Source organism: Athene cunicularia, assembly GCF_003259725.1.
Source record: "Athene cunicularia isolate RWA chromosome 2 unlocalized genomic scaffold, athCun1 chr2_part1, whole genome shotgun sequence".
Classification (NCBI taxonomy): Eukaryota; Metazoa; Chordata; class Aves; order Strigiformes; family Strigidae; genus Athene; species Athene cunicularia.
Window position 1 is genome coordinate 130,843,254 of NW_020799095.1, and position 121,913 is coordinate 130,965,166.

At 38.5% G+C, this 121,913-nt stretch overlaps 3 protein-coding genes across 3 annotated transcripts in view; 1 reads left to right on the forward strand and 2 right to left on the reverse strand.

Annotated features, from left to right (window-relative positions):
- Positions 1–36,548, forward strand: part of VPS13B (vacuolar protein sorting 13 homolog B) — a 477,299-nt gene extending 440,751 nt beyond the window's left edge. The window contains 18 exon segments of the mRNA XM_026841594.1: positions 1–192; positions 349–432; positions 588–763; positions 1,265–1,435; positions 2,115–2,316; positions 3,324–3,512; positions 3,847–3,993; positions 5,059–5,342; positions 6,880–7,007; positions 7,616–7,815; positions 10,317–10,435; positions 11,640–12,463; positions 16,932–17,108; positions 18,035–18,205; positions 24,777–24,953; positions 27,422–27,524; positions 28,174–28,423; positions 34,459–36,548. The exon segment at positions 1–192 is cut by the window's left edge and continues 72 nt beyond it. Coding sequence (XP_026697395.1) covers positions 1–192; positions 349–432; positions 588–763; positions 1,265–1,435; positions 2,115–2,316; positions 3,324–3,512; positions 3,847–3,993; positions 5,059–5,342; positions 6,880–7,007; positions 7,616–7,815; positions 10,317–10,435; positions 11,640–12,463; positions 16,932–17,108; positions 18,035–18,205; positions 24,777–24,953; positions 27,422–27,524; positions 28,174–28,423; positions 34,459–34,704 — 3,840 coding nt within the window. The 3' untranslated portion in view covers positions 34,705–36,548.
- Positions 36,549–39,368: 2,820 nt separating this feature from the next.
- On the reverse strand, positions 39,369–44,268 carry LOC113476237 (cytochrome c oxidase subunit 6C). The gene is made up of 3 exons (XM_026841595.1): positions 44,105–44,268; positions 42,310–42,448; positions 39,369–39,496 (listed from the first exon to the last, which is right to left on the reverse strand). Exons 1-2 carry the CDS (start codon positions 44,216–44,218, stop codon positions 42,329–42,331), a joined length of 234 nt encoding a protein of 77 aa, XP_026697396.1. The 5' UTR covers positions 44,219–44,268; the 3' UTR covers positions 39,369–39,496; positions 42,310–42,328.
- Positions 44,269–59,226: 14,958 nt separating this feature from the next.
- On the reverse strand, positions 59,227–119,634 carry RGS22 (regulator of G protein signaling 22). Its single transcript, XM_026841502.1, has 25 exons — positions 119,610–119,634; positions 115,616–115,698; positions 107,871–108,092; positions 103,762–103,847; positions 101,760–101,925; positions 101,235–101,406; positions 97,644–98,325; positions 96,926–97,087; positions 95,814–95,994; positions 94,060–94,199; positions 93,421–93,526; positions 90,857–90,982; positions 89,202–89,303; positions 83,161–83,355; positions 79,916–80,008; positions 79,236–79,402; positions 75,923–76,085; positions 75,149–75,307; positions 72,263–72,325; positions 70,073–70,234; positions 67,005–67,184; positions 65,326–65,487; positions 61,879–61,986; positions 60,109–60,211; positions 59,227–59,558 (listed from the first exon to the last, which is right to left on the reverse strand). The coding sequence occupies exons 1-25, from the start codon at positions 119,632–119,634 to the stop codon at positions 59,416–59,418; spliced, it is 3,951 nt and encodes a 1,316-aa protein (XP_026697303.1). The 3' UTR covers positions 59,227–59,415.
- Between the last annotated feature and the right edge of the window lie 2,279 nt (positions 119,635–121,913).

Genomic DNA, 121,913 nt, shown 5'->3' on the forward strand with positions numbered 1-121,913 from the left:
TACATTAGTCAAGATGGACAGGCCATTGTTAAAGAACACGTCAACTGCCTTGCGGCCAAGCAGAAGTTGCCTTCATATGTCCTAGAAAACAACGAGCTCACTGAGCTGAGTGTGAAAGCTACAGGAGATGAAGACTGGTCCCAGGACGTGTGTCTAAGTTCTAAACATACAGAACACAGCACTGTCATTCAGGTATGACTCAAAATAGGTGTATGGAATATAGCATTAAAAAAATGTCTGAGAGAACTGGGGACTTAGCATTTAGACTTCTATGTGATATGATGAAATGTTGAACATTATCATACTGAAATAATTTTAGTGTAATGCTGCTGATCTCTCTGCATACAGGTACCATCTTCAAAAAGTTCAATTACATATGTGTGGTGCACAATTTTGACTTTAGAGCCCAACTCTCATGTGCAGCAACGATTAGTAAGTACATTTAATGTTTCTGAAATCTAAATGTTTATGCCTCATGTCATAAGGGGAGAATGACCCACTTTAAATATTTATTAATAGCTTGTTTCAACAGTTGTAATGCTGGAATACTATTAGCCTTAACTTGGTATATTCTTTTCATTTCGTAGATTGTTTTCAGCCCTCTGTTCATTGTAAGGAGCCATCTTCCAGACCCAATTATCATACATTTAGAAAAAAGAAGTCTGGGACTAAATGAAACGCAAGTGATTCCAGGGAAAGGACAAGAGAAAGCTCTACAAAATATAGAACCTGATCTTACACACCACCTGATGTTTCAAGCCAGGTAAAATTGCTTTCCTTGAAAATGGTTCATTTGTACAGAAGAGAAGGAATAATTTAATTCACTTTAACTTCTGGTGCATTTTTTCCAAGATATGCATATGCAGATGAGATACAAGAAAACAAGCATATGTGGCGTGAAATGATATGATAGGAAATCTTACATTTAGTAAAACTATCCTAAGCACATTGGCATTTGTTTGCTTAAGCAGTCCATGTTTCTGTGTTTTGAAAAATAAATTCCTAAATTATTTCAAAATGTTTTTTAATAATACTGAAGAGTTTCTAGAGTCTCAGACGCAAAGGTCATTACAGTGTCATAACAAATACATGCATGCCAGTTAATGCTCAGGAACTTGTTAGATGTCGTAACTTGATTAATCCATGATTGCCTTGAGAGTGTTCCTACTGCAGAGTATGCTTGAAAAGCTTTATTAAAGAAAATGTTAGTGCTGCTAATGCTTGTTCTCATTCTGTGAGTGACTGAATCTGTTTTCAATGACAGGGAGGAAGATGATCCATCAGAGTGCGCAGTCCCTATCTCAACCACACTAATTAAACAGATAGCGACTAAATCCCATCCAGGTGGCAACGTCAGCCAAATACTCTCTGAGTTCTATGGCACTGCTAATCCTCCCCAGCCTGCATGGCCCTATAATAGGAAGGATTCAGACAGGTAATTCTTTGCTAAACATTCTTCATGGTTGTTGCATTGCCTTTTCAGATAAATTCACATTCAAGAAGACCATGTGAGCAACATTCAATAAGTTTTCAATAATTACATGATTCCTGTATGTAAGATACAGGTGGGAAAAAACAGTTCAGCCTAGGAGTTGCCATTGATAACACTGAGAAGTTGCATCAGCAAGAATTGAAAAAATTGAACTATTTTTCTGTGAATGTACCTTTTTTACTGCAGCTCTAGCGACTATTGTTTATTCAGTAGCTGTTTGTTTCAGTATAGAAACAGGGTTGCTGTAGGAGGAGCTGCTGGGAAAAAAAAAAAAGAAATGCAATTTTATGACTACAAAATTCACAGCTTTATTTCTGAAGGATAGTGGTAATTCTGTTAAGGCATTTTTTAATTGCCCAAATTTAGGTTGAGCCTATACAGTTAAAAATATCTCTTTATAAAAATATATCTAATATATATATAAAATACATGTAAAATATGCCTACATGTAGCTAGATCTGTCTGACAGCATCTCATTATGTTCCAGAATGATAAGGTAAGAGAAGATTGTTTTTCAAAACAAGAAAAGCCTTGCAAATATCTGAAAATGACATCTTATAATTTGTAATCTTGAATTCGTTATTCCCTTGACTTTATTTTTTGTTTATTTGTTTTTGAACAGCAATGAACAGCTGTCCCAATGGGATAGCCCAATGCGAGTAAAGCTGTCTGTGTGGAAACCGTGTGTTAAAACTCTGCTGATAGAACTCCTACCCTGGGCTTTGCTTATCAATCAGTCCAAGTGGGACCTCTGGCTGTTTGAAGGAGAGAAAATCATTCTTCAAGTACCTACTGGGAAAGTAATTATACCTCCCAACTTCGAGGTAACTTTGCCATTCACATTAACAGGCACAGTTCTGCTAAACACTCCTTTTCTGAAGAGCAGTTATTAATCCAGATGATTCCCGCTTTCCAGTCACCGTGTCTGTTAGTCATATGATGAGGAATAGAAATAACAATAGAAATTTGCCACACTGACTGAGTCACCAGTTGGGTAGTATGACATACTTGATAGCAATGTTTGAAAAACAATATGTCTTAAAGATGCATAGTTAAAAATTGTAATACACTGTAGGAAGAAGACCCGCATGCCATGTGATTCAGCAGCCTTCTCTCTGTCATCCCAATTCAGCCAATGAATCTGCAACATGGGCATAATGTAGCAGCCCAAGTAAATTGCTATAAAGTCCAAATATAGACTTTGGCCCCTGCTGTGCTGATCTGCCACTTGGGAAGTGTGTTGACCACAGTAACAAAGCTGACAGCCTGGAAGGAGTGTTTGGTTTGAGAGTGTTTTAGGTCAAGTTGTTTCATAGCTCATATGCTACCAAAAAGAGTTTGATACTGAGATAGGATGAATTACAAACAAGAGTGATTCTTTAGGATGCCTGCCTTCCTGAATTCATAGTTTTGTGTAATGGAACTTCTCACATTCCTTAGCTTGGCCATGCACATGCTTTTCTACTACAACCCCAATATTCTTTTTTTTTTAATAATTAAAATAATTTGATATAACAGCTTGTCAGTTCCAATTGGACGATCCGATACTTCTGGTTTATTTTGCCATCTTTTCTTTCCCCCCCCCCCCATGTATGTCTGTTAATAAACAAAAGGTGTGCCTGTTAACACATATCAGTGTGAACTATGGTCTTGATTCCACTGTGAGGATCAGTCCCATATCCACATTGTGGTTTCATCTGTCCTTGTACCACATAGAATCACAGGAAGAAAGGGAGGACATGAGATTGACTTCACACTGAAAACCGCATTAACTCCAGTAGAAGTGTATCAAATTGTCAACACGTGGTGACTGGTCATTTTTCACTTACAGGAAGCTTTTCAGGTTGGAATATACTGGGCAAACACTAATACTGTGCACAAATCAGTGGCAATTAAACTGGTTCATAATGTGACCTCCCCAAAATGGAAGGATGCCGATAATGGGGAAGTAGTAACGTTGGACGAAGAAGGTTTTGTCGAAGCTGAAATAAAACTTGGTGCTTTTCCAGGTCATCAAAAGGTTAGGAGAAAATTTTCATGATTTGTAACCTTATCATTTAAAAACAAAGTCATATAGCAGATGAAAACAATCTAATGTATGCAGTGTGAAAGCTCTCCCTAATTATGTTAATACATGTTAAACATAATGAGAGCATAAACAATGTATGAAGTATAATTTAAAGAATTAGATCACTACAAACATTCTGACCAACTCATGAAGATAATACAATGTCTCTTGGAAAAAGAATTACTGAATTCTCAATCTTGTTTGGAAAATGGCAGTTCTGTCACTATATTTCAATATCTTTTGCAGTTCTGTGTGTGACCTCATCATCATTTTTATTATCTTACAGTTGTGTCAGTTCTGCATTTCTTCAATGGTTCGACAAGGTATACAAATTCTACAGATAGAAGATAAGACAACAATTATCAACGATACATCATATCAAATCTATTATAGGCCACAACTTTCTATTTCCAAACCCTACTCGGGAGAAGAGGTAAATCACCGTGGATGCTGTTCTTGTTTGTCATCTGCGGTACCTGGGTGTTGATTTGTATGGTCTCAACTGCATATAGCAGAGCTTGAACAGAAATCTTTAGACATAATAAAGTATTTTACGTAATTTTAATTTAAAATACAGAATCCTAGGTAAATTCAGTAATTAACTGTGATCAGAAATCTGTGCAAAGCAGGAGATACTTGCACATTGCAGAAGTAGTTCTGCCTGTTCAGGCACTAATGGCCATTTCTGTAAAACAGGCTTAGTAGCTGTTGAAATTGTTCTCAGAATTTTTCCTGAGTTCACATGTAAAAGAGGTATATTGGCCTGGCAGGCTGAAAGTTTTTTGTATCCTTTTGGGAAGATTCCAGTTATCTGAACAAAGCTGCAGAACTAGAGACCTGCCCAAAGTTTATGTATTTCAGTGGACTGCATCAAATAATGAATACCAGTTTTCTAATAATCACAGTATATTTAAGGACTAGCTTACAGGAACTGAAAGATATGCATGGTCAATATATTTTAATCAACCACTTATACATATTTATTGAAGATTACATTTATAGTAAAATATGTGGAAAGAATTCTCATGGCCAAACTTGCTAGAGGAGTTGGCAGATAAACACATTTTTAAAGTTCCCTGTTTTTGTATTGTTTTCTTTCTGCATTAGTTTTCTTCACGTTGGTATCTACATTTGTGCATCACGCATTTTGTGGCAGTCTTATGGGATGGGGAATTGGAAGAACATTGAGTCTAAAATCCATTCTTAGTTTTATATCTATAAATGGATTTTTTTCTCAGTTATGTTACAGTGACATAACTGTTGCTTTTGGTAGAGTTATGTTGTACAACTGAGAGTGGACTGTAGATAACTGTGCTCACTTAACTGTATACCTGAAGGCAGAATTCGGCCAAATAGCTTTTAAAGCAATGGATTTCATGAAACCTTTAGCTGGTTGTGGGCATTGGCCATTTGAGACTGTGGTGTGCAAGATCAACATGAATAAACTTCCTGCTAGGACCCAGCACATCATGCTACCACTATCTTTTTTCATTTCCAGGAATTCCACTCACCAGACAGTACAGTGTTCAGTATAAGTCCAGCCAGGGCACCACCCAGAGAGGTGCTGAGTGCTGTGCCATGCTGGGACCTGATGTCAGACACCAGCCCCTTAACTTCAGAGGCGCCTCTTACTGAAAAACGCATGCTGCTGAGTTTCAGTCCCAGCGGCTGCGCCGGGAGCTGGGACCTGTGGAGCCTACCAGCTGCCATTAAACAGGAGTTTGCAAGACAGAGCGTGGCGGTGCCCACAGGGGTTTGTAGTGAAAGTGGATTTTGTACCAGGTACTGTGTGCTTGAACAGTCATGAATAATGAACTTTGCTTGTTGCTATAAAGCCTTAGCTAGTAGGAAACCATAAGAGATTAATGCAAAAGTCAAAGTAACATATGCCCCCCATATGTAAAGACAAGTCTTACTTTAAATTAAATATTGTTATCTTTTGATGGTTTTGATGCTTTTATTATAAATGGTTTAACGTTATGGCCATGTACAAGTTGTACAATTTTTATAACGTATGGGCTGCTGGTTTTTTACATGCATAAAAAGTTTATATTCAAGATTACAGTCTTTTTTAATTTGTGGGTAATAATTTAAGAGTTCAAGGACAGTGTGAAATAATACAACACAAAAATTTAGGTTTTGTTTATAAAAGGCAAAAATATATTTTACTAAGAATAATAAGAGGATAAATAGGAAAAGCAAAAAAAGGGATTAACCTATTTTGAGACTACAAGGAAAGATTTCCAAGTTTTAAAGCTTGAAAGATCCAAATGTGCATCCTACATACAAACAAATGCATCCAGCTAGTTAAAAATAACAGTCCAGTGACTTGTCAGATGCCCAGATTCAGTTCTCAAACCTGATACTTGAATCTGTTCATGCTTATACTGGTATGAACAAGAAACAGTCTGCTGAAATTAGAGAACCTACATTTAGTAGTATTTATTACCAGCCATATGATCTTTCTTTTGTTTGAAGTGCTTGATATCATTCAAACCCTCATATAGTTCCTCTGCAGAATCTAAGAGGTGTCATTGTGGATAGTAAAGATGCTCACACAGACTTCAGATTAAAAGAAATTTTAATGGGAAGAACTAGGAAAGGATGCCTTATAATTCTGAGACAGGCAGAGAGGATCTCATGTTCCTAATCAAATTTTTGGACTATTTGTATTTTTAAAATCACCTTGAGATGAAGTTTTTTTAGAAATAGCAAATAAATTTGCACAAGAAAAAAAATAATTTGTGTTTATGCATGAAGACATTTTATGTAGCTAATGAGTAGAACTAAATTAATTCATTTTCATTTTGAAAATTTATGTAGTGATGATCCATAACATTAACATTTGAAAGGGTGATAGCATTGTGGATCATTCCAGGGGAGCAGTCAGTTTCAGATTTATGTATTAGTTAAAAATATCTTTCTTGTGTATCAGAGAAGTATGCGTGCAAATTCTTCTGGAAAATTTTAAAGATTTATGTTGAAAATTTGGGCCTACAATCTCATGTTTTTAATTTAATATAAATCTCTGCTGGCTAGGGCTCTCATCTTGCAAACACACATGCTCAGTTTAACTCATGAGTAGTCTCTATGAAGCGATTTCTTCTCTAATGTTGATTTTTTGTGCTATTTTCACCTGTTCTTCTGTTTAAGTATAATTCTCGGTGGAGATATGTACTTGCCTGAAACTGTGGAATTGGAACTTGATCATAAAGAATCTTACAGATGCTAGTTTTGAATGTTTTTAATTGTCCAGGGTAGTAACATGTAAAGATTTAATCCAAAACATGCATAATCAAATATGCCTGCTTCTTTTTAGAGCTATAGCACTGACTTATCAAGAACATCTTGGCGTGACGTACCTAACACTTACAGAAGATCCTAGTCCTCGTATAATTATCCACAATAGGTGCTCTGTTCCATTGCTTGTAAAAGAGAACTTCAAAGGTGGGTAGTATGCAGTAATTAGAAACAGTGCACTGTTGTAGTCTAAATTATTTTACTGTATCTCCAACACAAAGTTGAGTTCAGTATGTGTTTTGGTTACAAGAACTCGATACCTTCATAAAAGCCTATCTCAAAGTGAGAGACTCTGGAAGATATTGAAGCCTGGAAGCTATTGGAGCTAATCGTGAGGTCAGGAGTGTGAACTTATATATGGTTCCAGGCTTTTGGGTCTCCCTGGTTCCAGCTGTCAAGGTGAAATGACTGTAGGAAACTAGTAGGCAGTGGAGTTTTGTTGACAACAATTCAATCCCATGGAACATTTAAATCTCCTTAGATTTGTAAATGTAGCACAAAAAATATTCCCAAAATTCCAGTTACGGTATGTTAATGTAATCATCAGTGGAACATTATTCATGTAAATCTTAATGACATCAAAAAGAGAAGGAAAAAAACATGAACATGTGAAATTCTAAGCAATAGAAAACTAATGTTTTTATTTATTAGTAATATTTCAGGCTGAAACTTCCTAGTTTGTATAAGTATAGGTGAGTTTTGATTTAATACAGCTTTTAGAAAGCCCTGTTCTTATACATTTTATAAAATTTCAGATACACCAAAGTTTGAAGTTTATTGTAGAAAGATTCCAGCTGAATGTTCGGTTCATCATGAACTTTACCATCAAGTCACCAGCTATCCAGATTGCAAAACAAGAGATTTGTTACCCAGCATTCTTCTGAAAGTGATCTCGTCCGACACATTAGTAAATGAATGGAGTGATTTTGTGGACATCAACAATCAAGGAACACAAGTAAATCATTACAAACTATTTCCTAGTTCACAGCATAAATGGTTGTCTTCCTGACCTGCACAGTATATTGTTCCTATACAAAAAGCATATCCTTTCTGTTAGTTTTAAGTCTGGGAGTTTTCCTTCCTAAGTCCCTTCCCATGGAAGTTTTAAGGTACAGATTACATTCTTCATTGCATGGTTGTAAAAATAGCTAGATCAAAAATACAGGCTTTCTAGCTCTGAATTTTTTCACTTGCTTTCAACCAACCTGGCCAGGCCAAGGCATACCCTGAAAAAATCAGTCCTGAAAATTTCTGGCCCCTGTAAGCGAAGAATCCCACAGGATCCAGGAAAATCCTTCTATTTGGTAATTTAATTATCACAGGATTTTTATATATATATCTTGTAGAAATCATCGCTGTCTTTCTCTCTCTGTGTCTTCACAGAAGCTACGCAGGTCTTTCTAAAACAAAACAAAAAGCCCCTTTTCTTTCCTTCTGTTATTTTTCTCATGTTTTGAGGTAAATGAAAACTTCCTTGACTGGAGTAATTCTTTTTGATGGGAATTTTTTCCATCTTTGAAGTCATTAGTTTACATGGAATCAACATAAACTGCTTGGCTCTTTGAAAGAAATACTAGTTTCAGATGTTTTCCCTGGGGACCAATCACAAAATGCTCTTGATTATTGAGTGTTATGTTATATAGCAAGTAGTTCAGTTTGATTCAGCAAGCCAGTCAAGCAATGCAAGGTTTCAAATTTCAGTCATTAATGTTATGCCAGACCAGGGTTCTTTATAAGTATCTGGCTCCTAGAAGGAATTAGATGCTAAGACAACATTTGGGGATCATTGTCTACTTGAAGAACTCTACAAATAAAAAGGGTAGCCTTCTGTTATTGAAGTTTCAGGGTTTACATGTAGAGAATTTCACCAGGATTTCTCAGTCAGGCTTTGACTTAGAAAACTATAAGTACATAAGGAATATGCTAATAGCTTCACGTACCACTCAGTTCAGATTGTGAAATAACTGGGATTTAGACGATCTTAAGTAATTTATACTCTTTCTACCTAGTCAGATAGGTTCTTCTTATTCTATTAGCAAAAAAAAAAAATAATATTAATTTACTAAAATTAAGGTATTTATCTTTATCATCAGGATCATTTGATATTGGATTTAAAATGACCAATTTTTTCAGTAAGGGTTTTTTAAAATAATGACAGTGTACTGAAAATTATATAAATGTTATATTTTCTCTAATTCTATCATGCAGGATTGCAAATCTTTCAGATAAGCAAAGGATTAAAATTGACGTATCAAAATTAGACATTCTTTTGAAGAATAAGACATCACTTGGTGAATAAAATTTAATTATCTGTGTAAGGTTATTATAAATAGGGTAACAAGAATCAGTTTAAGTGCTGATCCGTTGAAACTTCCAAGTGCTTTTTCTTCTGGTGACTTGTTAACAGCAGGAAAGATTCTTCAAGATAAAAAAATGTTTATTTTACCTGTGCTAGCCGTTATCTTTGTGTTATTCTTGAGTTTGCATTCCTTTAAATTATAGCTTCTGTCATTACAGTCTAGTAAACAATTGTATTGATAGTAGTCCCTCAAGAAAACAGAAGCCAACTTGCTGTAACAAGGACTGCTGGGAGTTTTCCAAACCTAAAAAGACCTTAATCTTTCATATTCTGGAAAAACACAAAAATTGCACGGAAATAGTACACAGAATTAAGCTCCAAAAACAATACATTATTTCTTTAAGTAGAATATTTATTCCTAGGGACAACTTGTTTAGAATGAAAGTTTGCACATCTGTAAGCAAGACACAAACCTGTTACCAAGTTCCCATTTTCATTCGGTTTTAGATGTTTTATGCTTTCAAATAGGATTTTGTCATTTCTTTGTGGCAGCACCTTTCTTGTGAAGGCGTTCTTACAAAACCAGTTCAGATGACTTAAAAATGTGTTCAGTGTTGGGTTGTTAAGAAAGTCTGCATGCATCCAAAATGTTACTTATTTTTTAGTCTTCATGTGGTTTGCATCATGCTATCAGCTATTCATCTAACCAGCTCTGAGCTAGGGGATGGCAACATCATGTTAATTTAGGGTTTGTTTTCCAGAGGAGAAGGTGGGATTTTGCAGAGCTCCAGGAATATGCCTTTCTCCTTAATCCAAAATCATAAATTAAAATTTCCTATTTATTCTTTTTTCGTATAACCTCCCTCCTCCCCAGCACATCTTGCTTTTTTCTGGAAATGTTGTTTCTTATTCAGTTATATTCTGTATTCGGTTAAAGGATGAGGTGCAAATTTCATCTTGCTATACAATTGAAATACTTCAAGCATCAGAGCTGTTATTTTCTGAAGTATTGAAATCTGTTTCTGTTTTTCCTGAAACAGTATCATGAATCGAGTAAAAGATCTCAGCCAGAAGGCATTAATAGGATTAATTCAAATTATGACATTAAAAGTAGTAATTTCAGTAGCATTCCATATGTTTCTAACTCTTTCTGCTAGATTGTGTTCTTAACTGGCTTTGGCTATGTTTATGTGGACATCACCCATCAGTGTGGAACAATAGTTATAACCTTGGCCCCAGAAGGAAGAGTGGGACCCATCCAGATCAACTTCAACAGGTATATAAAGCACATAAAAGATGATAAAAAGCATTGCCAAACAGTGCTGAGAGGTCGGTCAGCTTTCTAAGTGTTAACTCACTTACGAACTTTGGTTTAACTGTTTGTTTTGTTTAATACTGCTGCATGCTCTGTGGCATATGTTTAGACCATATGTTATGCTTTGTATATCACAGTTAAAAAAGGACAATCTAACATCAAAAGTCATGTCACTTTAGGGTAAACACTAGACGTCTGATACAAAAGTAAGTCCTGAGTTGTTCATTAAAAAAGGACATTTTCCATCGTAATTATTTTTGTGTTCATCGGTTTTAAAAGTATTTAGCCAGGTCCTGCTGTATGTAATCATACAGACTTCCACTAAAATTGGTAAGAAGCTTGATGTGCAAAGGCTGTAGAAATAGTCTTACAGTTAGTAATTAACTGTACTTGATTATAGCACTCTTCTTTAGAAGACTTCCCCATTTCCATAACACACCACAACCTGGTCCTCAGCTCCATTCAAGTGCAATCATAACACTATTTCCAAGATGCAGAATTCCTGGCCTCCAGCAATGCTGTTACAATTAGAGTGGAATTTGTTGTACTGGTTTTATTTGCACTGTAATTATGTATTAATCCCTGAGAAACTGCTCGTCAGCAGTGCATAGTAGTGCATAATAGTTTAACTTGCTAGTTAAACTTGGCAATGGGCAGTTAACACGGGAGGGGGGATAGGCCCTCAATGCCAGCAGTATAAAAATGCTGTGGTGACTTCATTGGAGGACACTTGCTGCATGTGATATGAAATGAAATCCATAATAGTAACCTTCAGTAGCGCTTCCCAGAAAATATTGTAACAGCTGAGGCTGTACATGAGTTATCAGAAAATTGTATTTGTTGTCTGCTTTAATATGGCTCTGTTGCAAATCTAATAGGGAATTACTGTCTGTATAGACATTCCTGCCCAAACTATCCTGTTGATTGATACAAAAGAAAGAGAAACCTTGTATAGACATGTAATATCCCATCTCTTAGAAGACACCCTGAGTGGTACCCACTGTGGTGATTAAGTCTGCCAGATCCCATTAGCATTAACAGGACTTGCACAATGAGTTTCCCGTGTATTATAGAAATGTCTCTCGTGATGGCTCTTTGCAAAAGCAAGATGACAGGTGAACTCAAAATACATGATGTAACAGAACTTCTTTTCCCTCCTCTCTAGAAGTCAAGAGCAGACCTTGTCACTGAAAATGTTCATCAGTCAGTTAAGTCTTGCTGCGTTTGATGATATTACAAACCACAAAGTGTCCTCTGAACTTCTGCGTCTCACAGCAGACAACGTTTTCCTCCATGTGGCCCCAGCCACCAGTTGCCTGAGACCCCTGTCACAGGAGTTCCAGCAGGACGCCATGGAAGGCCTCCCACAATTTCATAGTCTCCAAGTGTATTGTGAAGATTTGCAACTGGACAATCAGTTGTACAGCAAATCCAATTTCCATTTTGCAGTCCTGCTGTGCCAAGGAGAGAAAAATGAGACCATGCAGTGGACCAGAGTGAACAACCTCGTTGTTTGTAACAAAGATTTGGAAAGCTATAAGGAAAACTGCTTTATAAAACTCTGCATTGCTTTTTCTGAGGAAGATAATTTCACGTTTCACGTGAATGACCTCAGTTTTGAGCTCAAACCAGCTAGGCTGTATGTGGAAGACACCTTTGTTTACTACATTAAAACTCTGTTTGATACATATCTTCCAGAAAACAAAACCACTTGTCAATCCATGAATACTTCAGATACTACCCTGCTACTGCCTGACCAAGTGAGAGAGCATGCAAGAGCTTTAGTCAAGCCAGTGAAGTTACGGAAATTAACAATACAGCCTGTTAATCTCCTTGTCAGTATTCATGCTTCACTGAAATTGTATATAGCCTCAGATCACACCCCTCTCTCCTTCTCCGTGTTTGAGCGAGGACCCATCTTCACCACTGCCAGGCAACTTATCCATGCCTTGGCCATGCATTATGCCGCTGGAGCACTTTTCAGAGCAGGTCAGTACTTTTCCTTAACATGTAACTTTTTTATTAGGTACCAGGATTCTGCGATTGTCTCTCAAGCTAAATAACCTAGATGTTAGCCATACAATTATTGTTTTCTTCAGACACTGTTTGATAATGATATTTTCAGACACCTTTCATGTCCTGCCATACAACAGAAGGGAAATAAAATGGCTGAGCAGACACCCGTGAAGATTTGTAAAGTTGTGCTAAACATTAGCCAGCCGCCTGAAGGCTTTATGAAACCCTGAACACAGCATAAAAATGTATTCTAGCTGGCTTAGGTTTTGTCATTTTATATTATAGCACTAGTCAGAATCAACCCACATTCCACACATAAACTCCCCAAAACTATGTTTAATCAAATTATTCAGCATGTTACTCTGCATTCAGAAGTAAATTATAGCCCTGAATGTTGTTTTGTTGTTAAAACTCCTTTTGGCTGCAGTTTATGATTAGGAATCTGTCTTTCTTCATACAGCCTTCATGCTAAACTAGCACACAGATGTTTGCTGTCCTTTGATCCAAGAACTATGAAGTTTGCTGTTACTAACTTTTTGCCATATAGGATTAATAGTGAGCAATTAGTCTACTAGGTTAGCAGGTACATTCTGTTTCCCATAAATATATAGAAACCCTGAAATTTGGTCTCTGATGTGTCTTAGTGTGGAATGGAATTTGTACCTGAGACAGGGGGAGGCTCCTCCAAGATCACCCACAAGTAATGTACTCCACACTGAACCATGGGATTTATTTTCCTGCAATACTAATGGTCAGATTTTCTGAAATCCTGATGCTTCCATTTGTACTGCAAGCACAGCTGCAACCTGATTTCTGTGCACGGTTTCCAGACTTGTACACGTGCATTTCAGGTATTTATAAATGGAAATAGTGAGATGCTGATCTGGTCTTTCACTGTGTGCATACCTGAGTTGCATAGCTGATTATGGCAATTGTGTACACAATTGTGCACCAGAACATTGTGCACCAGTTCATTATTTTCTTGCATTATTTTGCTTGCAAAATTTGAAGGTTTTTCTTTTTACTGCTTGTTTGGATTTGTTTTACAGTCAAATCCCATAGTACCAAAGGGGAGATCTAATTTCTTGCTAATTGAGAGTGAAACTGTGGCCAAATATGGTCCACAGTGTGAATGCTTCTCCCTACAACTGGCTAGGAGTGGTGATACAAGTGGTGATAGACCGCAGCAGGAAATTGGGGTTATACTGGCTTTTCATCCACAGCATCCCACGTGAGGCACATATGCTAGGGATTCCTGAGCCTGGTCTTGGTCTTTCCTCCTGTGCTACCCTGGCAGTGTGCAGCAGTGCACAGGCCATCCCTTGCTCTGGGCTCATGATATAGCTGAAATCAAGCGGTTTAAATATTAAGAAATAAGGTTTGCTTCAGTGGAACTTCTCTTCAGGAAAATACGTAAGCATATACTTAGTTACTATTTAAATCCCACTCAAAGCACTAAAACTAAAATGTATTTTTTGAAAGGGGTTGCCATGATTAAAATGGTGAATTGTATTGGTTAATGTGTGCTTGGGCAAAGGAGATGCTTTATTTTGAAGAGTTTGTGACACTTGTCAAAAGGCTGATATGTTTCAACAAATTTTAAAAGGATTTAAAAAAAAAAAAAAAGCAAAAAGCTTTATATAGTCTGCAAACCGTGAGTCCTTTCCTCACCATCAGGTGAGTTATACTTCTGGATTGGTCTCTTGTGGAAGAGGACCTCGGTATCCTGGATTTTAACTACATTAATCTACAAAACAATGGTTTGTTTGACCCCTTTCTGCTCACCACTGTCCTATGCATAAATCGTAGCATCTGCACAAACGGCATTTCCATACAGCTATGCCTTATGATGGCGGGATATAACCTCCTTTTGACCTTAACTGTGTGCAAGACCATTGCTGCCCTGTGGGAGGGGGCAGGATTTTCCCCAGAGCCTGCTAAAGGGGATGTGTCAGGCTGCCCCACATACTGAGCAGCCAGAATTTGTGTCTCGTAAGTATTACTGGAGAGCTCTGCTCAGATATGCTGATTAGCATTGCTTGTCTCACATTAGCAAAGCTTGCAATGGAAATCTCCCATCCTTTTCTAATTAAGATGGCTTCTAGTTAAAAGTTAATAAAATTCTATTTTAAAATATTACTGGTATCAGCCAGATCTAACACTATAGTTGCCTATAAAGAAAATGCAGTGGCTCTCTGCTGATATAGTCATAATTATTTCATATTAGTGGATATAATTACTAAGCATACTTTGGAAAATGGTAACCTGACATGATACTATATTGCTGCAAAATAAAATGCAGCGCAGATCTTGTGAATTGAGGGATTATTCCTGATTCATCATTCTCCTATTCCTGATTTACTCCCACGCCTTCCTCCTTGGGTTGGGTGGTCCATGCCGGCAGTGAGGAGCCGTTAGTGTTGCTCTGAGCATTGGCCAAGGAGGGTCACCCTTGCTGCAGTTTGCTCATTCCTTCCATGCACTCTCCAAGGGTGAGCACGTTCCTTTCAGAGCTTCCCAAAACTGACAGCCCACAGGCCAGGGCCAGACAGAAACACCCCATCCCCAGGATACCAGGTAACCCCTCATCTTTGTGTTTAACTGTTTTCATTCCTGGTTTTAATCTGGTTTTCATTCATGAACACACTCGCTGGCCAAACAGGTGAGTGGAGTTGGGGTCTCCCATGTCCTGGCCTGGCAGTGCCTGCTGGGGTGCTGCAGGGCAGCAAGGCACAAAGACACAGTGCCCTGCAGCCCCTTTCCACCTCAGGGCAAGGAATGCCAATAATATTTAAAAAAAAAAAAAAAAAAAAAAAAGCTGTGTGGGATTATTGCAATGTTATTGATCAGAAAAAGCAGAAAGAGCATTTCTTCCATCTGTACATGCCTCCCCGCCCCTCCAGCTTTTCATCACTTCATACAGTGGCAAAGATAATTTATTAAAAATACTGCAGCAAGGGAGTCGCAGGCCCAGCCTGGAGTGCTGGCTTCCCCTGGTTCCCAGCAGGGAAGGACTGCCAGGGGGGATGCTCCTTTCCAGGGCAGGCACCATGGGGCCACAGCGCTCATTGCTGCTCTGCTCGTCACATTGCCAGTAGTGCTTGTTTTTTGTTTTCATAGTCCATCCCACTCTCTCCCTTATGTCCACTGTGGTTCCCATTTTCTTATACTACATATACTGGAGTTCTCAACCTGCCAGGGCTGAAATGTGGGACAGATTCAACAAGAATAGTAGATTTTCCGGGAGCTTAGAATGATAGTATGAGATTAATTCATTTCATATGAGTAACATTTTCTCTTCTGTTCAGTTTCATGATTCAGCCTTCCACAGGAGTGACTGGGAGGGGTTAAGAGAAAACAAGAAAAGCATCTGGATAGCAGGAGTTTGCAGTGATGAGATGGGAATGAGGAGGGCAGCGCAGATCAAGGGCCCTCGGTGGGAGAGCAGGAGGCCAGCCTGTCCATCTTTCAGTCTTCTGGCCCTGTCATACCTTGTCACGTTCTGACAGTACCAGTTGAAACGCATGGTACCAGGGCTCAGAGACCAGGCAGTTCCCATTTAACGTTTATTGCTGTTTCTGAATCGCTCTCTCTGGGCTGCCAAAAAAAAAGTTATGCAGCACTATTTCCCTAATAAATCTGCTGCCAGCCAGCCTGAGAAAGACAAGACCTGCAAACAGCTTTCCAGCAACAGATTGTTGCGCGTTCGGCAATCCAGCAAGCTGCTGGCAACCCTGCGTTTATATAGGAAACCAGATCTGCAGATACCTCTCCTGGGATATGCATAGGGAATACTCCCCTATGAGTAACCTAATCAGCATGTAGATGTCATTGCTGTTTACACAACTGTACTGAGCAGAAGACATTTGTCTGGCTTTCACTGCACTCTGAAAGAAAATGATCAGCTTAGAAGGGTTGGGGTGGATTTAAAATAACTTCTTAAGCACTTGTCAAAAATCTGCATCCCCTTTCCTAACACTCCATCAAGCAATTGACCTGCACACTCCTGTAAAGCAGTACATTGTATCAGTGTAAACTCTCTGTCACAGTTCTATCACATAAGGATGTAAAATCACAATGCTGCCTTACAGTGTCTAAAACCAACCCAACAATCTGAAATTGCAGTCCTGTTTCTCCGTATCTGTGAGGCTTTAGCATCCACCTCCCTAGCACACTTTTAGCAGAAATACGGGAAGCTCCTGAAAGGAAGTCATTCTAAAGCTATTTGTGAGTTTGCCAAAAGGATTTCTTTGATTTACGAAGTATGAAAGATTGCCATTTCTGAATTCATAGTGGATGAGTTATTTCCTGTGTTTTGCTCAAAGGAAGTTCATAATGCAATGAATTCTAGTGTGAAAAAGATAATTAAGGAATAACCTTTTCACAACTGCTGCTTCTGCAGTTTTTGCAGTCGTAACATGTGTCTTGTTCCTCCACACAGGCTGGGTTGTCGGGTCATTGGAAATTCTTGGAAGCCCCGCTAGTCTGGTGAGAAGCATAGGGAATGGCATAGCCGATTTCTTTAGGCTCCCCTATGAAGGGCTGACCAGAGGCCCAGGAGCATTTGTCAGTGGAGTTTCCAGAGGAACAACATCATTTGTAAAACACATTTCCAAAGGTAGAGCTTTCACTTTGTTGCTCCAACTACTGCTTTGTTGTCATGTGTTGTTAAAGGATGTGTTAAAGTTTTAAACAATATTGCTTGCAGCTTTGTTTGGCTTGCTGGGCTGCAGCGAAATGCTGGGAGGGTAACAAAGCTCGCATATAACATCTTTATGTATTAAACAGATCACCGCTTAACTACAGTGCATAAGAATGTTTCAGAAACTTCAGAATTTTAAACCTCCCAGTGGGAAATGGAGATTGGCTCAGCCAGTATTTCGTGTGATAACTGCAGAAATATTAAAGGTGTTCTGTACTTCTGCTAACCATCAGAAATTCTACACTCTGTCGCCTCATCATATTTATTATTTCTTTTTTCTTAAAAAAAAAAAAAAAAAATGTAGATACAGTTGTCATAGCTGTGTAAGTAGGTGGATAGGGTTTGACAGCAGGGCTGGTTTGGCCTGAGAACAGAAGCAGCTTTTGTTTTGCGAAGTCTGTATAAACAGTGCCATCGCGTGGCTTCGGCCGCCCGGGAGAGACCGCGGCACAGCATTCCCAGCCCCTCGCTCCTGCTCCGGGCTCCCTCAGGAGACATCCTCCCGGGCTCCTTCTGTAAATATTTGTTTACCTTTCCATCACCCCCTGCTCCATTTAGGTTAACCTTACAGAAGTTTGGGAACTGGGGAAGGATGTTCGGATGAGTTACAGTTCCACGGGCCAGGCAGACCTGGTGCAAGCTAATGTAAAAGGCATGACGTGGACCATAGAAGCAGTGTGGTGATGCTTAACAAATAGTAAAGCATGTTACACATGGGCGACTTTTCAATTGACTTGCTGTTCTGCTCGTAAGCTCAGTATTGCAGTGAGGCATAGAATGTCTCCATGTTTTAAATTAAAGCATTTTGATCCAGACTCAAATATATATCTCCATGTATTTAGGTACACTGACGTCAATTACCAATCTGGCAACAAGTCTTGCTCGGAATATGGATAGGCTGTCACTGGATGAGGAGCATTACAACAGACAAGAAGAATGGAGAAGGCAACTTCCAGAGAGCCTGGGAGAAGGACTGAGACAGGGGCTCTCCCGTTTAGGCATTAGCCTTCTAGGTAATGTACTACTAAATATCAAGTTCAGTGATAATACTGATTTCTGATTTGCTCACCAGCCTTTTCTATGTGAGTTATAATTGTAAATTCTGTTTGTTTTGGTGTTTTCCTGTGAAATAGCCTCACAGCATGTATAAGATATTGTTTCTTTTTATCAGGGTTTAGTGACTTCGTGTATGTTTTTTGCTGATAAAATAATTGCAGATATAGAACAAGTTTGCACTCTCTTTGCGAAATAGCATTTTCATTGGTACATGATGTATATCTGAGAAGAATAATTCTGCATTGGACAGGGTGACTTGTAACTAAGTCAGCACAAAGACGTCATCACACTCATGTTTACTTTCCAGTGAGTTTTAGGAATGCCTTCTGAACCTGCTTGTTTTTGCTGTACTGTAGGTATCGGGGATTCTTGGTTTTGTTTGAAAACCACTTGAACTTAGTGCAGATGTTAAGTAAGCTTTGATGAGGAGTTCTGCTTTTACAAAGAGACCCAGATCATCCTGATTCAGTGTAATTGTGTTCGTCAAGCAGCCAAGTGGTTTGGTTAGAAGTGAAGATTACTCTCGCCATTTCAAAATAATACCTAAAAATTTGAAAACTAATCCGCACTGGAAAAAAACGTCTGTGAGAAGTTTTGCAGTAAGGAGCTGGATTTTCTAGGTTCTTTCTCCTTGTCACACAGCAGAGGAATGCAGAACTGTATTGTTTGGCAGAGTTCCTCTGTATGTATTAAAGAGTATGAATCCCTTAGAGATCAAAGTGACCAAAAGCAGTCCAGTGCAAAAGGTTAGAAGAGCTGAAGCTTGAAAGGATTTGTCCTCTTTCCTAATCTTCAGTAGTGTACACAACTCCTAAATTTGCAACCACAACCCTGAAAGCCCCAAAGAGGAAGTGGTAAAAATGTTACAAGTTTGGGTTAAGTTACTGGAAATTATTTTAAGCAATAACATTAGATGATGTGAGCACTGTCATCTGATAATGCCTGTAAACCAGCAAGCGAGTGTCCTGGGAGAAATGTGCATAAAGGAGAAATTTCATGTATTAGTAGCTACTATCCCAATAGTAAGCTGTTACTGGTGTTGCGAATCAAAGGCAGTCTGGAGAAGCTTTTATTTTTCCTTCTTGTTTTATTGGGCTAAGGGCTGTCATGTTGAGTAGCTGAATGAAAGATTATACTTTTAGAAGCACTGTGTCAGCCTGGTGTATATGTGCTGGTGAAATTGTTTGGTGATCTTGCTTCAGTTATTAATGAGACAGCAAGATAATGTGGTGGCTATCCCCTTCACTGACACACCAGAGCCCTTCAGAGCAAAAAGCAACAGCAGTACAGCCTGAAGTAAAGAACAAAACTTTGTAGGTTTGACTGTAACAAGGCAAAGTTTCTGCGGTTCAGGACAGCTGGGAACTCGTTACGTGCATGCACAAATACGCTGTGCCTGCGCCTCCCTGCGCGCAAGGCTTCTGTTGTTTGCAGGAGTACGCCCGAGTTAAAAACAAAACTGAAAAAGAGTTAAAATTTTAGTGTCTCTGATTTCCTAAGAAATCAGACTTCATGTTAGAAACTTAGAGCTTCATATAAGCATTAAAACATATTAGCTCCTCCTCAAGCCAGGACCTTGTTCTTACTCCCACTGTTACTGTTTAGTTTCCTCTCTGCTAAATACCTCTGTTTTAGCAGTGGAGACAACAAAGCACCCAGATAAATAGCTACAGTTACTGTGTAGCTGGACTTGACAAGTAAGGAACCTCTCACTAAGGGAAGAATTGGAAATAGTCACTGAATTTGTATCAGGCACAATTTTTTTTATTTAAACCTGATCTTAAAAAAGCATATTTTCTCTGTATACTGAGCAGCATTCATGTAAATTGTGTCAAGACCTAAATTATGAACAGAGTTACATTTCAGTCTTTACAAAAGTATCAGAAAGCTGGTTCTGCCCTAACCACTTAGTTTAAAGAATATTGTGGCTTCCCGAAAAAAGCAGTCATAGTTGAGGGAGAGGTATCACTGTGCTGCTTTCTTTCACCGGCATGTTCAGAGTAAACATGATCAAGCTTACTCTTTTAAAAACACTTCCAGGTTCTTCATACATAACAAAATGAAGTGGAGCTGCTATGTTATTTTCCTTCACAAGGATGCAGTTCAGATAAGCACAGGAATGCAGAGAGCAAGACCCTTCGAAGCCATATGGCTGTCTAATTGTAAAATTGAAAAGTGTGAAAAAGATTTCTAGGATAGTCACAGTACTATCATGTTTGTAAAAGTCACCTGACTCATGCCAGTTTACAAGAATTGCAAATACAGATTTTGTGCCTAGGCACAGGCATGTAGGAGCCCTCAGTACACTCTGCAGTATCTGTGCAGAAAAAAAGACTTGCATTTCTGATTTTTCTGAAAATCTGGCTCATGGTGGCCCTGATTCAGCTAAGCACTTAAGCATGTGCTTAAGAGCTTTGCTGAATCAGGGCCAAAATCATGTACTCTTGTCTCCTCCTCAGTGCAAGTTGTTCCCTGTGGTACATTCTTAAGTGCTTTGTCCTGTCTCGTTTTAAATGACTCAAGCACTGTCAGGGTGTTGTTTGATTTGATTGTTATCTTTGGCTGGCTGTGGTCTTCTTTTCTAGTTTGGGGGAGACTTCTGGGTCATTTGTGTGTGAAAAGAAGCAAAAACTTATGATAGGTGTCTTTTTTCTTTTATATGAGTAGACAAGAATGCAGTGAAATTGCATTTAAAATATTTAGATGATCAGCACTCCCCACCAAGGAACTATCTTTTGCATTTTGCATGACAGGGTCAAGCTTAAAATAATAGTTTACAGAGAATATTGAAACTATAGACTTTATTTTCAACTACTGGTCCTGGTGAAAAATATATTGCAGTATCTCCCTTTGGGAAGTTGAGCACTTATGAGTAACCGAAAAGCTGACAACTATTAGGAAAGCAATTTTTTGCAACGGCAAAAGTGCTCGACATTTCAGTTACTCCTTCCTACTTTTAGAGAAAGTGAATTGGTAGTAATACTGACTGACAGTGTAACTGCAGTGCTAGAGAAGTTAAATCCTGGATTTCAGAAGCTCAGATTTTTGTTATTAAGTGTGGTGGTGGTTGTTGTTCTTGCTGTGCAGCTAGCACTGAATTGAGGTCCCTCTGTGTTTGCCTGTCTACAAGCACAGTACCAAGAACCAGTGCTAATCCTGAAGGTGTGTGCTATTCCACACACTAATTCTATAAAACTATTAATGCATGCCAACAGGTGCTCTTTCCTTTTAGCTGTATTTTTATGTCATGTTTGCTGTGATGAGACTAGACTTCAGCTGTATTTTTGGTGTGAAACACTTTGCCACAGTCCTGAAGGACAACAAAGATAAGGAAGCCAAATGGTTTCAACTCGGCTAGCTTCCAGCTTCATGGCCAGTTTCTCCTGGTGGAGGATTTTTTCCAGTTATTTCTTGATCTGAAAAAGTTTGTTACAAGCAACCCGAGCTTTGCTAAGTTTAGTAAGCTGTGCTACGATCACCAAACACTGTCAGTCCGTACACAAACCAGTTGCTGCCTGTAATCACATTCTTCCTGGAGTAATACAGTGATGTACTCTGAACTATCTGAATTTTGTAGTTATCAAAGTATCTTTTTTATGGTTACTGAGCAACATATATTAACCAGAGTGCACCCCAGCTGATGTTTAGCAGATGTTACGGTGTTGCTGGAACCTCTTTGGTCCAGTAATGGAAGAATATGTTTTTGTTTTGTTGCTTTGGTGTTTAATTTTATTGAGGTTTTCTTTATACATACATAATCTGTGTGTACATATGTGGACATGCATATAAAATTGAATGCCTGGGGTAAGGAAGGAGAGAAAAATGGAGAATGGTTTCACTTTAAAGAAAAAATAATAATGAGCAGGCAACACTGCAGAGAAGGGACAGTGACAGCATTAGTACACTGTAGCTGTCTGTAGACTTATGAGAATGAGTGGGAAGGGAATGAGAGTGCTCTCCTTCCCTGGTACCTTACTGAAATCTGGGGGAAAGACCTGTTTTAAGTCCATCCAGCATGGTACTCCTGCCACTAACTTCATGTTAGAAAGAAAAAATCCACATGGACGCAGGGGACATCTGCTTCACGTAGTTTCTGGTGCTAGGAGATGCCATGAACCTCACGTGTGTGTCACAATTACCTCACTGCTGCTGGATTTTGAGGTTGCTCAGCCTTTGACAGTTTGTGGGGTTTTTTTACCTTTGCCCACGCATAATGCATACAGAAAAGGAGCTGAACAGCTCTGCCTTCCCTGTGCAAGGGTGGTAGGACCAGCCACTCCTTAATGAAAGGAGTAAGGTTATAGTTTATTAGGTGATTTGCGGGCATGACCACAGCACATGAAGGAGTTATGTCAGTGAGCTGCAGTTTGAAATAAGAGATTACAAAGGGTGAGCAGAGAGGGAAGAGGAGATCATTGGTTATATTTTTTTTGCAGTTAGAAAGATGGGACTTGCAAAAGGATGATGTATGGAATGGCTTCATGGACAAGTTTGGAGCACGCATAAAATGGCAGAATAACAGCAAGTGTGGAAGTACTAAACAACTGGCTAATTAAGCTATATATTATTTGGGGTACTATATAAATAATCTTATATAACACGGTCACAGCAGTTTCCATTCTGTTTCCTTGTCCTCTGGGCCTAATTCCAACTGAGAAGTGCCTGGAGCATACCATAGGTCCTTTGGAGTAGGCTCTTATTTATTATTACCTTGTAACATTGCTCAAGTGTATTGCAGTAAATAATTTACTAGTGCTAGGACTTAGATGGATTACATTTAATAAGGCAGTAACTTCTGTTCTGAAAGTGCAGATGCTGTGGATGACCTCAATAGATAGGGTGAAGGAGGTCACAGGGTAATGTAATACTGTAACTTAGCAGAACACCAAGTATTGTTTTATGCCTTCACATGCATCACAATTGTACAAAAGAAAAGACTGGATGAACAATCCCAATTGTATAATGCGATGTTGGGGTATTATTTTAGTCAAGCAGCAGGAGCAGCTGGTAAGTACTAATGAAACAGATTTCAATTGAAAATTGTATAATTTCCATGGCATGGCATTAAGGAAGCTTCATGGCCTTTGTGGTACAAAGGGTGAACGTTCAGCTGCACGCTCAACTTCAGTGAGTGAGCTCAATAAAAGCTGGGTTTCACATTAAAATTAGACCACCATTTTCTGGGGAAATACTATATACTTATCAATAAAGGATACACATATACTATCTCTCTAAGAGGAGAGGGAGGCATTTATGGGGGATGCAAGTTTCATGAATTGCTGATAGGTGATATCCCAGGGACAGAGATCTAGGAAAGTGTGTGCTGCTTCTTATCCTCATCTTTTCTTTGGACAGAATACCAGTGTACAGTATTAGTTCTTGGTGTTATAAGTCAGCAACTTCTCCATTTATCCAGTAACGGTAACTAAAACCATCTGAAAACTGGGTAGCAGCTAGCTGACTAGTGCATGTCATGCTGATAAACACATGGGGCCAAATACCTCAGCTGTGATTGTCCGAATCTGTGGAATTATGTCTGGATTTGCTTCCACATACAAAACAGGATCTTTGAAGATGTCTGGGTTGCAGTAAAAATGCCTGCTTACCAAGGTGACCATTGGTCCTACTCCTTAAATAATTGTTTAATCTTGATATTTGCAACGGAAGGTGCAAAGTGAGAGCTATCCAAGGAGCCTGCAAACTTGCTTTTCACTGAGCAAAGAACCTCGGATTAGGCAGACCGTTTTCAAACTGATGTCACTTTGTCCAATCCTTGTACTCTTAGTGATTTCCAAATAGCTTATCTATCAAAATTACAATAACTAGAGACATGTCTGTGGTTAAGTGGCTAGAGTAAACTTAAGATCAAAGAAATGTACCACCTCACATACCTGTTTACATTTAGGAAGATTTAAGTTGGAGTTCTCTGTTGATACTAAAAGCTGGGAAGGTCACTGTGTCACTTGTAAAAGTTTGACCCGTGCACATTAAAGTAAAATATGATCGTTTTCACAAAAAAGTAACAAAAAGTCTCAAAGTCTAATTCTGCTAATCTTAGTAATAAATCAAAAGTTGCATTAGCTTATGAACATTTCTGGCAGTGGAAGAGGATATAAAAATGATCTATTGAATACAGGCAGTTTTTATTCTCATGAAGTCAATCTCAGGCTTACGTGAAAATCTCATTTCCATTGCAGCTCAAGTCTTCTAAAACTGGTGGATTTTATTCCAAGCCAAACATTTTCAGAATTGCAACACAGAATGAGCTAAATTAAACTAATTCAGCAAAAGCATTTAGCAAAAGTAGTTGAAAGATGAAAACGTACTGTCAAGTTAAGTGATCAGAATGTTTAAAAAAGTGAAATACATTAAAAAAAAGAAGTCAAAATTTAAGGTATTATGCTAAATGGCTGTATGGGAAGGGTGGGGTACAGTTTGTAATCCAAGCAACGTTCAGGTCCAGTAGAGATTCCCGCTTATTTTGGGGTATTAATCGTCACTAATTACTGGGGACTCTTGTTTTTCCAGGTGCAATTGCTGGGATTGTGGATCAGCCAATGCAGAATTTTCAGCGAGTATCTGAGGCCCAAGCTTCAGCTGGGCATAAAGCCAGAGGGGTCATCTCGGGTGTGGGGAAAGGAATCATGGGCGTCTTCACAAAGCCCATCGGAGGTGCAGCTGAGCTCGTCTCCCAGACAGGTTACGGTGAGTTTCTGTATTTCCAACATCCCCATTTAAATTTTAAAATGCTCTTCAGATACAACCTGCTGTGTTTCTTACTTGGTTCAGTAGCTGTGACTTACAGAAAGGTTTAGAAATGCCATCGCTGAATAGTTACAAATGTTGTGCTGGTTTTCTTAAAAACCATCAAGTTGTGCTTCTCTCTCGCGTTACCGATCCACATTGTACTGCCACAGAAACACAGAATGCAGAAAGCATGAAGTAATTCTTGGAATACAGTAGAATTAGTTACAGAAACATATGTGCTTACAAAAGGGTTTTTGACATAAAAGTATTAGAGCAACACTATATCCAATTAGAGCGTTATTTTGAGATTGCTTTGTTATGGCAAGGAAAGAGTTGTGCTATTTCTACACAAACAGAGAGTTATGTTCCTCAGAGAAAGAAGTGAGTCATGTAGTGGGAGCATCCCCTTTAAACTGGAGAGTTGTGAGAAGACAGTCCCAGTTTTGGATACACAGGTAACCTTTTAACAACCAGAGGTGGGTTTTCCAGCTAGACTGAGCACTTAGTGGCAGTGGCAGTCCTTTCAGGCTGATGTGAATACTTCTGGGCAACCACATACTGTAAAAAAAAAAAAAAAAAAAAAAACAACACAGAAATACACTATTTTTTTTCTTGCAGTATCAATAAATCAAAACTGTTTGTCTGGCTATTTAAAAGAGGTGGGGGGAGAGTCGGGGAAGAAGAGCGGGGAGACCTGTTGGTACAAGGACAATGTGTCAATAATTTTGCTTCACTAATTAAACCGGACAAATCTTGAAGATGTAAGCCTTTAATCACTAGCAGTATTTATGTTTGTGATGTGTTCATTAGAATACAAGTAGTTCTTCTAGGGCTTAAGTATAGGGTATTGCTTCCATGCTTCCCATTACATTCAGAACTCATTCCTTGAAGCAATCTATTTAAAGAAATAATGAAACAGTTATTACAATTCTTTCAAATTATCTTGTTTGTGTGAGTGTAAATAATACCTCTTCTCCTCTGCATCCCATAGGTGTAAAACCCATATCGGTAAAATCAGACTTTTGTTTGTTGTCAGCTGCCTGTGTGTTGGTTTTGCTGCCCATGGCATTATCCTTTCTAGATTTAATTCCACTGCAGTCTTTATCAAGAAACTTGTAACAGTAGAGGGACAATTTTCATTGCAGATATGGTGTACAAGACATCATGTTTTCCATGAGCATGTGACAAAAAGAGTTAGCCAGGAAAAAACATGAAAACTGTATCAATAATAGCTGACAGTGCGTGAGAGGAAAACACAACAAGAGTTCAAGTAACTCTTACCCACAACTGGATTGGAAGTGGGACCGTGCCCCTTGGGGGGGACCGAGGGGTGGGGGACCACACAGAAATAAACACATGTTCTCTCTTTCTCCATCTGTAAATAACATTTTCACTCACATAATGCTGAGAACCTCGGTAAGCCAACTGTTACAACTGGGATGCTGCTTTTAAGTATTACCATCAACATGTGTGCTAAAAATTAAAGGGTTTTTTTCAGCACTGATGTTTTGTTTAAATTATTATCCATTGTGTAAAAAGGAATCTAAGTTATTGACACCCTTATGCAAAAATGTTTTTTGCTTCAGTGGAATGGTTAATTAGACAAAAGAAAATTTGTTTATTTAAAGAGCAAATTTGCATTAAATGCATAACACTAGTACTTGCTGTGTAACCTACTTCCTGTCTGTCTTGGAAAATTTTTTTAAACTACTTAATTTGTGAATCTTTTTGCAACCCACTTATTCTTTCTAGTGACCATACTCCATCTTTAAAAATTCACAAGCCATCTGAAAGCATACGTACTGTATCATCTTCAGCTAATCTATTTAGCTATAATCTATTTAGAAACCTGTTTAACTGTTTCTTGTAGTCTCCATTCTTTGCTGGCACTAAGAAGAATTCACAATAAACCAGATGCCCCGGAGATCTCATAAATGTATATGGATCTGTGTTTAACAGCTGGATTAAGTAACTGAACATTTAAATACAGTATCTAGGCAAACTTGCCTTCTAATTTGTACCAATCATGAGACGTATATGGAAGTATTTTAATATTAAGCACAAAAGTTAATAATGGTCTTGATTTTTTCTACAGAAATCCTAAGTGATCTGTCTGATCCTACTCTGAAATGATGCCTCTCAGGAGCATTATGTTTCTCTTGATTGCAAGTGTATGGCTGATTTTTAGAACACACAGTGGTTTGGGTTTTTTTTGTTGTTTCTTGCTAATGCAAGATCACCGGGGTTAAGTGCACAAGTCTTGCATTATAATATTTAATGAATTATCTTGACTACAACTTCCAAAGATGTGACATCATTTTGGATCTGCACTATTTTATTAACTGCTCTAAACAAATGACATCACTACCGCATGTAACTGTTTTGTAGAAAACAACTACTAAAAAACTTAAATTCTCTTACCACAGGTATTTTGCATGGAGCTGGACTTTCTCAGCTTCCCAAGCAGCGCTCTCATCCAAATGATCAACATGTTGAGCAGGCTCCAAATAGCCACGTCAAATATGTCTGGTAAAATTATTTAGACACTTGCTCATTTTTACATCCACATTGTTTATTAATAGGTTCTGGCCTATGGTGAAGTTAACAGGCTGCTTCCCTAGGAAAGGCTGAGTTATGGCAGTTTGTTTAGGAACACTAAACACAAAGGTAGTGCATAGAAACCCAATCTGCAAATGACGAGCTGCTGATCTGCTTCCAGCTTTGGAACTACAGACCTGATTTTTATTTAATGGCATTCAGTGAGTTCTTAGTTATTTATCATTGCGCTGAGCCCAAAAATTTCTGCACATCTCCAGAAACAGCTGTTAGTGAAGATAGCTTTATTTTCTGCACTGAATTTGTAAGCCACTTCTCAGGGTAATTTTTCTATTAGGATGGGAATTAAGCTGACCTAGCATGGTTATTAGGCCAATTTTGCAGTGAATGATTTAGGAGTTTTGATAAGTAACAGTTTCACATTTATTCTCTAATCTTAAGTCTTACATCTTTCAGTAATGGAGATTTGGAATATATTCCCTGTCTTATTTTATATTTGTAGGTGATAGCTAGAGGCTTAAGTAAAAACATTAGTGTTCAAAAGAAGTCCCAGAGGATCCAATGCATAACACAGACTACTACGTTTTTTTCTTCTTTTTGTTTTTCCTCCTTGATAATGTAGGAAAATGCTGCAATCTCTAGGAAGGCCGGAGGTCCATATGGCCTTGGACGTCATGATTGTGAGTGGATCAGGCCAGCAGCATGAAGGCTGCTTGCTGCTCACCTCAGAGGTGCTCTTTGTGGTCAGCATCAGTGAAGACACACAGCAGCAGGCATTCCCCGTGACTGAAATCGATTGCCTGGAAGATGATCAGCAAAAAGACCTGCTGAAGGTGCAGCTAAAACAGCAGAGAGTGCCCTGTGATTTGGAGGTAAGGGCTTGAGTATGATTTTCATTCAGCGATAAAGTTACACCGATGATGATGCTTTTGGCAAACTCATCTTTGAGTCGGGAGGCCAGAGGTCTAAGTGCAAAACCAGGAAACCTGCTGTTTTCACACACCTCATAGTTGACTGTGTTGCCTTTTGGGTGAAAGCAACAAACCTTCTCCCTTCTGTGCTCTTTATTGATCATGATATTTCATATCTGTGTCAGCAATGTTCTGAGGGAAAAAGCAGAAGTCGTCTGGGTTCTTGGTAAGCACCACCTCTTTTCTGAAGAGATTCTCATGACTACATGTGCATGAGGTGTTTATTGTTTGGCAAGCCAGCGTTGCTGCCTCTGCCTACAAAGTCACAGCAAGAACAGTTCCTTTTATTCTTCTTTGAATTCTGTTTTAACGGTTCAGTGGTGCTGATCCATGCTCCTTTCAGCATGTTTCTCATCTTGCCACTTCTAATGCAGTGGTCTTGCTTGGCTGCTAGCTGTATTTACTTCCTTAGATCTTCCTTCTTCTGCAAACACTAACTTTAAAATGGGTCAGGTTTTTTGCTGAGATTGGATGCACCAAGTGTTTGCCCATAAGAGCATAAATCCTTCATCCTCATATTGAAAGATCTCTAAGCCATTTGAATATTGAGGTTTTGGATGAATTATCTTCTTTTAATGGTAGAAGAATGTTATATTTTTACACTTTCGGGAAACAATGTTTATTGTGTTAAATTCTCAAGTGGAATCATATGAGAGACCATTTCAAAAACAAACATGCATGTCTCAGTTGTTTTTGTAAAAGTGTGTCAGGTAGTTCATAGGCTGCTATACCAGAAATGTATGTTTCAAATACAAGAAGAGAACATGCAAAACCCCATGATGTATGAGGTATGTCAAAAAGGGGAGGCTTCAGCACCTTCAGTAAAATCCTAACTTTGCTGAAGTCACTGAAGAGTTTTTCCATTGATTCCAGCACAGCAAGTACTCCATCTGTGTCATGATGGCGCTTGGATTTTTTGTGAAAGCTTTTTTTAGTGTTGAATTCTCTATTTACACTTATTGTCTTTCCACTAACCTCAGTCTTACAGAGTGCTGTTGACTGAAGTTGCCTTCTCTCACCACAAAGCTACATGAGGCATTATTTAAATTTTGATGCAAGTGGGCAAAGATCAGTTTTTTTATCCCTGAATGCTCTGTGGTTGCTGGAGGCACACATCAGACTGAATCCAGACTATCCTGCTCACTCCAGAGCTACTGTCCTGGAGGGAAGAGGAAGACAGTTTGTGTTCCTTCAGGCATCTGAGGCACTCACCCCATCCTAACCCTGACTTTAGGACCAGCCCAGTCTGTAGTGTGATGGATCTTGTCTTGGTTTCTGGTTGTCCAAGGTGTGAGGAGCAGGCTGCTGCTCTGGGGGAGGGGCTGCTTGCCCAAAGGTTGCTGCAAGAGGGTGATGAGGCAGAGAGGCTGAGTGGCTGGGAGAATGGAAGGCAAGGGACAGGGAGCCTAAGTCCAGTCCCCACAGCTGCTGCAGCTGGGAATACGTAGGACTTCTGGGCAAGCAGCTCCTGTACATGCAGAGTGCAACCCTACATGGCATGTGCAGAATCTCATGTTTCCACATACACGTGCTAGTACACGCAGTGAATGTGACCTGCTTTGGACGTACTGGACCAAATACATGTTTTTTTCTGAAGTTCTGGATAGAAATATGGGAGTCCTCTTCCAGTGGTGTAGCAATGCCAAGAGCTGTGAGCCTTGAGTCACCCAGACTCAGTACACAGTTTCTTTTGCTGGTGCAGCCTCTTGAGTATGCAGTGAAAATCTATGGCATGATAAAAGCAGTGAAGAGTGCCTGTGCGCCAGCTGGAGCAAAGTGAGTGATGGCAAGACAGCAAAAGCTGAGTGATGCTGTACAAAACAGACCTGGCAAAATATTCCTTCAGAATGCGGACACTGATGCTGAAATTTGTATGAAAATTTAAAGAAATGTCCTTTAAGGAGGAGCAGTTGAAAGTAAGACAGACGAGAAAGAATAAGAAAATTAAAATGCTAAGGCAGCTACACAATAAAAGATTCCAAAATCTTCATAAAGTTTAATTAACTACCTTGATTTAAGTAATATTCTTTCATAATTAATGTTAATTCTTTTTGCCTTAGTAGACTGAGAAATTTCATCCTTGGTAATTTCCTTTATGCCACTGAACATGTCAGTTCAGCAGCACTTGGGGTGTTGTGTGCAGCACTGGTGCTGGTGGGAGCTGGGGCCTCCCCTTTAGGGCCCCCAACAAGAGCTTTGAAAACTCTTTGAATGGGATGAGGAAAAGGAACCTCAGGAGCAGCAAGCTGTGACTTGTAGGTGAGCAGCCTCAGAGCTGTAGACCTACATCTGAATAGACATAACTCCTAAATATTAATGGTAGTCCATCTTGTTGCACTGAAGATGTCCTCAGCTGAAGCGCGGACACATCTGTATGTGAAGACATTAGTGAAGATGGCCAGAATTTTTAGCTGGAAAATGCCCAGTCAGGTCAATCAAAATATTATAGTGAGTTTAGCAAAATAGAGGTATGATTACCAAATGTAAATTATGTCTATTTTTTGATTAATTTGGTCAGCGTTCCTAGAAGTAATACAACAAATTGAAACATCTCATTTTGACATTATAAAAATCCACTTTTTTGTCTTATAGCTCACAAAAATAATTGCCAAAAGTTTTGCTTCAGCTCTGCCCAAAACAGTTTCTCCCCTTCCCTCTCCTCAGCGTCTTGGAACTATTAGGAAACAAAACATGAGTTACTCTGCAGCTGTAATCACCAGAGATGTTATAGAGCATATTTTTGACTCCTTCAGCAATAGGTTTGCCTGATGGCTTGTTCACCTCCACAATATATAACTTAATCCATCTGGCTAGGAGAAGCCTGAATGGATTCTTGAAAACTGACACTGACAACATTGTTACTGAAAGGGAAGCATTAATTTGGCTTATCTTCCAAAGTAATTGAGACACTGCTTGCTTCCAGACAGACATCAAACTCAAAAGTCCTGCTCTTCCAGCTGCTCTTGGTATATAGCTTATAATGTCAGGAAGACAGGAAAAAATTGAAGGGCCCTGGAATTTCAGATACTCCAGAATTTCTTTGTAATGATCAGCAACAAGATTTTCATTGATAGTTCCACGTCATCATCTCTGGAGCTGAAAACCAGTCTCCAGATTTTTCCAAGCAGTGAAAAAAAAAACCTAAAGGACCGGATCTCCTTAGTCCATGTGCACAGGGCAGCCCATCAGTGCTACATAAACATTTGGACTGCACAACAAAGGTGTTGTAGCCTCTGTAGAATTAGAATTGATGAAGGCTTATTCTTTATAAGCCGTAATGGGAGGAATTTTAGAAAAATTCTGGCGTTTTTAACCTTCTAGCATGAAAGGATGTGCTATCTTTAAGATTCCTCTACCAGGTGCATTAAGCAACCCTTGACTAAGTTTTGATTCATTGAATGTTCTGTCTATTAACATTACAGTTGTTCAAAGGAGTGGGCTAAGGCACTTGGTGACTACGGTGGGTCCCATTTAGGGAAAAATGTAGAGTAACAGCCAAGTTTCTGTTGTCTTGACAATATAAGCTAAACTGAAACTGGCTGAAGAAGCAGACGGTTATAGATGAAGTCATCTGGAAGAAAGTACCGTCCCAGTTACTCTGGAAGACCATCCAAGTGCAGTTAGTATTTCCTCCTGAATAATTATGCCATATCTGTGGGATATAGCCTGGGGCTTAATGAAGAATAGGTTCACAAGAGTAGGTGAGTGGGATGCCAGCACCCTTTCCATCTCCTTTAATAACTTGGGTCTTTCGGTCACTGTGGAGGCAGAACTATAACCCAGCTTCCCCTGGGTTTACCTCCCTAGAAGTAAAAATCAGGAAAAAGTGTGGAGCCATCTACATTCAAGATTTACGCCATAATTTAAAATCTAGTGTACATAGGTGGTACTTTAATGTATTTCTCTCCTTTCAACTGATAATTTTAAAAATTGTCCTGAGATAATTTTTCTGTGCCACCAGACTGGTTCAGACGCCATTCTCCACTGTTAGCCCAGAGTCTGCTGCAGCAGTCAGCCTTCTGATTTTTCCCTCCCTTTTAAGGTCATTCATGGAAAGCACACTCTCCCCTGCCCATTGCACCATTTCCACTGTTTGTAGGCATAGGCTCCAACCTTGAGCTTCAGAGCTTGTTCATGAGCCTGCTTCCTTTAGCCTTTTTGTGGTGGTGATTGAAAACAGGAGTGTTTCTACTTGCTGAGCAGCAAATTCATCTCCAAAGGCATAGTAAAAAAAACCCAGAGGGGACTGTTTTGATTTGGATGTGACATCTGTCACTATCTATCAATCATATTAATTCTTTCTTCAAATAAGCAATGGTTTGTTTAAAATGAGCCTTGCAGTACAGAGATGTGACAAGACATTGATTGTGGATGTTAAATCGAATCCAATGGCACTGTTTGAAAATATCATCACATCTAGTGAGGCATGAGTCAAGCTCCCTGAAAGACAGTCAGAAGATAGCTCCTTAGCTACCCTTAGCGTGACATCCATTTTAAACCCTCCAAAAATTAAACTGGTCAGCAGTTCTCCAAGTGTAAATAAAGGAGCATCAAAGTCTAGCCCTAGGATATTTTCTGCCTTTTTGTTCATTGTCATATTTTGTAAATAATTTCTATTCTGAATTACTTTGCTAGTAATACTGCTGTAGCATCCATGATGATATTACTGAGACATTTTTTGAAACCATACAACTAGCTTGATGCCTGCTTGCGTGCTTTCCCTTCTCAAGCTCATCAATAGTCATCTTCAATTTCTTCTTCAAGAAAAAGGGCACAGTAAATTGATCTTCCACAGCCAGGTTTTCCCATGGCTTTTCTTCTAATACTTTATCTGGTTGGAGCCATATGGTAGACGCCACCTTTCTGTTGACAGGATTTGTTTTGCTGCGTTTTTTTCCACTAAAAGTAGGTTACTTGCATCCATCTTGCTAGAGCCTTGAACCTCTGTATATTCCACCCTGCAAAAGGAGTTTCTTCCAACTCATGATGGTGGAAAGGGCAGTTTGCATAGACACCTTAATTTCTTTTCCAGAAACAACATGTCCAAACCATCTTAATTTAAGCCCTTTTGTTTTTAAAAATGTAATTGTGTGGGTCCTCTGATCCAGAATGGCTTTTTTTGGTTACCAGAAGCAGATGGATATATCCAGTCATAGAACATTCACCTGGAAGGTAGCTTTTAGGCTTTATTTTAAATCAAGTAAGTTAAAGACTTAACTGCCCAGATATAGCTATGGCCTGTCTTTAATTGTACTTTGTGAGACAATGCTTTTGCTAATTAGAATTGCTATCCGATAAGCACTTCCAAGAGCTACTGGCATTTTTCTAAAAGGGGTTCAGATGCTTTTCCTGTGTACAAAGAGTTGACCTGATGTAAAGATCTACTCTTGACCAAGGTGTCCATCCCTGAAATTCTCAAAAGATACTGCTTAAATTCTCTATGGCAGGGTTAGAGCTTCTCAGAAGCATCCAAAACAGCAAAGGAGAGAAGTAATCCACCAAACATTAAACTACAGGAGAACTGTTGACTAAACCATCCATTAAACTATTGTAAGAAAGATGCCAGGGAGGAAGATTTTTAACTACAGAAAGTAATGTGGAAGTTATTGGTGTTACTACTAAGTTCAGTTCACTATGCAGGGCAACAGCGATTCTCGTCCTCCGTGCTTGCTTTTTCTCAGAATGGGGCTTGGTGAGCGTTTTCGGCCGAAAACGCGTTTTCGGCCGAAAACGTGCACGTTTGCACTTCCCCGCCAGAGAGAAGCTGTTAGCCGGGAATTCTCTTGCTGGTTGTAACCGCTGCCCGGAACGCTATGCAGGGCAACAGCGATTCTCGTCCTCCGTGCTTGCTTTTTCTCAGAATGGGGCTTGGTGAGCGTTAATAGTCAATAAAATAGTCAATAACTCAGTAACTATTTTATCTTATCTAATTTCAGGCAGATGGAGCTAGAGAGAGACTATCAGAACAACAATACAACCGCCTTGTGGAGTACATCACAAAGACATCCTACCACCTCGCTCCCAGCACCTCGACAGTGCCAGCACTGCAAACTGTGGCTACTGAACACCTTCCAACTATAACGAAAACATATCAATATGTAGTTGATCCAAATTTTTCCCAAGTATTCATTAGCAAATTCACAATGGTGAAAAATAAAGCCTTGAGGAAAGGATTTAATTAGTATTTATTTGTGGTGAGTACAGTAATACCTTACTGTTTTGAAAGTAATGTTTTCTCCACAGTAACTTACATCAGGTAGAGATACATATAATTTTTGAGGAGGTAGGAGATGATAACAAAGTTAAGCCCAATAGCTTTTCTAATCTTGACAACATTCCTGCTCCCTAGCCAAAGTACTAGTGCTGGAAGGAAAGTGTTCTAGCAAATTAATAAAGTGAAAAGGAACAGCCTTGGACTATAGCTCAATCAAAATCCTTTTTTTTTTTTCTCTTCTCTAACCAAAAATCAGAGAATAAGGAAAAATCGCATGCATACAGACATTTTCGCCACACACACAAAATGTGTATCAATACCTACTATATCATATTTTAGGGTCTGCCAGTTCCTGTTATAAACCAGGTTTATAACTCAGCTGTAAAAACTTGCTCAAGGCTGAGCCTTTCCCCCCACACACGCACTCCCCCCAACATGTATGTCCTGAGGCAAAACATTTTCCCCCACTAAATCTGAAAAACCCAGTGTGGCTGTTTTAAGTTACTAGTGACAGCTGGGTTTTAGCACCACTTTAACCTTAAAATAGCTTCCTTTATTTGACTGAAGTTTTGCAGGACATTAGTCCTTAATGTAAACTAGTGCCTTTGTGTGGTTTGGAGAACAAAACATGAACTAAAACATGAATTTATTTTTAAAACTGTCTGTATACAGAAACTTTATTTTATCCACCATCAAATTTTCAGGACTTTCAATGTATATATGACATTGTGCATTGTCTGGTCATTTGCTGGAAGCCAGTAACATGCAGTTCAAAAATTTAAGAAATAGAGCTTAGTCTCCTTAAAGTCTACCAAAAATGTGTAAGCTCAGTGCAACGTTGATGTGCAGGTGCTAAGTATAGCCTTGTTGGGTTTCACTTACTTCTGATCTGTCACCACTACATAGTATGTGCTCACTTAAGACCTAATTCATTTTATCCATATCATCTTTGAACAGATAAAACCAAGGATATTTAGAAACATGATGTTTCAAATAAGTTTGTGCTAAGCAAAGTGAGATTATTTTTTTCCAAGTTGATCGAACAGTATGGACCTACAGGTGCCAATTGCATTAATAGTTAATGATGCCATCATGATACACTTACAAATATGATGTTAAACACATCAAGACAAATGAGCTTACCAAATGTCTTATTTTTCAGATGTTTTACAGTTTGTAGTAGACAAGAAATTACTGTCCCTGGGCACAGTTAGATTACTTTCTAAACCAAATCTGGCTATGTCAGTTTTATTTAAAAAAAAAAAAAAAAACTTACTTGGTTTTCAACTATGTGTGTTACTTTTCTCCCCTTTCCTGTGTACTTACGGACATGAATTTTGTCTGGGGCTTCCTGAACATGGCTGGAATTGGAAACAAAAACTGGAATAAAATCTGATCATTGTTTAGAGCAGATACATATGCTTTATAATTAATAACTTCTATGCATACTTGATATGACCAAATGCACAGTAATTAAGAATGTAGTAACGCCAATGTTTTTCTCGTGAGTTCCATTTTGTTAAAGAGTATTTCTGAAAGCTGTGTCTCCTGTGTACTGAAAATACAGAAGCTTGGGATCTGTATTGTCCTTTTCTGACTGTGAAATAAACCCATCCATTACCAACATTTCATACAGTGATTTAAAACAGTTATTGTTTAAATAACACTATTTTAAAATGTTTATATATATACACACACGCTTCATTCCTGAATATTTTATGGAAATAGTTTAATACTTCTAATTTTGCATATTGGTGGATAAATTGTAATATAATGAGATTGTTTAAAGATAATAAAGCTATTCCTATAATACTTGGATTTGTGAGCTGTCTGGTCAGTCAGTTACAAGGGATTGAACAGGTCCCTGTGTGGAACAATGACAAGACAGACATATGGGCTTCATGGAGACCCCGTTAGACTCCAGTTGGTCACTGGACTTCATCGTGTACCAGAAAATGCAACAGACCGTGCCAATAGTTTGGCAGTAAACACTGATGATTAGCTTGCCAAAAAAGCACATGCTGAAAAGTTTCCTGCTTTTGTGACTAGCTGAATCAAAACAGCACTGTAGTCACCATCTGAATTAGACTAATCCATTTGATACTTATTAGTACACAAAACAGCCAAGAGGATGCAAACACACCTGTAAAAAATGAGGGAAGGCAGCAGTTTAATTTCTAAAAGTTTGTAGATTGCAGCCATTGTTTAAGATACATTTGTGTTTTTCCTGAATTATATTCTCCTGGAATAAACACTTTCTTAAATTACAGTCGTCTTCAGTGAATTAAGCTAGCATCTTTACTGCATTAGGCAGGTTCTTTCTCCCCCTTCTGACCACATATATGGAAACATGTGTGGAGACAGCATATAAATCAGCCTCTCCTACATATGAGCTGTGTGAACTATGAAAACAAAGTTGTCCGAAGAGCAGCTGCCTGTACTTAGCTGCTAAAGCACTCCAATGTGTACTCTTAAAACATGCCTACGCTCATAATGCTCTTTAGACCTGGAGAGCTCACAACTTCAAATCTATCTTTTTAGTTTGCTTCCAGAACAATCAATCATTCCTCAAACACTCGAGAATAAAGCCAGCCAAAAACTTGAAGGCATGGTCAGGCTTCTACATGGCAAGACCTCTTCCAAAGTAGTTTAGGTCAAACAAGTCCTTTTTTACATATTATTTAATACATAAATATAGCAAAAACCTTTAGTTGGGATGGTCTCAGAGCAGACAAGCATGTTTTTTTGGCTCTGCATCTCCTAGAAACAGCATGCCAGACCCCATAACAGGCAGCCGATGAGGGCCTAACTCAGGTCTGTCTTGTACTATGCTAAGTCCCAGTCCCAACTGTTTGTAAGATAGGATTAGCTGAACGCTTGCTGGCAAAAAGAAAAACAAACAAAGGAAAATTCATGGGTTGGCACTGATTTCAGAAAAGGTTAGCCTTTCTGCCTACTCCTGTGTTAGGCACCCAGCCTTGCCCTCTCTTCCCGCTCCAATAAAAGTGAGCTACAGCTTGGTTGCCTGCTGAAAGGCAGTGCTTGCTGTGCATCCACTGCAAAACCATAGTGTCAGTATATGGAAGACAATTGCAACCTGCAGACTCTAAAAGCCCAGACACAGAAGTCAGCGCTCCTTTCACAGTTGTGGTTGAATACATTTAGCCAGAGATACTGCTGAGCTCTGCTGCATAGTCAAAAAACTCTCAAGACACATTTCTTTAAATCAGGGCATGCTGGTAACTGAAGCAACACACTACAACACTAACTGCTGTTGGCTACAACAGTTTAAAAGAAACTTAGACTTTAAAAGTAAACTCATAGCAACTGGGAAGAATATTGGGGCTAGAGCTGCAAGGTCAGGCAGGTCTATTAGCATGCACACCTGGCAGTAGCAAGTTTCTTTGCCTCTGAAGCTGTCAGTATGACTAAAGACCCCTGGCTAGTTAAACCTGCAGATATGCCTCAGAGAATGTTAGTCAGTGCTTAATGGCACACAATGTTTATACTGTGCATTGGGAAGATAAATGGGTAGCATTTGCTATTGTTAAGCTTTGGTTTACATTTATAGGAGCAGGGGTATTTTGATTACTAGATGGTTTCCCCTGCACCACTAATGTCAAATTCTTTCTCTGTTTAAAGGAAGCACTGCCTGCTTGGAAAGTTTAAAGAAAACTCCATGTTGCTCTGTAAGTGTTCTGGATCAAATACATTACTTAGGCACATTCATTGGTCCAAATGTTGCTCACAGACACCTATTAAGTGTTAAGTAGTTAATGATCAATTTAAGATAATCAGTTACTTTAAACAGGATTTGAACTGAAGACTTTCAAATACAACACAGATGGCTTGTCATGCTTCTTCACACAGGCATCCCTCCTGTCACACAATCAGCTAGTACCCACATTCAGCAACCAAGAGATACAGTCCTAGTCCAAGAGATACCACCCCTTCAGCCTCAGCACCAAGGCACTGCCCAAAGCATGCTCCACATGATGGGTAGTGTGGCAGAAGACAAATAGAGCATCAGGTCTTTGACTACACAGAATCTAGCAGAGATCAACACTATGCTTAGCTATTTCCAGATATTAAAAAGATACATGTCTAGAAGCAGCATGCAAAGATTTTTCATTACTGCAGTATTCCTTGTCTGCTTTTACCCTCTTCCCCCTTGTACATCAAATACATGTGAACATACCCACGGTTTAGAGCCATTTTCCAATTAGTCCTGATGTATTGCTTTCCTTACAGCAGCAAACTGTTACAATGATGGCAGAAGAAAGAGACTGGAAGGTTGGCTAGTGTATTTCCAGAATTTCTCTCCAAATTCTTTCACCTCAAGGTTAGTTCACCTTCCGAAGCCAGAGGTAACACAGACACTTCCAGAAATCCAGCCTCTCCCTTCCTGTAACAACTATCCTCCTGCATATTCCCACCAGCAGCTGGGACAACCTAGCTGTAACTGCTTGGGGATATACTTTGTTATCAAATGTGGAATTTGGCCAAAATAGAGATGCAAATAATTCGGGGGGGAACTAGACTTAGCCATCTTGAGCAATTTATGAAGACTTTCCACCACTCCTCCCAGCATCTGAGCATTTAAGCATTTCAACATTAATGACGACAACTAAGCGCCACAGACATATGTATTTTATTTATTGAGTTACATTAGAGCGTGCCATGCACTGAAGTGCACTACACTTTACAATTCAGTGAATGAATAAGGTTCGGTCATCAAGTCTCCTTAGACTGAAGGGGATCTGCAAGATAAAAAAAAATATTGTTATGCTGGACAAACTTCATGCTCTAAGTAAACATATTAGTATGTATGAATGCAAAGCAATAGAGAGAAATGTTTATGTGGTGGTTTAGTCTAGAGGAATTCCCCCTGTTATTTCCTGATGGTTTAAGATTCACACACCCTTCATGTGGCAAACAGAAGTGAAACATGGAACAAATCAAGAGCTGGAACAATTCTGCACAGCACGTCAGATTCACTATACACGCTGCACTGATAACGGAATCAATCTTGCTAAGGGCCTGAAAGAGAAAGGAATGCAGCCTTCAGATAGGAGCCAGAGAGGAAACAAGTGGTGTAGGCAACCTACCAAGGAAGGAAGAAAACCAAATTTAAATTGCTTCTCCCCATTATACTGAACAGAATCTGAGACCAGCTGTGCTCCATGACAAGAGTCATGCAAGCGGTTAGCACCAATCTCCTAGCTTGCCCCTTTATTCTATTCCTGAGCACACTGTAGAGGTAGGATACTCCTCAAATTCATACTTGCACTTAAGTTTCCATTATCAGTATCACCATACCAAGTCCATGCCAAGTAGATAAAACTGTCAGCTCACGCTTGGGTACCAAGCTGCCTTCGTGCCCAGCAGGACAAACACAGGGAAAAAGTGCCAGGCTAACACTTTAACTCAAGTTCTCCTCCCTACCTAACCTACCCTTTCCTCATTTTGAGGGCTAAGTACTGATTCCAGAGTGAGTATTCAATGAGGTTAAACCACTGTATTTACTGCCACATACAGAACACATTCCAATAAAATGGGAGATGTAAAACATGCATGACCACTGTACCCTTTAGGTAACTATACCAAAACCAACATCAAGCTCAACCCCCATCGCACTTCCATAGCTGAGAATGATGCTACTGAAGAAAAAGAAAATGTCTTCCATCTGTTCTGTGTACTTGTCCTTTCCTCAGTCTTTCCAGATCATTTGAAACACCAGCACTGTTTTCCCCTTCCACTTACATATTCATGTGCAGGCACAAATAAACTCCAAACCCTCCTTGTACTATGAAAGAGGGAAAAATATCAGTTCTTATATAATTAGACTAAGGAATAAGAAGCATCAGCAATTCAAACAAAATCACATATAAAGATTGTCTTTCATATTTGCTTTTCAGCTGGTGTAATTAAGGAAGGGGAGAAGCATTTAGGAAACATTTAATTTTAACAGGTGCATACAATGTGCAACTTTTTTTTTTAAGCTGCAAATGGGAACATAAGCTAACTGAGAGTAAAGCTCTATTTGCACTGAAAAAAATCCTGCTCATGATTCCAATTAAATATTCAACATGCGTCCTTGTTGACAGTGTTTGTTTCAAATGATTTTACCACCAGATGGTCTTTCAGAATACTCTGATGAAGGCCACCTGACTAAAGAATGCAATTCCAGCGTCTAAGAAAGTTTAAAAGTGCCTATATACTAACAATAGGACCAAACCAGAGACAAAATTACCAAAATTAAAACCATGTAAATTTATCATTTCATTATTTATCTTTGTTGCAGTAATAGCTACAGAACAGAAGTTTTCGCCTCTCACCAAAAAACAAAACAAAACACCAAAGGAACTTCCATGGCTTTTTTCCTTTTTGAATTTGTTAGAAGAGCTGGAGCTCTGCTTTTTTTTTAATGTAACTGTGTGATGCAGAAACCAGATAGTTGTAGATCGTCCCACAACAGAACTTAGTATTAATAGTGTTAAGTACAAATCTTTTATTCAATCTTGCAGCTTTAAACAAACAGGCTGAGAAAATCCAGCTGGCCAGAATAATTAGAGCCACAGATTATCACATAATGATCACAATATGAAAACATTCCAAAAGAATGAAAAAGCTATCATTCTAGATTAGTTTGAAGTCATTTTAAGAGAAGCAGAGAACTCAATGTAAGAAATTTGTATCAAGAAAGGGAGGGAATTCTTTATTGAGTTGTCACATCATGAGCTTGTGCACTTTAGTGACTGTGCTTACTAATAACTACAAGGTTGAAATCAAGACTTTTTTTTCCTGGTGTTATATGACAAGTAAGGGAGAGCAAAGTTTGGTAGTCTTCAAACAAAAGGCAGTGTTAAGTGCTAGGAAAACAGTATCGTGAACAAAGTTCTATTCAGGCTTAATTCAGTACGGCAAAAATCCAAGTATTGGTACACAGAGCTGTACGTCACTGCAATTTTTTTATATATATATACACACATATATATATATACACACATATATATATATACACACATATATATATGTATGTATTTAAATATATTTTCCCTCATGACTAGTTATTAAGCTGTCCCCCTTTCTTACATTAAGATGCATGCTATGAGAGAGAAATAGCGTCTCCCTTTTCTTGTTCACTGTAGCACCACAAGTAGGTAAGCAGTACATGTAGAAACCCAAAGCTAAGCAGTTCAAGATGTGACAGCATCAACATAACAATATCAGGCAAGTCTTACAGATTAATACAAGATCTCTGTCTCCTCTTCACGGCTGCATGAGGAGGGAAAGGCCTGGCACTCTGTGCAAGTCTCTATATCACACAAGTTAAGCAAATTACCCAAAAGATATTCAAGAAGCTTTCTATTCTGCCCTTATGTCCTGCTCCCCAGTTCTCTATTTAATCATGTTTTTATTACCCAGAGGTCTCTCAAGTGCAATTTGTAACCTTTTTCTTTGGGAGTACCTTTTTATTTGATGAAAAAAAGGAAGAACCTCCAAACAGAAGCACAATGTTTCACTGAAACAATCTAACTTACTCCCATTCAAATGGTGAGTAGCTTCTTACCTGTAAATTCAGGTTACCATTATTTGGGTGGTGCAGACTCAAACACCCCAGCTGCTCTCATGGCTTCAAAGTCCTTCATGGGATCATAGTTTTTATAGAACTCTGCATAAGCTCGTTTTCTGGGTTCAGCAATACCAAACTGGAAAGTAACACACAGCAAATTAAAGTTTGCAAAGCTTTACGAACAAAAATTTTTTTCTACTTAGTGCCGTGGCTTGTATCAGTAGATATCAGCCTAAAAAGCTGTTAGCTCAAATTAGTAAAACATTGCTTTGTTCCTGTTGAAATCCACAGTTCAGGCTACCTGACCACTGGTCAGGAAAAAAATGTCTGAAGTGAAACCTGGAAGTCTGTTACAAGACAGCACATTACACTTTTAAGATCCAGAAACACTCCACCTATGTTGGACACTCAAAGGTTCAGGGCTCTCCTGCTAATAGTTTTATATAAAAAATATGCCATTATGGCAAGTTTTGTGCCTGGGGGCACCTGAAAAAGTGTTACTCCAGACAAAATGGCACCCTAAAACAATGTATTACATTTGAGCTACACTGTAGGTCCACTACAGAAGTCTGGTAACATTTAACAAGACTGCCAAGTCACTCTTACAGCTCACTGATATAAAAAGACATAATCCTGACTCACTCACCTGAAGCACAGGGATATGCTCAAAAAGACCCCAAAAATGGGGGAAGTGCAAGGTGGGTTTATCCAAGAGTATCTAACAGGTAATGAAGTAAATCACTACTGAGATCCATGTTACTTGTTCTAAATACGGCCTGCTGCCTTACTAGTGTATTACTGTGGGAGTACCAAATAAAGCATAAAACTACAGACTATTAAAAAATAAGTCTGACCACAAAGAAGCTTGCCTATGTCTTAACAGATGTGTTAAGTAGATGCTGAGCTTCAGCTGTGCAAGCGTATTGCTTCTGATAGACATTTGTTGATCAAAAAGTCTGACAACTGTGATACCTTGTGACTAAAAACCTGAAAATAATTTCTAGTCGCTTTTGTAATTTTAAATGCTGCAAGCAGTATATGAATGAGTTCAATGGAAAAAACAAGGTCCAGTTCTTCCACAGTAATTCAAACTGTGTTGCTTGCTTTGTGTACCAGATCCAAGAATTTAGTAAAGGCACTCAAAACCAACTACCACTCTTATCTTTGCTAGAAGTCTCTTCACCACCACAAAAAACAAACTCCAATCTGTGTGGTTTTTGGAAATGTAATGCTGTATTTCCACATGATACTTTAAAAGAAAGGAAAAAAGGAGCATACTAGCCTTCCCCACAGTGATATCTTCAGTGTGAAGAATGTTTTTTTTCAAATTGCTTATGAGCAAGTTTTCTGAAGTCAGTCCAGAGATTACTTTCCAAAGTAAGACTTTGACAACTTACAACAGTAAGACTTTGACAACTTACTTTCCAAAGTAAGACTTTGACAACTCTCTTGAGTCTCGGATACCACGACAGAGAGAGACACAGACTATCTAGAGTTAATGTGCATCAGTCATGTGAATGATCAAGAGTAGTCTAGGACTAGAAAACTCAAGGTTAAGTTGTCACGAATTCTGTGATCTTGATCACAGAGCTTAAAGCATCAGGTTATTCATATCATTTCTTCAAATGAAGATTAGGAAGATTTATTTATGTCCTGGAAACACGCTTACAAAAATACATTACTAAAGCTTTCTGAGGAACAGCTCAACCAAATCTCAACAAAAAAAAAATATTATGAACTCTTAAAACATTCTAATGAGTCCAGTTTATAACTGAATGACTACAGAGCTCACCTTGTATAAAGCTGCACATCCCACAGATAGAAAAAATGCCCCAAATAAGTGAAACTTCATCCGCCTGGCCAAAAGACGCCGCATTTGTGGCTTAGGCAATAGTGCAGACGACATGGCGATTGTATTTCTAAAAAAAGAGAGAACTGTGGAACAAGAAACTCTACTTATAATTTTCTGTTTACTCTAGAAAGATCATGCTTTTTGTACTCTATAATAAACATCTTCACAACATAAGCAACAGCACTCCTGTCTATTTGACTTTTCAGTGAGAATATTTAAGGGACAACATTCAAGGACAAGCTATTTAAGAATCTAAATAAGTTTTTATAATCCTTACATCCAGTAGTCATGGAATCAAGACTGGCCTTCGCTGCTCATACTACATCCTTCCTTCCCTGGCCGTTTCAGGCCTGCTGTCCTGGTGTTTACATAGAAGACATTCAGAACACTGATCACATTTTATTCATTTCTAAGGAAAAGCACGACTCTTGAACTAGTTTGTGGGGTGGGGGTGGGGGGTGTTAAAGTAACTGCAAACCTTACTGCATTAAAAGGATTTTTTTTTTCCTATTCGCTAAGATTTTACCAAAAACCTACAAGGCCTGAAGCAGGCAGCTCTATTTAAGCACAAGTTAAAAGTGCTGCTGTGGGAGCAGCTCCGAGGCGGTGCTGCCCGCAGGGTGCTGCCCTCTGTGCAGACTCCGTCGCTCACAGAGCCACGGAGCGGGAGCGAAGGCCAGGCGGTGGCCCAGCGGTCCCCAAAAGCCGCGGGGCTGCCCACAGCCACACACGCCCTCCCTCCTCTCACACTTAAGTAGAGCCAGCACAGGCAGGCCCCGCCGCCGGGGTTCGCCCCGCTGTGCGCTCAGGCTACGCCCGAGTGCGGTGCAGAGCAGAGGCGGCGCACGGAGCGCCCTCCCCGGTGCCCGCCGGGCGGAGACGGGCCAGGCCGAGCGCCGCCGCAGCCCTCGCAGGGCCCTGGGCTCGCTGCCCCACGACTTCCCCAGCAAACGGGCGCTTTTCCAGATCTCCAGAGCAGCCATCAAACCCAAACAGCCGTAATACCAGAATACATGAAATAATAATCTTTACAGAGTTTGCCAAGAATGACTGGCCAAGGCTGGAAACGAATTAAGCAATTTGTAATGCTTTCTAGATAGCCCTAAGCCAGTTTTTGTACCTTTCTTGCAAATGAGGCACATACGTGCTTTGCCCATAGTTTCTACCTAATCGCTACCTGCATGTGGTATTGTCATCGTTTTTATTCCTGTGGAGTCTCTGTGAGATTTACACTAAATGTTATATTTTCCTGTCTTGAAGAAACTGAAGCCTGTTGTGTGCATCAAGGTATTCCCTCAAGCATTTGCACTCCCTTGCCAAAGCCAGCAGATCCAAACATCAAATGACGGAGGCGATGGACCCTTACACTGAAGAAAAGTTGCTTTTTCTTTGATGGTATTAAAGAAGAGGAAAGTGTCAGCAGAATATTGCAGAGAGGAATCACACAGCTGCAGCTATAAGCTGGGAGAATGGTTTTTGCAACAGTGGTCTGGATAGATGCAATTTGGGCACGTTCTTAAAACTGAAGTGAAGTTTGTTACAATAGTTGAGATCGAAATGAAGAGTGTCTGTCCAAGAGTTTTTTTCCCATATGGATTAACAGAAAAAGCCAAATGCTAATGATGTCGTGCAGAAAGAATGACAAGATATATCTATAACCTGATTGTGGGGGTCTAAGGAAATACCCAGGTCCACAAGGGTACTCCTGTTCCTGAGGCAAGCTTATGCAGTTATTTGGTGAGACCAGGAAAGAAACAGCATGGAGAGTTGTCTAGGGGATCTTAAAAGCCCTCACATTACACAATGTTAGAAAAAGATACAAAATTAATTGCAATAAAAGCATAGCAGGTTTCATGGCTACTATCATTCTAAATTATATATGAGGAATTTTCCTATAAACGCCAGTCTTGGTGAGACAGAATATTTTGGTGAATGGACCTAGGTCTACAAATAAAAACTTGATTGCCATTTTCAATAGCTTACTTCATGGCTGGCCAGCTCATTAAATTCTTTTCTATGTGACCAGTTTCCCCATGTGCCTGAGATACTGCTGGCTAGGCATCTTTGTGTTATAGTTAAGATGGTAAATGAAGTGCTAATTGTTATTATTCTTTGACATCATTACTGTGGAATATACAGCCAACTCCTTATTGTTCTGTATAAAGGGCAAATAAAGGATAAAAAAAAAAAAAAAAAAAAAAAAAAAAAAAAGGATAGAGGATAGATTGAAGGAAGAGCCATGGAAGAAGGGCAGAGATAATCGGCTCCATTAAGTCTGTGCACAGATTTGCTTTCTATCACTCCAGTTTCTGAATGGATTATAAGGCTGAATGTGGTTTTGGACCCTGTGTATCCAGTGCATCAAAGTAGATAAACCTTCTGAAAATGCTGAGGCATACAATACAGAGACAACAGCAGTTATTTCCTTCCCAGTCCACCTAGTTCCTGGGGTTTCTGGCACCTGCTCCAGTTGTCTTTTGGACATGAATATTAGGACTCTTTGCTCAAAAGGTGCCACAGTTACCAAACTAGAATCTGCAGTCCTCTTTTCCTCTCGAAAATACGGTAGTGCCAGCAGCAGTTGACACTTCATGGTGTCCTTGAAAGGAACCATCTTTTGAGAAGTGAAGAAAGGCATTAATACTAAACCATTTCTTGCTTGCGGTCCATTGAAATTTAAAATAAAATTTACCTCTGACTTTACTAAGAGAAAATTTAGGCAGTGAATCTTTGTCTTTTCCACGAAGAGTGCCAGCTGTGATGCTTAGGACTGTACTTTCTGTGGTGTGGACTGGAGCCGACTAGGAACAGGACTGTGACAATCAAGTGATTTTGCATATGCCACAAAAAGTCTTTAGATAATCATAATCTGGATCAAATTAGAACCAAAAATCTACTGGAAAAAGATCGCATCGGACATCAGCAATCCCCTGAGCTAGCTGCATTCTTAAATAGTTTAGTTTATTATAAATCTACCTATCACAAGAGAAAAAAATAAATTAAACAATGCTATGTGCCACATACGAAGATGCATACATTTGTGCTCCTTCTCCTGTTTCTGTGCCAGAAATTAACTAATCAAATACTCTCATACCGCAGCTGTGTCGACATCAGTCAGTGGTGTTGTGGAACAAACAAAGATACTGTGGCACAAGAAGTTATTTAACAGAATTGGAATGGCAGCTGTACAAAAAATGAGGGTGAACCAGTGATTCCTAAATGGAAAAAGTCAAAATTAGTAGGGAGAAGAAAAATATTTTTGTACTTCCAAAAGGGCATTATAAACAAAGGAGAAAAAAAAAAAAAAAAGCAAAAGTTCAAATCAGAATAAATGAAGCAGACAGGGATTTCACAAGCCTTTGTTGATTTTATGCATGCTTCTGAAATAGAATAATCTCAAAAAAAGCAATTTCTTAAGTTTTGTTCAACTTGTAGAGACAGGTTTTGGTATTTTTATACACACCTAATAGTGATACAATTACATGAATGATCATGTGTTTGGTACCAACATGTTATATCATTAAAAAGATTCAGCTATTGCCCAGGTTCCCAATGTGGCTAATGCATTCAGGCCCAAGAACTAGAAAACACACCAGGTTCCACAGCTGAGACATTAACATTCATGTGACACTTTTTTTCCCCGCTTTGTTTTCTGGAGTGTGGTTCTGTATCAATTGTTCTCACTCTGAAGTCCTCCAGGTTTGCAAGGCCTGTATCTGAAACAAACATACAGCTTATTTTAGCAACAGGAAAACCTTGTTTAGATAAACTGGATTTTTAAACAATACTCTGTGTCATTCTTACCTAAAAGTTTAACTTCTTCATTCATTGCGAGAAATGTTCTACAGTATCATGTGATTTCTTAGAAAAAAACAAAAACACACCCACAGAAACACCTCCTTCCAGTCCCTGTTCCTTGCTCAAAGCCCTTTAAATGATGCCAGGATTCTTCTGTCTTTGTGTTTTTAAATGTTATGTAGCCTGTCTGCAATGGAAATAGTCATCAAAACAATGTTTTTATACTGTTCCTTTACTCCTTTGTATTTGTGCCTTACTCTCAGAAAGTTTTTTCATTCCTCATCCTTGTTTTTCCAGGAACCTGTGGAGTTAAGCCACCTTTACAGACAAACACTCCAATCTACACATCAGCCAGTCAATACATAAAATTGTTACATGTGTTCAGTCTCTACGGTCCCATCTCAGCAACTGACAGCCCATCAGATGTAGGCCACAAGCATTCCTAACCTGGGTTCAGCTCCAGAGAGAGTCCAGGGTAAGAACAGCACGGGAGCAGAGTTCCTCTTGAAAATGAAAGCAAGGACCACAATGCGAGGACAAAAGCCCAGGCTTTTCACACTGCTTTTCAAAGCACAGTTTTGTTGATGTGCTGTGACATGGTTTAGTTTCTCACAGGGCAAAGTTCTCTAGCTCCCAACATCATCTACCATACAGGAACTGTCGTATCGCAGGCAATATCCGCATGACCCGCCCAGCCATCCTGGTGAGGCTGTACACGGAGGCACCTGGTGCATTTACCAGTACTCCCCTACTTGATCATGGTTGCTTTACAGTCAGTCTGAGCAGAAGATTCATGCATACCTTTCAGCAGTCCGAAGCCATTGAAATAAGGAGTATTCTTCATACCTTAACAGAGTTTAGACCAAACCTTCTGTTACTTTCTATTTTTCCTAGATATAACCAGTGATCATCTAACCTCCAGGAAAGCAGAAAGTGGCCGACTGCTGCTGCTCATGCAGCTATAATCTTGTTCAAGGAATGAATTCTTACAGGAAATGACAAACTAACTTACCTGTGAATGTAGAACAGTGGCTGTGAAGTGGAAAAGCCTCCTTCAGATAGACTGGACTCAGTCTCCACAAGGCGCTACATTTGGCCCCTTCCTTGGTTAGGTTCCACATGCTTGCTCCAGGCAGCTCTCAGCTCAGTGTGCTCCTCTCAGAGGAGCAAGCTGCATAGAGAGGAGGTCTTGCTCCTGTTAGGGACTGCACCCCAAGAGATTGACACCTAAAAATGTGTAGCTGTATGATTTAACCCAGAGACATCTATGCCTTTGATTCAATTCACCCAGGACAATGCAGAGCTCATTCAGACAAAAAAAGAGTGACCCAGGTTATGTGTAAAGTGATGCTTTTGCAGTTGTTTCCTGTGGCACATTTTTAGATCTTTTCTCATAGGTTTCTAAACCTCTCATTTTAGTCTGTTTTAGTTTATGTTGAGGTGATGACATGGTAAGTGTAATGAGATGTAGGCAAATTTTCCTTTCTGAGTCTAAAATGACAGTCTAGAAGGAGTGAGGAGTGTCTCTTTCAGATTTGTTGTGACTTGTATCATCATAATGCAGTCATGTCAACCAAATTGTGTCCATTATGAAAAGAGAGTTCCCAAACACAATTAAAAACAAAAATAAAATAATGAGTACCCCAGAGATTATATATTTCTTGACCTCTTTATGACCTGGTGAACAAATGGTGAGCCTGAAAGCTTGTCCGTTGTTTCCAATTACATCACCTGGCCTAATAAAAGGTATCACTTCTTCCTAAAAAATGCCATTGCTTTTGTTTATTTTGGTGTTGGCAGAACCTATCAACTTAGGATTGCTATGTTATGTAAAGGCTCTGTAGCTTTTTGATGGTACTGCAAATATAATAGATTTTCTTTACAATCATAACTTTGGCAACACTTGCAGTCCCAGCAGTCAAGGAGCCTCTGACTACAAAAACCCCAGTGGAGCTAAAATCCACGTCAGGTTGTGTTCCTAGGTTTGAAAGGTGAGGTGCAGACATGTGAGGCTTCCAGAAAGTAGTCAAATCATCTGTTCTTGTTTTTTTAACAGACTTGTTATTGGCATAAACTTTTAAAAATATAGATACTTAAACCAGCCTGTTTTAACTTTACTGTTTTGTTTGAAATAATCTAATTAGGAAGTTGTGGATCTCAGATTTCTACTGCACTGACATTTTTGAGCTTCATGATTAACAAAACTGGCAATAGATAACAGCATAAGCAACCTTAGTTAAATATATTCTGCTTAAATGAGTTCAGGATACATTTTCCTAAGACAAATTTGGCCATGTTCAATATGGCATTACATGTAAACGTCTGGAAAAATTGCAGCATTTTTCCAAGCAGGAGGCATGAGATTACTATAATCCATAGCCTCCACCACAGTATTAATTAGCATGGCTCGCTAACCAGGGATGTAATATTTGTAAATGAAACTCTAGAACGGCATCAGTAAGGAACAGGATGTTGAAGCCAAATGGAAAACATGAACCAATAAAAAGGCTGAACTAGCTAGAAGTGCAAGCTCAGCCTTTGAAGTTAGTTCAAGTACTGCATGCTTTAATTTTGGTGTAATCTTATGATGGGGGTACAAACAAGAACTCAGAAACAGATTTTGTAACATTTGGCCCAATTGTAGATGAATCAGTTTGTTGATGGTTACCAACAATTGCACAGCCAGAGAAGCTGTGGTCTTTGTTAAATTAGATTGAATAATTGGCTTCAGTGGGAGTTTCGGGTGCAGAGCAAATGAAGTGTCACGGCCCTTGACTCTCATAAGATTCCTTAGCAGAGGCTAAGCTTTTGCATTCAGAACAAACTGAATATGGATTCAGACAAAATAAGTCCCTCAAGAGTTCATCTACTCACTCCCCTTCCCCAATATGTGTTTGAAAATAGTCATTCCTGGCAGATGTGCATATCTTATCTTTTTTTAGAACCCCTCTGATGACAATAGGGATACCAAAAACTCTCTGGGCAGTTTTTCTCCAATGTTTAACTATTGTTTCAAAATACAATCTGTGATTAGTACATTACCTTGGCAAGCCCAACTAAGCCTATGTATTTCTGTGTTTCAATTTTGTTTTCGTTTTTTTTTCCTATACTTTCATGTGGAGCTGCAGTGACAAAGCCATGTTTTCCTGGTGTTTCACTCTAAAACAAAAAAACAAAACAAAACAAAAAAAAACCCACCAAAAAAAAAATCACTGTTTTCATCCTTTGGACAGATTTCTGAAGGCCTACTACTGCCAGGTGCTGAGCACCTCCAGAGACATGAATTAAGAGAATGAATTTCAATACATTCAGCAAATTTCAGGATCAGGCAGCGAGGAGTTAAGATGATCTTTGAACTGGAAGGTCATAACTGGATGATGAACACAACCATACACACTCTCCTTTTTTGGATCAAGCATTCAATTCATTAGCTTGAAAATAGTAAATCATTTATCGTAGTATTTAGTGAATGGCCCAACACATGCTGTTAATTACTTTCTCATTTCGGAGAAAAAACAGAGAAAGTTATTTTTTTCTAGAGGAAAAAGAACTCCCAAAAAGTGCATTTCTTTTCTCTTTGCAGCAGCCATGCAGACCTCTGGAAAGAGCCATATTCCTCAACAAAGCAAGTGTAATGGCTCTGTCTTCTTAAATGCGAGTACAAACTCAAACAGTTTAATGAAACACAAAGACCTTCATTCAGAAAAATATACAGATGAAAATGGTTGGAATATTGTTTTAGTAAAAAGATGATATGCCAAACTTAAGCCCTATGTGATTATGAGAGTAAAAGAATTTACCAAACAAGTTAATTTTATGCATAAACGTGTATAATTTGTATATATATGTGCACACAAGCACAGACAAATCCATGAATTACAGATTTTATAGACATGTATACATACCTGCACACATATATACACATACATAACTGTAACGATGTAAATTAATCTTGAGATGTGACAGATTTGATTCCCAAAGTACCTTTTTCAGGAATGAGTGGTATTCAAACCAATCGGGGTCTGGGGTTTACAAAACCAGTACTGATCACTTGGGTCTCACAGCTGGGATGAAATTAATTTAAATAGTTGCTTATGGGTGAAAACTACTAAGAATGCTATAAGCTCATTGTTTGCTTTTACTGAGCCATAGGCACCATGGCTATGAATATTTCCAATGAAATAACTGCATTTACTGACTTTGACAGATGGGAAATACTACATAAGCTATTGTGTGCCTCTGCATTCCTTAAGTGTGATGCTGTGTTTTTTTCTTGCTTCTCATTTGTTTCATTTAATCTTCTCATTAATGGTACAATTGTTTTGCTTTGTTCAGAAATCCTTTTCTGAGAAGCGAGTATTGCTTTCTTTTTAAACTTCTTCCCAACAAAAGATTTTCAATCTCATATGGTAGAGAGGAGTCATGTACATCATTTTAGAGGAAAAAGAAATACCTAAAATTAAAAGCACAAATCCACTTACTACATTTCCAGTCTTCCTTTGACATGAAATGAAAACATGAGAAATGCACACAGTTCATCAGCATACTCTGAACAAATACATAATTAACATGTAGAATAAGCAATACTGTTGTCAACACTTTCACATATGTTACCATGAAGCTAAAATATTTTAATTAGTAGTAAAATAGAGGAAAAACCAAGTAAATGCAGCTTGTGCTTGACATAAATGAGTTTGACTCAATATTAAAAATAAGAAAATCTCATCTATACCTTGACTACCCTTACCATACTAGGACAGTTTAGTGGTCCTGCATAATTCCAGTCTGCTCCAGTGCTCTGATAAATTATTACTTGACAGACAACTATCCGTCGTGGTCATTGTGCAAATGCTCTACTAAATCACTGGTAGAAATCAAAGTGTGTGAGTTCATTAGCAGGTAAGTAGAAGGTAGAGACTTCAGGGTTTTGTATTAATCCAAAGTGCTAGATTGACAGAATCTTATATGAAGACTATGTAATATGAGGAAAAATAAAAAACTGTATAGCAATACCATGTGGCTTCTGATTTGGGAACTACAATTTAGCCTATTAGACATGGACCTGTTCCAAAAGTGCACATTCAAACAATCATGCATGAAGGAGTTAGAAACACAGATGTGAATTATAACTCTCTGAAATTCTGGGAATGCTCCAAATCAGGCCATTAGAGGTAGGTTTGAACTGTGAGTACAGATCCAGATCTCAAATTTTTGTTCAAACCTGTCTTCTTTCCCTAACATTTTTGCAGTAACTACTGAATGTATTAAAACCAGCAATGTTCCATAAGCTTAAAAAAAAAATACCAGTTAACCCCATTTTAGCTGTATTCAGATGTGATTCACAATGACTAACTAAAAGCATTTCTATAAAAAAGCAGTAACAAAAATCATCAGTTGAATGTAATGAGACAGTTTAAACATGTCAAATTCAAGCTGGATTACTGGAGTTCCACTGGCCACATACAACTGCACAGTGATCAGTTTGGCCCAGTATTTAACATATAATATAAATAATTTAAGGATTTTCTTTTCCAAGTTTGGGACAGAACTTTGAAACATCTGGTCTCTTTTCAATCATTTTTACACACACACAAGCTAAAGTCAATAGTTTTGACTAGAGCAATATAGTGTTGGGTGGGATTGAGGCTGGCCACTTCACAAGCCTACAAGTGGTAGAGGATAGAAAATGTCCCCAAGTCTGTAATACAGTACAGGGCTAAAGGCACAGAAGGAGCAATGAAAGGACACCTGCTATTTGCCAGTACTCTCAACAGCAGGAAACTAAGGGTCCCAACATTTATGAAAATACCCTGTTCATTGATGTTTTTATCTGTAAACTTCATTAATGCAGGTTTCTTTTTTTTTTTTTTTTAAGTCAAACATATTTGCAAAGTGAGTCACAATGGTTCAAAAGATATAGAAGGTGTGGCACAAACCAGTCTGGCCTTGGCTACCCAGTACTATATAATAAGAGAACCAATAATAGAAACTAGGTGTGCTGAATCTGGACTACTGCTGTGTCTGCAAAGCACCTCTCTTCATTGCTGATCTCAGTGCCTGATTAAATACTAGATTTCCACAGCTTGAAGGGGACAAACGAATCCACAGCTCGGAGTCTAAGACTGTTCCCCATTAATAATACTTTAAGAAACAATCACTAAAAAGAAAGACATCATGAAGAATACAGAGGTAAAAGCAGAGCAGCATTGTACAGATGAATGAGAAAGCATTTTGCCCTTTTTTAAATAGTCTGGTGACCATCCCTTACCACTCTTGGAAACTATTGTAAGTGTGCACCATAGTAACATAATCCAGCACTATTACATATTTTCAGGAGTTTATCTCATAGTGTGATATTTGTGTCATTCAGTAGCAGGAGAGAAGTCAAACCAAAATGCATAAAGGCCCTTCCTGAAGTTCGTAGTCACAGCTTGTGTTGATATCAAAAGTATCTGCATGAGCAACTTCAGGACTGCACCCTCAAAGGTTATAAAATGTTTTCATAAATATGACAGGTCTAATAAGAGAGATAAGAGAAAAGTGAAATACACAGTAATAGCATATGAGTATAAATATTTATGAATACAAATGATGGCTTAAAAAATTTCTAAAATAGTCCCAATATGTCACATTACTTGGAAGTAAACAACAAAAGTAAGTCTGAATTAATATGATTGAACTGTGTATTTTGAATGCCACAAAAACATAAATCTATCCAGAAGAGTTTCTAGGTTTGCAGGTTTCTGAAGAGAAAATTGGGGTTTTTTTAGTGTAACAGCAAACTCCATAGAGAACTGTTGTTCCGCTGTAGACTTCTGAAAGTCCAAAAATATACAGAATTAAAATAAACAAGGAATAAAGTTTTAGTTATCTAAAGGGAGAGGTGCTAGGGTTGTTGAGTAAAACTTTTCTAGCCCATTAAAAACTGCTGAACTCACATAGGTGGTAGATCAACAACCTGAGAGAGAATAGATCTCAAGAACACGATAAAAAACTGATTGCAGTCCAGGCTTTCTGAGGTGATATAGCGTCATCATTCAGAACAATAACGTTTAGTCTCTATACCTGTTCAGTTCTCAGGCTCTCTGCTGGAACTGGCAGTGTTCATTACTTGATTCCTCGGGACAAGCCTAAAACCACTATTCAGTTTCAGATGTATCACCAAATAACAATTACAGGGTATCTGCCATTGGATCAACTTAGACTCAGTAACCCAGAAATGAAAGGGTCCGTGTCTTTTAATATATTCCCTGTCCAACTGCTCAATACGTCTTTATGAAATGGGCATGATATGACATGTATTTCTGGGATTATTAATACATGTGATCCTCCTCAGTTGCATACTGTATAAATATATGGCCTATAAATGATGGTGCATGTCTCTGAATACACACGCAAATACACACGCATATATATTTCAGTTAACATGGAGACAGAACTGCAAACTGGATTGAGAGTTACCATCAGTTTGCAAAACTTTGAATGGATAGAGCCAGTTTGCAAAGTTCCACTCACTCATTGAAGTACATGAAGTACTTTTTGTTTGTTTGTTTTTAAGTTTGATAAATGTGCATGGCATTAATCATAGTAACTGTCTGGGACAGTAGTTTTTGTATGGGGGCTGGTAGATTTTTGTCAGCAATTTGGCAAGGCTGGAACATATTCACAAGTTTTATCATCTGTGACAAATATCTGTGTAATATTTTTCATTTTACAAGTAATCCAAGTATGATTCAAGTCAAAGCTACCAGCATAAGATAAGCATTGTCTGCATGTTATTTAACTATCTCAAAACGCCATGAAGGCAAGAATACAATAAAACAGAAACTGACTGCTGCACTCCAGCATTTTGTTGCGTGCACTGTACTGACCACAGCACTAGAAGGTGGCCTTTCACGTGTTTTTTTGACTGACTTACATCACTGCATTTATGGCATTTCATGATTCTTCTTTGCCTTTCACATTAATGAGTGGTAGGCCACACAGTACCACATGTGCCCTGCTTACTACAAGATGCTACATTCCACCATCCTCAGATGTACCGAGCATTAAATTTTATTGCATCTGTGAAATCTGGGAAAATATGAGAAACAGGAACAAGAATTTTATGTTTTACTCCCTTGTGGCTTCCACCCAAGACATCTTTCTCAGGTAATGTCACATGAGCAAACAAGCCAGACACAGAAGGAATGGAGATAAGCATGAAGCAAACTCTGTCTTTGAACTGTGGGGAAAGTAGGAACTGAACCAATGATCTCCCTTGCTCCTTCTGTGAGGATATATGAGCATAGCAGCTAAATGAAAGTTATATGAAAGCTATATGAAAGCGAGTGTCTTCCCTGCCAGCCTGTCTGAAGCAAGTCCTGATGGAAATCCCATATAATTCCTGGGCATTGTGTCATGAGTTAAAAAGAAAAAGACTATTAGTTGTCCTTAGCTACCATTCCACACGGAGAAGGAAAGCACTCATGAATGGTCCTTAGCAGTATGATCTAAGAGGTCCAAGTGAAGGACCTTTACTTCTGACAACTGAGACAGGGCTGCATGGCTCATTCTCCTTGTTGAAGATGTTGGGAGGGGTAGCAAAAGACAATCCCACCCCTAACTCAGGAGTAGTCCTTGGGAACTCAGCAAGCTAGAGCTCGCTGGTCTGCCTTTCTTTTACATGCGTTGCGCACATGTAGAGAAGAATGGAGCCAACAACTTTGTGGCTGAGGACTGGTGTTTAAAGTGGTCTGAAAAATATGGAGAGGCCTATCATCATCCTGTCCCCTGCCTAGCAGTTAATTCTATCCCTGCCCCCTCTTAACTCTCCAATTAATCCTTTGGCCCTAGTCCCAACATCAACTGTGCCCTGGTATTTCTTAAAACTCTTAAAATTGTAAAGAGAAGCAAGAAAGTATGGAGAGCTACACAAGAACTGTGAGCTCCTGCAACCTTCCAGGGAGAAATGCCTTGGGAGGAATGACATTTTGCAGAGGTTTTCAATCACATCTGTGTCCTGATATATTTTAAGCCTTTCCTGTGGACCAAAACTCAGAAATGAGGCACAGGGTGTACTTTGGACCAGGACAACCACAACAGTGTTTGATTTTATGATAGCTCAGACACCTCATGAGTTATACTTGATAAATAAAAGTTGCATGAATTGCAGTACTGAAAACAGCGTGCCAAGACACACTGCTTCAGGGCTGTCAGTTCAATGCAGTGTTTTACTTATTCATTAGATCAGACGCTGAAGAACTGGGTTTGGTTATAATATCTTTAGGACCAAGACCACCTAGTTGCTTGTACCATGGAACCTTATTCTGATTTGAGCCTCCAGGTGTACTATTAAACAAATGAGTACCACAAGAGTCAGTATCACAGCCATGTTGATATGGAACACATTGAAAGATGTTTATTTCCTACCCTTGACTAATGTCCCATAGTTCTTAATATTTCAAGTTGTCATCTTTGCTCTGGAAACATAAAGACAAACCTTGCATGCACATTATACTTGTGTCTCCTGCCCACCTTCACTGAATGTGTCTGCATTCCCTTCCTGAGAAAGATTTTAATCTCCCTGCAAAAGATAAGATAATGTCATTGCTATGTTGCAAACAGTTGAAATAGTCTCAACAGTTCTTCAGCAAATGCATTAAAAAGAGAGAAACAAGGTGCAGCCAGTCTCCCACCCAGCTGCTCACTCACTCACTCCCTGCTCTCATCCAGCAGGACAAGGGGAGAAAAGAGAAAAAACAGGAAAGCGAAAGCTTGTGAGTCATGATAAAGACAGGGAGATTGCTTATCAACTACTGTTACAGGCAAAACAGACTCAAATTGGGGAAATTAATTTATTGCCAGCTAAAATAAATCATTACTGATTTGGGCAGGGGGAAACAAAAACAAGAAAAAGAAGAAACAAACATTTACACACTTAGAAAAAACACTTTTCCTCCACCTTTCCCCGGTTCAAGTTCACTTCAAGCACCTCTCCTCCCCTTCTTGTTATCACCACAGGTTGAACTTAGTCCCTTCAGTGAGGCACTGGGAAGTCCCTTCTTCCTTCTCACTCTTTTCCTCTGCTGCAGCCTTCACGGAGGCCACCCCTACAGATGCCCCACTGCCAGCATCTTGCAATTTATACCCAATACATAAGGTGTGACCTCCTCTGCAACAAAGTGGAGAGAAGCTGTCCCATCAAAAGCAGGAGTGGTCTTTTGTAGATGTCTCACCCCACCAGCAGAGTGATCAGATCACTGCAGAGAACATAGTTGAGGAGAACCACCAGGGGGTCATGATGGAAGAAGAGGAAACTACTCAAAGGCAGTGGGAACACTTGAGCTGTTGGGAGGGACTGGGCAGAGCAGGCAAATTTCCAGTGGTGTTTGAGAGTAGGCTGCAACTGAAACTGGAAGGAGAGACCTCTCAAACTGCTCAAGACCTCTATTTTCTCATCGTGTTAGCCTGTACCACAGCCTGATGACTGGCAGGAATGCAACTCTCAGGTTTTGAATACCAGGGTTGGCCAAGGGCTGCTGCAGTGGTCTGCAGCAAGGACTGCAGCTGCCTTGTTGCCCCTCTTTGAGCACTGGTCCCAGCTGGGAGTTTCTCACCTGCAGAGCAGGACCGAAGCCTCTGCATAAGGAATGCCCATATTGGTGTGTGTGAAGCAGAACTGCGCTACAAAACGGCGTAAAGGTATGAAATATAGTAACACCTGCAAAAGTGCATAAGGTCCAAGACAACTGTATAACTTCAACTAGAGGAGGTGGTAAGAGGGCAGACCAATGAATGCTGCAGTTTGCTCTGAAGCCACATAGAGAAAATGCTGCCACAGGAAGAGTATGTTCAGACACTGAGAAGTTTGGGAGGACTAGCTAGGGCAGGTCACCAACTTGCCTAAAATAGCAGTATTGAAGTACAGAATTAGAAGAGGGAGGAGCAAAGAAGGAAGGGGGGCAGTAGTCCAAGTTCTATTTTTCTTTTTTTTAAATCCACTTAATTTCAGCATAGGCTTAAAAAAACCCTCCAGGGGATTCTTCCATCTAGCTTTTTTTCAAGCTCTGAAGCAAAATCTGGTTTTCTGTCTTTATCAGATCTCTGTTGTCCCACTTCTTTCTCCCATTCTAATATTTAATTGGCTTCAGTAGAGATGATCTCTTGCTAGTTCTGTGTCAGGCACTTGCCAGTAACTCCATGGGGTCTGAGTTTCCTCCAGTCATCTCATGCTCCTATTTAAAATATTTTAACTGGGAAGCTTAGATGACAGCATTTCAGAGACTACCATTTTTCAACAAAATTTCATCTGGTCAATATTAGGTCCACTAACCATGGTTGGAGTGAAAAATAATCTTGCCTTCATGTTGAGACTGTACAGCTTCAGTTAAATGTGATTTGGAGTGGGATAACTTGCTACTAATAAACATCAGCACTGACAGCAGGAAAACTAGCTTTTGGCAATCCAAATTTCAAAGCACACTTGTTGGCAGTCTGGTACTCACTTTCTGTTTTTTGGAAAGATTTGAGTGTTTCTCAAAAATCACACTACTCTTTGGAGAAATAGTGGATTTTTCAGAGTTTCCAGGCTTTGGGAAGGACATAGACGAGGTACCTGTATATGGAAAGAAAATTAAAATCATGGGAAACTGAAGAAATTTAGTATTACATAGTGCTATTGCTAGCCCCCCTGCTAAATGGAGCTATTAAATGAACAAGTAGGTCATAATATCCTTGGGAAAGACCTAAGAGGATATTCACAGCTGAAACAAGGATGAAGCAATGCCTCTTACATCACCCGAAAGCATACTGACAAACTGGTGAAAAAAAAGTTTCATCTCTCTGGTTGTATGTAAGTTGATGAAGCACAAGAAGCCAGATGGGTGAAATATATGTGTCAACCAAATATGATTGCAATGTCACTCTGTGAAATGAAGAAATGTCCATATTCCTCTCTGCAGTAAAAGGAATGCTAATACTCTGCAACTTTCACTTTCCCTTTCTTAGAAAACTTATCATTCATGAGTATGAGCAACTCCCCTGTAGGCAGCATAAGAGAGGCAGAGGTTTATGTATGTAACTTCAAAGGAGAGCAAAGTCCTTATACTGAGAGAATTTCACCTGAACTATAAGCTTGTCCTAAGCTACAGAGCTTGGGTAACAACCTGTAAGGAATGATGTTGAGGTTTTCTCCAGATCTTCTTGCATTTTCAGGAGTATTCTCTCCTGCTCCAAGGCTTCTATGTATTTGGAATAGGACCAGGAAGCCTGCAAGAACCATTAAAAACCATCAGCCTCCAAATCAAATCACTGTAATTCCTGGTCCATTTCAACAGTGAGACAAAAAACTTGTTTATGTTATATCTCTGTTACTGAATAACAACAATTATTAAGAAGATAAATTTTGTCATTACAAGACTGGAATCATGGGAAAAATAGTATTGCTGCAAATAAGCAAATCTCAAAATGCCATGAAATGCAACTCAAGCAAGGTTGATAGATAAGATGTTTACATACATTTCTTTTCCATCCCTGGTCTGAGTCCTATTCTCTCTCCTTTTGTCTTCAAAACCTAAGTACAGCAGACCTTTCCTCTCCCAATATAAAAGTCTTTTGTGCTATTGAGGACTTGATTTTATCTCCCTGGCCCATCCTTCCAGTGTGTCCTTTCTCAAGTCATCAAAGGTCTCATTAGCCTCACAGTTCTTTCTGCCTGCTCTCTCTGGCGGAATGCTGCTACTGCTAGGGGCAGATCAACTAGAAATGTCATCCTTTTCTTTTCAAAGGAACAAATGTGGCTCTTTACATTGCAACAGCCACAGTTCAGGTGCCATGTAAATTTTAGGTCACTCTCCCAAAGCGGTGTGGGAACTGTACTTTTATTTGGCTTTTTTTTTCCCCCTACAGCATAAGAAGTTTGGGGCTAATCCATCATGTCATAACTCAGTAAGAACTTCTAGCATCTTCTTATAGCAGAAAGAGGCTTGGAGATAAAACTGCTCTATAAAAGATTATTGCTCTTTCTGCAATTACCTGCCTCTTTGTGAGGGCTTAGGCATATGATATTGATGTACTGTCTCACTCAACTCACTTTTTTTTTTTTTTTTTTAATAGGTATGAGCAAAAGTAAAAAGGTCCATTTAAGGGATAAGAGCATGAGCTTAACACTCAGAGTTTGCACGTGGTTTCAGGTTTTAGGGCTATTTCAGACTGCCTGTTTCTATATTCTGCTGATCGCTAACATAATGCCACAGGAAGAGCTCTATGCAGTACAAGCAGTGGCCGAAGTGCAATTTACTCCTGCATCACATGACATAGCTGTGATTATGTGGTTGCACAGATTCCCCATTATGTTATGGCAGTGTCAACTCAGCTATGAATTAGCCCTTGATGCGCCCAAGGTGGCATGTCTGTTATTCCTGTTTCTCAATAAAATGACTGTTACCTTTTCACTACAGATTTGATGCATCGTGAGAGTTGTTGTGGAAGAAATACTGAAGAACTATTTTCTCTTAGATTTTTCTATCCAAATACCTAGATTTCTTAAATGACTTCAGCTTTTGACATACAAGCAGAACAGGACTCAAGCCTCAACCAAGTTCTTTCCCAAGTTAATTTCACAAGTCATGAAAAGCTTCTTATTCAAGACTTTCTTTTCTTCAATTTATCTTTAAATATTCTTTTTAAATCTACACACATAAATGATTTAATATGGTGTTAAATATTAATACTACTCAGAACCTAAATCTTGAGAAAATTAAATAAACCTGTAATGTAGGTAAACATAATAGCAAAGTTAATTGTAGAAGAATGAACAGTTATTGAAGAACTGTATGACAGTAGTATTCAAAACCAATCTCCACCTTCCCATTCTCCTAAGATAATTTTATCTCTCTTGAATGATGATATCTGTAAGCAAAATGTTTATTATTCACCTGCCACCCATATCCATCTGAAAATGATGCTGGTCCTCTCTCCACACCAAACTCATCCACCAAAGGACTGCTTGACAGACCAGCGAGGTTTGTCCCCACTTCTTTACCCTGCCAATAATAAGAATTCAAAATTAGATGTAAACAGTAGTTACTGAGCTAAATTAGCATTGGAAAAGAGATAGTGTCATATGCAGTAATGTTTTGTAGTGCCCGATTTCATAATTCATCACGTTGGGCATAATAAAAAATAGCAGAAGATACTATTTTTTTAAAGCATTTCTTTGTCCTAATCAGAGTTTCCTGACCTCTATGCTCCTGCACACTGTCCTTTCAGATTCAATACCTGCTCCAAAATACAGCTAAGTGAGAGGGCAGATCTGCAACAGATATATTTTTAGGACAGAGGCCATTGTCATCCTCTAATTTGGCCTCAAGAATAAATGTAGAACATGGGATTTGTCATGATTAATTCCAACTTGGTCCAGTACCTGTGAATAAACTACAGTATACATGTTAGGAAAACAGGCAATCAGATTTAAAACATTTACAGTGAAGGACAAGGCGTTCTAACCCTTGGCAAACTGCTCGGGTGATTTGTCATTTTCGTGTTGTTTTACTGTTTTCCTAAGGCTGCACCTTTGCACGTTCTGTCTGATGATCCCAAAACTCTTTATGAACATTAATCAATGTTCATATTAAACTCACATAACTAACCCCACAACATCCCCATGAGACCAGTAATATAATCCTCCCATGTTCCTCCCTCCCACAATGAGAAAGTAAAGAAAAAAGAGAGGTCAAATGGTTCCCAAAGTCACTCAGAAAGTCCCTGAAAGATCTGGAAAAGGATTAGAATATCCTACTTCCTTGTTCCCAAAGTGTCTTTTACTACTTCATCATCCTCATAGCGCTGTGAACCCATCATCTATAACGGTGACTTTTGGGTATGGAACGGCCCAAAGTCACAGACATCACACGGGCAGTGTGATGTTTATCTTCTCTCCAGAACCAGGCTTACTAACTTCTGTGGCACACTCAACTGATGGAACAGGGATGCCAAAGCAAGTACAGAAGTAGCATGTATACTAATATACTGCAGTTTATGTTTGCTAGCTTTCACAGTGACAATGGTGAATTAAGGGAGGTCTTTAATAATGTCTTCTCATAATAAATCAGGCAACATTATGGCAATGTCACACCCCGTGACATTAAATCACTTACTAACAAATAAACTTACTGCTGTGTAGCTTAAAGAGAGATGAGGGAAACATGAAAAAGGAATATTAATGCTTATGGTTTTACCTTTCTCTGCTAAGGGCATGGAAGGAGTATGTACAGATTTACAGTGTAAGTTAAAACTATTTTGTACACTTGAAAGCAAAAAATCCAAAATCTATTTTGGAGGTAAAATGCAATTGTATATACAACAAATTACAAATACTGGCATCAATACAGTCTGCAAAAAGTGACTAATGATATATTTTTAAAGTAAGTGGCATGTGCATCTAGCAGTTAACAAAGGAACAGATCCCCAGACAGGTCAAAGATGAGCCCATATAGCTGTGCCATACCAATGACAAATACCCCAAGACAGAATCTTTTAAGCTCAGTACTGAAGCATTGTATTATACTGAATGTTCTAGCTTATTACACCCCGTACCTACCCATCTCTACCTCCCAGACACAAAACCAATATGGCAACAGACTGGAGGGGGCAGGCTGGAAAATACAAAGAAAAAAATATAACTTCTAACCCCAGCCAGAGATTTCCTCTCCTTCAACAGGAGCCCCGTGAAGCAGAGGAGCATCAACATTATTTTAAATGCCAAGAAACCATCGCCTTCTACAAGCTGCCAAGTGAGCCTGCTGTCGCTTATGTTGGATGAACCTTATCAGTATCCTTCCGGGATGCCAAATCATTTGAATAGTTATGTTGTTACTGAGGGGGCAGAAATGGCAGGCAAGAGAACAGGGAATGGCAAATTCTTTAAACAATAATAAAAAGGGAAAACATTATAAAAAAAATATCTGTTCCACTTATTCTTTCAATAAATTTTAAAAGGTAACTGTTTTACTGATAATTTTTCGTGAGAATAGTCTGCAAACTGTTTACTGAACTGCATTCTCTGTCACTTTCTAAAATTTCCTACCCTATTTCCCCGCTTAGAAGGGTAATTCACCTTTCCCATTTGTTCTCCATAAAAGCTAGGTTTTTGCCTTCCTGGCCAAGAATTGGTCTTTACTTCCTTGATCTTAATCAGAAATCTTATAGACAGGCAACAAACAGATGGAAAAAATAAGTCTGTGAAAACACAAAAGTGCATTACTTTGAAATATTGCATTCTTGTACTGTAAGTATTGCCAATGGCCTTGCCAGACATAACTGTATGGACGCAACATGCTTTGGAGAAAGGAACATGAGTTCTTGGATTTTAGACTTCACTTGACATTGGTGTGTGGCCTTGAGTAACGCTTCACTGGTCCTCAGTTTTCATGTGTCTAAAAGAGGATAACAATGTGTATGTGTTCTTATGGGCATACATGTCTTTATCTGTCCAGGTACTCATGTGGTTCTCATCATGAGTAACATCTCAACACATGTGTACATGGTATTTTAAAAATGTAAAGGTCTTTTAATGCTACTTATGATAGTTTGCAAGTCCAATAATTTCTCTGACCTTAAAGGAATGTTCTCTCCTCAAAGCTGGCCAAACAATTACATTTCATAAAAAATAAACTTTTACAAAGCCTATAATCAATAGGAAAAAAAATCCATTATATTTTAATAATAAAATTCCAAGAAAAATAATTTTTCAAGGAAACATTCCACTGTGGAGGTCACAGTTCTGCTAATGCACTGAAACTGTCTGGAAACTCATTGTGAACAGTCTAACAATTTCACTGTTAAAGCTGAGAAATAGTCAAGCAAAGACAAAGACTATACAAAGCAATTAGCACATAAATATTTTCTAAAATAATGTGCAGACTTTTCAAATTCTTCCTCTGAAAAATAGATATGAAATCGGGTTTGGTTTGGGTTTGCTTTCAATAGTGACCCAGAACTGTAAATTCTAAAATAGGACAGTACATACTGAAAGCACGAACAGGTCTGCAGTTACCCATTGTACACATGGACTGTACACAGATTTATTTTTTTTTTTTTTAATTCAGCCCTCTTTTTTGCTCTTCTCTTGGCACAAAATATGACTAAAATACATTTTCCCCTCTGCTTAATGAAAGTAGTATTCCATTGACTCATCTGCTTCAAGTTAAACAGATGTATATGCATTGGCAGGACTGGGAGCTAATCGCCCTAGGACCGGGTCACATGTAAAGCTTGAATTCTAACAAAAATATTCCAGTAGCTTTGGATCTGGCTGAGAAAGGGATATTTGAATTCATGTTTGTTTGCTCATGAAGGAGTTTATGCAGTTCATCAGCTGCCACCTGAAACTTTGTGAGCCTTACCTCTGCTGTTTTGCCTTTCTTCTTTCGTGTCTTTTTTCCCTTTTTTCTCTCCAAGGCAAGTAGAATTTTGTCACTATCCAAATTGCTTCGAAACTTACAAAATTTCGGCCAGAATTTAAACAGAAGAGCAAATATAGTCATCTGCACACAAAGAAAAGAAAATCAATCTTAACCATATTAAGAAAACAGGGTTTACTGTAAAATAAAATGTAATTTACCATGAGAATGAAATAACTATTTCTTTTTGAATACACAGCCTTGTTCCTCCCACGTACTGTGTCCTGACATTTCAGCCCAACTTTGCTCGGCACATGCTTTTCATCAGTGTCTTTATTACTGGTGAGAAATCTTCCTAAAACACAGTTAAAAGGCACTTTCTTTTTTTATATTTCCCTAAACAATTGTTTGCATTAATGAAAACATCCATCATTTTTTACAAGTATTCCTGATAAAATATACACCAGTAGAATTGCTTTTGCACCACTGTTCTGCTCAAGTATTTCAAATATTCAGTTCATTAGGGAGAGGGGGTTTTTCCCCTCCTTAAGAGAAAGGAAATACTTTTTTGCCTCTGGAAAGGCTCTTAAACCACATTACAGATCTATGAGCAAATCTTGGATAATTTTTAAATGATATAATCTCTCACAGGGTCTTTTTTGAACTAGAATAAGAAAAACAATTTTAGAAAAGCAAACAGAGGGGCTCAGTGAATTCTGTTGCTGCACGTACTAAGGCTCACATTTTTCAATTTATTTAGATGTTTAATTCTCATTGAGAACTTGGCTTCAAAGGAGCCGAGCATGCTCAGCACCTCACTGCTTCTGGCTCAACAGACTTGAAAGTGACATGTGAGTCGCTGTCACAGCTTTTTAGCCAAGTTCTTCCCTTGGTTTTGTGCCACATTTCTGGAGTTCACTGGGGTTTATACAGGCTGAACTGAGACTTATTTTTCTTAGGACCTATATGAAGCCTTTTCTCTGACAAACCATTCATCTCTTGTGATCCAAACACTTTATGGACTCACAGTTGATGTTTAAAGGTGTTGGTGGCAATTTTATAGGAAAAGAAAGAGGAATTAACTTTCTTGGGTCTAGAAGATATGTCAGAGAAGACAGTAAATGAGGAATAAGAAAACAGTAAGCCTGTAGTAAAGGTTCACAAATTGCTGTTCAGGCTGATTAGCACAAAGATCAGAAAGAAAATTTTCTGCAGCTATTTAATACAGACTTTCTGTAATAAATGGAAAGGCATTCAGTAAATTAATCTTTGTGCTTTATGTTTTTTCATAAACTACAAAAACTACAAACTTTCAAACTACAAATTACTTCTCTAACACTAATCAAGTGGTAAAGAACAAGCAATTAAAAACATAGACAGAATTCATTTCTACTGCGGGAATTCCTAACACACACCTGGATAACACCTTTCCAGGATCAACTAGCTGGCAGAGTTTGCCCAGATTATTGAGCAGTAAATATCTGAAGCCTCTCTGTCATCTCCACCATAGTCTTCATTGAACTGCATGACCATAGTGTTCTCTTGCATGCCTAGGCTTATGAATGCAGTCCATATTGTCACAAAAGCAACAGAGACAGTCCTTAAAATCAAGCGCAGAGATTCTAGCCAGCGCTATTACAGATATTCTTCCAGCTTCTTACCTGTGCCTCTCTAAAAATGTAAGGTCCTAGTTCTTTCCTGTGCTCCAAAATCGTCTTTGCTTGTTCAGTTGGGATGTCAATCTGCAAAGCTGGGGGTACGGCAGAATTAATAAAGCGTTTGATAATAGCTGTAATCTTTTTCTGGACTGTGGCATCATCACAATGAGAATGGCACAAGTCCTGAAAGACAAAAAATAGCATTTTCAGTCAATGGAGAGAGAGATGCAAGATCCTTTACAGGGGCCCAGTGATTGAAGAGTAATAGCCATATAAAAATAATTATACAATAGGTTCCTTCAGTATGTAGGACAAAATTCTCATAGCAAATGTACATAGTCAAAGACATAGTGAAGACATGAGTGGGACTTCTGGTTTGCAAATGCAGATATATAGCAATTGCTTTTAGGTGATAATCACTGCCTGCATGTTCTGATGGAACAGGATAGTTTTTATCCTTCATTCTGTCTAAGTACATTACTGGCAAATAGGAGACATTTCTGAAAAGAGAACTTCACCTACAGGTGTGAAATGCACTGATTCTCACAATGAGCCTGCTATGACTAGCATAACCGTGATAACTAAAAGACAAATAAATGCTCTAAAGACTCCAAGAAAAGAGGGGAGTTATTTAGAGGGTACAATGTATGTCCAGGAATATTGGCACCAGAGGGGAAAATTTCAGCTACCGGTACAATCTTCCATTCATTGAAATCTTCTATTTTCCCCATTCATTAAGATTTTCTAGTTTCCCAAAACCTCAGTGTTTGACATAACTCTGTGCAGAACAGAATACAAACCAAACCTGAACTTACAAGTCTGAGATACCAAAGAAACACTGAGGGGGTTCTACTTTTTAAAATGTTATTGTTATTGTAAAATCTGTTATTACTGTGTTTTCATACTTTGATGATGCTACCATTGGACTTTGACAAGAAGGAAGATCAATTCAAACTTCCTTCAAATGCTTTGAAACACAAACTTTCCATCTATCCATAAACATCAAGAAATTTTTATAACACTAGGAGATTATCACATATATCTACTAAAGACACAATGGGCACTCTAGAGAATTTTCAGGAAGAGAGCTCTCTAAATGAAGAATGTGCATTTAGTTTTGGTATAGGAGGCTGCATACTTACTTTGCAAAGAAATTAAAAACAGGGCTTTTAACCAGAAATGTGGTATATGAAAGAGCTGGTTTGTTTTATTATGAATACTTTTTAGTTTTGTAAAGGAAAAAAAGAATGATAACAGCTACAGTGAAGAAAGTAAGGCAATACAAAACCATATTCAATATACCCTAAGAATATATCATGGCTTCCTTTGCACAGAAGGAAAGGCAGAGGGCTGTAGTAAGAGGGAAGACAAACAAGCCATATGATATGAAGAGGGATGAGACATGAACATAGAGGAACAGATGGAAGTGATCCTCAGAGTTATATTTCTTCATATTTGTTTTTAAAAAAAGAATTGTTTTTTGATTGTCCCAAGATGTGCCGCCAGCCCATGGGTTACAAGGAGCAATGCAGTCATTGACTTCTAAGAGGAGTTCTTTCTAATCTGATGGCATGATTGGGCTCAGACAATACAAGTTTGTGCTGTGCAAAGTGCTGCCCACGTCTTTGGCAATATTCCTCCAGTTCAGACTGACCCACAACACTCCTACTACTCCAGCCCTTTGCTTCTATAAAGAGCATCAACTGCCAACCATGACAAATTGCATGCATGTAGAAATATGGTCAGACTGTACTTTTTCTTGATAAGAAGACAAACAAAATTAACATAAATGAAGGAGAGGGGGTGGGACATAAAACAATGAAGGCTTTCTTCAGAGAGCAGATCCACAAAGAAAACAATCTAAAATACACTCCACATTAATTTACAGAAAGTTTCCACATCCTGCACAATGTAGCAATGAAGAGTCACAAATCTGAAAAAACAGCAAATATTTCAAGAAGGATTTATGATATGGAACTTCAGATGCCTTTATGTCAAGTTTCTATCCTAAGTCAGTCTGTAACCAAGAGAGAGACAGCAGCACCCCCAGAGAGCGTTTCAGCTGATGAGTCCTCGCTTAGGGGTTGCCCCCTGGAAACAGACTTGCTTCAGCTTCTAAAGCAGACCCCAAATTCAAATGCATAAAATTAAACAGTGAAAATACACCCACATGCCTGCAGCAGGATCTCCAAGTGCTACTGCAGCATCAACTGTGTTTGTCTCCTAATTTCTGAGCATGTTAGCTAACCTCATGCTCCCTGCCTGCCATGCGTGCACAGGCTATGGTCAGAAGCGCAGGAGAGGCTCGGCACACCGATAGCACTTTTGGATCAGCAATATCCCAGAGGCAAAGGGAGTGAGGAACAAGTCAAAGATCTGTGGTGCCACTGCATTTGGTCCAGGTGCTACTAGGAGGCTGCAGTGTGATTTAAAGGCTCACTCCAGAGTTTCCCATTGTGTTTCACCCCACGCAGCTGCAGTTTCACAAAGGGGAGAGAGGCAATTCCTGCTGGCCTTCCCCATCACGTTTCACCTTGACCACATCCTCAGATGCAGCCAAATGTACAGAGTGCAAGGGAGCCATGGTATGTGTTGTACATAAAAGCTTTTCGGGTAGATGCTAGCTTTACATCTATACATTTGATTGAACTTAAAAGTTTTCTCTGGTTTTTGAGTGATTACCAAATTCAGCAATAATCCCATTATTTAACAGTATGTAACTATAAAGACAGAATGAACATTTTAACGCTTGCATATTTTCTACTGCTCAGCAGATGTATACCAAAATCTGGGCATTAGCTGGTTAGTAGTGTCCCTTTAGAGACTCAGAAGAATGTTACAGTTTGAAGAAGCATGAAGAAATAAAGAAATAATACATTCACATCAAAATAGCTATCCTTAAGTAGTAAGGATTTGCATCAAACTAAAACCAGTTTAAACAGTGAAAGAGGTTTTACTATGAATAAAAAAATACCCAAAGATATTATTGTTAAAATTCTCCTAATATAAGTAATGAATGCCTTTGCTTACAAATTGAATTAAAATCCCCTTGCTCCATTTTACCACCATACCTTATATTTCTGAACCTCTTGCCAAAAGAGCACTCCATTCTCCAGCAGGTCTCCTTTCAGTGACACAAAGCGTTGAAACTGATTTGCTGTCACTGGATTCAACAGTGCTTTGCGGAAAGCAATTATTTCACTAGATGAAGAAACCCACTTATTGTCCACATGCTGTCAAAAGAAGAAATAAATGCACCAAATAAACTTTGTTTCAAAAAGCAATAACAAAGGCATTAGTTAGCATAAACTGTCTGATTTTTATCTTTGCACTGACCCTAACTTTCAGTAGTTTATGAGTTTATGACATGGATACAATAGAATGTGGCAAGGTTTCATTTCTTTCTTTCCTTCTTTTTTCTTTTTTCTTTTTTTTTCCAGTTTGGTTTGGGCAACATTTTTTGGAAGACGTGATGGGAGAGGAAATGACTGACAATGATTTAGACCATATGACAACATACTATAAAGTATGGAAACAGCTATTGTTATTGATTATGGCAACAGGCTACTTTTCTAGAGAACAGTTTGAGTTTTGTGCAAACAAACAACAAAGGAAAAGGAACAGACAGACCACATAGCTTAAAGTTGTAAAATGCTTCTGACAGGGATCTCACCAAGAGAATGAGCTTTGAAATGTGTTGCTATGATCACCAACAGAAGCTGGAGAGTTTGCTCTCTGTGGAATAAAGCTACCAGTAATAAAATAGAATTTAAAGTCATCAAGACATTTTGGAAATCCTCATGCTGCAAAACACAGAGCGGTAGGCAGCCAGGAAAGGGTGGAGCAAGAAAGATGGCTTATACAGGGACAGTTTGTTTGAAATTAAGTTCAGGCTGGCCTGTCTTCATGAACAAACAGTTCTTGTGCTGTTACTGAGGAGCAAGCCAAACAACCCCCCTTTGTTATCAGATGGATGAATGAAAACTGTCTTCTAACAGTGGTGTAAAACTCTTGAAGTCCTGGAGGGATTGAGTGCTGTTCAATGGTCAGCATGGGACAGAAACGTTTTTAGTTGTTGCAGACCATCCTGGAAATCTAACCTGATTCTAAGCTGAAGGTCTTTCTGCAGCTTCTCTTAAAAACAGGCATTATACTTAGTTATGCTTACGGTTAGACCTCCACAGAGCCTGCCAGGAATGAGAGCATCCCCTTATGAGAGGGTGGGTGGTGGTGGTCCAGAGGGCCCTTTGGTTAAAATAAAGGTGGCTCAGCTTAGACAGTAAGGTGGCATATTCTCAGCCCTCCTCCAGTTCTCTAAACATGTATTATCCTCTGTGACCAGGATTTGAGCAACTTCTAGGAAAGATTATTTCTGTGACATATTCATGAAGGGAAGAACAAAACGTTGCTCCCACCCCTATACTAAGATATGAACACTGCTCATTTTATGGGTCAATCTTGAATCAGAACATAGAAAATAACCCTCTTCCTGACAAACAAAGGGAAAACTCAGTTAACAGAACCCACATGCACTTTGGATCCCTTTCGAGCTAATGGTTTGCATGGATAATTGGTGACCGGGTCTCCAGTTTGATTTCAACAGACAATAAAAGTTCAACTGAATAAATGTACACAACTTGTATGTTGGCAATCACAGAGAGTTCACTGCTCTTCAAGAGGAAAAAACTGGCAAACATCTGATGAAATGTATTATTACAAAGGTTTAAGATGTTTAAAATTGATATTATCTCAGTGCTGTAAGATTAAAATACAATTCTAAATGAAACAGATACTGTGAGATATGATTAAACCTGCCCACTCCACTGCATACTTCACATTCCCTTTTGTGTCTGCACGTAATCCACTCGCAATAATAAATAAACTACCAGATGCTGGAATGAACAGCTTGTCCCAATAAGTCCACTGCATGCAAAATACAGATAAATGTGAATTAAAGGCACAATACCAGTTTGAGGAGTGTTAAGAGTGCTCCAAAGCCCAGGACAAGAAACATGTTTTTGTCAAGTATGACCTCTCTAGACAGTAAGGGAGAGAAATTTACTGTGAACATGCAGCAGGGAGCTAAATTCACCAGTAATGTGAGTAATCAGTCCACTGTAGCAAATACAATTATACCTGGTTTTGACAGCATTATATTTGGACCTCACACTGTCAGCAGGGAAACTGTGAAGGATGTGCAAGGTCCAAACAGAAAAGACAGTGAAACCACAGACAGAAGTGACACAGTAAACTTCACTTGCCTTCCACATCCTAGTTTTCTTCTCCTGTTTTTGGCATGGAAGATCTTCAGTAATGTCCCTTATCTATGGTTTGAACAAAAGATGATAATTGTATTTTTAAAATCTTCTTGTTTCATGTTCAGTACTCTAATGATTGAGACAACAGTGGTAAATTAGTTCATATGTCTTTGTATGGATCTTTATATGTGAAATGTATTGTGGACTTACACTGAATACCATCCCTTGTTCAGCTACAAATGAGCACATGCTCATTAAGACTGGGGAAGACAAGAGGCAATAGTAGTCAAACTGTGCTCTTCCACTCGTTTACCTTACCCCTATGTTAGGAACAAATGTTGGGCTTGCTGGTTTTTTTTTGGTAAGAAATGGTTTTAGTTCCTTTAGACAGCTGTATCAGAAATACAGACTTGATCCTGCAGCTTCTATGTAGCAAAAATACACCTCAAATCAAGGGCAGATTTTCTGAATAAGGACTACATAGCATGCCCACAGTGTTTGGTCACTGTGAAATATGAAGCCAAGCAGAGAATGTCATCTGGTTTCATTTCTTCTAAAATACTTTCTTCAAAAGACCTTTTCATCCTCTGAATTTGCAATAAGAAAGAGAAGAGAGCAGTCAGATGTAAATGGAGTTAGGAAAAGACTAAAAGCTCATTAGAAGTATGTATTTCCTGTAAATTGTTTATTAGAGTTGAATACAGCATTTTCCAAACTGCATGGGCTACTCTTCCTGACAGCAGGTGCAAGAAGAGGCATGAGACCCTAGCTTCCAGTCCTGGGTAAGTCCAAGCCGGAGCAGGAACGAGGGGAAGAGTTCATTGCAGTGTTAAACCCTATGATCTGGTCCAAAGGGGCAGGGTTGGAGATTGTAATGGAAATACCTTTCAGTTGTTGCAACCCAGGATTTGAGTTGCATGTTATAGGAATTACTACAGCAGGAATCACTGGAAGCAGTAGAGGACAAGTCTTGCAATAAGTAGCGCACATGCAGCCGTGAGCAGACCTGAGCTGGCTTTGGTGCCCAGTAAGCACACAACGCACCACCTCTCCTGTCCTCAGTGACCACCACTACAGATGGAGTCCAAAGTCATGGACTAAATGAACTCAGTGGACATTTAAGGACAGTTTGCAGATATTTCACAAGGGTGGTCTATAGACTAAGGGAATGATATCTGTATTTTATCAAAGGATTGGAAAGCAGGGGGGTGGCTAATGAGGATGCACTGTGGGACCTGACCATGACATAAATGGTATGGAATAAGGGGTGGAGAATGTGCTGGCTTTAGCTGGGATAGAGTTAATTTTCTTTCTGGTAGCTAGTATGGGACTTGTTTAGGATTTGTGCTGGAAACAGTGTTTATAATACAGGCAGTGCTCACACAGAATCAAGGCCTTTTCTGCTTCTCACCCCACCCCACCAGTGAGTGGGCTGGGGGTGCACAAGAGGTTGGGAGGGGACACAGCTGTGACAGCTGACCAAAGGGATATTCCATGACATATGTTGTCATGCTCAGCAGATAAAGCTGGGGGAAGAGGGACAGGGGGGGACATTCAGAGTGATGGTGTTTGTATTCCCAAAGTAACGGTTACACATGATGGAGCCCTGCTTTCCTGGAGATGGCTGAGCACCTGCCTGACGATGGGAAGTGGTGAATGAATTCCTTGTTCTGCTTTGCTTGCATGCACAGATTTTGCTTTACTTATTAAACTGTCTTTATCTCAACCCACAAGTTTTCTCACTTTTACTCTTCCAATCTCTCCCCCATTCCACCAGGGGGAAATGAGCAAGCAGCTGTGTGGGGCTTAGTTGCTGGCTGGGGTTAAACTACAACAGTGGCTTAGTCTTATTGCATGGTCTTGTGCCAGGGCTTGTAAAGGAGGCAAAGTTCAGCTAGAAAGGATGAGAAAATTTTGCTTTAACTAACATAATCATTACTAAAATTACAGCTTGTCTTATCAGAACCTATACTTTTCAGATTGCTTAGTGTTCTGAATCAATTAAAAGGATCCAATTCATAAGCACTTCTGACAACCTTCTTGATGTTAAAAAGATGATAGAAAACAAGTTTTATGAATCAATGCAGTGTGCATATGTGTTTGCTTGGTGGAACTGTCAAGTTTCCTTCTGCTGTGACATTCACATTTCAGAGCTGTTGTGGAAGTGCAAAAAACAAGTCTTTTGCACGTCACCAGCAGGATGATCTCCCTACACAGATCCCAGCCACAGAGGCACTCTCATAAAAGGCAGATGTTAACTCTGCCCATTCCCCAGTCTTTCTAATGAGCCAGCAGGAGTCAAAGGCTCCTCATTCCAAGTTTTCTGGCAACTTTCTGAAGTGGCCAATTGGAACAAGGCTTCTAGCCATTAACCTCCCCACTCAGCAGAATTTCACAGGTCCTGGAGTCAATTCTACAGTCACTGCAGCTCCTGGTGGGAGAAGACGGACAACATAAGAAAGAGAGAATACAGCTTGGGAAGCCCACTCATTGGGTTGTGTTCTTGTCCCCTTGGGCAAAACCTTCACACAAAGCAACATTTCTTCTGTGTGCAAGTGTATGGCTAGGGCAAAATGGCATATGGAGCACTACAGCACTATAGCAAAGACTAGTTTTCCCCTGGCAGTCTGGCTGGCAGCGGAGTTAACACCATGTCCTTCAGATTCGGGATCTAACAATAATACTGTCAGCTAGACTAAGCCTTCAGAGGAACTGCCTTCACAGTTATCAAGCTAAATGTTTCAACTTGTACATGCTACAGTGATTCTTCTAGTGTAAACTAAATGTGAGTTGTGGGCTGCTTTTCCTCTGAAACATTTTATCCCAGTGGTAAATTATGAGCCAAACAAAAAACAATGCCTGGATGTGTTGCTGCTGTTCAAAAATTACCTTTGCTTGTCCCTTCGCCCCATGGTGTTCATCTGCCAGGAACAATGGCAGCCATTGTTTTTCTAATCTCTTCTGGACGCATTGCTGAATTTCTAGCAGAACCACTGCTGAAAGTCGATCATGAAGCATTTGTCCCCATCCTCCACCTGAATGTATTAGCTAAGCAATCCAAATACAATAACACATGACATAAACTTTTGTGTATACCAAAAGCCCTTTATCTCTCTACATCCTTGATTTAGCAAAGCATGAGCTTAACTGTAAGCAAAGCATTTAATGCATGCTTACCCAAGGCTCACATGTACTTTTCATAAAAGGGAACCGATTACATTTGTCCCTACCTATAATAGAATACAGACTTCGGCAAATAATACCCCAGCTTGACCAAGTAAATTTCCTAAGTATCAAGATATATCAGAGTACTACAGCTCAGACTTGCTGTCTGTGGCTTTACTGACATACTGAAATAGAAAGCTGGAACAAGTCACTCTGCCTGAAAGTCATTTTTACACTTTTTCTGATCTGTGTTGTGCATGCTCTCTGGCTTCAGCCTCAGATCAGTGTTTAAGAGAGATGTTCTGAAAGGACAGGGGAGGAAGAGCCTGAACAGGGAGGAAGGCACTCCCACATAACAGAATCAGGTTTCTGGCAAAAAATATAGGTAAGATTTGAGGAGTATAGCCTGGGGAAAAGCAGGAGCAAAGCTGCTTATGGACTTTTATCTCCGTCACATTCAGTGTGATTATTCTTTATGAATGGTTTTGTAACTGGTACCTCTTCTTGTTGTTCTCTGGTAGCTGGACTGTTGGGTCCAAAGAAGTAATTTTTGTTTAAGTACTTCTTTTTAATGTCCTTAGATTTTTCCTCCCTTTTTTCTTTATCCTTGTGGACCATCTTTCTGAACTGTTCAATATCTAGCCAGCATAAAAGATCCATGCTACAAACAAATTTAAACAGAATGTTATTTCAATATTGTGTTAATTTCATTAACATCCCAGGGAGTTATTAGTTTAACCACAAGCAACCAAAGTGTTCAAGCCCTAAATACCAGGTCAGATTGGACTGAAAGTTTATGTCATTTTTTCTTTGCTAATACCATGTGGTGAGACTATGGCACTTGCTGAACAGGCAGATCAAACACACATCTTAGGGATCTCATTTAGGGTCCCTTCTGGCATACCCTGAAAGGAGTAACCTCCTCAAATGTGCCGCTGCTAAATCCAGCAGGGACTGTGAAACAGAGCCATAGTGCAGAGCTCACAGAGTGAATGAAAAATGAAACAGATGAGAATTTGAAGCAGTTTGAGGCTGTGAGCCACCAGGAGACAAGTTCTCAGTGTTCTGCCTCCTCCTCGTACCGCCTGAGAAAGAAGCAGGGATTACAGCTGGGAACATCAGCCCCAGAAATCACCCTCTTCCTTACCCCGTGTGAAGTGCTAGAGCTTAAGTCAGTCCACAGTCAAGCAGATAAAATAATTCATGGTAAATTGTGTTTCTAGGGCTTTTTGTGGGCTGCCTTCTCATAAGTTACTGATACTACTTATTTCATTATTCCTAGTAAGTGACAAATAATCTCCATATGCAATTCTTGATCTATATATTGTTCATAATTATTTGAGTGTACACTGTCAATTTAAGTTTATTTTAATAGAACATATATTGGGTTTGTGCTTTAAAACAGAGGACAGAATAAGTGACATGCCTACAATTTCAGTTTAATTTATATGACTCTTTTCTGATAGTATCTTATTAGCCGAGGTTTTGTGAGCATTTTAATGAGGACATTCACTGTATTGTCAGCAGGAAATATGAAACGTTATATTCGGACAAATCTGTTTCACTTTTCCCTTTGGTTAATAACTGGCTTTTTATAAGCATTAATCTATGAGCAAAATTTCCAAAACCATCTGACTGACTTAAGAACAGATGTCCTTCTTTTAAAAGTCTTCTGAGACCCTTACAGACCTAAGCTTGATTGAGACTGAAATTCTTTCATTTGCTAGTTTGTCACAATGAGAGTAAATTCACCTAAATGCAAGTGATCCAAGTTACTGTGGTTTATGGATTTACTCCTTGGCATCTACCTATGACAACTGATCAAATATGTCCATCTTATTTAAAAAGCAGAATACATAATCTTAAAGTGTGTTAGTTTAAACTGTTTGCAGTGGTGGCTTATCCTAGCATACTCTACTTTTTCCTTTCAGTGGATCAGGAGCATGGGCATAGTCAGTTACTCTGGCAAGAATAACAAGTGGTAACCCACTAAGCCAAATTAACAAAAATTGTTCTGTAATTGTGTGAATATATTCTATATATTTAACACAATATTAATTAATGGGACTTTGTTTAGTTTCTAACTGGAATTTGTGGCCAGGTACTCCACAGCCTGTCCTTCCTGAAAATTGGATCACTTACAGTTGGGCAATAACAACCATAAATTTTGATGAAGAGACAAATGACACTTTTGTTGGGCTTTGCTGAAATTTTCCAGACTGCATTATTTCTAAGATCCCTTCAGTTTATAGTACGGCATCTTTACTGTAGCATGCCAGCTGGACTTCAGAGTTACTAGGTGTGGACCCAACTCTAAAACACTGTTTTGTGAGACTTTTTCAAATGTTTTTATTATTAATTTTTACAAAAGAATATTTCTCCATAAATTAAACATTTCTCTGCTGAGCTCTATCACTTAAGATGGGACTTGTCTGTGATTAACAGAGAGGCAGAAAGTCCCAGAGGCAATTCATCATACCTGTCCAGACCCCATCCTAGCCAGCAACCTGTTCTCTGGTGATTCCTACCATTTCCCCAGTTAGAGAGGAACTCTAGATCAGTGATCTTCAAAGTGAGGTGTGCACACCCCAGGAGGTATGCAAGACAATTCATTGAGAGGCAGGAAGAAAATGTTAGAACGTCAGTAGCACATGTATATAATTTAAAAAATAATAGTGTACACATGTTGAGGGTGCATGCTCAAAAATGTTTCACTGATGGGGTGGGTGATCAAAAAAGTTTGGAGACCACTGGTCTAGACAACTTAGAAGTCACTTGACCATAGGCACGCACCGCATAAGAATCTCCATCTGAACTCATTATATACAGTCTTTTTATAGTCAGTGAGCAGAAATAGCCACCTGTAGGAATGATCACTCCAAACTGGTTTTAGATGTTACCTTCAGAATTGGAATTGTGTCCAGAAGTGTGTATTTCTGTCTCTGACTACAGAGGGAACCTATGATGATAAGCAGAAGTGATGACACTGAGTCTTGGCCAGAGGAATCCCATGCTAAATGTCCATCTCTGGGCACTTTTGAAAAAGCTCACCAGTATCCATTCTCAAATGATAGCAGTGCTTGACTATAAGCAAGAGGCAATATGGGAAGCATCAGCTCAGGGGAACACAGGTTAAAGGAAGAAAGTGATAATTTATGGACTTGCTAGCAGTTACTTTAAAAGTATATTTGCCTTTTCCTGAAACAGGATAGAGATGAGTGTGAGGCTTGGGGGAAAAAAAAAAAAAAAAAAAAAAAAAAAAGTGGCAAACTCACATTTACTTCTGCTAGAACTTCTGTTTAGAAATTCATTTTTAAACAAATGGGCTCACTTTTTCAAAAACCCTGCATAAACTGTATCTGCTACAATCTGGTATTTAATTCTGTTCAGATCAGTGCAAATACAAAATTGTGGTTGCTCTCACACTGTGACAATAATGTGGCTGTCTTCTATTTGTACATTTTTATAACATCCAGCTTTAATTTTTAAAATGTACTAAATTGAATCTGTACCAAAAAAGAGAAATTTTTACTCATTATAGGCTAATTGCTCTACTCAGGGATTTGCCACTAAGCAAAGCAGAAACTGAAAGCAGAACTGTAATACTAACATGTTATGACAAGATAAATTTTACCTCCAAAATGTTAAGACAATTCAGTTGTGTGAACAATGTGCATGTGCATTTCATAAACATACAAACACATTTTAAAAGAAGACTAAAATCTGTGAATATTTAGATAGTCTAGATCCCCAGCAAAGATTTTTTTCTGAACTTTTAAATGGGTAAAATAACAATAAGGAAGAAACATACCCAGCAGAATGCTCATTCAGAAAAGCCCAGAACTGTTCTAAATTCTTTTTGTCGTGGATCAGGTCAGATAGATTAAGACCTGTCAATTCTTTGGGAACTTGACACAAGTGTTGATCTTCTTTGAGAGCATCAGGGCAGGATGGCAGATCAGTGTCAGTAACAGTACTCTGAGGGAAGAAATTATTTCACTTGCATAACTGCTTTTTTCATCTCTATATTTTACTCAGTCTAATAATCCTTGCATTAGATAACTTCTGTCTCTGTAGAACAGTTTTTTGATTGATGAAAAAATAAATTGAGTTAAGGCTCCAGCTTTAGTTTTATGTTTGCTTTAAACAGCAGCATGCAGGTTCCATAATCAAATGAACAAATATATACCTGTAATTTACTTGAAATTGAGGTATTTACTCAAGCCTAAGCATCCAAAATACATTCCACAGACTTTAGTGGAAACTGTCATTGACTGCAATCATAGAGTGGTCTGATGTTGACATAACTGACAGAAGACCTGTATTTGTAATTAACACAATGGCCGTCAATCATTCCCCATAATGAATGGTAGAAATCTGACTACTTGCTTCTCCAGACTGGCATGTAGTCAGTCTTTCATTGCTGATACTCAAAGTGTTAACCCTCTCTGATAGAAAAAGTTTGTTTTTGTTAGTAGGTACTTGTCTTACCTCATCCTTCTTGGAACCACTCTCTTGATGCAAAGCCTGGAGCTTTCTAAAGTACACGGAGTCCAGCTGTCGAGTTTCTTCCACCAACTCCACCTAATAAAAATAATATCTTATGTCATCCCTACAGTACACATTATAGAAAGATGGAGAACTGGACGGGCACCTTGCCAGTGACAGTGGATAGAAAAGAATACATTTGCCAGTAACGAGACTGATGTTTAGAAGACACTAGAAGTCACATCCTTGTGACAAACAATTTAATTAAAAGCTCCAGTAGAATAAAATTTTCAGATTCACATGTAGATTCTTGCAGAACACCACTAAATAACCTAACTATATCTTTAAGAAAATAATTTTGTATTTTAAAAATTGCTAAATTATATTGTGTATATTGTACCTCATGTATATTGTGTCAGATTTACTGATTGCCTGTACCATCAAACTGTATTTCAAAGTGCCACTGAGAAGCAAAAAAACCCAAGTCTTAAAACTATGAGTCTCAGTGGGAAACATCTAAAAGATAGAATGCCACAGATTTCTAGAAATGGAAATTTAAGACAAGAACGATGCTTTAAGACAAGAACGATAATATCTAAACAAGGAAGGTGAAAGCTTTCAGACTTTCAGTCTTGTCCCATTCCTTAGTTCTATATCAGGTAATGCCTTAAAGCAATAAATAGTGCATGATTAGAACTCATGAAGTTTTGCTTTTTTTAACTTAGTATGAAACCTTGTGTATGTAACTAGAGCAGTTCTCCATGTTACGTGCAAACAATCAGTAACTGCATAAGGAGTAGTTTGGTGATGCTCTCGGCTGACTAAACCATTCAAATGCAGGTTTTAGGATATTTAGCAAAATTGAGACAATGCGTTATACTGACTAGCATGCCCATTACAAAGATTAGAAAGCTGTGTTCTTATTATACAAGTTTATGTGTAAGAGAGAGAAGAGAGTTTTTAGACCGATATTCATTATGTTTTTGTCTAAATGTGAGTACCATACTAATCACCGTGTTATCTGTATGCCTTCAGGCTCAGTGTAACTCGATTCCACTGTTATAAAGCGCTTTGGGGTATTCTTTCTCTTAAAAGAAAACGTAGTTTAAAAGTAAATAGGAAAATAATTCAGAACATTTTTCATAAAGTTTAAACAGAAAGCAGATAGAGGCAGGATGAGAGTCTACAATAAAAAGGATCTCTCCTGTTTTTATGTTTCATTTAAAGATAAAAATGTAGATACATACTGACCATGTCCCAAATAAACAATTTTGGACTCACCTAATTCTTGATAAAATATCTTGTTTCATTATGGGCCAAATATATCCTGCTGTATGGTAGAACAAAGGGGAAGAGTAGAGCCAGGGACTGAATAAAATACAAAGCAGACCTTGTCTTTGTGCTGGGAAGGAGTGTACCTAAGCATTAGCCTGCTCCTAGTACAAAGAGACTCTAGTGCCTCCTAGAACAGGTCGTTTTATGTCTGTGTATTATAACTCTTCACAAATGCATGTATTGTGCACTCAAAGGGATTTAGTTCTGGTTTTTCATGCTCTGATTAAGATGTTTATGTTATTAGGGCACTGAGAAGTTTGCACATAACTACACTTGCAAAGCAAGCATCATCCAAACTGAAAGGGCAAAAGATTGTACCTCAGTTAATTCAAGGAGTATAAATTGAAACACACATTAGCTTAACTTAAAGTTTATATTTTCAGTTCTTACTTTGGAGGAATTCTTCCATCACTAGAAGCAGTGAAAACACTGTATTCAGAGAGTGCTCAAAAGCAGGGTCCTTTTTATACAAAAATGATATATAATAATACTGAGTGGATGACTTGACTCACTGAGGACTGGCAATAGATACTAGAAAACTAGTATTGATAATACACATGGAAAATATATGTTTACAAAAGACAGTAAAACTAGTCTGAGAGAAAGTAAATAAAATTTCAGATTAATGAAAGCATCAATCAATTATACAGTGTTCTGCAGGTCATAAACAGTTATAGCTGAGGAAGCTTAGAAAAAAATAATTTAGCTGAAAGCTTAGAAAAGATGCCGAAAAGTGAAGAGAATATTTTTCAGATGTGTTTGGATTAGTATATTTCATTTTAGTAGGTTTTTCTCAATGTTCAAACTTTCAAAGTTTCTTAAGGAAATTAAGTTATCACAGGATGAGAGGGAAGGTCCCCTTGTGAATTAATTAGAAGTTAAAAAATAAAGAAATAAATAACTTTCATTATGGGGTGGGGTTCCTGTTGGAGTCTCACAGGGATCTTCACTGAGGTTGTTTTTTCAAACATTCAGAAACTATCTGGAAAAGGAGGTGAGTGAGGAGACAACAAAGTTTGCAAAATGATTCCACAGAGCAAAAAATTAAATTAACTGTGAAGAACTGCAGGATTTCATTACACTTTAGCATGTGCATGATAAAAGGGCAGCTGAATTCAACGACAATAAACATTAAGTCATTCCAGTGAGCTCCAAATTAGGGCTTTCCATTAGTTGTTATTGCTTAATAAAGAGATCTTGGAATCACTGCAGATGGCTATTAGCTTACAGTTTGCACTTCCACTCAAAGTTCACTAGGAGTCAAAAGGCAATTAGAACCATAGGAACAATTAGAAAAGGAACAAAGAACAAAACAGAAAACATGATTCTGCCACTGGATAGTCCTTAGTGCATCCAGATCTTGAGTACTGCTTGCATCTTATCAAAATAATATAAAATAACAGATACAGATGGGGGTGATAAATGTAACAAAAGCATGGAATGCCTTCTGTAAGAGGAGAGGTCAAAAAGTCTAGGATTCTTGAGTTTCAGAGATGTAACTGAAGTGGGATGCAACAGAAACATGTAAAAGCATAACAACATTGAGAATATGACAAGATAACAATTGTTCACTGTTGCTTATGACATACAAAACTAGGGCACTATGTGAAATTATCAGGGAGGGGTTTGCAAACAGACCAAGACAAGCATTTTTTTCTCCTAATGCATGACTAAACTATGGAACCCACTACTACAGTGAGGCTGAAGATATAAAATGACTCAAGACACATTTACATAAACCCACAGGAAGCTCAGCGTACTTCACGCATCGCTGTAGAAAGGAGTGAGTGAACAAAACATCCTGTAATACTTCTCCCTTCATGACTATAAATGTAACGGGATTACATAAGAAGGCTCTTGTGATTTTCTTCTCCAACATAAAATCTTTTCACAATGCCATCCAGATCAGTTACCTTTCCATAAGTATATTTGTCTGCTTCCACCATCTTCATCCATGGTTCTAGCAGAACAGTGAGGATATATTCTTCTGCTGGGTCAAAAAGATCCTCAAAAGCTGGGTCAATTTTCTGATAAATCATGTTTTTCTTACTCTGATGAAGTCCAATGTCCATACTGGCAGATGGGGCAATGTAAGTTGCGTAAAGGAACTACAATAAAACAGAATACTGTTTCTTAGCCATCGTTCATGCCAATAGTCACAGCTTATTGCAGGAGAGAACTAATGCATATTTGTCCCCCACTGCCCTGCTGTATATTTTGAACATTTATCTAATTACACCTGCCTTGCTTTTACCAATATTACTATTTTGTCCAAAATTCAGTTATTGTCATACTGACCTCCCTGCCATTTTTATTCCTACTTGTTAAAATGGTTAGATCACAAAATAACGCTTCATGTAATTTTTGCTTGGAGATATTTGACTGATTCTTATTTAGATTCAGATAACCACAATCATTACAGCAACTTCACTCTTCATGAAGTCGTACTGTTGTTTTGCAGAATGTGTGCTGGGCCAATTTGTGGAGGTGTCTTCTTCTGAACAGATAGGAATTTGTAAATTTAAGGTGAAAATTAATGAAAAATTATAAGATTTCATTCTGTGTGGAGATTCCCTTGCACAGTTCTTTGATATTGGAGAGACTCCATCATGGTACAAGATCCCTAACAGAAGATACCACTGCCCAGCTGAGGTCTAAATCTGTACCAAAGCAAGGATTACAATGTGATTTCTGTGAAGCACATAGAGTTTGCAATTCAACATGTACACACAGAAGAAAGCTGAACCTGTAGAATGTTTCCTTCTCACTAGCAGCTCATTCTTGAAGCACAGACTCATTTTTTTATTTCAAATTTTTTTTCCAAGTCCCCTAAGTCAAATTCCTGTTTTTTAAATATTTCATAATTGCTATGAAAAAGAACATTGAAAACTTAGAGAAAAACAGTTTCTTTCAGGAATATCTTGGAAGATGATATTCCAGAATATCTTTCTAATACATCGTAATTCTGAATGCAACTAGGAACTCAAGTGAAAAAAAGATGCCACCATAATAAATTTCATATACTTATAAATATTTTCACTTCTTCATATTGTCAACATCTAACTAATTTTCAAACATATGATCAGGGGATCAGGTTAGTAACATAAGTCAGAATTTATCTTTAGGATGGCACTGAGAAGCCCATCTTCCCTATTTATTATCACATAGTTTTGACAATGAAGAATGCTGGTTTCTGATAATTCCTTATGTTGCTAAAATCCAGCTGTAATTATCAGATGTACAAAGCAGTAGAAAAGAAGATAATACATTTACTCTGTGTTCAAGCAGTAATAAAACACTTGTGTTCAGATTTTAAGCACAGTGAGAGAATATTTGGGTACATTAAATAATTATGTTTGCATGTTTTAAATGAAATTCTGATTTTTTAGACTCTTTCTTTCAAACAGCAGCAGTACCAGACTATATCCCCATTACTTTAGACCTTAACAATTTGAAACAGACCCTTTCAACTCTCCTAGTATCAGGTCACTGAGGAATAGAGGGCTACAATGGCTGACATCCATCCCCCAGTTAGAACTTGTTATGATTACTATATTTACTGTCTATGCAGGATTCCACTCCCCTTTCTACATAGCTCGAATCACTGAAAGCAAAGATGGTTTGTGGCTACTGTGGCCTACATTATCAGTGTGATAAAGACCCGCAGGTGTAAGGATGAGGTCAAAGAATGAGAACATCCACAGAAAGAGTCCTAGCTGAAGAACACAACCACATTTATCTGAAATTATGCCCTTCTTAGCAAATTACCAAGTAAATTTAAATTTAACAGAGACAGCATTAATTAGATTCACAGTGATTTCAAAAGTTGGAAGTTATTTTGAAGACCCTAACACTAGTAAAGTTTCAGTTACATCATGTTCTAGTCTGATCATTTTGCATCAGACATATAAAATAGCCAAATTAGAAGGTAGCAGCCCAATGTTCTAAAGATGTGGTATCTTTAAAAATAAACTTTAAAATAAAATCAACTTTTAAAATAAACTTTTTTAAGAGGGGGTTAACCTTTTTATTCATCATTAGGGCTACATTGCTCCACCTGTTATGACTCATAAAACCACACAAATGATCTGTAAATTGGTGAAAAGGGTCCAAAATAGGTCTTCAATATTTTAACACACATTTAACCTGGTTTCTTAAATGGCTGATCGTTTTCTGCATAGTTTTAAGAATAAAATCAAACCAAACACTCCACAAGTTTCTTGGACAGAATTCTTTCCCCTGTGATTTTGTATGAAATGGGTTAACAGAGTCAGAAATTGCCCAGACTAAGGAATCTTAGGCCAAAAACTATCGACAATCTGCTTACATAAACACTTGTAATATATTTGCATATTAGGGACTGTCTTTGCAGGCTGCTCTACCTGCAGAACTGCCCCCAGTCCTGTATAATTTCACATGCAAAACTGGACCATAGTAAAGACAGACTTTTTCTTTCCAGAAAATTAGAGGTGGTTAAGCTAGCTATAGCAGTATACTTTTCCAAACTGAAATGACCAGACTGTAATCAAGAGGCCTCATCATTTTGGAAGGATGCAGATTTACAGTGTCTGAAGGTTTGGCATGATGCCATCTTTTTGCTAAAATTCTTGTAAGAATCCACTGCTACGGGATTTGACCCACCAAGTAGAAGGACGGCGTCACGAAGTGACAAAGTGAATGCATGCAATTGCAGATAGGGGAGAAATGAAAAGGAGCTTTCATCCCCATGTCCCTTGCTGAGGGTTCAGGTGCATTTGTAGATGTGCACTGATTTGAATGCAAGGACTGCAGGAAAACCAACTGCAAAGAGTTCTAGACATGTCAAAAAAAAGAGGAAAAGTGTCTGTGTTCACAGCTTTCAACACTGGGCAGTGAAGTTAGCAGGATAGAGGGGGAAAATACATTGTATTCCTTAAAAAGTAATATTCATAGCCATTTTTGACTCCCATGTCATGGAAGTCTTGTGATTTTCTGAATCTCAGAGAAATAGTGAAACTGTTGTATTGGCCAGTCTCCTAAAGGATCAACAAGAAAAAAATATATTAAATGAAACTAAAGGTTATCAAATTCATACAAGAATCTTAAGCATGTGACATCAAGTGCACATCAAACTTCATTTATTCAATATTTTGTTCCTTTTGTAACACACAAAGAATTTTCCTACCTGCCAGCTATACATTTTCCTATAAATGTATTAGAATAAGTGATGGATTGAACCCAAAACCCTATCTGAAAATTTGGTCAGAGTTTGCATCTTGAAATTACTTATAATGACACAAATCTTGAGATAAAAAATGCTTAAGAAATTCAAATTAAGACTTTGGCCTCACTTATGATTTTCCAAATCAGGGATTGTTCAGGCCTTGGGATTTGGTGTGAATTCATCCCCAGATGAGAAGGCTTTGATAAGCAGTCTCAGAATGACTAGAGTGAAGCGAAAAACACGAAAAATATTTAAGTCCAAGTGCTTTGTACTGCTGCCCAAAGGCGTGGATATTGCTCTGATCTAAACAAGGGGCTTGTGCAGCTGCTTGACAGAATCATATGATGGAAGAATACAATGCACTGGCTGGTCTTAAATGGAAAGGCTAAACTTCCTTAACACCCATCATCACTTTCCTCTAACATAAATCTTGTGTCTGACCCCAAGAATTCACATTAATGATAACTCCCTCCATCTAAATTGATTCTGGTCTTAAAATATCGTACTTCCCATAATTGTACTAAATTTTCTAACTCTAAGCAACTATATTTTTATGGAAAACTACAATATGTTTCTTTATTGCATTTCTTTCCCAATTTATTTTACACGCCTGTGCTTATGTTTATAGCAAACAATCATATATGTTCCTGGATGATGATAGTACTCATTATTTTTCTTATCCAACAGATTTCATTCTCACTATAGTTTCTTTCCCTGGATGAATGAATATACACCTTGGAATACATTTTCTTATTCTGTCATAAAGCGGAGATAAAAATGCCTAACAAATGGAACAATGAGCAGCAGATACACTGCAATGCAGGTTTGATCTTGTTTCTAACAGGAAGCAGGCAGAACACATACAGAATACTCTGGATGTCTCTTTCTGTAGTAAATAGCAAAATATATATGACAATGTGTTGCGTGAATCTCATCCACATTCTCTTAGGAGTATTTGGAATGATTAGCTTATTGTGCCAAAGGTAAGCACAGAATTTGGGAAGACATCTCTTCCATAAGCAGACCCTGTAGATTGGATGCAGCTTGACTCTTTACCATGTTCCAATGAAAACAAGAATAATTTTTGTCCAGCCTTAAAAGGCAAGCTTGAGAATGATACCAAATGTTGCAGCACATGTGTTGATTTGTTATGTTACATTTCAGCTGTTAGTTATGCTAATGGAACAGTTTCGCATACTTCGTTTTGATGTATTTACTTTAATGGCTATGTGTATGTAGCTCTCCGCAATTGCCTGGTAACACTGATTGTACGATGTTCTGCTGTCACCACCAGGCCAGCACTGGAAATAAGATAAGTAAAAAAGATCTGTGCCTTAATTTTCAGTTATGCAACCACTGCAGAAAGAGTGAAAGCTGGTGTAAAATGGAACCAAATTGAAAACCATCGTGGATCCTAACCTAAAATTTGGCCTGCAACAAAACATATATAAAAGTGAAGTCACAGTTTAGGTATGGTTAACTCGCACACCTGTTGTGAGCAGCGTCCCTAGCCACACATAGGCCTGGGCAGATGCGGGAGACAGTCAGTCTTAGGGGTGCAGTCAGTTGCCCTTAGCCTCAGGCCGCAAGTAGACCTGGAGGGGAAAACAACTAAATAGGATAGCAGATCAAGTTAGTCAGTGTGTGACAGGAGAGAGTGGGGGATCTGTGCCTCAGCCTCTGCTCGGAGTTTCTTTGCAAACAACACTGATTCAGGTGAGAATTCTGGACAAATATGCAAAATTCTGTCACTGGCCCCAGTAAAAACTCCAAGTAGAAAAAGAAGACAACTTCAAGGAAGTCCAGATGCTCAGTAACATAAACCATACAAAGAGATTATTCTCCATTGCTCTCTACAGATATTTGTCCCAACGACATGTGAAGTAGCTTTGCTCTATTACAGCATATATTGAAATATGCAGATAGGATATACTCCTACACAGGGTTTACAGAGGAAAACCAGACCAAAGTTTCACAAAGTGATTTTTAAAGTTGCTTGGAGTTCTTCTAATGATATCATACTGATGCAGACTCCTTCTCTGGCAGCATTGGGCTATCCTGCAGCCCATGACAGCTGTCAGCACCCATGGCCTATGGTGAACCACTTCACTTTTGGTTTATTCCCTGACTTAAAGTGCATGCTCAATTAGGAGTGCTCATTTATAGGAAAGACACGAGTTCTGCTTGACAGTAAATGAGGGTCTAAAGATCAAATGGGGGGAATGACAACTACATAAAAAGCATAATGATGCCCTGACAATCAGGAAAAGCAAAACAGGACTGACAACCGAAAAATCCACTTTCATGACTAAGGTCATTATCAGAGGTCTGGACTGTGAGACCTGCAATTCTAAACCACACAGGAGATGGAAGGAAAGGTACAGCAGAATTAAATGACTTAGAAAAAATATTATCTCTGAGGTTAACACTAAGCAGACAGTTTCCAAATATGACACAGAGTAGCAAAGGGGAGATTAGGTAAACTGAGTATAACAGATAAAACTGGGAACAGGCAGCAGAGCCTAGAAATCAAACTACGCATGTTTAACATTTAAATCAAGAAATTCCATGGAAACGATCCAAAGGCCTTCTTTTATTGTCCACAACCCAGATTTACTTTGGTGTGGGTTGTCAAGATTTGGAAACTTTTCTACTTTCTATCTTCTTTTCAGTCTTTACATTGAACAAATGGACTTGTGAAGGGAATGAACAAAGTATTTGTGAAGGGAAAACACATTATTTACAACTTACTTGAGCTTGCTTGCATATTTTAAAAGGATGAAGAGTTCCTTGGTAGAAAAGCTGATGATAAGCCTGTAGGTCAAACCAAAAGTACGCACTGTTCTTCCACAACTAGGGATGAAAAATATTTTAAGTTACTGCTACCCAAATATCACAGCTTTATTAAAGGTTGTCTTTCCAATGCAAGTAATTATGTAGCTCCTTGGGGTCATCATAAATCAAGCTCAATTTAAAGTGGATTTCATCTTCTTTTGTATACTGGCAGAAGGACATGTTTAATGGCATCATTGCTGTGATACTATATCTTTTATTGTATCTTTTCTGCATAATTTGCCATTAACATTGTAGTTAACATTTGAAGAGTAACCACATTTCAGTGGCATAAAGCCAGCACCAAAGAAGAAATGCTGATAATGGACATGCAGAATTTGTGCCATGGTGAAATAGTACTTTGCAGCAATAACTAAAACAATTAAATGTTGTGTACTTGACATATGTTACTGAGACTATCATTACATTTTTATTACATGCACTTCTGAGGCAGAGTCTTGGCCTCATTTCATAAATTCAAACATCAAAAGATCTTCCAGAAGAATTCTAGATCTTTCCCCAGGTCCTCTGTTTTAATCATGTGCTTATGGGGTTTGGATCTTAAAAATACCTTGAAACCCTCAACACTGGACAATAAAGTGTTCCAAAAAGATAGGGCCAGGGAACTTTGCTCCACAGACTGCAGCCTGCCAGACCTGGCACAGGAGTGAAATAGGCTCCACAGCTGTAGACAAAACCTTAAGGAAATAATTCTCAAAGGAGTCTGGCACCTGCAAAGGCTAGAGGACATGTGGGTGGGTGCCTATCACCAATGAAAAAATAAGTTACTTTTGTTTAGATTGCTATCTCTATGCATTTAACATTTTTAGCTGAAGGTATTCAACTTTGGAAACATTGGCTCTTGCCTTCTGGTAGCCAAAGGCATTTCTAACTACTGCTGCTGGATTCTGGGTTGTGCCAGCGGTGAAACAGATGTCCATCTTGATTGCATTCAAGTCTCCCCTAAAGACTAAATTTTTCTGCAAAGCCACTAAACACTGACTCAGATTCATAACTTGTTCCAACCAATCCTCAATTTACACCCAGTAATGAATGATGGATCTGCTGACTGCGGAGAAGAAATAGTGTTATGTTTCTCAGAAATCCAAGAAGCTTCGTGGAAGCAGAAGAACGTTTTTAAAACATTGGAGATTTTGGACATCACTAACCCAACAAGTAAGAAATAGGCAGATTATCATGAGTAATAGCATAGTGGATTTTCCATCTTTTTAAAAAATGTTTTTGTGGGTTAAGACCTCATTTTTTCTGCCAAGTTAAAGGCTAGTTTTTAAGAATGATTAGTCTTTTTTTATCCCTGATGGTACAATCAGATTTCCAATCGGTTTGAAACAGTTAGGATCTGACAGCTTGGTTAAGACTTGTCGTTAGTTTGAATATACACATGAACAGTTTATTGTCGTTGAGGGATTGGAGTCTCACAAGTAATAATTCATCCAGTCATCAATCTTACTTTTTTTTTTTTTTTTTTTTTTTTTTTAGTCTGGCTGCCCTCTATAACTTGGCATTCAGTCAACTGTGGACTAAATTATCACAGGGTAGGAAAATGCTCATACCTTATTCCCTGACTTCTCACAGAACTGTGTGAAGTAGTAGCCTGATCTGTTCTCCAAATAAAGAGACTGCAGCATGCTTTCCATTCTTGATCCCCCAAACACAACACTGCCAGCAGCACTTTTCCCCTGGACAAATAAAATATAGTCATACAGCAAGGAATAAGAGGCTTTCATTATTTTCATGTCAGCAAATTGCAATGGAGGGCCACGCAGTGTACTCAATTAGTATCTTCACCCCAAGAAATTAGACTCCATTTTCTACTACATATGCAATTGATCATCATTCTCGATAGCGTTTTCCCACTAAATATTCACATCCAATGGAGTAAGTCTGATGACTGAAGACATGCAGAGTAGCATCATGACCATAGCATCCCTTAGGTGGTTCCTCAGTGCTTGAAACAGAAAAACAAACCTGGCCTTAATTCTGTCATTAACTCCTTAGCTCTGAATCCAAGGAATTACAGTGATATTAAACTATATCACTTAGCTGTTAAAAGTTGTCTCAGCTCAGGCTACTGTGTTTTGAATCAAGAGAAGTTAACAGAAGGTTATTTGGTCAAGATAATTAACTATCATGGAACAAAAGATATGCCTCCCAGGATTACACCACTGACATCAGCAACAAAATCATGAGCAATTTAGGGAACAAAAAATTCCACACTCTTTACTGTGACTAGATCCTGGAGCATTTGAGGAAGAATACATCCATTTTGAAAATGCTCACAGAGAAGCCAAAGGGGGTTATGAAATAATAAATTAACTTCTGATGATCACAAGAGGGAAACTTTGGCTGACTTGCCATCTCTAGTAGTGGAATTGGGAGCAGATGAATATGGTGGCTGACAACCAGCTTCTTTCCAAACAGTAACAGGGATGGAGAAGGGTAGGAGGAAACAAGACTTCTGAAGCAGAGTAGGAAGATCCCCCTTCCCAGTATGAAGTTAAACTATGAATCCCCACATTCCCCTTTGCATCATATTTGTAATGGCAAATTGTGGAGTCCTGACTGTAGTCCTGGCCATCCAGAGGGACCTTGACAATCTTGAGAGATGGGCCTGTACAAACCTCATGAAGTTTAACAAATCCAAGTGCAAGGTCCTGCACACGAGTCAGGGCAATCCCAAGCACAAATAGAGGCTGGGAAAGGAGTGGATTGAGAATAGCCCTGAGGAGAAGGACCTGGGAGTATTAGTGGATGGAAAACTGAATATGGGACAGCAATGTGACCTCGCAGCCCAGAAAGCCAAACAGCCTGGGCTGCATCAAAAGAAAAGTGCCCAGAAGGTCAAGGGAGGGGATTCTCCCATTCTGCTCTGCTCTCATGACACCTGGAGTACTGCATCCAGAATAAGGAGAACATGGACCTGTTGGAGACAGTCCAGAGGAGGCCATGAAGATGATCAGAGGACTAGAGCACCTCCCCTGTGAGGACAGGTTGAGAAAGCTGGGGTTGTTCAGCCTCAAAAAGAGAAGCTCCAGAAGGACCTTAGAGTGGCCTTCCAGTACTTAAAGGGGACTACAGGAAAGATGGGCAGGGACTCTATTAGGGAGTGTAGTGATAGGATAAGGAGTCACCATTTCAAACTGAAAGAGGGTAGATTTAGGTTAGATATAAGGAAGAAATTCTTTCCTGTGAGGGTGGTGAGACACTGAGACAGGTTGCCCAGAGCAGCTGTGGCTGCCCCCTCCCTGGCAGTGTTCAAGGCCAGGTTGGACGGGGCTTTGAGCAACCTGGGCTAGTGGAAGGTGTCCCTGCCCATGGCAGGGGGGTGGAACTAGATGATCTTTAAGGTCCCTTCCAACCCAAATCATTCTGTCATTCTATGATTTTGATGTGAAAAATAAACAATCATGTGCTCAAGTGATCAGCAAACTCCATGCCCAGATTTCACAATATGGTTATTTTTTAGTTGAGAGGCCATGGGTATCAATACCTCCCTGAATATCAATACCAGGCTGTTTAGAGACCATTCCACAGACATGAAAGGTTTTGGGTATATTTTAAATTGCCATATCTTGACATCTCACATGTTCAATTTGTCAACATTTTAACAGTTACTGAGAAAAGGCTCTTCTGTGCAGCCTGTCCCTCCTGAGTTTTGCTGGACTGCTTATCAGACAATAACTCAACAAAGAAAATAATGACGTACACAACCAGTAAAGAGGAATTGTACAGGTGAAGCATTTTCCTCTTATGAATTTTACTATTTTAATTACTTTCTAGGGCAGATTCAATTTGCACTGTAAGTCTGCTATACTTTCCTAGGCAATGATTCCACTGAAGTATTTATGCAGTGAGTTTTCCATAATAGCCTGCTGAACACATGGTCACCACTTTCTAGTGAAAATAAACCTCTGTATATGCCATGATTTCCTATCAAATAGGTGACAGATACCACACACAAAATGCTGACATTCTAATTATACCTCTGCATAAGGCATTGACATTCATATAATCAAACCAATTTCTCCCCATCTTTGACTATTTCCCCTTTAATGCTACAAAGTAAAATGCTTTAACCCATGATTCAAGGCAACTAATATTTTAAAGTAGTACTTACCAGGAGCAGCTCAGCATAGGTGTACTTTCTATGACTCCAGCATTTTGAGTCTTCAGTGTCATCCAAAGCTACGCAATGAATCATGTCCCTGCTCACTGATTTTGGCCTGGATCCACAAACAAACAAAATTTTCAATATATATTTAAGAATAAGCTAGGACTGCTTATAAAATAAACATCTAAGAAGGGGCATGAGAGAGGTAGAATGACTTAGTGAATAGTAGAGGAAAAAGTACATGGAGTTCAAATTTATAATAAATATAAAAAAATGTAGAGGAATACTTTTTCATGTGGCCCTGTAGAAACCACGGACACAGCATACCTTTGAGGTCAAGTGCTTGAAACAGGTTAAAAGAATATTAATCTATGTAGAGAATATTAACTATTACAAAAGAGAAGGTAAAACATTTGTATTTGTAGAAATAAACCCTTTTGTGTTGTGGCACAAACAAATAAGAAATGATTAATCAGCCACAGAGGAACTCTCCATTCACACAATCTGTATCATAACTGTGCTTCACTAAGCAGATTATTTGATTAAAGAAAAATATACATGAAAATAGTAGGATCTAAAAGTCTTTCATAAATATTCAAAGTATATTGGTGTGCAGAAAGGTATACAATGGACTTCTATACTTACCACTTTCTGCTACTAGAAATGTCATCCCTTTGGGAGCTCTGACTTGATGGCAGGGCAAGTGATAATCTTGATGATCTCTTCAAAGAGAAATCTGGCATAGCTAGTTTTAATAAAGTTGTTGGTGAGCTTGTTCTACTTTTCTAAAAGACATAACAGAAAAATAAGGCAATTCTGATTATTTTTTTCCACCTTTGTGTTTTCTTAACATGTTCTCATTAACTACTCAAAAACATTCAAGGGTTTTCAGGACCATTTCTCCTTGTCAATCACAATATGTAAAAAAAATGTAAAAAGTTTCTCTGAATGTCTTGCAAGATTTTCCATCACACCTTAATAAGCACTATAGCTTTAAAATTACATTTTTAACAGGTAGATATGTTACATACACCTTTTACAGAATTACAGAGGATGTCAGCTGAAGAGCATGTGAACATGTTTTATAAATCTTTACTAAGATTACCTTAAGTAGCTCACTGTAAAACAGATACAATCACTCAGTTTAGGAGACAAAGAAGGCATTCTGCCACACCATCACTGACTTATTTTGAACAAAATCATGCTATAACTTTTTGGAGATGCCAATTGCATTCACAGTGCTCTCAGAAATTCACCAAGTGTTGCTGCTCTTTCTAAAGTCTTGCAAGCACAGTGGAAGAGCCAAAAGTCCAGATTTCTCACAGGAGAAAAAGATAAAAAATAAAAAAACAAGAAACAGTCCATCAGCTGATTCTGTGAGGTTCACAGGTGCCAGGTCATAATTTTATTCAAGTTCTGAACTCAACAGGGGCTGGGAAACCTGCAGAGTTAGGATCCTGCATGCCTGCCTGAGCTATAGCTAGTCCTGTGTCATCAGCACACCTTGAGAAGCCAGAAATGGTCTCTGTAAGAAGCATCTGCTTCTGGCTTCCATTCCTGCTGTGATCAGCAGGAATCTGGCTCCTGAACCCAGCTTCTTCTGAACAGGAAATCTGTCCCACTGTTTTTCCTCCATTATCTCCATGAATTAGCTTTAAAAAAATATATAATTGTAGTCTAAAACTATCCAACTCAAAGTAACAGGTGTGTGTGAACAGATCTGTGGCATATCCCATCCAGTTCTTGATACTGGAATCACAGTCTCAATTCACATTCTTCCAAGTGCCTTCTGTCCTGAGTCTTAATACTGTGTTGCTGAAAACCTGCAGCTTTCATTGCAGTTACCTCTCAAATTCAGGCTTTCAAGGAAGAAAAAAGACAAAACTGAAGTGGCCACATGCAAGATACACACTGTGAAAAACGGTCTGTGTTTTGTGTCTCATAGCCCTCTGCAGAAAGCAAAAAGCACATGTAGCTGATTGAAGGACTGTGATGACAGAAAATGGAAAGAACTCTGCCCCTTACAAACATGAGGGATAGATTCGGGGTAACTGCAGTGAAGTTGTAAGAATTATTCTGGATTAAGTTAAGACTGGTTGAAGAGAAGAATTCTCAGCAGTTCTGAGAATTTCAAGCTAAAACATCTGTCCGAAAGATTTACGTAATTGCCAGGATGTAACTGAGAAGATAATCTGACTCAATTTTATTACAACCTGTTGCATGAAGTATAGTAAAATTTTGTTGTATTTTTATACATAACCATCTGCAACAGACCCCCTTGCTAAATCTTCACTTCCTAACAACCAAGTACCATATTCTTGTTCCACTGAATTCAAGGAATTTTATCATTATTTTTGATGGGACAAGGCTTTGTTTTTCAATGTTGTGATACTACCTACCTGAGGAGGAGAAGATGGTACCCTAGGCATGCAAGACTTTGGTGTCAATGGTAGCAATGATACTATTTGTGGAAAAGGATCAATGTCCATCCTTGGTCTCTCTTGGCATGTGTGCCAGAGCTTCAGTTTTGCACTGGCAGTTTCCATTGCTGTTGAATGAGTAACACAAAATCTGGGACCCCTAGGAAATAGAAACTGATAAGTAGAACTTTCCCCAAACATTAAATACTGGGCTATTTGCTTTTTTTTTTTTCCTCATGATGCTGTTTACTGTATCAAGATATGGTGCTATACGAACCTAGAATTAAAAATCAGTTAGTAGATATGTTTAGACATTGCACTTTTCCAAATCTGAAACCAAACTACATAAATAAACTCGGGTTGCAAATTCTGGACCATTACATAGTTGCCTTTGTATGATTCTGCAGTAGAATATGGCCCATCCATCCTACAGCAAAAAATAAGAAAGGATTTTAGTTCACAAGCTATAGTCCACAAGCCTCGTGAGGCTCCACAGCAAAGTTCACAATTACAGGTATTTGTTTATGCCTGCAATTTATTGATCCCCCTTGGGGAGGAGAGAAAACCTTCAAAAATTTAGCTTATATTTTGGAAACAGGCTGGCATTTGCATCCTCACTTAAGCTGTCAATATGTAATAGGCGTTTTGTAGGACAGACATTGAACAGTAAAGTCTCAGGGTCAAATTCCACATAGATTTATACAAAGAGCATCCTCAGAAACTTGAGAAGGGCAATATGGGCAATAGGTTAGGGCAGAATTAACTTTCTATGCCTAGAGGGGTTTCTCTACCCTGCAGCCTGAAGTTTAGTTGGATGCTATCCAAGGCAGCTATACACAAAGTAGCTCAGATGCTCGGGCAGTAAAATAAAAAGGTGCTCAGTAATGCCTATCTACCTGGCTTCTCAGCAGATTGCATTGTATTTTAGGCTCAACTAAAAATTCAGAGGCAACATCTGCTAGTATTTAAGATGACATTGCTTCCCATAATTGCAATGGGATAAGTGAGATGAAATAAACCTAATAGGCTTATCAAAGGAAAGGGAAAGCTGTTAAACAATAGAAACTTAGTTCATGTTCATTTTTTCATACCAGTAAAGAAGTAGAGGCTTCACTACTTCAGGCTGAATCCATCTTAAATGCCTTATATTCCACTGATCTCCATGCAGTAGATCAAGTCTGAGTAACACTTCTGAACTGAGGAAATAGTCTCCACTGCTCAGCAGATACAGTTTTTTCATCTTACTGAGTTGCCTTGAGTCAACAAAAATAGTCACATAAGCATTTATCAGATGCTATACAGAATCAAGTACAGTTAATCCTACTGGTTAAACTATTGTCATACAACATGGTTTTAATTGCAAGTGGCAGAAGCCAAAACAATTTTCCTGCAAATTAGAGGCAGGTTGTGTGTAACGTAAAATGTACAGTGCCTTAGAATAGACAATCTGAATCCAACAGAGCCTTTTGTTAGAGCAGTTTGTCATATTGAATGCCCTACTTGTGAATTTAAGTTCTTTTATTATTTTTTTTTCTTTCTGTTGTCATCTGTTTTCCAAATCTCCTTCTAACAAAACTGCAATACTATGGCTGTCCTGTCTTCATGTAAACTTTGCAAACTGCAAAAAGAGTTTTATCAGCTTCAGCAGAGTCATTCCTGACTTACCTTGTCAGGACACTCATGATTACTTTAACTGTGTCTGTTCTATTCAAACATTACAATTTCTTCTGAAATCTCAAAACCTGCATTGACCTAGCTGGGTTTCAAGTATTAAAACAATGGAAATAACTGTTAAATAATGAGAAGTACCTTTGCTGCCTTGTAGTGTCCTTAAGGGCCTTTAGTCTTTCAATATCCATCCAGAGCCACCAGTATCTCTCCCCAACTGTCCCTTTAATGAACTTCTTGAATCTTTCAAACTTGTGTCTGCTGCCAGTGTCATAAGTCCTGTGACTAATACACGAGGCAGCCCTACTGTCTGCCCCATCACTTTCAGAACTTGATCTTAAGCTTAGTTCTTCAGTATCTCGTTCTTTTACATCTCGCCTGGAGTCCAAGACAGTAAATGGAGAATAACTTTGGGAAAAGAGTGATTCTGCAATACCACAGGCAAATTTGTCATTTGCTAACTCGTTTGTAAACACTTCAGGCTGTTTGTGGAAATCCACGTCACTCTCAGTGTCAGCACCTGGATGGTGGATCAGTTCTGAAACGGGTTCCTTCATTACTAATTGAGTATAAACTGGTATGAATTCTTCTGGTGTCTGAAAAGTTGTGCTTTCCTGTCTATTTTCTTCTTTTGATGCACTGTCCCATTTTGGGTCTAGATAAACTCTTAACTGAGCATGGGAGGGAAGTTCAGCAGTGGCTATAGAAGAATCCTCCTCAGCCTCTATGGATCTCTCCCTAATAATGTCGGCTTTTGCTGATGCTGTCCTTGAGGGGGAAAGGAATCTCCGTTGGTCACGTTCCTTAGACAGGAAATCTGCTTCTGCATTAAATCAGAAAAGATCTTTGAACACCCTTTTGATTCAGGACTCTTGTCTTGCATATCAACATTTCCAAGTTAAAAAAATGGAACATATTTATATTGTACTACTTCAAAACAACCAGACCATGTCATGCTGCAGAGCAGGGAATAGCAAAGGTGCTTCTGCTGTAGCTATCTGGCTAGAGACCCAGTCACATGACTCAGAATTGTTGAATTCCAGCAGAGCAGCAGAGTTCAGGAATAACTCCCTCTGGAGCTAATTGTCTTGTTTATTCAGCTGAGCATCCCAGCTCCTCAGCACTTGTTAAACCACCTTGTTGCGTTGCAAAGTCTAGTTTCTTCCTGACCATTTGGTCATAGTTTGATCCAAGTCACAGCATGGAGCAGGACTGGGTTTTGTTTAGGCTTGAGGAAGCCAGTAAGGGATAATTCTTTGTCTACTTATGTTGATTATTGCAAAAGACTACAACATCAAACAAGCCTCTGTCAGTTGAGTGAAATTTTGACATACATAGAAGGACAACAAAACAAATTGTTATGTTAAAGGGCTCTGGAAACATTTAACAATCCCGCATTCCAGTCTGCCACCCAGAAATGGCTCCTTTTCATTTAGAGATGTTTCATAACTAACAAGTTCAGAACAGTGGCCAGCCCTGTATTTTTGGTCTACACTTCTCTACTTAATTCATTTGACTCAACTCCTCCTCATCCCCATGCTACTAAGGATGCTCTACCATCCTGGTCTGCTAAAAAAAAGCTTACTGCTTTAAATTGCTGAAATATATTTTCTACTTCTGCTAGAGTTTTAGCAAATCAAGTAATTCTGGATCATGATAGCAAAGATGACCTTGACTATACATATTGCATAGCTGGTTTAACACTGCTGTCACCATACAATTCAGTCCTGTAAAATTGAGCAGAATAACTACAGATCTTGTAAATAGCAGCAGAATCTAAGTGAAAGTAAGAAAAAAACAAGTTGTAATTCAGTTGTGGCTCTCCAATACCTTAATATCAATCCAGTATTTAAATTATAGAATAAACTGAATCCTCTGTATTTCCCTAAAGCTAAGATGAACGCTTTCATACTCTATAGTATCACTAAGGCAAAATATTGTCAGTGAGGAGACTGCTACAACCTCTGAGCACATGCAGTACATCAGACTGTGATAGAAAAAGGCTAAATCTCTCAGATCCACTAGGTTCACATTTGTATTCTCAGCCTGTAAAACCCTCTATGGTGACCTAATCAATAAATAGCAATGGCAGTTAGACATTCCTTCCATCTTCCTCCAAAAATAAGCTGTGTCTAATCAGTGCTGGCCACTGTCACAGACAGACATTTGGATTAGGAACATGGCATAGAGGTTTCTTGCTCTGCACTTACATGATTTGTGTGTAGGTACATATGGCACAGTATGTTGACATTAATATAAAAATCAGTGTGATTTAAAATATCTTTTCTTATTTATAAACTATTTCAAATGTTTTCACTTTACAAAAATTATAGCTTCTCAACACAGTTCCGTGAAACTGAAATATGAAGAATGATTTCACAGGACCAGAGGCAATTAGGGGGAGAGACACACAGCTCTTGACTAATCAAAAGCCAATTGGCTCACAGTATTGCTCAAGCCATTAATTAATAACCCTGATCCAGCTGAAACAGTGAAAGCCAATACTTTCAGCTAATGAACTCTTCGTTATTGCAGGCCGTCTCTGAGAAACTCAGCTGATGTCCTTTATTGCTTCTAGTGCCTGGTCCCTACACCAGGTGAACACTGCCTAAAAAGGTTTTCTGACTGAAAAAGTGCTGGATTTTCCATTAAATATGCATAAAGAAGAACAAATAACACATGCAAAATGAAGGTCTGTGTTATAAAGTTTTCAGTGGGAAGATATAAAATATTCATTGAGGCAAAATGTTGTTGACTGCAGCCAAAGAGGACAGAGAGGCTTTCCATAGGCCTACACACAGCCCACTACAATACAGAGCTGCACTAACATGACGATGCTCTGCAAGAACGGTGCAATTCTGACTTCTCTGCTCAAAGCACTGCAGAAGTTAGTGGTAGAGTCATGAGCTGCAAACAAGTGCAACATAAATAACTTCATTAATAATCCATGCATCAGCAATATATTTCCTGGGGTGATTCTTATGAGTCTGGGGAAGAAGACAGACATCTGGAGTAACCATGCCTTCCCGTTTTCAATTCAGCTATTGGACTCCAAGGTCCCAGCAGTACAAGTATCAACGTGGAATGGTTGCTTTTTCCTCCGAGAATCGGGGAGAGAGAACTCCTAACATATGAGCTGAGACTTCTCTGTTCTTGCTACTGCTTACAGAGCAGAAGTAAGGCTATGCAATCAGTTGTGTCCATATGTGCATCTGTATGATCTCTCCCAGTACCTTTGAAACCTGCTGAACAATTTCAGTTAAATTTGACAGACGAACAGGAGTGTCACAAATTATTACATTCGCTAAGATTCATAAAAACCGGCAGCCAAAAGGCCTTTAAGTGCCTAACACACTCTAAGAAGATGGCTGCAACACAAATCATACATTATCAACCACCCAACAAATCCAGACAAGAAAGTCTTTCAAAACATATCAAATGGGAAAGAAAAAAAAAAAAACCAACCAACCTGTAGCGAAAATTATGGATATCTATGAGATAGAAATATGCAAGAAAAGAAGCCTCTGCTATCATAAAATTACTTGGATACTAGATCAAATTTTCCTTTAAGTTGTGGCTATGGAGAGAAACAAACACCCATCTGAAGCCTAAGATACCGTGTGATACTCAGAAGGCAATAAGTGGGGTTAGCAACAATTCCTTTGAATGTCTTTTCTTTCCACCTAGTCAGGGTTGTGTTATAAACATTATGGCTGAGCACCTGTTACTTACCCAGAAGGGTATCTTTTTCACTTAATGAATCATCTCTTTCATCCTGCCCAGGCAAACACTGAATATCTTGAATTTGACTAGAAGCTACAGGATGCATAAATGAATCTGTAGTTTTCATAGATTCACTTTGTTTTGCTAACATAAACCAATCCTTTGTCTGAGAAACTGTAGCCTAGGAAAAGAAATATTGTAGAATAAGTAAAATTTCTCTATTTATTGCAGTGGTTCTGAGAGCAGAGGGCTTACTGTCTGTAGTCATTTTGTGCAGTCTGATTGTGTAAATTTCTGTAACGATAGTTCCCAGTGAAGAGAGCTGTATGGCAGTAGCTGAGCATAGTTGTAGCACAGGTTCTGTTTAAGCTGTATTACAACCCATCAGCTGCGTTCCATAGTACACAGAACTTTAAAAATAAGGGATATTCAGAGAATCAGTTGTCCAATTAGGTTGTGACCTTGCTTATAATATTTTAATCACATGCTTTCAATATATCTTGACATTGCACCCACTAAACATGTTTATTTTACCTGGCCAAGCGATACGTGGAGTTTCTTCATAATCAACAAGGTGTCATCCTCCTCAGAAGGGGAAGAAATTGGGTCTTGCTTCCTTATCCAGGGATAGTATTCACTATCTATAATGAAATTAATGCCAGTCTTGCTCCATTCTAGCTGTGATATCAGTTTAGCTAGCCTGAAATTAAATGTTGAGACAAGAAAAGAATTGATTTTAGCTTTTAATCAGAGAAACAATTTTTCCCCAAAACAGGCAATAAACAACATGATCAATCTAAAAATAAATTACTGCAAAGAACTTCATGAACTACTTTATTATTTCACCCTTTGCCTGCTGCCACATACATAAATACCAGTACTGCCATTCCATAGTCCACCAGCTTTACAGATGATGGCCTGCTTTGCATTATCAACTTTTACTGGTAAAACGTATAAAACTGATTTCTGTCATGATGTTCTTGCATGTGTCTATGCAGATCCAAGCTCTACCAAGAAACCTTCGGATATTTTGATCACTAAAATGGAACTATTCTCCCAGATTGCAGAAGCCCTGTATCACCACCAGAAACCACATTTTCTGTTCCTGGTACAAGCAATCTTCCAGCAGCAATACCACAGCAGTGATCATACTAATTGAACTTTCAGATAACAAGACAACTGGTGCTATCATGTTCAGCTGGATGCTGTATGAGGACTTCATAATACTGAACAGCACTCCAGTACTACCTTGTGTTAGCATGAACCCCACAATGTTCAAGAATGTCAATCTTAGAAGCAAATGGCAATAATAAAGATTGTCTGAGCTCAAGAACTGGGGCAAAAGCAGTGCAAAAAATGTAGTGTAGAAGCAGTACAAAACCAGCCAAGGTGCATGTGAAAGGAAGACAATGCCTATGCCTGAGCCTATGTCCACGAGTGAACACCCAGATTCATTTGTCCCCACTATTGAAGGGCAAAAAGATTTCATTCTAGGGTTTGGGTATCTTCATCTTTAAACACGTTTCCCTTCTCAGCTTATCTTGATCCTGATTCAGGAAAGCAACTTAAACTACTGATTTAAATGGAAATTAGGTACATGCTTGAAGTTAGTTTTATGTCGCTTTTGTAACTCTGCTTGATCATAGAAATACTTTGCTATAGCAGAAGGTCAAAGTTAGTGTTTCATGAGGCCCAGTTATATGTAAAGCAGGCTGTTACTAAAGGTAAAATGGAGCACTCTTTAATGGCTTGGTTGTTCTTTGCCTAGATTTCCCTTTGAATTTAAGTGCAGTCTTCAGGATATTGAAAGTTTAAAATATTTTGAAATTTTTAATGTGGAAGTCTATACTCCAGTAACTCCAGTCTGTCATTACAATCGGCCAACATGAGTTCAGTGAACTGTACTGCCAGGTTGTCTCTTCTTTTAGGATCCCTGAAACACACTACAATTATCAGCACCTAGACACAACCTTAAGGGCTGTAGAGGCAGATTCTCCCCAAAACCACACTAAACCTCCTGAATGTCTGCTGAAAGGACATCTGGAAAAATATAGCAAGTGTATAACAGTAAATCATCCAACTGTGCCATGGCATCCCACAGAGAAGCTTGCAAAAAGAGGTCTGACATTAGGCCCAAAGACACAAAACTAATAATTGAAACAAAAAGGACTGGCTGTTTTCTCCAAATAGATTTCATGGGTTCATAACTTCCACTTGTATGGCTTACATATTGATTAGAGAAAAATACATTGCTACCATCATATCTCTGTGGAATAGAGATTCAGAAATCAGTAAACCCTGTTCTTACTGTCTCTATAATAGTGTAATATAGCATGTAATTCATGGCCAAGGAAAATTACAGAATGATGAGTGAAAAAAAGTAACTGATTTTACTTTATCCAGGTCATTAAAATGCTGAAATTGAACAAGCAGGACTGGAGTTGGGAGAAAACACAGAGTACTGTGAAGATGAATTAAACAGAAGCGGAAAATGGACAAATTTAAATCTGAGAGAAAGCACAAAAGATTGCAATACCTGTATTCAAAGTAACAGTCACTTTCTAGAAATGCTGGAAGTCTTTCTTTCTTAATCCACTGAATTGCTTGTTCTCGATCAAGACACTATTAAAAAAGAAATGCCAAAGATTTTCAGTATTCTTGACTTTCTTGTTTGGTTTGCCATGTAACTGATTCTCTCCATTCCCCTACTACAGAAACATTGTCTCAGGAAGACAAATACACAGTGAACATCACCTTTGTTATCTGGTTTAGCCTTAATCATACTGGAACAATTGAGTTAATTTACTTTCCTATTAACAGCTAAATCAGTCTAAATCTGATTTCACTTTTTAACAAATCGTGGGTGTTTTTTCTTCAGAAATAATGTGTGTATCAATCATTCCAAATGTACAGTTCCAAATGCAAATTAGAGGTTTATAAATCTTCTGCAACAGGAAACTGCTAATTTTTCTGACTTTATCACATTTTATAAATAACTACTATTATATTTTTCCTCAAGAATTTGAAGAATAATGAACCTTTAAATTAAATTACACTCCCAGAAAAAGAGCGCTGTGGATATTTAAAACAAAATGAAAGAAATAAAAAGCCAATCAGTTACCACCTTTCCCGCTTTTATATTGGAACATTGCACACAATAACTCTTACAGTGGAAACCTAAGTCCATTGTGAATCGGGCCCATAACAGATTTTTGCTCAGAGGGTCTAAACCTCAGTGCCTCATCCAAGCAGAAAGGGAGATGCCTCCAAAGACTGATTTGGGGGGTGAAGGGGAGGTGTTGAGCAGTGAGCTACACATTGCCAGCTAACTAAAAATCTCTGTCTAGGGTCTCTCACAGAGAGCAATATCTGACTATGGGCAACAGTGATCCATAACTGTTTCCCTTAGAAATGACACACAGCACAATTTTTAGTATTTTTTTTAAGAGCGTGCTTTTTCCACTCTTAGAGGATGACCTGTTTTATTTAATTGAGGCGCATTTTTCCTTTTAGTGAAGGTGAGACCGATGATTTGGAAGAATGCAGTAGCTCCCCTTGTCCATAAAAACAGGTGAAGTTTGGGCAAGGATTGATGCTACTTGTTATATCAGATAATGTTTATGTAGATTACATTTTAAATTTTCTTTCCATGAGCTAATATTCCATTAGAGACAAGGGTTATTTCTGCCTCATATATATCTGTAGGGGATTAAAAAAAATCTGAATTACTCAGAAAGTGGGTGGTTTCATTTAGAGAGAAGAAAATATTTCAAAATATGGAAAGCTTATGTTGGCAGAGGCTCATACAATGTAATTTGTGGAGATGAAGACTAATTACTCCCAACTACACAGCATATGCCTCTTTTTGGTAACTGACAACCTTTTTTGAAATACAGAAGATCGTCTCTTTGTTTTGGCATTTAATATTTATGAATTTACTGACTCACAGCCCAGTTTTTTATCTGAGTGATTCATAACATGTTCACATCTGTACATGGCTGGTACACAAAATTATATATACTATCAGAAGGAAAGAATCTCTGCTCTTTCACCTTCCCCAGAGAAAGATGCTACATTTAATCTGATGGCTTTTGTTACCTTGGTTAGCTTCCTTACCCAGTGAGCCTTAGGCCTTGCTGGGACCCAATCCAGCAAACCTTTTAGCACGTGTTTAAGTTTAAGCATGTGTTTAACTTCCCTTGATTAAAGTTAAACACATACTTAAGTGCTTTGCTGAACTGGAGTTTCTCTGAAGTAATGTATGTGGGATGCCAGCCAGCTTCTTTCCATAAGTTGTGATCAATTCTACCCAACTCCACAGGATTTTTTCTTAATATATTTCAGTTAATTTTGACTATTGATAAGAAGATACTTACTTCTATATCAATAATTTGTAAGTGTGCACACACACATGCAGAGAAATTTTGCTTACATTTGTAACAATCTAAGAGGGAAGTAAAATACTGAGAAAAATACCACTGGGTGTATTTCTTAGGCAAGACGTATTTAAATTCAAGCTGTAGCCTGAAAGGCCTACTAGGATTCTTCAATAATAGCTCATTTTCATTAGTAATGTGCCAGTGATGGCCACGCAAGGTGACTTTTTGTAGCAGTGTAACATTCAAAGCAACTGTCAATCTCTTCAGTCAGTGTGAAGAAAGCAGTCAAAGTAAAGTAGGCAGCATGCCCCGATGCCTGAAGGATCAAATCCTATTTGATTTGAACTGAACTACATGGTGCAGTTGGCTTGAGATGATTTCTTCTGATTCAGTCATAGTGTAGTACAATGAATAAAGCTGACTTCTTTCACCTTGTGCAGTTGCAGTAGAATTTTTTGGCAATTTTTTAACAAGGGCATGTAGTTATAGGACAAGAGGTAATGGCTTTAAAGTGAAAGAGGGTAGATTTGAATTACATATAAGGAAGAAATTCTTCACTGTGAGTGGTGAGACACTGGCACAGGTTGCCCAGAGCAGCTGTGGCTGCCCCCTCCCTGGCAGTGTTCAAGGCCAGGTTGGAGGTGTCCCTGCCCATGGCAGGGGAGTTGGAACTTAGAAAATACTTAAGGTTCCTTCCAACCTAAACCATTCTATGATTCTATGCTCTTTTGCAGGCCATTTTGTTCCAGCTCAGCCTTGAGTTGCCAAGCTGAACTGGATGAGGCATCTGTTACCTGTCCAGTAAAGGAGTCAAAAATGAGAAGAAACATCACCCTTTACCCCAAAAAAAAGGGAGAAAAAAGTAAACTGAGGTATACTGCTCCTCAGAAGGCCATAATGCTTCCCATCTATGGAAAATGGCCCAGAGAAAGAAATGTGTTCTTAAATAATACAGGAGTCCCGTTGCTCCAAACCACATGAAAGATGTAATAGTGAAATGGCTCTGAGTTTATCAAGAAAGGACATCCACAGTTGCAATGATGTGAGGTTATCCCAGAGAGCAATGCTAGCCACACTTGCACAAGCACGCAACATTTCCTCAGTTGAATCCTGAGAGCAAGAAAGAAATACCTCTCCTGCCTTTGTGTTCTCAAGCAAAGTATTTGTGAAAATAATTATTTAACATGGTGGAGATGTCTGTGAGCCTTGTCCTGTTGTAGCATTTGTCCAGTTTAGATGCAGATAATTGCAAACACACTTTACTATGATTTTGTTAAACATCATTGCCTTTTGACCTCTCTCAACACTGTTTTCTTTTCTGAAAATCATTAAGCTTATATCAGGCAAAGCAACAGTCTGTTACAACTCCCTGCTTTTCTCTCAGCTTTCCAGCTATGACATAATTTAGAGCAGCCGCCTCTAAAAATGTAGCAAGACCTTAGACTGGCCTTGAATGAAATGAACTGGAGTCACATCAGTCACACCAATGCAGAGTAAGCAAGAACGGAATAAACCAAGTACCCCAGTGAAATATCTTTTCTCCTCCAAAGTTGTTGTTGAAAGGTAATTTCTCCCACAACTAATTATACTGTCTTGTATTTGTATGTATCAGGTGCATACGGTGCTTCAACTCCTGATTTTAACCTGCCTAATCTGGTGCTGAAGAAAGCCCTGAAAGTATATAGGTAAGAGTACCAAAAACTATAGTGTCTGAGCAAGACTGAAATAATAATTTTTTTCTAAAGTTCAACCTATCTTTCCATTAGTTTAGCTTTCTTGTTGCCAAATATTATTTTCTCTGGCCATTTCAATTGATGCTAACCATGTAAACCCTTTGGGAATTAATGGAAGAGAGACTTATGTGTTGCCAGACCACAGATGAGCTCATAGCCACACAAGGAAATTAATTAATAAGGAAAGACTGAGATGCATTAGTTTCAGTCAATTTGCACATTCCAGGGATCACTAGTAAAGTAACTGTTGTCATAATATTTTTTCTTTTAATATTAAAAAGTATTCAGACCACACAACTGAATCCTGCCCTACAGAATCTTCAAAATTCTGTGCTACAGGATGTACATCTGTAATTCCATTCACTTGTCTGCTAGACACATGTGCATTTCAGGGCATAATTTGGCCCATCATTATGTTTTCCTAACATAAATTAACATTTTTCCCAAGCTACCAAGCCAAACACAACAATAACTACTGCCAGTATCTCTACAGTAAGATCTAAATATAAACTCAGGGGCTATAAGATGCTTACCATAGTGTTGTAATTTGGATCAATATTGAATGTTGGAGAAGCGCTGCGCACTTTGGAGAGCTGCCCGTCATTCTTTGCTTTCCTTAAAACATCATAAATGGGGTTTGGAGGTTTCTGATCATGTAGAATTTTTTTCAGCCGGCCTTCCAGGCGTTGTGAGGCATCATTAACTACTTCAAAAACCCCAAAGTCAGAGTTAAACTTAACTGGCTGGGCAAAAGTCTACAAAAGAAGTTTGTAACATTGTAATAAGGGAAACCTTTCATTTAAGAAAGTTAGTTTTTAAAGTACTGAAACATCCTACAGAATGCAAGTTGGTATTATGAGGCTTCGTTCTCTTGCCTGATGCAGTTTATGTTCAGGACCTGGAATCATATTATTTCTGTATTCTTGTTCTTTAGTCTCTTCACTGTATAGCTTTCCAAAGCATTCCTACTTTTTGTCTCAGCTATGCTTAATTGTCAAGGATTTAACTCATTCTAGATCACAGACTGTTATTTTTTCACATGTGAATAATAGATCCAGTACACAGATATCTAGGATATATAACTCACAGTGACTTTAGTAACTGTTCTGAAGGGGACTACTTACCTACTGAATCAGATCTCCAGTGTTGTTCTCTCATTCATCACACAATCAAGGCTTGAAAAGATTAGCAGTGAAGCTGACCTTTTAAATGTGACATGCATTTGAGGAGGATGAATCTGAAGATTTCCATATGTAGGAGAGGCTTTTCACCATATTGTTACTTGTAGGTCAAACACCAACCAAAACCTATGGCCTGGAGTAAGTTTTATTATACGTCCCTAGCTCAGTCAGATACTGTGTAATACATGAGGTAGACCAAATTTTAATTTCAGCTATGTAATTGTAACTTTTCATGAACTCCAAAAAAAATCACTGCATGCATACACATTAAAACAGTCACTTTCATCTTTTGAGCTCTGCTACTAGGCATTTTACTAAAAGACTATCTTTCAAATTCTTTTACTTGACATGAAGAGGGAAAATATGGATGGATTTTACACATCTAATTGGGAGATACCGAAGACAGTTATGAATATGAGATTATATACAACCCAAGCATATAAGCATCTTCACAGTGAGCTGGAAGACAAGAAGGCATGCTGTATTTAAGAACTGAAGAAAATCTTGGCCATGTCAAGACCCAGCACCAAAATTCTTTTCAGATTTGTTCCAAACAGGATCCCACCCGGTGTTTGTACAGTTGTCATTCCTCCGCAATTAATAAGATTATTTTATTTTTTCAAGCACTGTATTTTTCATTTCCTTGAACTTTTTCATATATCACATATATACACACATAGACACAATTCAAACATAGGCTACATATGCTGAATGCCTGATACATATAATATGGAAATATATTACTGATCAGTTTTATTCTTCTTCACACCTATGTAAGTCCAAAGTAACCGTGTCAGTGCCAGCTACTTTGAAGACCCCTTGATCAACATCTTGTAGAGCAATGCCCAGGATCAAACCATGTGGTTGTAACATGTGATTACAATGTTCCCTCGTTATCCTATAATGTCTCACTGTGGAGGCTCAGCCTGGCAAAGCACTTAGCATGTGAGAGCTTTAAGTGTATGATTAGCATCTGTGACATCAGTCACTGCTTAGAGCCATGCAGTGAGTCGTATTAGTCTGTTTAGTTACCTAACTTTAGTTGAAATCATGGTTTGGTTTTTGTTCTCTGACACATTGTGCCTCCTTTGGCTTTAATTTTCTCCAGGGTACTCTGCAGGTTTTAGTGTTTTTTTCTCCAAATGTACTGAGCAGCATTTTAAAGGGCCTTTTATGTATAGTAGATTTCTCTACACTTCATTCAGACTTTCTCCCAGTTTGCTATGTGTACATTTCATTTATTTTCAAACTTAATTTGGGCTGCTATCAGCTTTTAAGTGACTAACTGTGCAACCTTAATAACCTCCAAATGCGTTCTTCCTTATTTCTTTTTTCATGTTTTTTTAAAAAGAAACAAAAGAAAGTACACTAAGAAACAAGGTGCTTCATTCTCTCAGAATTTGAAATGCTCTTGCTTGTGGAAAAAAGCAAACAAAGTGCAAATTCCATAATATAGGGCTATGTGACTAGACATGATCAGTTCAATGTTTTTCACCTTGAAAACTAAGCAAAGACAACATTAGTTTATCACATACATCTACTTTTATTTAACCCTTTGGTAATTTATTCTAGAGCTAGATTTTTCAGTACATATTCTAATTAACTGAACAGAAAACATACAGCCACTTTATGTAGTGAAACAGATGGTAGTGACATTTTTTAAAATGTAAAGTGTATTGCTATTTTGGGATTCTGACTATAAATCATAAGACAAATAAATATACTAATGGAACAAAAGAACATACACTGATGGGATAAGAAAATTGAGACTTCATACATACATACTACATACTTGACTGAAAAAGGTGGTTCTAGTCCAGACTTTGGATTTTGGACCAAGATGTGGTTACCTATCCCCAAGAACATCAAGAGACATGCATACACCTTATATCAGTCAGAAAGTAGCCAGTAGATCCTCTTACTTGACAGTAGTAAGACCATATCTGGAATACTGCATCCAGTTTTGGGTTCCCAGTACAAGAAGAATGTTCGTATATTTGACTAAGTGCAGCAGAAGAACATTGAGATGGTCACAGGCTGGAGCACTTGCCCTGTGAGGAGACACTGAAGGAAGAGGGCTTTAGCCCAACGAAGAGACAGCTCTGGGAGGCCCTATCAGCAATCTTACAGTACTTTCAAGGAGGTTACTGAGAAGGTAGTCAGGCATTTCAAGAAGATGCATGGTGGTAGGACAAGACATCATGATCATACACTGAAATAATAAAGGTCTCAACTGGATATAAGAAAAAGGTGACTGTGGGATGATAAGCACTGGAACAGACTATCCAGAGAGACTATGAAATCACTCATTGGAGGATTTCAAGACCAGCTGGAGAAAGTGCCAAACAACCTGGTCTCAATACTAAAGCACTGACCCTGCTTTGAGCAGGAAGCTGGACTACAGACCTCCCCAAAGCCCCTTCCAGGCTGGGTAATCTATGATTCTATACAAATCCCATATTCTACCAGATAGAGCATCGCATCAAACTATCATATAAAAGCATTTTAGAATAGTTAAAACCTTTTTGGAGAAGCATATTTCACTTGCTTACTTAAGAAAACTAGAATGATAAATAGAATACTTTCATAACCATAATAAAAGAGGTAAAGTCCTGACCTTCTTAACTCACCCCCCACCACAAAAATAAAAGTGATAATATTATAACAAAAATCAGATGTGAACACACACACACAAAAAAACCCTGATTTCTTGTAGGAAATATTTTCCCAGTTACAGTACAGGGGAGAGGATCAATCAATCCATCTCCCTTTCAGTATGTGAAGAACTTTGGAGCAAAACACAGTCTAACCATTCCCACACATTACAAGCCACAAAACAAAAAAACCCAACCAACCAAACAAAAAAACCCCAAAAACATTCAATACCCTGTAGCAAACTTAAAACCTTTCCAACAGAAGCCAGGTGCTGTAAAATCTTACAGTGCTTCATAGAACAATAATGAGAGAGGTTTATGGCACCACCAATATTTTAGGTCATTGCAATAATGAGGAAACCCTTCAGTGAAGATGCCTATGTTATGGAGTAGATGATATCCTACACTGTAAAGGAAGGGGGAAAAATTATCCGTGCCAATCTAATATACTAAGAAATGTCTTTCTTACCCCACATTTGGCAAGTGCTTTCACTTTTTACAGAGAAGTAAAATACACTAACCAAAGATTAAGTATATGATTCTCTCTCTAGTTTGGGCCAATTTTTGATCCTTTGAAGATAGAGAGGGAAAACTCCAGAGCCAAATTATACCTCAAGATGTTAAGAAAAAATAAATCAGGTTTGGCAGGAGCCTTGAAGCTGGGGATTCATACATTATCAATTTAGCACAATAAATAGGATCAACAAGGACTTGAGAATACCAACAAATAAGAAGTCTACAGATTTTGCAATCTGTTTCACTCACAGGCAATTCTCTTGAACCCAGTATGACCAACGTAACTCAGTGTAGTAATCTCAGCTTCAGAAAAAAGTCTCCAAGAAAACAAAAAGCTGTTTTCAGACTGTGGTACAGCAATACTATTACATAAATAAACAATTGCATGTACATTTTTGACAGCTCAAAAAATTCCTAGCTGTCAAAGGCACATCAAATATGGTTTTAGCTGAAGAATAAATAGAATACAGAATTCTGAAACCTGAAGTTATACACTTAACTGAAGGGAAGGCAAATTTCTCTCAGTCCTCCCAAAACAGAAACCAAAACAGCATCCATCACCATGTTGCCAGGATATCAGACATATAAATCTCACTGTTCTTTGCCTTAACAGTTTTCAGATACACTTAACTTCAGATACACTTAACAAATGTGTAAATATGCTCACCACATCCCACCCCAAATAATGTAGTTCGATCCCAAGAGAAACAGAATGACCACAGTTTGGCTGCCTCTCAGGTTAAAGCCCTGAAAGGGTGGGAATGAATAGAGACCTCATCCAGGAACTTTGCCAAAATTTCATTAAGATGGGTATGTGTGTATCATAAATAAATGTCAGTGAGAGTCCAGACCAGACGAGAATTTGAGCAGCTCTGTGAAGTGCTTGGAAAATTCACATTGCACATGGCCAATGGCAAATCTCCCATTGACGTTAATGCATCCAGGATTTCCCTTCCATTGATGAGTAAGACACAAGTCACATTCCCATATCACAGTCTAATTAAGAGAGAAGAATATTTTGAGTAAACCCACTAGGAATAAGAAAAAGAAGTTAGGAATGCTTCATTTACTTCCTTGAATGTCAAAGATATCAAGCAAGTTTTAGTCCTGGGTGTCAAGATAACATGCATGAAGGGCTTTACTTATGTAAAAGCTTTTTTAAGTGAAGTTGTATTGGCACCTGCAGTCTCCCTCCACACACCTGGAAAAAGTAAGAGGAAACTAATGATCATGCCTGATACCTTGAATTGATGCATTGAATTATTCACAACCATCTTCAAAACAGAGAATGGCTTGCACTGTGCAGCAGAGTGGATTGCCTTTTGCTTTCTGCACTCTGTCACCTGATACTCATAGATCAGACCTGGTTTTACTCTTCACAGCACTAGGATTTCAGGACCATTCCGTTTTCAGAAAGACCGATTGGCCCAAACTTTATTACTTGGTCTTTAATTGTTTTCAGAATCATCACCTGCATTAAATCCTGGATGCCAGACTACTCAGTGGAGAGTCTTTATAGTGAAAACAACTTTCAAAAGAAGTAGTCTTCAAATCCCAAGTTGATAAAACTCTGGTCACTTTGTATCTTTCTGCTGCAAAGGAAACCCACAGCCAGGGAGTTGCCATCAAGAATATCATCTCCTGAATATGCTTCAACTGAGGTGCAGTTAACTCTTTTGTCTCTAGTGCAACTTCTTAAGGTTGCAAAGAGGAGGAGTGTGTCTTCATCAGGATCACTGGTAAATGAGGGTAAGGCCCCAGCATGGACTTGGGGTAGAACGAGTAGCAGGCAGCTTGTAGAGTGCAGGAGAAACAAGTTGACATTACTGCAATTTCTAGCTGACACCACCAACACTGAGCTGGATGGCAGTTTCTGACTTCCAAATTTTCATTCCTGGTTAAACGTATTCTTGGATGTTTTAAATACATGGATCAAAGATTTGTATTCTATGGATGCTTGACCAGCTAGAAATGGAAATGTATCCAGGCCAATGTTTCTCTTAACTCATTTTAGATTAGCTACTGAGGAAGGTATAACTCATTTTTATGTCATGTAATTGGTTTCTGCTACTGTGAAATCACTGTACTATTGATGACAAGGGCCCTCACGAGGTTTTTTTGTACTATTTTATCTTTCAGAAATATTTTCTGTACAAACTATCCTTCATTACAGTACATAGATCTTTGAAGTACCTAGATATTCATGTCAGATTGTATTGAATGTTATAACAACAGGATCACTTAAAGGATGTACCGTAAATCAAAGCAAAAAAAAAAAAATATCGGCTGCTGTTATAGCAAGTCTCCAGTGATACAATTTTCCATACACTAGTGGTGCATTATAAATCAACACAGAGGCAGTCTCTTAAAATAAGCATATGCTACCACTGATTTGTTGTATCAAATCACACAATATTTTCAGTTTAACTTGTTGCCTAACTACTAGCACACCTGGGTAATACTGTTCCCAGGCAACAGCATATAAGCACAACAAGAATAGAGCCATGGAAATTTCAATCTGGTGTTTAAGTAGAAGCCTTCTGAGAAGGAGAGGGAAATTGGGAATATAAGGTATTCAAACCACAGAACTCAAGGCATTAATAGAACTTAATCCTGAAGAGGGTAAATCCTTGGGAAAAGATCAAAGAGAAAATAAAAGCAATTATGAGAACATTACAGATAAAAATAGCTAACAAAGCAGCTGTTTTCATGAAGATATGTAAACATATAGAAGAGAGACCATTTGTCATCCTAGAAACCTATAAAGATTACCAGCGTAGAACAGTGTTTACTCAGGAGTGTCTGTGAACTCTTCTGTGGGCTTCCAGAGCTGTCAGGAGTGCCTGGGCAATCGCTGCGGTTCAGAGCTGCCGAGCTGCACCATGACTGTGGGCTAAGGAGCCCTCTGAAGATAATGAGAATTTTCGCCTCTAATCATTGTCCTGAAATCTGTGCATGTCCAAGGAGAACCAGAGACAAAGCAAGTTGAACTTCTTACTCACCTCATCCTCTGTGATTTGGGAAACACTTGAAGCATAGTTTCCAAATAAGCAGCAAAAGCATGGAGGATTGTATTCCTGTGCTAAAAACAATCTGCCACATGGAAGGAGGCCTGTGTTTAAAAGCTACATAGTTAGGCTTAGATTTAGGAAGATAACCTAAAGCAGCTGCAAGGAGGGAAAGAAAAAAAAATAGAAAGAGAAAAAAAACACCCTCTCACCACACATTATCTTCCATCTGTGTCTTCGAAGCTTTGTGAAAATTATTCTTAGGAATCTTGTAGTGTGATGAAAGCATGTAAAGGCTGAGCTCCTGAGAGTCAATATTGCTGCTGTGCACAAAACCCACACTCTGATAGTTAATACCTCCAGATTCTATTTTAAGATAAAAACCATAGGGAGCCTGTTCTACCATCCTTTGTTCTGCAACTCCTGTTATGTGTACGTCTACACAAATCTGTGATGCGACTTGGAAAGCACATCTATGTCTAGTTGAGTTTGGTAGCCTGAAGCATAACTGAATTTATTCCAGTAGTGGCTGTACCATATTTTTTAGGTCCAAGGATCATTAAGAAATATTCTGCCTCTTCCAAATGCTGGTGGTGGTTCCTACCAAGCAAGTAGCAGAAATGTTCTCATAGTTCAGCCTGTTGGACTGCCAGTGCTTTAGGAGAGGGACAGGCTGTGGGGCTGCTCTGGGGTAGATTGGCTGGGAGACCCCATGGAAGCCATGAATGACACTGTGGAAAGGTCTGTGATACATTTCAAAGGAGTATGGGTGAGGCATGGGGATGGAAGAGAATGGGGATAGTCAGGGCCAAGACTACTAAAAGAAAGTTGGGTGAAGTTGCCACGTTGACGGTGGATTACCTTACTATTAATATTAGTGTTTCTCATATTTTGCAAGGTATTTCTGTAAGGTACTTACTGGAAGACTCAAAAATTCATTGAAGTAGTCCACAAGCATATCATCTGCGGCTAAAAAAAAAAAAAAAAAAAACACAAAGTAAGCTTGTACTTATCAGTGCTAACATTGTTTGAATGCACTATTGCCTCAAACAATGATTTTTCCATGAGATATAACATGCAAACTTTTGCAAAATATTATTTCCCACCTCTGAGAATATAATCATTGCATCATTGTTATATTCTAGCTATTGCACACTGCTGAGGTCCTTAGCAATTTAAAACACACATGAAGGTAAATCATTTGCCAAGAAATTTAGAGATAAACCTTCATAAACCCAGCAGCTTCTGAATGCGGGAAATCTGCATGTTTACTTTCAAAAAAATGTGCATAAGCTAACAGTCTAGAAATTCCCCACGTTATACCTTTCTTACATCTGGGAAGGAGGGGAGTATAAAAGTTCACCAGACCCTGCTTCTGCTCCCACACTGCTGCCTGGGGATGTTTGGGGGGGTGTTTGGGGAATAAAAGGGAGTTCACTGGTCTATAGTTCGGCTCACCAAGCAAGCAATGTATGCCATACTCTGAATCTGACAACTGGGAGGCTTCCCGTTGACCTCATCAGAACTGAAGACTGTGTTTGCAGGTGGTTTTGTACCCTTTCCAACCCCTGTATTTTAAATCCTACTAACAAGACTGAAAATCTGTAGATAAGAAATTTTTTTTTTTTGCCAGTGACAAATTAGTAAGTATGGATCCCAATCTTACTTCTACAACACTCAATACCACCACCACCCTTTACAGAAGGTAAAAGTTGAACATTTTTCCATTGGTCTTCAGAAATCTGTCTTCAGTATAATGAAGACCCCTGAACAGTTTTTAATAGTTTCAGTTTCTTGAATATTTTATTATTTCTGCCTTAAAATGAAAGGAGAATACAGCTAAATCAAATGTATTTGCCACTATCAGCAAAGGTGTGGTAACACAAATCTTTTTTCTCTTTCTTAAGTTCATAACACTGAAATGCACTAGTGAGGTTATGCATTGAAGAGAGGTTATGTACAGTGTATGTGGTATCACTTGTAGGCAGGCAGTACCTCAATCCAAACCCCACAGTGTCTAACCTAAATAGAGACAGAAAACTTGTAGTCAGGTAAGGAAGAAATCTTGAGCTAATGTACATTAATATGAAGTCAGGAAGTCCCTTATGTGCTGCATGACAAGTCAGAACCAGACCTGATGGTATTTGTCCAGCCTTAGTGCGCCAACATTTATTCCTTAGCACTTGTAGTTACTTCTGTGACTGATACAGGACAGGCAAGTTAGCTCATGCTCATTCCTGGAAAACACTGGCAACACTGAAAGCAAGGCTTTCTGCATTACAGAGATCATGCTTTCTTTGGACCACAGGCCCATGGTCCAGTGCAGTTGCAGGGCCATGGAGCTAGAGATGTTAGGGCACAGATTAAATAAGAGAATTTACCAAAGTGTCTAGCCCAAATCATTTTTAGGTCAACAGAAAATCCTCTCGCTAATGTTGCTAGGCAATCAATCAGATCCAGAAATCTCAATTCAGCAAGTGTTAACACAACTAACAAAAAAATTAATTAGAAACAAGCTGCAGTTTGCCTCGTGTTTGGTTTGGGTAATGCACAATTAGATTTGACACTGATAAGGATGAATCTGAAGACAAATAGATATGATAATACCCCATGAAAATATTTTCTTGTTTCAAAAGACTTACTCAAAACCATTTATTACTGGCTGAAGTATAAGCTCTTTAAGAATATGCAGATAACATGGTTTTAGTTTGCCAAGGATATAATTCTCTGTAGTCCCATATAACAACAAGAAATATAAACACAGTGGTTGATTAATCAATAAAATGTTTATAATATTGGTAATGCAAGCTTTAATACTTACTGATCTTACTCCATCTATGCACAATATACTTTCCTCTGTTTTTTGGCAGGTTTTTTGTGTTCAGTCATATTTTCATTTGACAGTATAGTTGCACTTTCATATTTGCACATTGTGAGTTATGGAGTTCCCATACACTTACTCTAGCTTAGATTTTTGTGTCACAAAACATTTTGTTTCATTTCTTCCCATGCCATCTTTCCAGCTGCACAGTCCAAATTATGACTAGAAAAAGCTGCCTTACAATTGCAACTGGAGGTAAAAGTGTGCTAAAAATTTGTCCAAAAGTTCAGTTTTGCCTCCATGCAATTTGGGCACAAATAGGAATATCCTGGGCCTGATTTCTATCACTTTTAACTTTGAAAGGAATTTTAAAATTATTTTGGTAATGGTATATAACCATTTCTTAGATATTTTGTGGAAACAAACCAAATTACTTTTTATCTATTGTATTTGATAGCTTTCTCTATTACTGCCATCATGAAAAAGTACAGAAACACAGAAATATTATTAGAAACTAAAGGAGAATGTGAATGTGGGTAAAAGTGGCACCATCTTGAAAGATTTGCATTTCACATTGCAACACCCACTAAAATGGCAGATATCTCTCCACTCTTGAAAAACATGTAATAAATGTCTTCTTTAAATGTCAAAAGTTATACTATAAAACCCCAATCCTACATAGAGCTCTGACAGCTTCATGTCCATGTGTGAACTTCACCTGGACTCAGACATGTCTAGTAACATTACGTAGCCTGCATAACCAAGTTTTAATGCCGTGTAAATATGCAACTGAGAGATGTTATCATGTACATATTTATATATGCTAAATATCTGCTATATTGTTAATCTCTACCTGAATTTGTGTTGATTCTTCTTATGATAATAAACAGTATAAATAAAATAGTATTTAGAGGCTCCCAAAAGGAATAGCAATACATTTATACTTTAAAATACACAATTACAAAGGCATCCTAAATGGGGAAGAGTGGGGAAATAATGAAACGCTACCTAAGCTGCAAGATTTAAGGTGTCATTTCATATGAGGTAACAGACAAACATATATACCTTTCAAATAGGGAGACAAACATCAGGGAAATCCTACAATGAGCTATTAGCAAAAGGCAAAAAAAAGTAAAATAAGATGATTATTAAACCTGGCATGTTGAACCTTTCAGTTGATTGTTTCCTTCCTTCATCCTATTTCACTTTTCCTTCCATGTCCATCCTTATTCTCCATAGTTTCCTGTTACTTTCTTTTCCTAGGTATTTTCAGATTATTTTTTTGTCTGGAAAAATTTTAAGAAATTACACAGTATTCCATACTTAACACAGAGGAAAGAAATGAGAAACCAGACAATAGTTCCCAAAACTTTTTTTGTTCTACACTTGAATGACAAAATGAATGATCAAGCCTTATAATACTTACAAACACTTCTTCTGTTATACATGGAGGCTCTGAAACACAAAAGTGAAATATCATACATTGTCCAAGCAATACAGTCAAGCTTGTTCAACTATGATTACTGAACAGAAACAAAAAGTAGTGAGGCATGATAACCTTCCTGGATATTCTGAAATAAAATAGCTTAGCCCGAGGAAACAAAATAAACTCTAAGAACGTGCAATAATGTTGACCCATGCATAAAAAGGCTGACTATCATAAAAACTGTTTAAATATAATTCAAGTATTATTTAACTAGATTATTTCTCATATGTATCCATTAACTTCTTGTCAACTTTCCTCTGTAAAACTGATTACTAGAAGGTTGCAGGCTTTAATGAAAATACAGATTTGTATGAAACTCTGGGAGCCTTGAACCACAAAGATTATGAATCATGTAATAAAACTTAAAATAGCGCAATTGTGGGTGTTCCCAGATAACCAAATGTCATTCTTTCTAGGACAATATTCCATCTTTTGTAATGCCATTTGAAGGGAGTAAAGTTTTCTCTTCAGACTGATGAATGTTGCTGGACAAGTTTAAACCCAGCAGTTCAAAACTGCTCTCTTGGGTATCCCTGTCTCTGTACGGAGACAATCACCCTGGGGCCAGAGCCCCGTCTATCGCCCTGTGTGGAAAGCGCTACTTACCGGTGGTAAGTCTCTTCGACTGCATCCTGGATCTACATACGTAAGGGCCGGCACCCACTTACAAGCTTACGACCTCATTTGCAAAGGTGAAATCCTTGACTGCAGAGCAGAAAAAGAAGCTGCAGAGTCCCTGGGCCCGGCTGGGGACTGCCGGTATGCACCAGGGCGGGCTGGCTCTGCGGTGCAGCTCACAGCGAGGGGGGTTGCTATGGCACTGCAAACAATGCACGGGATGAGCTGAATGCTAAACAAACATTTCTACTGCTGGTGCAAATCTCCCTGAAGCAGACTCGGATATCAGGCATGATATCCGAGTGATACAGTCCCAAAAGAGGTGCCTGTGAACTAAGAATTTGAGGATACTTGCAGCAAGAAATTAAATGTAACACTCTTTTCTCAACTGGACCTTCTTAGTCCAAAATTATATTCTACCTTCTCCTACATTAACAAAACCCTCCAACCACATGGAATTTTGCCTTAAAAAAAATATCTCAAAACATACAACTAATGACCAATGGATTTACATATTGTATCAAATAATTCTGCATCCGTAAGCAGGCTGTAAGGCTTGATCCCAAGTAACACACTTAGTCCTATTTATGATAGAGAACTTCTACTGTAGTCAAATAAGAAAAGGTGAGGAGCTTTGTATTGTTAAGGCCGAGATGAAATCTGGGCTGTTTCTTAACAGGTACAAACAGCTCCACTGTGCCAGAAACACAACCTGCAGCCTTGGTAACAGCCTTCCCCGCTTCCTCCTACTGCCAAGTCGCAGACCTAGCAGAAATCCAAAGGCAGCTACATTTTCCGACAGTCAGGGAAAAGTTTATAAATAGCCTACTTGGAAGGAGAAAAGACATTAAGAGACATAGAATAGAGTCTACTCCCAGAACATTAGTTTCTTCCTTGGCCCAAAGGGGTACTCCAGGATATAAGAAAAAGTCACATTTCTGGTACAGTCAGTAAAAGCTGTGTACAAAGAAGGAATTCAGACTCCTATATGATGATTTTGGTGTTCCACAACTGGGATCTGAAAAACAATCTACCTAGTAAGTATCTGACCCTACAACTGTGTAAACTCTTCAGGCATCTTCAGATTTTTTGGCATGAAAGTTCCCTCAGAGGTTCTACTGCTGTTACTTCCAGAACAACACTGATTTCAGTAGTACACTGGGATCAGTTGTACAAGGTGTCATGTATGCAAATTACATGAAGGGCTCCTTTGAGAAACCTAATCCATCAGCTGTGCTCAGGAAGTGCCCAAAATGCACCAAGAACTTCCTGTTCCCAGCAAACTATCATTTGTTCCCTCTTTCACAGAACAGTATAGTATCTCCAGTCATACTCTTCAGCTGTGAAAAAAAGTTTTATTTTAATTCATACATGACTTTGGTGGAATCCATGATCAAGTGAAAACAGAACAAATGCACATGCTCAGGGACTACAGCTTAAAGCCAGGAAGTGGTAAGTTTCAAAAATGAACATGCAGCAAATCAAATATGATAGAGGCAAGGAAAATGGCTTAATCTCGTAGAAATACATGGTATTTTGCACGCAGATATACATTCCCACTCCTGGGGATGCCTGCCCAAATACCACAATCACTGCTCTAATTACTGAATACCAGAATAATACTTCTAATTGTGTTAGTGGAATGTTAGCTGTCTGATTATCTGATTAGCTTTTTAGGGTGGATTGTTTTGTGGGCTTTTTTTTTCTTTCTTTCTTTTTTTTTTTTAACTTAAGGGAAGAACAGCATTTCCAAGGACCTGCGAGATAAACTGAATAATGTCATAGACAAGAGACACATTTCAGCCAAGAGTTTTGAGAAGTGTATTGAACAGAAGCAAAGAGTTTTGAGAAATGAATTGAACAGAAGCAAAGAATTAAATACAAAGATTCAAACTTAATTGAGCTATGAGCAATTTAAATAGTATAATGGGTGTTGTGGTGGAGTATAACTACCCTTAAATTCTCTGTATGCAAATTCTATCCAATAAGATATAACAAACAGTAGGTTAGCACTGAATGTCTTACATTTAAACACATTAGTGCCATGTATCAGGACATGTTCTATTGCGATTATGAAATATTTCAATTAGGCATACCTAATGTATGCATAAGAGAAATATGCACAACAAGATAGCCCATAAAATGTAAAGTGAAACCTTTCCAACAAGAAGAGTTGCACTGCACATATATGAAACTGCACCAAACTACTTAATATAATTTCAAGTGTTTAAGTTAATGTTCATTCCATTCCTCTTCCTCCTGTCCCTTCTTTCTGATGTAGGCCTAGATACA

Excerpts from the sequence above, each read along its gene's own strand:
- RGS22 (XM_026841502.1), bottom strand. The coding sequence starts at position 119,634 with ATGCAGTCGAAGAGACTTACCACCG. Across the intron at positions 80,009-83,160 it reads ACAAATATACTTATGGAAAG|GTGGAGTTGGTGGAAGAAAC; the intron begins GTAACTGATCTG and ends TATTTTTATTAG. Across the intron at positions 59,559-60,108 it reads CTCAACATCATTCCTTACAG|GTACCTCGTCTATGTCCTTC; the intron begins GTTGTTACCCAA and ends TTCCATATACAG.
- LOC113476237 (XM_026841595.1), bottom strand. The coding sequence starts at position 44,218 with ATGTCGTCTGCACTATTGCCTAAGCCACAAATGCGGCGTCTTTTGGCC. Across the intron at positions 42,449-44,104 it reads GATGTGCAGCTTTATACAAG|TTTGGTATTGCTGAACCCAG; the intron begins GTGAGCTCTGTA and ends GTTACTTTCCAG.